Below are 143,076 nucleotides of genomic sequence, written 5' to 3'. Positions count from 1 at the left end.
CTCAAGGACAGCCTGGCTGTTTGCTGGGAGCAGAGACTAAACGTCTGACCTTATCTGAGGCTCTCTCTCCTTCACTGATTCATTTATCTTTATTTTGTGCTCTTCGTCTCCTCCTGCTGAACAGTTAGCGCCGCCATGGAGTCAGCTGACTGACGCAGAGTCACAGCACAAACCGACGGTCTGACGGCTTTTCTGTCTCTGAAAGCTGCAACAGTCACGTGACGAGGTGAGAGTGACGGCGTTGAATCGAGGCAGACACGAGTGTGATTTAGAGTGGGGGGTAGTGGGCAGGTGTTCCCGCCGTGTTTGTGGTAAATGAAACTTTTCCACAGATAATTTAATGTTGATTGGATCTGTGTTAAAATTCAAATAGGAGCTTAAATCTTCTAAGAGTTTCTGTAAGTGTCTGACCTTTGACCTTTGATGCTGTCTAAGAGCGTGCACCTGCTCATGTGGACTGAAAAACACATTAATCTCACAGTTTATTCAAATCTGCCAGATTTATATCCCCACTACTTTCCAAATCCCACGATGAGCCAGGCCTGCAGCTCAGGGGTAGAGAAGTAAAGGTGAGGATCATTTTTAAAAATGTCCATTAATGAGAATAAACCAGGTAACAGAGAAGCACAAAAACAGACTTTTACCTGAACTCGCGAGTAAACATGTTGCTGCCAGCACTGAAAAACAAGAAGGAAACCTGAGTGTTAGACTGAGTTTGGTTCGTCTCCAAACTCACACATGAAATGATATCGAATGAAAAAAGGAGAAAACTGCAGTAAAAGGTCAGCGACCCCGATCATATTTCTATTCGCTGTCAGTGCAGCTCAGCATCTGCATACAAATGATTTTATCAACAACATGAGATGATGTCAGAGCTCCTTCCAATAAACATTTAGATTAAAGATGTTTGTCTCTTGTAAGAATGTTGGAAACATTTGAAGCTTTTTAATAAAGTTATTTCTATTCAATGACTTTGAATTATTTAACAGCAGAATTGTATTTCCATCCTGTCAGCTTAAAAGCCATCCTGCATAAACCATTTCTTACCCTTTGATTATTTTCAGGCAGCACATGAACCCTGATCGTCTGATCAATAAACACGTGTATCTACAGAGCTGTTTGATTATTTGCTCTATGAAAGTAGAATCTGCAGCAAAGCGAGCACACGTGCATTTCTGCATGAAGGATTATCAGTGTGTGCTACTCACACAGCGTGTTGCTGAGTCCGGAGCAGAGCATCGTGTTCGGAGGTCTGGTTGTCGGTGGCGAGCTGAGCCGATGGCGGGTCGGACGGAGACCTTGGTGTATTTACGCCGTTTAGCTGAGAACTTTTACCGACGTGCAAAACAAGCAGCCAATGGAAAAATGAGAATCCGATGCTTATCAGGTGCAGCAGAGCCAAGGAGAAAACTAAACTGCTATCAATAAGAAACGATTATAGAAGCCAATCGCAGCTCGCCCAGTGTCAGCCAGGATTGGCTCAAGGCCCCCCCACGACCCTGAACTGGATCGTGGCTCGAGAAGATGGAGCCACAACACAAAACAGCCTTTTCTTTCTCAGACTGAGATGTTGAATCGGTTAAAGAAGGAAATCCTTTTAAAAGCTGCATAAATGCACCTCGGACTGTGGGACACCCCCCAGCATTCAGATCATCACAGGTGGTTAAAAGGCCTTCGGTCAACAAGCTGTGATCATCACTTTAACCATGACTGTTGTACAGTTTCATTAACCATCAGCGTTTATTCAGAATTATCACGATGTGACAGAAAAGAGACGTCGTGACCGCTGGCAGCTCGTCCTTCACGCGGAGCTTTGGTCATCGTCTCTGAAACACTCGGTTCAGCCGCAGTGTTTCACAGTCTTAACATACTGACACAAACACGAGCGCACGTTCACACGTTCACGTGCAGAAGTGAAGGACACGATAATCAAGCATAAACTAAAACAAGGTGGTTTTCACAGAATCACCCCGACGGGCCGAGTGAGGCCGTTCCACAGTCCAGGAGCTAAAAGTCCAACCGTGGTCGCCTCTGGATTTAAAATAAGAGTGTGGAGCAGGTGAAAGGCCCACGTCCAATCAGCAACAAGCGCTTAAATAAAGGCTCCGGCAGCGTTTGGATGGAGAACAGCAGCTGAGGTTATCTGTGAAACAGCTGCATGAACACTGTGACAGACGGATATCACATCCTGCTGTGAAAACACGTATCTGTGTGTTTGTGTGAAAGCTAGCAGCAAACCTCTGAATCATCATCAGGCTCCTCGGCTCTCTGCAGAGACAAGGAGCCGGAAACAGTGTTACAGAGTGACACGTTTGCAATTTCATTACATAAAAACAAAATGAATTCATCAGACAGCTGGAATAATGTGTCAGCAGCTCTGTTAAAAAGCGCAGAACTGAAAGAGATTCATAAGTTTCTCAAAGGAAGTCAATAAAACGAGGAAAGAGCCGAGCTGCTGTGTAACGGTGGAAGAAGTGCTGAGGAGGACGATCTACATCAGGGGCGTCAAACATAAGGTCTCGGGGCCAAAATTAGACGGGCGACTACTCCACCCACTGGATGGCTTTGGGAAATGTGATGGATGGGATACATTTTGCACTTTTGTGTTTCCATAAGTTTATAAGTTTCCCCCGCAGCCCTTCATGCTGCACCAGAGTAATAAAATCACAATTACTGAGAGTTTTTCCTCTGTAAACTATAGAAATGTCTGTTTCTTACAGCGGCTCAAACAACATTTTCTGTGAACAGAAACTTTGTTTAATAATTACAGGACAGTCTGGACAGACAGCTCCCAGAACTTCCTCTGTAATCACACATTTATTTCTTACAGTCGTGCTGACAGACGTCTTTACTGCAGCAGCATTTCTTCATCATGTAGAAAAACTGAGACGCTGCTGAAACGTCTTTTTCTTATGTTAAGATATCTCAGGATTAAATGTAGAGTTAAACTTGTTTAACTGACACAAAGACGACTTTCACTGGTCGATCAAAGCTGTATGTGGCCCACCATGTAAGATGACTTTGACATCTCTGATCCAGAAGGAAGTAATGAAATACAAATACTTTGTCAGTGTACTTTTACTCCCCACATTTGTACACACATTTCTGCACTTTCTACTGCTTACATGTTCAAAACAGACTCGTTACTTTTGCTTTGACACGTCTGAGGGGAGTTATGTTCTCACAGTTCCCACAAGTGCAAACAGCAGTTAAAGTGCTGAAGTGGAACCTGCTGCGCTTTTTGAACTGGGGACGAACAGACACGAGAACATAGCATGACACAGCACAGAGGAGGCACAGAGACAGGAACTATGAATAACAATGATATCAAAGGCTATTAATAATTCAGACACACAAAAAACTGGCTCACTGCAAACGTTGCATCAATTCACTGCGATATTTGCTTTTCTTTAGATTTAAAGTTAAGTTGTCAGCATCAGAAGTACTGATGGTGTATTTATGTCACACAGGTTTTTCCATCACAGCTGCAGGGAGACAGAAAGCATTTTGAGGTTTATTAAAATGATCAGATGATGATTTGAAGCATGAATGACTCACTTTCAGGTCAACATTTCAGTTCCTTTAAATTTTATTGAATTTATTTTCCTGTTTATTGTGATATGAAATCATATTTATCAACAGAATCCAGCAGTGATGTCATCGAGGCTTGACATCCTGCTGGAAGTGACATCAGCAGTGAGGCTGTGACATCATCATGTCAGACGTGTCAGGACACGAAGGAGCAGTTATGGACCTCTGACACAAACAAACCCTCTCTGTGTGTTACATCCTTTGTCGTTGACATAATCTCCTCCTGTAAAGAATCAAAACAAAGAAATAAAATCAGAGGTCTGTGCTGTAAATGTTTTCTTCTTCTCTAATGTAAAAAGAACAAACACAGTTCTTATAAAGACCTAAGATCACATGACTTCAGTCAATATAAAAACCAAACACATTTCATCAACAGGCCCACTTTCAGTTTGTACCTCCATTGTTTATCTCCATACAATCTTGATCTCCAGAGTTGTCAGGTTGTCCATTACCCCAGTTTTTGAAGTCAAACTGGGAACCATCACTCCACTTCCACACAGTTTCCTGGAAGAATAAAGTTCAGTTTGTTCTGATGTACTTTGATGCATCTATGCTGAGAGTGCAGACATGAGACCTCTTACACCACTCGAACACAACGAAGGTTCATTTTGTTTGTGCAGGTAAAAAATGAAAAGAAAAGTCAAGTCAACAGCAACATCTGTCTCCAGGAACAAAGTCCTGATTAATCAGTCTGTCACATGTTGACCTTTGAATCAAACTGATGAATATGAAGAGAAACATATGAAATATCAGAAACAGCTGCAGCTCATCCTCTTTATCTGTGAAACACTTACAGTCTCTCTGTCGTTGCCTCCAACCCAAGCTGTCGGATACAACCCTGCTGCTGTGCGAGTGAGCTCTCTGATGAAGGTGTACTCAGCTGTGCTGTGGTATGAGGCCAGATTTCCACCGAGTGTCTGACAGGAACACTGAGGAGGAAGATGAGGTGCACAGAAGATGAAAAGTGTGAGAATGCATTTAAAATCAGTCAAAGACAGAAAGTCTTTATGTCATCAGTGATGCAGCGACAGCTGCTGTTATTTCCTGATGTACCTCAGCATCAGTCCAGGTCTTCATGCTGCTGTTAAAGATGAAACAGCGACCTCCAAACCGAGTCCAATCAGCAGGGCAGGAAGGAGCTGCAGCATGAACGCAAAGTTAAAAGGTCAATAATCAAATTAAAAATTCCTCAAAAGAAAAAATAACTTCTGAAACTTCACCATGAACTTCAGCTTAGAAAAGATTTAATAAGAAACACACATTTATTTATGTGTTAATTTTGTAACTGACTCACTGCAGCAGTGAATCTTTAGTGTGACACTGAGTGTAATTAATGTTTAATAATAATTTACTTTAGTTAATGTTCTAATTTTACAGCAGATGCCTCCACAGCGGGACAGAGAGATTCACATGTTTGTGTGATTTTGCATGTTTCACTTTTAACTTCTACTGATCACATCTGGGTCTTTAAAGCTGCAGAGCGTGAATGTTGACCCCCCATGATCCTCCGGTGGGTCCTGTTTAAGGTCGAGGTTTAAGTCTAACAGTGAGTGTGCTTTTACCATCAGGGCCTTTGACTGTGGAATGACCTGCCTGAGGAGAACAGGCTCCAACAATCACAAACCTCCTTTAAATTACTTAAAGCACATTTTAGAGAAAACAGGCTCCTAGCACAACCTGGGTCTCGAATGAAGTCGAGAGGAGACCGGGCACTTGCAACCGTGGCACCCAGACTCTGGAATAACCTCCCTGTTCATGTTCGTACTGCCGAGTCTATCACGTCTTAAAACTTATCTTTTTACATTGGCTTTTGGTTCTAACCAGTTGGCTGTTCTAGCTTGTTGTGTTGTTACCTATTGTTTGTTGTCCTGTTTTATTGTGTCTTTTAATTGTCTCCTGCTTTTACTGACTGTGAAACACTATTGTTGTTTGAATATGTGCTGTATAAATAAAATTTGATTTGATTTGAATAGTGCTTCAGCAACTACAGACACATTTAGAGATAAACAGTATCAGTGATGAATTCCAGTCTGGATTTAAACCGCGTCACAGCACCCAAACTGCCCTACTAGGAGTTTGCAACGACCTCCTTCTAATCGCTGACTCTGGGCGCTCTGCGGTCTTACTTCTATTAGATCTGACGTCACCTTTGACATGGTCGATCATGATATTCTTTTGGCAAGGTTAGAACATGTAGTTGGCCTTACAGGAAATGTTCTTTCATGGTTTAAATCATATCTTTCAGAGAAGTCCTTCTCTGTCACAGTGGGTAAACATTCCTCTTCTTCTGCCCCTGTTCGCTGTGGTGTGCCCCAGGGCTCGGTGCTGGGTCCTGTGTTGTTCTCTCTGTACATGCTGCCCCTGGGCTCCATTTTTGAAAAACATAATGTCTCTTTTCATTGCTGTGCTGATGATATTCAAATCTACCTCCACTTGACTGGGGATGTTTCATCTTCACTACATCCTCTGTGGGGATGTCAAAGACTGGTTACTATGTGACTCTCTTACCTTAAATGAAAAGAAGACGGAATTATTGTTTTTGATAGAAATATGCTTCTGGGACAACTGACTGGCACACTGGGGCCTGTTGCTAACCGCCTCACTGATGCTGTTAGGAATCTTGGAGTTTTCATGGATACTTCCTTCAAACTGGATCAACAGGTGTCCACTGTGTTAAAAAGTCGCTTCCATCAACTGCGCCAAATTTCTAAAGCTAAACATATTTTTACTGCAGGAAACGTACAAAGAAAGAGAAGCTGTGTTCTCACCACACTGAAGGTTTGCCTGAGATCCATGACATATTACACTTTGGCCTGAAACAGACACAGATCCCATAGAAACTGTAATCATTCATGTACAGATTGGGTTCATCAGTCATTTCTAATCACAGGTTTAACAGAGTCGTTACGTGGCAAGCAGTCGTAGGTGGTCTCCAGGTATTTGCAGACTCCAGGATCATAAGTAATGTTTGACTGTATGTCACACTCGGTTTTTCCATCACAGCTGCAGGGAGACAGAAACAGCTGGTTTTCAGCTCAAAGATATGAAACAAGTTACTTTCAGGTAATCATTTACTTCCTGTTAGTTTGAGTAAAGCTGTTCAACAGGTTTTAGTTTGTTTCTTCTTTTGAATCAAAGGCTCACTTCTACCATCCCACAGTGCTCACCTGTTCCTCACGTTGTTCAGAGCGTCACCGTGAGAGCAGATTACTTCACCTCCACATCTGTACTCAGCTGACCTCACAATGATCATTCCACCCACTGTTATACAGACACAGTATGAGAGAAAAGGAACAACTCAACACAACATGCAATAATCCAGGTTTCAGGCTTCAGTTTCAGACTCAGATGCTGCAGATCCATAAATAATGAGGATTGTACCTCTGTACACCACCACAGTGGATATTACATTAACTCTGATCAAGGAGGAAACTTTAAGTCAGTGTTTTTGTTTCTAATCTACATCAAATGTTTCTGAACTTTTATACACAGTCCAACATCCTCAGAGCTTTTTTAAAGAATAAATGCACTGTTGGTTTGTTGATCAGGAAAATACAATTTAAACTGAAAAGAAGCAGCTGTGTGAATTCTTGGACACTATTTTCCATCTTACCACAGCTCAGGCGATGAACACTGAGGCCGTTAGAGGTGACCACTCTCCCTGTGGATATGGGGGTCACAGGAGGAGGAACGGAAACTTGAGCTCTGATAAAGCCTGAAATAAAAAATAAATTGTACATTTCTGATAAATTAATGGGGAATGTGTTGATCATTTTCTTGCTGAAGGTGAAGCTACAGCTGGTCCCTCATCTTACTTTAGTTTTCCCTGATGGATGTGAAACACGGTTAGTGTCAGCGAAGCTTACAGTAACCTCTGTCTGCTGAAGCTGCTGGCTGATTTAGCTCCAGGGTGGACAACAAAGATCACAGTTTGTAAAGAGTGCAGAGACATAATATCTATCATGTTATTATCTATCTATATTCAACATTGCATCAATACATTTGTCAAAAAATGTCTCTCTGTGCAAAATGGGTTCAAAAACATAAACAGCTGTGGGATCCTGTTAGTCCGTGATTTGAACCGAGGGAACAAATCGTGGCAGGATCAGCCTGATGTTATTTGTATCCTGCTGTAACTTTACTGTATAAAGAGCAAACATCTCCAACATGTCAGGAGCAGTTAGTCATTACAACAAGTGTTTGAACTAAAGATCAAGAATGTGGGATCCTGTTTGTCTGTGATTTGAACAGCCCAGCGCTGCTCCCGACGCAGGGAAACCAGTTCTGCAGGGAGACCGACCTCAGCACCTGTGCAGGCGAAGCCAAAGGGCAGATTTGCTTCACCATATTTTCTCGTCTTTGGCTCAGAATGAAGTTGGTTTGGAAACATATTCAGCGACGCTTCATCTCCTGCTTTGCGTTTCTGTGGCCGCCCCGTGCTAGCAGTGTCCAAGCGTTTTGTATCCCCCCCCCCCCCCCCTTTTCATACCCCCCTGCAATGGCTCTGTGCCCCCCTAGGGGGCGGACCCCACACTTTGAGAAGGTCTGCTTTAAATCAAAATTGATTTAAAGGATTGCAATCCAAAGCCTCTATCCCTGATTTCCTCACATGTCAACAAGGAGCCCCACAACATCCAGAACCCCCCCCCCCACCCGCCCAGCAGCCACCAGACAGGTTTCATTTCATTTTCACTGGGAACAGAAATAAGATTTTAAAAAGGTGTGTGTGAAGGATAGAGTTTAGATTTTAGATCACACAAATACAATATTTAGTAGTTACAGACAGAAGAAGAAGAGGTGAGCTCTAATAATGAGAAAGTTCACAGAAAGGCTCTTTGTGACCAGAATATAAGAAGCAGTAAAACAGCATTTACCTGAAGTGATGAGTGAACAGGTTGCTGCCAGCACTGAAAGAGACAGAAAGAAAGCTCAGTGTCAGACTGTGTGTTTGATATCAAGTTGAATTCACCTCAAAACATGAAACAGAAATGAAAAGCAAACAGGAGAAAGCTGCTGCTTTCATTCACACCTGGATTCTTTGGAAACTCTTTCTAAACAGCAGATTTCAATGACACATTTATTCTCTTCATCTTTCCAACTTTTGTCAATAAACTTATTTGTGTTGACAGTTTGACTTCAACTCTTCAAAGTAAATGATCAGCCATGAATTGCTCTCAGGACTCTGTGAAGCCTAACTGTCCTGCTGAGGTGATGCAAACATGTATTTAGGATGTTAGATGAACTGATCCAATAAAGCAGAAAGAAAAGCATGTCACAGTACAGCACAGTGGAAAGCTAGAAAAGGATTAGACTGAACATGTGCAGCTGATTTCATGTATAAATAAAGGATGATCAGTGTGTTGTACTCACACAGTGTGCTGCTGAGTCCGGAGCAGAGCATCATGTTAGGAGATCTGGATTACAGTGAAGAGCTGATGGAGGATCAAACACAGAGCTGCTGGATTCACTCTGAATAAAACTTGTAATGTATATGCAAAGTGCAAAAAACCCAAAATGTGGATTATCTTCTATCTCAGATGTAAATGAATAAGGAAATAAAACTACTTTACATTAAAAGTTATGTAAGCCTGGATCAGCTGACCCAGTGACAGCTGGGAGAGGCTCACATCTCATATTTGTTGATTGGTTAAATCAGTTTAGCAACTGCTAAGAATTTTCTTTTTTCTTAAAACACGATACAAATTATTGCAACTTTTTTTGTAATGATTCAGATGTCGTGAAGAGCTGTTCCAAAGTTTAGGAGCTACAGTTTGAAAATGTGATCACGTCTGGATTTAAATGAAGAGCACAGAACAGTTCAAAGAGCCTGATCAGCTCAGAGAGAAAGTGACACTCCCCTGTTCATTAACAGCGTCCTAAAGAGGGAACAAAGAGGACGGAGACCAAGTGGACGACACAGACACACATGCAGCAACAGCTGTGGGTGTTCAACACACCAGTGTTTACAGTGGTTTAAATGGGGTGGCAGCAGGTGGATGTTTTAGCTGCTTGATGTTTGTAGTGATAAAACGATTATTAAAAAAGAAAAACAGGGTGCAGCATGAGTGCAGCAGGAACACATTTGTATAGAAAATTTTCACATTTGCATGGATTATCTCCGCACGTCTCTCTGGTCAAAGCACGCAAAGGAGAAAGATTTGAGAAAGTGGGTGAAAATGTGTTCTGAAGCCAGTTCACGAGGAAAACAGAGTTTCAAAAACACTCACAGTATTTAGACAGAAGTGTTACTTCAACTCTGACTGCGTGAAGAACTTTTCAGGTCCGGCTGTGCAGCAGGTAGAGTGAGGATCCAAATTACAGGGCGCAGATACAAAAGGATGAACTGAAAGAGGCAGCTTTATTGCTGTGGCAAAAACACTCAAAGACACAAAAACTCAGGAGAGAACTGGAGACTCAAAAATATGGAATACAGGGAAACACAGAGGCCAACAGAACAACAAGCAGAGGACGACAGAGGACTTAAATACACCTAGGCTAAGGCGAGGATGTGAAACAAGAGGGAACACAGCTGGGACTAATTGAGGCTAACGGGACGAGGGAAGCCAAACTGTGCACACTGACACAGGACAAGAGAGCGCCAAAACAAAATAGGAAAAATACTGAAAAACATAACATGTCACTGTACACAGCTACACCTTCATGCAAAAGGTTTCTGGAGTTTCCACTTTCATCCAAGAGGCGTCTTCTTTTTTAAAGCCTGTCCTGTCTGACAGCTTTTCCCATCACAATTGTGACCTGAATGTGATCTTGTGGCAAACACATTTGCTTTTTTAAGATGAGCTCTATGAAGCTCCTCTTGTTCACGTGTTGCCTTTATGTATTTCTTCATTCATTTCACTTCCATCACTACAGTACATGTGCAATATGGAAACATGGCCTCTGTCAGGGTCCTGGGTCGGTGATGCAGTGTTTGTGTTCTGAATTATTGATAGTCTTTGCTTTTGTAACATGCACTGCCTGGCTAAACAAAAAGTCTCCACCCAAAAAAAAGGTCACACACTCTGATATTTCATTGGACCGCCTTTATCTTTGATTACTCGCTCATTCGCTGTGGCATTGTTTCGAGAAGCTTCTGCAGTGTCACAAGATTTATCTCCATCCAGTGTTGCATTAACTTTTTACCAACAACCTGAGTCTGCTGCACAAAGCCTTCTCCAGCACAGCCAAAGATTCTCAATGGGGTTTAGGTTTGGACTCAGTGGTGGCTAATCCATGTGTGACAATGATGTCTCATGCTGGAAGAACAACTCTTTCACAATTTGAGCTCGATGAATCCTAGCATTATCGTCTTGGAATATGCTCATGCCATCAGGGAAGAAAAAATCCATTGATGGGATAACCTGGTCATTCAGTATAGTCAGGTAGTCAGCTGACCTCATTCTTGGAGCACATACTATTGCTGAACCTCGACCTGACCAACTGCAGCAGTCCTAGAGCACTGCCCCCACAGGCTTGTACAGTAGGCACCAAGCATGGTGGGTGCATCACTTCACCTGCCTCTCTTCTTACCCTGATGTGCCATCATTCTGGAAGAGAGTAAATCTGGACTCAGACCACATGACCTTCTTCCAGTGCTCCAGAATCCAATCTTTATGCTCCCTCGCAAATTACATTTTTTTCTGGCCACATTCCTACCTCTAAGATGCTCTGTCCCCACTGTCCACTAGCTGTTTTCTCTGCTTGATGCATGACAATGGTTTGACCCTTTTTACACACACTATCATCTTTTCCACGACCACGAGATGTGTCTTTCAACAAGGTTGTTTAAGAAATGAGAAGCAACTCATTGCATCATTTGGGCAACTTGTTGCCAACTGAAAGATAATCACCATTCAGTATTTGTCCAATAGGAGGCTCATACCTAATTGATTAGTTACATCCAGTTGGCGAAGCAGTGTAGTTAAAAAGGTTTGAAGTTAAATCCTGCTAAATGGGACAATGGCATCACCTACTATTGCAAATGTCACCCTGCATTGACTATGAAGGGCAAAGAATTGTGAGTAATCTTCAGAGTGATGAAGGATTCCCACAGAGGTAACGAATGTAAATGTTGTGGAAAGAAATCATGTTGCTAGTCCATAACATTAATAGAAATTGACTTGGTTATTTTTGGTTAAATATCATTTGCTGTGGGTTACTTCTGTCATCCTTATGTTGGGTTAGATGTTCGTTCCATGTGAGACTTCGTTACCAGGAAAGAGACTAGCGAACTATGCCGTCTTTTCACACAGGGCTCACACTGGTTGTTCACCAAAATTAACCATTCTACTTTGTTGGTCTTTGTCATGAATGCAGGTATGTGACTGTGCACTGCTGTTAGAGTTTGATACACAGCCCTCCTCTTTGCATTTTTATAATACGTTATTGTTCCATGTGTCCTCTCAGGTTCCCTGTTTTTGTGTTCCTTTGCGGTACTCTCTGTAGTTGCCTCCCAGTTTAGACTGTCGAGGTACGGCTGTGCAGCACGCAGGATGTTGGACCCAAACGCAAAACACTCGATGGAGCAGTAAACTTGGTGTTGGCACAAGACATTGAGGAAGATAACAGTGGAGGAATTATATCCTTAAAATTATTCATAGCACTTTCAGAAAGACATTTACTGTGATGTACCTTGAAGTTCTTAAAATATTCACTCAGAGGGCTTATGAGGCGATGAGAGGAGCAAGGGAGTGGCTGGAAATGGCTCAGGTTTCAGATGAGGTGAGGTTGTGACCTTTAAGTGGGGAAGCAGGGGGCGAGAAGGTCCACAGCTCTGTGAATCCATAGAGGAGGGAGCCATCAAAGGATGAGCAGGCAGGTGAATTGTTGAGGTGAGTATCCCAGTGGATAGGAAACCACTTCTTGAGACTAGAGGATGGAAGCACACTCGGAAACACAAGGAGAAATGCTCTTACTAGCACTCATAAACTATAAATCTAAGGAACACAAACTAGGCCTGGTTTCTGCTTTGAGAGATAGATCATCTGGCAGAGACTGGATGGTCCATATACAGTGAGTGGAAAGGGCTATGGGGCGATTGCCACCCAGCTTGGTGAAAAAAGAACAACTGTTGGAGCAATTTTCAGGAAATGGAAGAGGCTAATGATGACTGTCAATGTCCCTCGGACTGGGGCCAGGCGTGGGGTTTCAATGATGCCAAGAATGGTGAAGAATCAGCCCAGAACTACACGGGAGGAGCTGGTCAATGCCATGAAGAGAGCTGGGACCATCGTTTCCAAGGCTACTATCAGTAATACACTAAGACGTCATGGTTTAAAATCTTGCATCGCATGGAAGGTTCCCCTGCTTAAGTCAGCCCATGTCCAGGCCCATGTGAAGTTTGCCAGGGACCATCTGGATGGTCCAGAGGAGTCATGGGAGAAGGTCCTGTGGTTAGATGAGACAAAAGTAGAACATTTTGGTCTTAACTCCATTCGCCATGTTTGGAGGAAGAAGCATGATGAGTATCATCCCAATAATACCATACCTACAGTGAAGCATGGGGCTGGAAGCATCAAGCTCTGGGGGTGTTTTTCTGCACAGGGGACAGGACGACTGCACTGTATTAAGGAGAGGATGAATGGGGCCATGTATTGTGACATATTGGGTAAAAACCTCCTTCCCTCAGTCAGAGCATTAAAGATGGGTCGTGGCTGGGTCTTCCAACATGACAATGACCCAAAGCACACAGCCAGCAAAACCAAGGAGTGGCTCCGTAAGAAGCATATCAAGGTTCAGGAGTAGCCTAGCCAGTCTCCAGACCTAAATCAAATAGAAAATCTTTGGAGGGAGCTGAAACTCCATGTTGCTCAGCGACAGCCCCGAAATCTGACAGATCTAGAGAAGATCTTTATGGATGAGTGGGCCAAAATCCCTCCTGCAGTGTGTGCAAACCTGGTGAAGAACTACAGGAACCGTTTGACCTCGGTAATTGTTAACAAAGGCTTCTGTACTAAATATTATTATTTTTTGACTCAAGTGATCAAATACTTATTTGACACAGTAATTCACAAATAAATTGTTCAAAAATCATACAATGTGATTTCTGGATTTTTCTTTTTAGATTCTGTCTCTCACAGTGGAAATCTAACCTATGCTGAAAACTGGAGACCCCTCCATGATTTCTAAGTAAGAGAACGCGCAAAATCACAGGGTGATCAAATACTTATTGACCTCACTGTATACTGCTGCTGATGAGACAGAGCTGATCCAGCCAGGGAGTGGAAGGGCCCCAATCTCATTATCAGGCACTCAGATTTTACACATTTTTTTATTGAAAGGTCAAATTCAAAGGTCAAGCCTCTAGGAAGTAGATCTAAATACAAGCACAAGAGACTCCAGACCACCAAATTAAAACAGGAAGTAACAGATGACAAATACACTGCATGCATATTCGACTGAGTTTAAAATAAAGAAGACTGAGTGAACAGAATACAAACAAAAGGATCTCAGAAACTCAGAAGTAAAGGAATGTAATAAAAAACAAGGAAATTGTATCAGTAAGGAGATAACAAGACCTATGGACACTAAGAAAAACAGGAAGCTAAATGCAAACACCACAGAATACAGAATCATAAGACAATCAAGAAAATAAAACTAGAACGAACAATGAATGCACTTGAAACAATTCAGGGTTCAGTATCTTGTCCAAGGTTACTTTGGCATGCAGGCTGGAGCGGCCAGGGATTGGACAACCAAATGCTCCAATTACTAGATCTCCTGCGCCACAACCCCAGCAAGAATCACAAAAACAAAACAATTTTTTTTTTAAAAACTAGGTCGAATGTATGGTAATCGACAGGGTGCGGCAGGAGGCCAGCAAGGAACACATTTGTTTGGATTTGCATGGAAAATGTCCATGTGAGAGAGAGCACGAAAAGGAGACAGTATTTTGGAGAATGAGTTAAAATGTGTAATTGAGTTGGTTACTGGGGAAAGCATCATTATTGCTTCAAAAATCTTTAGTATTATTGAGAAAGCGGTTTGCATCAACTGTGACTGTGTGAAGAAATGTTGAACTAGTCCATGAAAAACACAACATACCATTGAACATACCAGCTACAGCAACATGCAAAAGTTAAACATGTGACTGAGAATGGTTACAATCCAAGTCTAATGGTGTGATAAAGTGTTTGTCCCTTTGCTGATTTCTTGTATGTTTGTCATACTTAAATGTTTCAGATCATCAAAGAAATTTAAATATCAGACAAAGATACAAGTAAACAGAAAATGCAGTTTCTAAATGAAAGTGTTGGGGTCACTTTTTCATACCACTGTAAGTAGGTTCAGAAAAAGTGACCTTTCTGCAGACAAACTCCTCAGCTCCAAGTGTAGAAACCATCCAAAATATTCCAGTACCAGCAACTAAAATAGGTTAATGAGCTTCTGTGCCAAGGCCGAGTGGCCGGTGATACTCGGAGTTACTCGCCAAGGGGGCAAGGACTCTTTGTGGTCACACGGCAAGTGGGAGATGTTGACTAGGACAAGGGAGGAACCACACAAACAAAGCATGGAGAAAGGCTGAAACCACTTCTCTGGTGAGCATGGTGAAAGAAAGAGATGAGTTGGGTCCGGAGGTGCCAAATTCCACAATTCCCACCTCCCTCCATTTTGATAACCATCTCACACAGGCCCAGAAAGCGGATGTTGCTGCATTGCAACAACGTTTTGCAGATGTGCACCAATTTAACACACTTCTGTTCGGCGTGTTCAGAGCCCCGGTCACTTTTCAGCGTGTCATGGACTGGGTGCTGCAGCCGCACGCTGCATATACTGCTGCCTACCTGGATGATGTTATCATCTACAGTGACACGTGGGTGGAGCATGTACAAGAGGCGGCAGTGGTCCTGGGGTCCCTGTAGATCAGGTGTTCAAGGCTCGCCCCAGAGGAGAGGGAGAGGCGTTTCCACGCTTGGGAATATCTCTATTGCGGCTGTGCTGGGCAATTTCGTAGCAGCCTTAAGATCCCGCCTGCTGGGAATCTCGGAAATACTGGTGGGTGGTTCATCTTTTCCTAAGCCCTGATTTTTGCTCTCTGTAAGATTCTATCACCAACAAACCTCACATCTCCTACGTGCTTTTGTGGACATTTCTCTGACACCTCTTTAGCTTCCCATACCCACCACCACTCTGAACAACAAGGTTTTTGCAATGATCATCCACAACACTGAACCTGTACGGTTAATCCCCTCTAATTTTCGCTCTTTTGGCTCTTAACAGAGGTGGTTGCATCTTTTTCCCTCTCTTATCTTTCCTGTTTGGCTCTTTGTCTTTGTCTAGTCTCGTCTGATACTCTCTCAGTCTTTTTCTGTAAAAACTAAGGAATTATGGATTTGATCAACTGCTCTCTTAATGAAATTGACACCTTCTTATCGATGAGAAGCCTGGGCTCGAGGAAGCCCAATCATCCTGCAGAGACGTTTGCTGCTGGACATGCAACAGCTGGCAAAGTGGAGTGTCGTGTGCCTGGCAACGTTCTCAACAGAGGACATTTGAAAGACATCCAACTATTCGGAACCATGATAGGTTCCATCAGGTTTTGCCTGATCAGAATTGGCTCAAACCTGGCTTATCGAAGAATAAAGAAGCTGCTCAAAATCCCACAAGGGCTGGCCGGCACTGCAATGGGCAAGGCCATGAGTACTCAGACTTTGCTTATTGAACATAACATGGATAAGATCTTGGAGAAGCTCACGACTCTGCAACAGGGAATCGATAGATCTGGGGACCAGTGATGGACATTAGATCAGCTGGAAAATTGGATGAGCTTTGTTCGCACTAAACCAAACCCAAACAACCATTATCTTCATGCGGCTGCCCGGGGCCAGCCAGGAGATGGCTGTGTTCAGCGCCGGAAAGATGGCTGCAGGATCGTATGGGGCTGTTGTGTACCTCAGCTAACTCCATACCCGATACCACCCCTGTTGCAAGTCACATGTTGTTTTCTATGGTGTAAGACATGAAGATCCATGTGCTTTTCTGTGCTGAGGTGTTTTTTTCTGTTCTCAAACTGCTCTCCTGTAGGAGCACAGTGTGGGATCCTCTCCCCTTGTGTATTACTTTCAGTGTTTTCTTACCTTCCTACCTGTTTCCGACCTGTCTTCCCAATGTGAGGTTTGTGCAATGTAAGTATGGTCAGAAGGGGGTCAAATTTTCACTGCAGGTAACATGTATATGTAACATTGCATGTGACAAATAAAGGTTTGATTGATTGATTGATTGATTGATTGATTGATTGATTGATTGATTGATTGATTGATTGATTGATTGATTGATTGATTGACAACCGACCACTGGGAAACTAAAACTTTCTCCACACCTACGTCCCCAGATACTGGGACAGTAGCAACAATAAGGCAGTGAACTGGAGTTTATTCTGCCATGCCCACTGTCTCAAGTTTACTTTTCCTTCAGGTCCCCGGAAGTGTCACCCCCTGCTCTACTGACCTTTTTCTCCAGGCCAAGAAATACCTAGCAACAATATAGCCCTATCTTTACCACCACATTCCCCCTATGACTGTACCATTGGTCTCCTTCCTGGCGCCATGCTCTCCACTCATACAAGCTTTGTATGAGTGGAGGGAGGGAGGCGATGGAGAAATGTATCAAGGAGTCATTGGCGGCAGGAACCATTTGCCACTCTACCTCCCCAGTAGGGACAGAATTTTTGACAGGCAATGGAAGTCTCGTACTGCTGACCTCCGACTATAAAAAATTCCAGGGGTATCCCACCTTTGAGACTGCAGCACAAAGGCCTTGCTGTCCAGGCCTTTGTTTGAGGGCTCCAACCAAAAAGACTGCAGGAACACATTCACCTATATGTACCAAAAAATTTAACAACAGCCCTAATTGAAGCAGTACGAGCTGAACATGTGCTTGACTCAGAGGAATATACCTTCAGCACAAGTCATTGAGTGCACCAGGCAGACTGTGAGGGGAGCAACAACAAAGAAATGACCCACCAAATCTCCAGTATGCCCCCTCGATGGCTACAATGGGGGACTTGAAGAGCTCCCTGGCAAGCTAGAGGTGAATGCTACCAGTGTGGTTAGCTGGGCCACATCGCATGCTACTGTCCAGCACCGAGTGCATAAACCCCAGCACCACAGTCAAAGTAAGGTTGGGTGGCATAAAGTAGGAACTGCCACCCACAACAAACCCTCCCAACCTCACTAAGCCACAATTGCAGGTTGGTTGGGTTGGCGTCTAGAAGCCGGATCCAGACTGTCCCTGGTTTGCACTAGTACCCTTCCCGGTATTGATGGCCCAAGTCCACAGGATTTGAAGCCCACAGATCTCCGTATCACAGCAGTCACTGGTGAACGGGCCAGAGTGGTAGGAAAAAGATCTCTCCAGATAACTGTTTCTACCTGCACTGTTGACCACAAGTTCTGTTTAGCCAACATACAAGACCCCTGCATCATTGGTCCAAACATGCTGACCAAATAGGAGGCCACAGTGGATGTACCCAGAGCTACTCTATATTTGGGCACTAAGGCTGTGGAACTTCACACCACGGAAGAAGTGTGGCAGCTTGTTCCCACCTCTAAAGCCAGTATTGGAGAGCCTGAAGTATAACCATGTTGTAAGCACAGGAGGGGTTTCCACTGACCCCTCAAAGGTGGTCGCATTGAGGAACTGGCCCATTCCTCGCAACGTTGCAGAGCTGCGGAGCTTCCTTGGCCAGGCATTGTATTACAGGCGGCTCATCAAGGACTCTGCTACCATTGCAAGCTCCCTGCACCAGCTCACACAGAAAGGCTGTGCATTCCATCTCACCGAGGACTGTGCCACACCCTTTAAAAGGCTTCAATCTGCACTGATTTAGGTCCCTGTGCTGGCCTATCCAGACCTGCAGTGCCCATTTATTGTGGACATGGATTCCAACAACACGGGTCTGGGAGGCAGTGAGAATGATGAGCAGGCCATCTCCTACTACAGCCATTCTCTCAGCAGAGCAGACAGTAACTACTGCATCACCCGTCGAGAGTTGCTAGGTCTCCGCCACTTCTGACCATATTTCTATGGGAAGAAATTACTTCTGCCCACTGACCACGCCTCTCTCACCTCGCTCTTGAATTTTAAGAAACCAGAGGGTCAGCTGGCTGGGTCACTGGAGATGCTGCAAGTCTGGTTGGCTCCATCTTAATGAGGTTTGTACCCGACCAGAGTGTTGCTACCACAGCTGAGCGTCTGGTCAATGAGATGTTCTGCCACTTTGTTATACCCAAGGAACTACACAGCAATTAAGATTGAAATTTTGAGGATGCAGTGAGTGATGGGCTGGTGGAGCACTTTACCCACACACTGGCCACCCAGCTTGCCATGCTTCCTGACCAGAAGCAGTTAACATTTTCGAGCTGAGAATTAGGATTTCCATCAGGGCACGTTGTGTTGTCACGGCGACCATAATTAGGCCAGGATTTGGCTAAAACCTGTCCTTTACCTGAGGAAGAGTTCATAGAGTCAAACTGTAACCTTGACCTCCCGCCAGCAGCAAAAGTGGGACAGGCACCTCCCCCTTGTAATAATGGCCTACTGCATGTCAGTCCAAGAGTCTACTAAGCGTACTCCTGCAGCCCTAATGTTTGGACATGAGCTTCGTACTCCAGTGGACTTGGCAACTGGGCCTCTCCTTGAGTGGGAGTTGTGCAGTGAACCCAGATTGGACTACCTTCACAATCTCCATGAACGGTCACGTGAGGTACAAGAGCTGACCAGACATGGCCCCCTTGAGGTAGGATCATGGGAGAACCCTTCACATGCTACGGTGTGCACTGATGAGGAAGCAAATTAGAAACTAAAAATTCATCTACAGATTTCATCACTGTGATTCAAAAATCCACTCAAAACATGTTCGTAGGGACCAAAGCTCTGCAGCAAAGTGTCCCGAGGGCATGTTGGAGCTCTGTTACGACTCTGAGGTACTTACGCTCACAGTCGTAGGCCACCTCCAGGTACTTGTAGGTGCCTGGACACGGGTCTCCAAAAACTGAGTTGCTCGCTTCAATAATGCAGCTGCTTTTCCCGTTACAGCTGTGAAAGCAGGTGAGTGAGTCAACAGAGGCTTTACATACTTTGTCAGGAAACATCTAAACCAGTGTGCACAGTTTGGGAAACCAGGGTTAACCTGTAACCTGGGAAGAGAAACATTTAGCACATCATCTGTGTGGTGCAGTGGGACGAGGTGACTGCTGATAGAAGCAGCAGGATGAACTGTGAAGTGTTCAGTCACATCTGCGTCGGGCTGAGGGAAGAACGAGCCTCGGTACCTGTCAGCGACTTTAGTGGTGGGATTGGGGCAATGGGCGTTTTGGATCTCGTGGGTTGGACGATGCTGAGAGCATGTGGTCGTATCGCGGCGCCCGTAGTCAGCCCAGTAGACGACTATAGCCTCTCCTTCATCTGAGGAAGAGTTCACCGTGTTAAATCAGCACCATGTTTGTACATCAATGAAACAAATCCACCTGAATCGCAGAGGAACTGCCCCACTCACCACACCGAAGGTTTGCGTTGGATCCTTCACACGCTGTGCTGTGGACTGAAAGAGAAACACCGCGTCACAAACTGTAACAACTCACGGGCAGAGTTTGGAAGTATCCAGATACAGACCTGCTGGGAAGCAGGCGAAGGTGGTGTCCAGGTATTTGCAGGCGCCGGGAACAGGAGTACCAAAGATCTGGATGTCTATGTCACACGTTTTCTTTCCGTCACAGCTGTGGGGAGAGATGGAGCTCACTGACGTGATCGTGTTATTGTTGCAAATGTTTGTTACCGACAGTGGTCACCTCTTCTTGATGGCCTTCAGTTTGTGGTGCTGAGAGCAGTGTTCTTCATCTCCACATGTGTGCTCGACTGACTCCACAACGATCACGCCGCTCTCTGTTTCACGCAGTATGACACAAAAGCAGAGATTAGAGAGGTTCAGAGCAGAGATGGATGGATTTTTACAATCGCAGGTGTCGCCCCCAGCTGGACATGAAAAGAATTTAGTCTTAGGGTTCTTTAGTGTTGGCTTTTAAATCTATAGCCATCCTTTACATACAGTCTGTGTCTGCCTTACCACAGCACAGGTGCTGGACCAGGTGGCCGTCGCAGGTGATCACTCTGGTGCTGGATATGGCAGTCGCAGTGGACGGGACAAAACGTTTGGCTCGGGTTACACCTGGAGGGAAAAATAAAGAGTTAAAAAAGCAGAGTGGGTATGAGCTCACAGCTGATGGTGTGTGTGTGGGGGGTCAGCCGACGGCTGACCCCCCACACACCCCCCACAGTGACCCCCCACTGTCTGCTGTTTTGACTCTACGATGAGACTCAAGGACAGCCTGGCTGTTTGCTGGGAGCAGAGACTAAACGTCTGACCTTATCTGAGGCTCTCTCTCCTTCACTGATTCATTTATCTTTATTTTGTGCTCTTCGTCTCCTCCTGCTGAACAGTTAGCGCCGCCATGGAGTCAGCTGACTGACGCAGAGTCACAGCACAAACCAACGGTCTGACGGCTTTTCTGTCTCTGAAAGCTGCAACAGTCACGTGACGAGGTGAGAGTGACGGCGTTGAATCGAGGCAGACACGAGTGTGATTTAGAGTGGGGGGTAGTGGGCAGGTGTTCCCGCCGTGTTTGTGGTAAATGAAACTTTTCCACAGATAATTTAATGTTGATTGGATCTGTGTTAAAATTCAAATAGGAGCTTAAATCTTCTAAGAGTTTCTGTAAGTGTCTGACCTTTGACCTTTGATGCTGTCTAAGAGCGTGCACCTGCTCATGTGGACTGAAAAACACATTAATCTCACAGTTTATTCAAATCTGCCAGATTTATATCCCCACTACTTTCCAAATCCCACGATGAGCCAGGCCTGCAGCTCAGGGGCAGAGAAGTAAAGGTGAGGATCATTTTTAAAAATGTCCATTAATGAGAATAAACCAGGTAACAGAGAAGCACAAAAACAGACTTTTACCTGAACTCGCGAGTAAACATGTTGCTGCCAGCACTGAAAAACAAGAAGGAAACCTGAGTGTTAGACTGAGTTTGGTTCGTCTCCAAACTCACACATGAAATGATATCGAATGAAAAAAGGAGAAAACTGCAGTAAAAGGTCAGCGACCCCGATCATATTTCTATTCGCTGTCAGTGCAGCTCAGCATCTGCATACAAATGATTTTATCAACAACATGAGATGATGTCAGAGCTCCTTCCAATAAACATTTAGATTAAAGATGTTTGTCTCTTGTAAGAATGTTGGAAACATTTGAAGCTTTTTAATAAAGTTATTTCTATTCAATGACTTTGAATTATTTAACAGCAGAATTGTATTTCCATCCTGTCAGCTTAAAAGCCATCCTGCATAAACCATTTCTTACCCTTTGATTATTTTCAGGCAGCACATGAACCCTGATCGTCTGATCAATAAACACGTGTATCTACAGAGCTGTTTGATTATTTGCTCTATGAAAGTAGAATCTGCAGCAAAGCGAGCACACGTGCATTTCTGCATGAAGGATTATCAGTGTGTGCTACTCACACAGCGTGTTGCTGAGTCCGGAGCAGAGCATCGTGTTCGGAGGTCTGGTTGTCGGTGGCGAGCTGAGCCGATGGCGGGTCGGACGGAGACCTTGGTGTATTTACGCCGTTTAGCTGAGAACTTTTACCGACGTGCAAAACAAGCAGCCAATGGAAAAATGAGAATCCGATGCTTATCAGGTGCAGCAGAGCCAAGGAGAAAACTAAACTGCTATCAATAAGAAACGATTATAGAAGCCAATCGCAGCTCGCCCAGTGTCAGCCAGGATTGGCTCAAGGCCCCCCCACGACCCTGAACTGGATCGTGGCTCGAGAAGATGGAGCCACAACACAAAACAGCCTTTTCTTTCTCAGACTGAGATGTTGAATCGGTTAAAGAAGGAAATCCTTTTAAAAGCTGCATAAATGCACCTCGGACTGTGGGACACCCCCCAGCATTCAGATCATCACAGGTGGTTAAAAGGCCTTCGGTCAACAAGCTGTGATCATCACTTTAACCATGACTGTTGTACAGTTTCATTAACCATCAGCGTTTATTCAGAATTATCACGATGTGACAGAAAAGAGACGTCGTGACCGCTGGCAGCTCGTCCTTCACGCGGAGCTTTGGTCATCGTCTCTGAAACACTCGGTTCAGCCGCAGTGTTTCACAGTCTTAACATACTGACACAAACACGAGCGCACGTTCACACGTTCACGTGCAGAAGTGAAGGACACGATAATCAAGCATAAACTAAAACAAGGTGGTTTTCACAGAATCACCCCGACGGGCCGAGTGAGGCCGTTCCACAGTCCAGGAGCTAAAAGTCCAACCGTGGTCGCCTCTGGATTTAAAATAAGAGTGTGGAGCAGGTGAAAGGCCCACGTCCAATCAGCAACAAGCGCTTAAATAAAGGCTCCGGCAGCGTTTGGATGGAGAACAGCAGCTGAGGTTATCTGTGAAACAGCTGCATGAACACTGTGACAGACGGATATCACATCCTGCTGTGAAAACACGTATCTGTGTGTTTGTGTGAAAGCTAGCAGCAAACCTCTGAATCATCATCAGGCTCCTCGGCTCTCTGCAGAGACAAGGAGCCGGAAACAGTGTTACAGAGTGACACGTTTGCAATTTCATTACATAAAAACAAAATGAATTCATCAGACAGCTGGAATAATGTGTCAGCAGCTCTGTTAAAAAGCGCAGAACTGAAAGAGATTCATAAGTTTCTCAAAGGAAGTCAATAAAACGAGGAAAGAGCCGAGCTGCTGTGTAACGGTGGAAGAAGTGCTGAGGAGGACGATCTACATCAGGGGCGTCAAACATAAGGTCTCGGGGCCAAAATTAGACGGGCGACTACTCCACCCACTGGATGGCTTTGGGAAATGTGATGGATGGGATACATTTTGCACTTTTGTGTTTCCATAAGTTTATAAGTTTCCCCCGCAGCCCTTCATGCTGCACCAGAGTAATAAAATCACAATTACTGAGAGTTTTTCCTCTGTAAACTATAGAAATGTCTGTTTCTTACAGCGGCTCAAACAACATTTTCTGTGAACAGAAACTTTGTTTAATAATTACAGGACAGTCTGGACAGACAGCTCCCAGAACTTCCTCTGTAATCACACATTTATTTCTTACAGTCGTGCTGACAGACGTCTTTACTGCAGCAGCATTTCTTCATCATGTAGAAAAACTGAGACGCTGCTGAAACGTCTTTTTCTTATGTTAAGATATCTCAGGATTAAATGTAGAGTTAAACTTGTTTAACTGACACAAAGACGACTTTCACTGGTCGATCAAAGCTGTATGTGGCCCACCATGTAAGATGACTTTGACATCTCTGATCCAGAAGGAAGTAATGAAATACAAATACTTTGTCAGTGTACTTTTACTCCCCACATTTGTACACACATTTCTGCACTTTCTACTGCTTACATGTTCAAAACAGACTCGTTACTTTTGCTTTGACACGTCTGAGGGGAGTTATGTTCTCACAGTTCCCACAAGTGCAAACAGCAGTTAAAGTGCTGAAGTGGAACCTGCTGCGCTTTTTGAACTGGGGACGAACAGACACGAGAACATAGCATGACACAGCACAGAGGAGGCACAGAGACAGGAACTATGAATAACAATGATATCAAAGGCTATTAATAATTCAGACACACAAAAAACTGGCTCACTGCAAACGTTGCATCAATTCACTGCGATATTTGCTTTTCTTTAGATTTAAAGTTAAGTTGTCAGCATCAGAAGTACTGATGGTGTATTTATGTCACACAGGTTTTTCCATCACAGCTGCAGGGAGACAGAAAGCATTTTGAGGTTTATTAAAATGATCAGATGATGATTTGAAGCATGAATGACTCACTTTCAGGTCAACATTTCAGTTCCTTTAAATTTTATTGAATTTATTTTCCTGTTTATTGTGATATGAAATCATATTTATCAACAGAATCCAGCAGTGATGTCATCGAGGCTTGACATCCTGCTGGAAGTGACATCAGCAGTGAGGCTGTGACATCATCATGTCAGACGTGTCAGGACACGAAGGAGCAGTTTGTGTCTCTGACACAAACAAACCCTCTCTGTGTGTTACATCCTTTGTCGTTGACATAATCTCCTCCTGTAAAGAATCAAAACAAAGAAATAAAATCAGAGGTCTGTGCTGTAAATGTTTTCTTCTTCTCTAATGTAAAAAGAACAAACACAGTTCTTATAAAGACCTAAGATCACATGACTTCAGTCAATATAAAAACCAAACACATTTCATCAACAGGCCCACTTTCAGTTTGTACCTCCATTGTTTATCTCCATACAATCTTGATCTCCAGAGTTGTCAGGTTGTCCATTACCCCAGTTTTTGAAGTCAAACTGGGAACCATCACTCCACTTCCACACAGTTTCCTGGAAGAATAAAGTTCAGTTTGTTCTGATGTACTTTGATGCATCTATGCTGAGAGTGCAGACATGAGACCTCTTACACCACTCGAACACAACGAAGGTTCATTTTGTTTGTGCAGGTAAAAAATGAAAAGAAAAGTCAAGTCAACAGCAACATCTGTCTCCAGGAACAAAGTCCTGATTAATCAGTCTGTCACATGTTGACCTTTGAATCAAACTGATGAATATGAAGAGAAACATATGAAATATCAGAAACAGCTGCAGCTCATCCTCTTTATCTGTGAAACACTTACAGTCTCTCTGTCGTTGCCTCCAACCCAAGCTGTCGGATACAACCCTGCTGCTGTGCGAGTGAGCTCTCTGATGAAGGTGTACTCAGCTGTGCTGTGGTATGAGGCCAGATTTCCACCGAGTGTCTGACAGGAACACTGAGGAGGAAGATGAGGTGCACAGAAGATGAAAAGTGTGAGAATGCATTTAAAATCAGTCAAAGACAGAAAGTCTTTATGTCATCAGTGATGCAGCGACAGCTGCTGTTATTTCCTGATGTACCTCAGCATCAGTCCAGGTCTTCATGCTGCTGTTAAAGATGAAACAGCGACCTCCAAACCGAGTCCAATCAGCAGGGCAGGAAGGAGCTGCAGCATGAACGCAAAGTTAAAAGGTCAATAATCAAATTAAAAATTCCTCAAAAGAAAAAATAACTTCTGAAACTTCACCATGAACTTCAGCTTAGAAAAGATTTAATAAGAAACACACATTTATTTATGTGTTAATTTTGTAACTGACTCACTGCAGCAGTGAATCTTTAGTGTGACACTGAGTGTAATTAATGTTTAATAATATTTTACTTTAGTTAATGTTCTAATTTTACAGCAGATGCCTCCACAGCGGGACAGAGAGATTCACATGTTTGTGTGATTTTGCATGTTTCACTTTTAACTTCTACTGATCACATCTGGGTCTTTAAAGCTGCAGAGCGTGAATGTTGACCCCCCATGATCCTCCGGTGGGTCCTGTTTAAGGTCGAGGTTTAAGTCTAACAGTGAGTGTGCTTTTACCATCAGGGCCTTTGACTGTGGAATGACCTGCCTGAGGAGAACAGGCTCCAACAATCACAAACCTCCTTTAAATTACTTAAAGCACATTTTAGAGAAAACAGGCTCCTAGCACAACCTGGGTCTCGAATGAAGTCGAGAGGAGACCGGGCACTTGCAACCGTGGCACCCAGACTCTGGAATAACCTCCCTGTTCATGTTCGTACTGCCGAGTCTATCACGTCTTAAAACTTATCTTTTTACATTGGCTTTTGGTTCTAACCAGTTGGCTGTTCTAGCTTGTTGTGTTGTTACCTATTGTTTGTTGTCCTGTTTTATTGTGTCTTTTAATTGTCTCCTGCTTTTACTGACTGTGAAACACTATTGTTGTTTGAATATGTGCTGTATAAATAAAATTTGATTTGATTTGAATAGTGCTTCAGCAACTACAGACACATTTAGAGATAAACAGTATCAGTGATGAATTCCAGTCTGGATTTAAACCGCGTCACAGCACCCAAACTGCCCTACTAGGAGTTTGCAACGACCTCCTTCTAATCGCTGACTCTGGGCGCTCTGCGGTCTTACTTCTATTAGATCTGACGTCACCTTTGACATGGTCGATCATGATATTCTTTTGGCAAGGTTAGAACATGTAGTTGGCCTTACAGGAAATGTTCTTTCATGGTTTAAATCATATCTTTCAGAGAAGTCCTTCTCTGTCACAGTGGGTAAACATTCCTCTTCTTCTGCCCCTGTTCGCTGTGGTGTGCCCCAGGGCTCGGTGCTGGGTCCTGTGTTGTTCTCTCTGTACATGCTGCCCCTGGGCTCCATTTTTGAAAAACATAATGTCTCTTTTCATTGCTGTGCTGATGATATTCAAATCTACCTCCACTTGACTGGGGATGTTTCATCTTCACTACATCCTCTGTGGGGATGTCAAAGACTGGTTACTATGTGACTCTCTTACCTTAAATGAAAAGAAGACGGAATTATTGTTTTTGATAGAAATATGCTTCTGGGACAACTGACTGGCACACTGGGGCCTGTTGCTAACCGCCTCACTGATGCTGTTAGGAATCTTGGAGTTTTCATGGATACTTCCTTCAAACTGGATCAACAGGTGTCCACTGTGTTAAAAAGTCGCTTCCATCAACTGCGCCAAATTTCTAAAGCTAAACATATTTTTACTGCAGGAAACGTACAAAGAAAGAGAAGCTGTGTTCTCACCACACTGAAGGTTTGCCTGAGATCCATGACATATTACACTTTGGCCTGAAACAGACACAGATCCCATAGAAACTGTAATCATTCATGTACAGATTGGGTTCATCAGTCATTTCTAATCACAGGTTTAACAGAGTCGTTACGTGGCAAGCAGTCGTAGGTGGTCTCCAGGTATTTGCAGACTCCAGGATCATAAGTAATGTTTGACTGTATGTCACACTCGGTTTTTCCATCACAGCTGCAGGGAGACAGAAACAGCTGGTTTTCAGCTCAAAGATATGAAACAAGTTACTTTCAGGTAATCATTTACTTCCTGTTAGTTTGAGTAAAGCTGTTCAACAGGTTTTAGTTTGTTTCTTCTTTTGAATCAAAGGCTCACTTCTACCATCCCACAGTGCTCACCTGTTCCTCACGTTGTTCAGAGCGTCACCGTGAGAGCAGATTACTTCACCTCCACATCTGTACTCAGCTGACCTCACAATGATCATTCCACCCACTGTTATACAGACACAGTATGAGAGAAAAGGAACAACTCAACACAACATGCAATAATCCAGGTTTCAGGCTTCAGTTTCAGACTCAGATGCTGCAGATCCATAAATAATGAGGATTGTACCTCTGTACACCACCACAGTGGATATTACATTAACTCTGATCAAGGAGGAAACTTTAAGTCAGTGTTTTTGTTTCTAATCTACATCAAATGTTTCTGAACTTTTATACACAGTCCAACATCCTCAGAGCTTTTTTTAAAGAATAAATGCACTGTTGGTTTGTTGATCAGGAAAATACAATTTAAACTGAAAATAAGCAGCTGTGTGAATTCTTGGACACTATTTTCCATCTTACCACAGCTCAGGCGATGAACACTGAGGCCGTTAGAGGTGACCACTCTCCCTGTGGATATGGGGGTCACAGGAGGAGGAACGGAAACTTGAGCTCTGATAAAGCCTGAAATAAAAAATAAATTGTACATTTCTGATAAATTAATGGGGAATGTGTTGATCATTTTCTTGCTGAAGGTGAAGCTACAGCTGGTCCCTCATCTTACTTTAGTTTTCCCTGATGGATGTGAAACACGGTTAGTGTCAGCGAAGCTTACAGTAACCTCTGTCTGCTGAAGCTGCTGGCTGATTTAGCTCCAGGGTGGACAACAAAGATCACAGTTTGTAAAGAGTGCAGAGACATAATATCTATCATGTTATTATCTATCTATATTCAACATTGCATCAATACATTTGTCAAAAAATGTCTCTCTGTGCAAAATGGGTTCAAAAACATAAACAGCTGTGGGATCCTGTTAGTCCGTGATTTGAACCGAGGGAACAAATCGTGGCAGGATCAGCCTGATGTTATTTGTATCCTGCTGTAACTTTACTGTATAAAGAGCAAACATCTCCAACATGTCAGGAGCAGTTAGTCATTACAACAAGTGTTTGAACTAAAGATCAAGAATGTGGGATCCTGTTTGTCTGTGATTTGAACAGCCCAGCGCTGCTCCCGACGCAGGGAAACCAGTTCTGCAGGGAGACCGACCTCAGCACCTGTGCAGGCGAAGCCAAAGGGCAGATTTGCTTCACCATATTTTCTCGTCTTTGGCTCAGAATGAAGTTGGTTTGGAAACATATTCAGCGACGCTTCATCTCCTGCTTTGCGTTTCTGTGGCCGCCCCGTGCTAGCAGTGTCCAAGCGTTTTGTATCCCCCCCCCCCCCCCCCTTTTCATACCCCCCTGCAATGGCTCTGTGCCCCCCTAGGGGGCGGACCCCACACTTTGAGAAGGTCTGCTTTAAATCAAAATTGATTTAAAGGATTGCAATCCAAAGCCTCTATCCCTGATTTCCTCACATGTCAACAAGGAGCCCCACAACATCCAGAACCCCCCCCCCCACCCGCCCAGCAGCCACCAGACAGGTTTCATTTCATTTTCACTGGGAACAGAAATAAGATTTTAAAAAGGTGTGTGTGAAGGATAGAGTTTAGATTTTAGATCACACAAATACAATATTTAGTAGTTACAGACAGAAGAAGAAGAGGTGAGCTCTAATAATGAGAAAGTTCACAGAAAGGCTCTTTGTGACCAGAATATAAGAAGCAGTAAAACAGCATTTACCTGAAGTGATGAGTGAACAGGTTGCTGCCAGCACTGAAAGAGACAGAAAGAAAGCTCAGTGTCAGACTGTGTGTTTGATATCAAGTTGAATTCACCTCAAAACATGAAACAGAAATGAAAAGCAAACAGGAGAAAGCTGCTGCTTTCATTCACACCTGGATTCTTTGGAAACTCTTTCTAAACAGCAGATTTCAATGACACATTTATTCTCTTCATCTTTCCAACTTTTGTCAATAAACTTATTTGTGTTGACAGTTTGACTTCAACTCTTCAAAGTAAATGATCAGCCATGAATTGCTCTCAGGACTCTGTGAAGCCTAACTGTCCTGCTGAGGTGATGCAAACATGTATTTAGGATGTTAGATGAACTGATCCAATAAAGCAGAAAGAAAAGCATGTCACAGTACAGCACAGTGGAAAGCTAGAAAAGGATTAGACTGAACATGTGCAGCTGATTTCATGTATAAATAAAGGATGATCAGTGTGTTGTACTCACACAGTGTGCTGCTGAGTCCGGAGCAGAGCATCATGTTAGGAGATCTGGATTACAGTGAAGAGCTGATGGAGGATCAAACACAGAGCTGCTGGATTTACTCTGTTTCAGTAACACCTGTGATGTACATGCAAAGCACAGCCAATGGAAAAGCAGAGTATCCTCCTTCTCACGTGCAGGATGTTGGATGTTTGGAATGGAAAAAGTATGAGAAAAAGAAAAAACCAGGATGTGAATAAACAACATGTAAAACAGGGTGCAGCAGGAACACAGCAGGAATATATTTGTATGGAAAATTTTCATATTTACATGGAACATCTCCACATGTCTCTCTGGTCAGAGACCACAAACGAGACAGTGTTTGTGATGCTGAGTCAACAGTATTATATTGTAAGTGTTTAAAGAGAGGTTTCCATTGACTGTGACTGTGTGAAGAACTGTTGAAAGTTCCTGAACAACACAACATGCCATTGTATGGCAGCTGCACCATTGTACACTATCTCTACTTTTAACTTTCCTTTTTGCTAAAGCATATAGTTGGGACCAAACACTCCAAACACAACAAGTAGGCCTGCAGAGCGAGAGCGAAGTGCTCTAATAGGGTGATATGGTACTACAAGGTCATTAAGATAAGATGGGGCCTGATTATTTAAGACCTTGTATGTGAGGAGCAGGATTTTACATTCAATTCTGGATTTAACAGGAAGCCAATTAAGGGAAGCCAATACAGGAGAAATACAGCATTTTGGATTAACTGAAGGCTTTTCAGTTAATCTGCTTCATGCATGGAGAGGGAGACATTGTCTAAGAGTTCTTCTGTCTCCTACTACCTGAACTGGGTCGAGGAACATCCTGGGACAGAGCTTATCCACCCGCTTCCTCTCAGCTGTAGATAAGCTGCTGTTCCAACAAACAACAACATAGAAGATGGCCGACAGCACCAGAGAGTCTAAAAAGGTCTTCAGGAGTTCCCCCTGCACTCCAAAAGATCTCAGTCTCCTCAGCAGGTAGAGTCTGTTCTGACTCCTGACTCAGTGTTGTCTTAAAGACATTCCTGCAATTTAATTGGCTACAAAGAGCTAGGTTGATCTGCATACCCAAGAAGTATGCGATGCCTTGTAACGATACCTTGAAGAAGCATTTAAAATATAAACAGAACTGGTCCCAGCGTGGAACCCTGAGGAACTCCATTATTAACCTGAGAATGTGAAGAAGACAAATTGGAGTCTGTTAGACAGACATCACTGAAGTCACTGCGGTGCAGAAACTTTAATACCTACTGCATGCTCTGATCTCTGTAGTAAAAGTTCATGGTCATCAGTATTGGTATCAGTATTTTTTTCACTCTAATAGTTAAGATTTTATTTGTGAAGAAATTCATGAATTCGTTAATAGCTGAGATTAAAGGAATGTTTGGAGCTCTGTTTGTCATCCTGGCTACAGACTCAAGTTTGTTCTTATTTTCTTAAAAATCAGTGATGAATAGTAAAATGGGGTAACGACGTTACGTGGGTAACGACAGCGAGACCTGGAGGGGCGTGATTGGGAGGAACGGCCTCCCTGATCTGAACCCGAGCGGTGCTTTGTTATTGGACTTCTGTGCTAATCACAGTTTGGCCATAACGAACACCCTGTTCGAACATAAGAGTGTCCATAAGTGCACGTGGCACCAGGACGCTCTAGGCCGTAGGTCGATGATCGATTTTGTAATCGTATCAGCAGACCTGCGACCATATGTTCTGGACACTCGGGTAAAGAGAGGGGCTGAGCTGTCAACTGATCACCACCTGGTGGTGAGTTGGATCAGGTGGCGGGGGAGGACGCTGGACAGACCTGGTGCACCTAAACGCGTAGTGAGGGTGTGCTGGGAACGTCTAGCAGAGGCCCCAGTCCGCAAGATCTTCAACGCACACCTCCGGCAGAGCTTCAACAGCATTCCGAGGGAGACTGGGGACATTGAGTCCGAATGGACCATGTTCAGCGTCTCCATTGCCGAAGCTGCTGCATTGAGCTGCGGCCGCAAGGTGGTTGGTGCCTGCCGTGGTGGTAATCCCCGAACCAAATGGTGGACACCAGAGGTGAAGGGAGCCACCAGGCTGAAGAAGGAGTCCTATCGGGCTTGGTTAGCCTGTGGGACTCCGGAGGCAGCCGACAGGTATTGACAGGCCAAGCGGAATGCGGCTCGGGCAGTGGCTGAAGCAAAAACTCGGGTGTGGGAGGAGTTCGGAGAGGCCATGGAAAAAGACTTTCGGACTGCCTCGAAGAGATTCTGGCAAACCGTCAGACGTCTCAGGAGGGGAAAGCGGTGCTCTACCTGCACTGTGTATAGTGCTGGCGGAGCGCTGCTGACGTCGACTGAGAAAATTGTCAGGCGGTGGAAGGAATACTTCGAGGACCTCCTTAATCCCACTGACACGTCTTCCGAGGAGGAAGCAGAGTCTGGGGATGAGGGGAATGACCCGCCAATTTCCGGGGGCGAGGTCACTGAGGCAGTTAAACAACTCCTTGGTGGCAGAGCCCCTGGTGTTGATGAGGTCCGCCCCGAGTTCCTGAAGGCTCTGGACGTTGTAGGGCTGTCCTGGTTGACACGCCTCTACAATGTTGCATGGAGATCAGGGGCAGTACCTGTGGACTGGCAGACCGGGGTGGTGGTCCCCATCTTTAAGAAGGGGGACCGGAGGGTGTGTTCCAACTACAGGGGGATCACACTCCTCAGCCTCCCTGGAAAAGTCTATGCCAGGGTGCTGGAAAGGAGAGTTCGTCCGTTAGTCGAACCTCGGATACAGGAGGAACAATGCGGTTTTCGTCCTGGTCGCGGAACACTGGACCAGCTCTTTATCCTCTCGAGGATACTTGAGGGTGCATGGGAGTTTGCCCAACCAGTCTACATGTGTATTGTGGACTTGGAGAAGGCATTCGACCGTGTCCCTCGGGGTGTCCTGTGGGAGGTGTTGCGGGAATATGGGGTGTCTGGCCCATTGCTACGGGCCATTCGATCCCTATACAACCGTTGCAAGAGCTTGGTTCGCATTGCCGGCAATAAGTCGGACTCGTTCCCGGTGGGTGATGGGCTCCGCCAGGGCTGCCCTTTGTCTCCGGTTCTGTTCATAATTTTTATGGACAGAATTTCTAGGCGCAGCCAAGTGGCGGAGGGCTTTCGCTTTGGTGGCCTCAGAATCTCATCTCGGATTTTTGCAGATGATGTGGTTCTGTTGGCTTCATCGGGTGAGGGCCTCCAGCTCGCACTGGAACGGTTCGCAGCCGAGTGTGAAGCAGCGGGAATGAGGATCAGCACCTCCAAATCTGAGGCCATGGTTCTCAGCCGGAAAAGGGTGGAGTGCCCACTCCGGGTCGGGGATGATGGGAGAAGGGAGCCGGAGATCGACAGACGGATTGGGGCTGCAGCTGCAGTAATGCGGACGCTGCACCGGTCCGTCGTGGTGAAGAGGGAGCTGAGTGTAAAAGCGAAGCTCTCAATTTACCGGTCGATCTACGTCCCTACCCTCACCTATGGCCACGAGCTGTGGGTAGTGACCGAAAGAACGAGATCGCGGATACAAGCGGCAGAAATGAGCTTCCTCCGAAGGGTGGCTGGCCTCTCCCTTAGAGACAGGGTGAGAAGTTCGGCCATCCGGGAGGGGCTCAGAGTAGAGCAGCTGCTGCTCCACATCGAAAGGAGCCAGCTGAGGTGGTTCGGGCATCTGACAAGGATGCCCCCTGGGCGCCTCCTGGGCGCCTCCTGGGTGAGGTGTTCCAGGCATGTCCCACCGGGAGGAGGCCCCGGGGCAGACCCAGGACACGCTGGAGAGATTATATCTCTCGGCTGGCCTGGGAACGCCTTGGTATTCCCCCGGATAAGCTGGAGGAGGTGGCTGGGGAGAGGGAGGTCTGGGCCTCTTTGCTTAGGCTGCTGCCCCCGCGACCCGGCCCCGGATAAAGCGGATGAAGATGGATGGATGGATGGATGGAATAGTAAAATGTTCTAGCTTTACTGAGAGCTTTTTTTAATAGAGTCACTTGGAGTGATTATTTTTCCAGGCTAAATGATGATCTTCTAAATTAGTAAGATGCCATTTCTGGACTTCCTGACCAACCGCCCCCAACATGTCCGGCTGGATAACCACTGCTCATCTACAATCACGATGAACACCGGTGTACCACAAGGCTGTGTGATGAGCCCTTTCCTCTACTCCCTCTTCACCCACGACTGCAGACCTGCTGATGGTTCCAACGCCATCATTAAGTTTGCAGATGACACCACGGTGAATGGCCTCATCAGTGACAATGATGAGGCCGCCTACAGGGAGGAGGTGGATCGTCTGGCTGAGTGGTGCGACAGAAACAACCTGCTGCTTAACACCGAGAAGACCAAGGAGCTCATCGTGGACTACAGGAGGAATGCTGACCCACATCCACCCATCCACATTAAGGGGACGGCTGTGGAGCGTGTGAGTAGCTTCAAGTTCCTGGGAGTCCACATCTCCGAGGATCTCACCTGGACGATCAACTGCTCCAAGCTGGTCAAGAAGGCTCACCAGCGCCTCTTCTTCTTGAGGACTCTGAGGAAGAACCACCTGTCCTCAGACATCCTGGTGAACTTCTATCGTTGCACCATCGAGAGCATCCTGACCAACTGTATAACAGTCTGGTACGGGAACTGCTCTGCCTTGGACCGGAAGGCGTTGCAGAGGGTCGTGAAAACTGCCCAGCGCATCGCCGGAGCACCACTTCCTGCCATAAAAGACATCTACAGGAAGTGGTATCTGAAAAGGGCTGGGAAAATCATCAAAGACCCCAGTCACCCATCACATGGACTCTTCACCCTCCTGCCCTCTGGGAAGCGCTACAGGAGCCTCCGGACTAAGACCACCAGGTACCGGAACAGCTTCTTCCCCACAGCTGTCAGACTCCTGAACTCTGCCTCCTGACATCTGACCCACGTTAACACATGGACTGGACATACACACACCCACAACCACCTACACACCTTTCTCACTCACTATGTGATAACCGACCTCTCTGCATTGAATCATATCTGTTATTAACCTCTGTCTCTCTTCCACAGCATGTCTTTATCCTGTCTTCCTTCTCTCACCCCAACCGGTCGCAGCAGATGGCCACGCCCCTCCCTGAGCCTGGCTCTGCCAGAGGTTTCTTCCTGTTAAAATGGAGTTTTTCCTTCCCACTGTCGCCAATGTGCTTGCTCATAGGGGGTCATATGATTCTTGGGATTTTCTCTTTTTACCATAGGATCTACTTTACAATATAAATTGCCTTGAGACGACTGCTGTTGTGATTTGGCGCTGTATAAATAAAATGTATTCAAACTCAACTGAATTGAAAGCTGAAGGCTCTGCTTCCCATTGTATGGAGTAATCACATGTAAACCAGCAGTCTGAGAGCGAAGTGCTCTATTTGTCATACGGCACTGTAAGGTCATTAGGATAAGATGGGGCCTGATTATTCAGGACCCACAAAGTCACTTGGAGGGATTATTTTTCCTGGTTAAATGATGATCTTCTAAATGAGTGCATTTCCTGTGCAGCTTTTTCCAAGACTCCTTTTTTTGTCGTGCAATGTTTGAATAAATCCTGTGATCTACATGCAAACCCATTGCCAGTTGACGGTAATAGACAGGGTGCGGCAGGAGTACAGCTGGGAACACATTTGTATGGAAAATATTCTGATTTGTATGGAAAATATTCTGATTTGCATTGAAAATCTTTGTTCTAACTCACAAAGGAGAAAGTGTTTCAGTCCATGGGTCAAAAGCTGTAATGAAATCAGCTCGTTGGAAAAACATCTGTTAGAGAGTGGACTCAGGCGCAGAGCTTAGAAATAGAGACAGTGCGTTTATTTACAGTGCAGCAAGGTGACAACAGTTCAAATGTGTGTGACCAAGTGGTCGGCGGGGTTCTAAAAGAAATAATAAAATGACAACGCCACCTAGGGGAATTCCACCCCCAGGAAATATATGTTTAAGAAAAATAGATAAAAAGAGGCCGCACAGATTCAAGGATGCACACTGAGGCAGGTTGGCTCCAATATTAAAACAGTTTTATTTATAGTAAAAGAAATAAAGAATAAAATATTAGGAGAACAAAATGTTGACAGTGCCCTAGAAGTACAATAAAACAATGTTGGAACTTGGACTTACCAGCAGCCATGGACCCAAAAGAAAATCACACAAAAAGAAAATCACTGCAGCCCACCCGGTGCTGTACAAAAGAAAGTGTGAAAGCGACCCACCACCTGAGGTCCCAGGGCCACTGGCACGTCCTCCGTTCACTGAAATAAAACAGAAAAATACGTTAAAGGAAGAAAAGGACGCTGAGCGTCTGGCTCGCTACACATCATAAAAAAACTAAAATACACTTTAATAACTTTAATAAAAGAAATCGCACACACACACACACACACACACACACACACACACACACACACACACACACACACACACACAGATCTTCAGTCATGTATCCTGTGCTTCACAGTAACTGTAATTTTATTGGTTGTATTTGTGTATATAACCCCCCACCCCCCACCCCTGTCCTGTATTTATTGTTCTTATTTGTCGCATCTGTGATTACAGCAAAAACATACACTCAACAAAAAAATAAAGGCAACACCTTTGTTACTGCTCCCATTCCCCATGGGATGGACGTAGAGACCTAAAATTCATTCCAGATACACAATATAACCATCCCTCCCAAACAGTGGTCACAAATCAGTCCAAATGTGTGGTAGTGGGCACATCTGCTATATTGAGATAATCCATCCCACCTCACAGGTGTGCCACATCAGGATGCTGATCTGACATCATGAGTAGTGCACAGGTGTACCTCAGACTGCCCACAACAAAAGGCCACCCTGGAATGTGCAGTTTTTTGACCTGACTCCAGCTCGTCGCCGTAACAGACTTGTGTGGGCAAATGCTCACATTCGATGGCGTCTGGCACGTTGGAGAGGTGTGCGCTTCACGGATGAATCATGGTTCACATTGTTCAGGGCAGATGGCAGCTGAGAATGTCCCAGTTCTTGCATGGCCAGCATACTCACCGGACATGTCACCCATTGAGCATGTTCGGGATGTGCTTGACCGGCGTATACGACAGCGTGTACCAGTTCCCACGAATATCCAACAACCTAAATAAAAATATATATATTACATCTTTTAATCATGTAAATTCCCTGCTCCTGTCATAGACGTGCACATGATGTCCAAAAAAATTACCAAGTCCAAAGTTCAAATGTTAAACGTCATATTGACGTCCAGGTTGGGTCATGGTTGGACGTCCAAATTGTAGATTAAGTTCAGATGATGGACCGGCAGACCAAATATTGAGAAGATCTTAACATCTATCCAACGTTCAATGTTTAGTGAATGTGCTTTAGCAAAAAGGAAAGTTTGAAGCCTGATCTTGAAAGTAGAGATAGTGTCTGTGTCCTGAATCCAAACTGGAAGCTGGTTCCACAGAAGAGGGGCCTGAAAACTGAAGGCTCTGCCTCCCATTCTACTTTTAAATACTCCAGGAACAACAAGTAGGCCTGCAGAGCGAGAGCGAAGTGCTCTAATAGGGTGATATGGTACTACAAGGTCATTAAGATAAGATGGGGCCTGATTATTTAAGACCTTGTATGTGAGGAGCAGGATTTTACATTCAATTCTGGATTTAACAGGAAGCCAATTAAGGGAAGCCAATACAGGAGAAATACAGCATTTTGGATTAACTGAAGGCTTTTCAGTTAATCTGCTTCATGCATGGAGAGGGAGACATTGTCTAAGAGTTCTTCTGTCTCCTACTACCTGAACTGGGTCGAGGAACATCCTGGGACAGAGCTTATCCACCCGCTTCCTCTCAGCTGTAGATAAGCTGCTGTTCCAACAAACAACAACATAGAAGATGGCCGACAGCACCAGAGAGTCTAAAAAGGTCTTCAGGAGTTCCCCCTGCACTCCAAAAGATCTCAGTCTCCTCAGCAGGTAGAGTCTGTTCTGACTCCTGACTCAGTGTTGTCTTAAAGACATTCCTGCAATTTAATTGGCTACAAAGAGCTAGGTTGATCTGCATACCCAAGAAGTATGCGATGCCTTGTAACGATACCTTGAAGAAGCATTTAAAATATAAACAGAACTGGTCCCAGCGTGGAACCCTGAGGAACTCCATTATTAACCTGAGAATGTGAAGAAGGCAAATTGGAGTCTGTTAGACAGACATCACTGAAGTCACTGCGGTGCAGAAACTTTAATACCTACTGCATGCTCTGATCTCTGTAGTAAAAGTTCATGGTCATCAGTATTGGTATCAGTATTTTTTTCACTCTAATAGTTAAGATTTTATTTGTGAAGAAATTCATGAATTCGTTAATAGCTGAGATTAAAGGAATGTTTGGAGCTCTGTTTGTCATCCTGGCTACAGACTCAAGTTTGTTCTTATTTTCTTAAAAATCAGTGATGAATAGTAAAATGGGGTAACGACGTTACGTGGGTAACGACAGCGAGACCTGGAGGGGCGTGATTGGGAGGAACGGCCTCCCTGATCTGAACCCGAGCGGTGCTTTGTTATTGGACTTCTGTGCTAATCACAGTTTGGCCATAACGAACACCCTGTTCGAACATAAGAGTGTCCATAAGTGCACGTGGCACCAGGACGCTCTAGGCCGTAGGTCGATGATCGATTTTGTAATCGTATCAGCAGACCTGCGACCATATGTTCTGGACACTCGGGTAAAGAGAGGGGCTGAGCTGTCAACTGATCACCACCTGGTGGTGAGTTGGATCAGGTGGCGGGGGAGGACGCTGGACAGACCTGGTGCACCTAAACGCGTAGTGAGGGTGTGCTGGGAACGTCTAGCAGAGGCCCCAGTCCGCAAGATCTTCAACGCACACCTCCGGCAGAGCTTCAACAGCATTCCGAGGGAGACTGGGGACATTGAGTCCGAATGGACCATGTTCAGCGTCTCCATTGCCGAAGCTGCTGCATTGAGCTGCGGCCGCAAGGTGGTTGGTGCCTGCCGTGGTGGTAATCCCCGAACCAAATGGTGGACACCAGAGGTGAAGGGAGCCACCAGGCTGAAGAAGGAGTCCTATCGGGCTTGGTTAGCCTGTGGGACTCCGGAGGCAGCCGACAGGTATTGACAGGCCAAGCGGAATGCGGCTCGGGCAGTGGCTGAAGCAAAAACTCGGGTGTGGGAGGAGTTCGGAGAGGCCATGGAAAAAGACTTTCGGACTGCCTCGAAGAGATTCTGGCAAACCGTCAGACGTCTCAGGAGGGGAAAGCGGTGCTCTACCTGCACTGTGTATAGTGCTGGCGGAGCGCTGCTGACGTCGACTGAGAAAATTGTCAGGCGGTGGAAGGAATACTTCGAGGACCTCCTTAATCCCACTGACACGTCTTCCGAGGAGGAAGCAGAGTCTGGGGATGAGGGGAATGACCCGCCAATTTCCGGGGGCGAGGTCACTGAGGCAGTTAAACAACTCCTTGGTGGCAGAGCCCCTGGTGTTGATGAGGTCCGCCCCGAGTTCCTGAAGGCTCTGGACGTTGTAGGGCTGTCCTGGTTGACACGCCTCTACAATGTTGCATGGAGATCAGGGGCAGTACCTGTGGACTGGCAGACCGGGGTGGTGGTCCCCATCTTTAAGAAGGGGGACCGGAGGGTGTGTTCCAACTACAGGGGGATCACACTCCTCAGCCTCCCTGGAAAAGTCTATGCCAGGGTGCTGGAAAGGAGAGTTCGTCCGTTAGTCGAACCTCGGATACAGGAGGAACAATGCGGTTTTCGTCCTGGTCGCGGAACACTGGACCAGCTCTTTATCCTCTCGAGGATACTTGAGGGTGCATGGGAGTTTGCCCAACCAGTCTACATGTGTATTGTGGACTTGGAGAAGGCATTCGACCGTGTCCCTCGGGGTGTCCTGTGGGAGGTGTTGCGGGAATATGGGGTGTCTGGCCCATTGCTACGGGCCATTCGATCCCTATACAACCGTTGCAAGAGCTTGGTTCGCATTGCCGGCAATAAGTCGGACTCGTTCCCGGTGGGTGATGGGCTCCGCCAGGGCTGCCCTTTGTCTCCGGTTCTGTTCATAATTTTTATGGACAGAATTTCTAGGCGCAGCCAAGTGGCGGAGGGCTTTCGCTTTGGTGGCCTCAGAATCTCATCTCGGATTTTTGCAGATGATGTGGTTCTGTTGGCTTCATCGGGTGAGGGCCTCCAGCTCGCACTGGAACGGTTCGCAGCCGAGTGTGAAGCAGCGGGAATGAGGATCAGCACCTCCAAATCTGAGGCCATGGTTCTCAGCCGGAAAAGGGTGGAGTGCCCACTCCGGGTCGGGGATGAGTTCCTGCCCCAAGTGGAGGAGTTCAAGTATCTCGGGGTCTTGTTCGCGAGTGATGGGAGAAGGGAGCCGGAGATCGACAGACGGATTGGGGCTGCAGCTGCAGTAATGCGGACGCTGCACCGGTCCGTCGTGGTGAAGAGGGAGCTGAGTGTAAAAGCGAAGCTCTCAATTTACCGGTCGATCTACGTCCCTACCCTCACCTATGGCCACGAGCTGTGGGTAGTGACCGAAAGAACGAGATCGCGGATACAAGCGGCAGAAATGAGCTTCCTCCGAAGGGTGGCTGGCCTCTCCCTTAGAGACAGGGTGAGAAGTTCGGCCATCCGGGAGGGGCTCAGAGTAGAGCAGCTGCTGCTCCACATCGAAAGGAGCCAGCTGAGGTGGTTCGGGCATCTGACAAGGATGCCCCCTGGGCGCCTCCTGGGCGCCTCCTGGGTGAGGTGTTCCAGGCATGTCCCACCGGGAGGAGGCCCCGGGGCAGACCCAGGACACGCTGGAGAGATTATATCTCTCGGCTGGCCTGGGAACGCCTTGGTATTCCCCCGGATAAGCTGGAGGAGGTGGCTGGGGAGAGGGAGGTCTGGGCCTCTTTGCTTAGGCTGCTGCCCCCGCGACCCGGCCCCGGATAAAGCGGATGAAGATGGATGGATGGATGGATGGAATAGTAAAATGTTCTAGCTTTACTGAGAGCTTTTTTTAATAGAGTCACTTGGAGTGATTATTTTTCCAGGCTAAATGATGATCTTCTAAATTAGTAAGATGCCATTTCTGGACTTCCTGACCAACCGCCCCCAACATGTCCGGCTGGATAACCACTGCTCATCTACAATCACGATGAACACCGGTGTACCACAAGGCTGTGTGATGAGCCCTTTCCTCTACTCCCTCTTCACCCACGACTGCAGACCTGCTGATGGTTCCAACGCCATCATTAAGTTTGCAGATGACACCACGGTGAATGGCCTCATCAGTGACAATGATGAGGCCGCCTACAGGGAGGAGGTGGATCGTCTGGCTGAGTGGTGCGACAGAAACAACCTGCTGCTTAACACCGAGAAGACCAAGGAGCTCATCGTGGACTACAGGAGGAATGCTGACCCACATCCACCCATCCACATTAAGGGGACGGCTGTGGAGCGTGTGAGTAGCTTCAAGTTCCTGGGAGTCCACATCTCCGAGGATCTCACCTGGACGACCAACTGCTCCAAGCTGGTCAAGAAGGCTCACCAGCGCCTCTTCTTCTTGAGGACTCTGAGGAAGAACCACCTGTCCTCAGACATCCTGGTGAACTTCTATCGTTGCACCATCGAGAGCATCCTGACCAACTGTATAACAGTCTGGTACGGGAACTGCTCTGCCTCGGACCGGAAGGCGTTGCAGAGGGTCGTGAAAACTGCCCAGCGCATCGCCGGAGCACCACTTCCTGCCATAAAAGACATCTACAGGAAGTGGTATCTGAAAAGGGCTGGGAAAATCATCAAAGACCCCAGTCACCCATCACATGGACTCTTCACCCTCCTGCCCTCTGGGAAGCGCTACAGGAGCCTCCGGACTAAGACCACCAGGTACCGGAACAGCTTCTTCCCCACAGCTGTCAGACTCCTGAACTCTGCCTCCTGACATCTGACCCACGTTAACACATGGACTGGACATACACACACCCACAACCACCTACACACCTTTCTCACTCACTATGTGATAACCGACCTCTCTGCATTGAATCATATCTGTTATTAACCTCTGTCTCTCTTCCACAGCATGTCTTTATCCTGTCTTCCTTCTCTCACCCCAACCGGTCGCAGCAGATGGCCACGCCCCTCCCTGAGCCTGGCTCTGCCAGAGGTTTCTTCCTGTTAAAATGGAGTTTTTCCTTCCCACTGTCGCCAATGTGCTTGCTCATAGGGGGTCATATGATTCTTGGGATTTTCTCTTTTTACCATAGGATCTACTTTACAATATAAATTGCCTTGAGACGACTGCTGTTGTGATTTGGCGCTGTATAAATAAAATGTATTCAAACTCAACTGAATTGAAAGCTGAAGGCTCTGCTTCCCATTGTATGGAGTAATCACATGTAAACCAGCAGTCTGAGAGCGAAGTGCTCTATTTGTCATACGGCACTGTAAGGTCATTAGGATAAGATGGGGCCTGATTATTCAGGACCCACAAAGTCACTTGGAGGGATTATTTTTCCTGGTTAAATGATGATCTTCTAAATGAGTGCATTTCCTGTGCAGCTTTTTCCAAGACTCCTTTTTTTGTCGTGCAATGTTTGAATAAATCCTGTGATCTACATGCAAACCCATTGCCAGTTGACGGTAATAGACAGGGTGCGGCAGGAGTACAGCTGGGAACACATTTGTATGGAAAATATTCTGATTTGTATGGAAAATATTCTGATTTGCATTGAAAATCTTTGTTCTAACTCACAAAGGAGAAAGTGTTTCAGTCCATGGGTCAAAAGCTGTAATGAAATCAGCTCGTTGGAAAAACATCTGTTAGAGAGTGGACTCAGGCGCAGAGCTTAGAAATAGAGACAGTGCGTTTATTTACAGTGCAGCAAGGTGACAACAGTTCAAATGTGTGTGACCAAGTGGTCGGCGGGGTTCTAAAAGAAATAATAAAATGACAACGCCACCTAGGGGAATTCCACCCCCAGGAAATATATGTTTAAGAAAAATAGATAAAAAGAGGCCGCACAGATTCAAGGATGCACACTGAGGCAGGTTGGCTCCAATATTAAAACAGTTTTATTTATAGTAAAAGAAATAAAGAATAAAATATTAGGAGAACAAAATGTTGACAGTGCCCTAGAAGTACAATAAAACAATGTTGGAACTTGGACTTACCAGCAGCCGTGGACCCAAAAGAAAATCACACAAAAAGAAAATCACTGCAGCCCACCCGGTGCTGTACAAAAGAAAGTGTGAAAGCGACCCACCACCTGAGGTCCCAGGGCCACTGGCACGTCCTCCGTTCACTGAAATAAAACAGAAAAATACGTTAAAGGAAGAAAAGGACGCTGAGCGTCTGGCTCGCTACACATCATAAAAAAACTAAAATACACTTTAATAACTTTAATAAAAGAAATCGCACACACACACACACACACACACACACACACACACACACACACACACACACACACGCACACACACACAGATCTTCAGTCATGTATCCTGTGCTTCACAGTAACTGTAATTTTATTGGTTGTATTTGTGTATATAACCCCCCACCCCCCACCCCTGTCCTGTATTTATTGTTCTTATTTGTCGCATCTGTGATTACAGCAAAAACATACACTCAACAAAAATATAAAGGCAACACCTTTGTTACTGCTCCCATTCCCCATGGGATGGACGTAGAGACCTAAAATTCATTCCAGATACACAATATAACCATCCCTCCCAAACAGTGGTCACAAATCAGTCCAAATGTGTGGTAGTGGGCACATCTGCTATATTGAGATAATCCATCCCACCTCACAGGTGTGCCACATCAGGATGCTGATCTGACATCATGAGTAGTGCACAGGTGTACCTCAGACTGCCCACAACAAAAGGCCACCCTGGAATGTGCAGTTTTTTGACCTGACTCCAGCTCGTCGCCGTAACAGACTTGTGTGGGCAAATGCTCACATTCGATGGCGTCTGGCACGTTGGAGAGGTGTGCGCTTCACGGATGAATCATGGTTCACATTGTTCAGGGCAGATGGCAGCTGAGAATGTCCCAGTTCTTGCATGGCCAGCATACTCACCGGACATGTCACCCATTGAGCATGTTCGGGATGTGCTTGACCGGCGTATACGACAGCGTGTACCAGTTCCCACGAATATCCAACAACCTAAATAAAAATATATATATTACATCTTTTAATCATGTAAATTCCCTGCTCCTGTCATAGACGTGCACATGATGTCCAAAAAAATTACCAAGTCCAAAGTTCAAATGTTAAACGTCATATTGACGTCCAGGTTGGGTCATGGTTGGACGTCCAAATTGTAGATTAAGTTCAGATGATGGACCGGCAGACCAAATATTGAGAAGATCTTAACATCTATCCAACGTTCAATGTTTAGTGAATGTGCTTTAGCAAAAAGGAAAGTTTGAAGCCTGATCTTGAAAGTAGAGATAGTGTCTGTGTCCTGAATCCAAACTGGAAGCTGGTTCCACAGAAGAGGGGCCTGAAAACTGAAGGCTCTGCCTCCCATTCTACTTTTAAATACTCCAGGAACAACAAGTAGGCCTGCAGAGCGAGAGCGAAGTGCTCTAATAGGGTGATATGGTACTACAAGGTCATTAAGATAAGATGGGGCCTGATTATTTAAGACCTTGTATGTGAGGAGCAGGATTTTACATTCAATTCTGGATTTAACAGGAAGCCAATTAAGGGAAGCCAATACAGGAGAAATACAGCATTTTGGATTAACTGAAGGCTTTTCAGTTAATCTGCTTCATGCATGGAGAGGGAGACATTGTCTAAGAGTTCTTCTGTCTCCTACTACCTGAACTGGGTCGAGGAACATCCTGGGACAGAGCTTATCCACCCGCTTCCTCTCAGCTGTAGATAAGCTGCTGTTCCAACAAACAACAACATAGAAGATGGCCGACAGCACCAGAGAGTCTAAAAAGGTCTTCAGGAGTTCCCCCTGCACTCCAAAAGATCTCAGTCTCCTCAGCAGGTAGAGTCTGTTCTGACTCCTGACTCAGTGTTGTCTTAAAGACATTCCTGCAATTTAATTGGCTACAAAGAGCTAGGTTGATCTGCATACCCAAGAAGTATGCGATGCCTTGTAACGATACCTTGAAGAAGCATTTAAAATATAAACAGAACTGGTCCCAGCGTGGAACCCTGAGGAACTCCATTATTAACCTGAGAATGTGAAGAAGGCAAATTGGAGTCTGTTAGACAGACATCACTGAAGTCACTGCGGTGCAGAAACTTTAATACCTACTGCATGCTCTGATCTCTGTAGTAAAAGTTCATGGTCATCAGTATTGGTATCAGTATTTTTTTCACTCTAATAGTTAAGATTTTATTTGTGAAGAAATTCATGAATTCGTTAATAGCTGAGATTAAAGGAATGTTTGGAGCTCTGTTTGTCATCCTGGCTACAGACTCAAGTTTGTTCTTATTTTCTTAAAAATCAGTGATGAATAGTAAAATGGGGTAACGACGTTACGTGGGTAACGACAGCGAGACCTGGAGGGGCGTGATTGGGAGGAACGGCCTCCCTGATCTGAACCCGAGCGGTGCTTTGTTATTGGACTTCTGTGCTAATCACAGTTTGGCCATAACGAACACCCTGTTCGAACATAAGAGTGTCCATAAGTGCACGTGGCACCAGGACGCTCTAGGCCGTAGGTCGATGATCGATTTTGTAATCGTATCAGCAGACCTGCGACCATATGTTCTGGACACTCGGGTAAAGAGAGGGGCTGAGCTGTCAACTGATCACCACCTGGTGGTGAGTTGGATCAGGTGGCGGGGGAGGACGCTGGACAGACCTGGTGCACCTAAACGCGTAGTGAGGGTGTGCTGGGAACGTCTAGCAGAGGCCCCAGTCCGCAAGATCTTCAACGCACACCTCCGGCAGAGCTTCAACAGCATTCCGAGGGAGACTGGGGACATTGAGTCCGAATGGACCATGTTCAGCGTCTCCATTGCCGAAGCTGCTGCATTGAGCTGCGGCCGCAAGGTGGTTGGTGCCTGCCGTGGTGGTAATCCCCGAACCAAATGGTGGACACCAGAGGTGAAGGGAGCCACCAGGCTGAAGAAGGAGTCCTATCGGGCTTGGTTAGCCTGTGGGACTCCGGAGGCAGCCGACAGGTATTGACAGGCCAAGCGGAATGCGGCTCGGGCAGTGGCTGAAGCAAAAACTCGGGTGTGGGAGGAGTTCGGAGAGGCCATGGAAAAAGACTTTCGGACTGCCTCGAAGAGATTCTGGCAAACCGTCAGACGTCTCAGGAGGGGAAAGCGGTGCTCTACCTGCACTGTGTATAGTGCTGGCGGAGCGCTGCTGACGTCGACTGAGAAAATTGTCAGGCGGTGGAAGGAATACTTCGAGGACCTCCTTAATCCCACTGACACGTCTTCCGAGGAGGAAGCAGAGTCTGGGGATGAGGGGAATGACCCGCCAATTTCCGGGGGCGAGGTCACTGAGGCAGTTAAACAACTCCTTGGTGGCAGAGCCCCTGGTGTTGATGAGGTCCGCCCCGAGTTCCTGAAGGCTCTGGACGTTGTAGGGCTGTCCTGGTTGACACGCCTCTACAATGTTGCATGGAGATCAGGGGCAGTACCTGTGGACTGGCAGACCGGGGTGGTGGTCCCCATCTTTAAGAAGGGGGACCGGAGGGTGTGTTCCAACTACAGGGGGATCACACTCCTCAGCCTCCCTGGAAAAGTCTATGCCAGGGTGCTGGAAAGGAGAGTTCGTCCGTTAGTCGAACCTCGGATACAGGAGGAACAATGCGGTTTTCGTCCTGGTCGCGGAACACTGGACCAGCTCTTTATCCTCTCGAGGATACTTGAGGGTGCATGGGAGTTTGCCCAACCAGTCTACATGTGTATTGTGGACTTGGAGAAGGCATTCGACCGTGTCCCTCGGGGTGTCCTGTGGGAGGTGTTGCGGGAATATGGGGTGTCTGGCCCATTGCTACGGGCCATTCGATCCCTATACAACCGTTGCAAGAGCTTGGTTCGCATTGCCGGCAATAAGTCGGACTCGTTCCCGGTGGGTGATGGGCTCCGCCAGGGCTGCCCTTTGTCTCCGGTTCTGTTCATAATTTTTATGGACAGAATTTCTAGGCGCAGCCAAGTGGCGGAGGGCTTTCGCTTTGGTGGCCTCAGAATCTCATCTCGGATTTTTGCAGATGATGTGGTTCTGTTGGCTTCATCGGGTGAGGGCCTCCAGCTCGCACTGGAACGGTTCGCAGCCGAGTGTGAAGCAGCGGGAATGAGGATCAGCACCTCCAAATCTGAGGCCATGGTTCTCAGCCGGAAAAGGGTGGAGTGCCCACTCCGGGTCGGGGATGAGTTCCTGCCCCAAGTGGAGGAGTTCAAGTATCTCGGGGTCTTGTTCGCGAGTGATGGGAGAAGGGAGCCGGAGATCGACAGACGGATTGGGGCTGCAGCTGCAGTAATGCGGACGCTGCACCGGTCCGTCGTGGTGAAGAGGGAGCTGAGTGTAAAAGCGAAGCTCTCAATTTACCGGTCGATCTACGTCCCTACCCTCACCTATGGCCACGAGCTGTGGGTAGTGACCGAAAGAACGAGATCGCGGATACAAGCGGCAGAAATGAGCTTCCTCCGAAGGGTGGCTGGCCTCTCCCTTAGAGACAGGGTGAGAAGTTCGGCCATCCGGGAGGGGCTCAGAGTAGAGCAGCTGCTGCTCCACATCGAAAGGAGCCAGCTGAGGTGGTTCGGGCATCTGACAAGGATGCCCCCTGGGCGCCTCCTGGGCGCCTCCTGGGTGAGGTGTTCCAGGCATGTCCCACCGGGAGGAGGCCCCGGGGCAGACCCAGGACACGCTGGAGAGATTATATCTCTCGGCTGGCCTGGGAACGCCTTGGTATTCCCCCGGATAAGCTGGAGGAGGTGGCTGGGGAGAGGGAGGTCTGGGCCTCTTTGCTTAGGCTGCTGCCCCCGCGACCCGGCCCCGGATAAAGCGGATGAAGATGGATGGATGGATGGATGGAATAGTAAAATGTTCTAGCTTTACTGAGAGCTTTTTTTAATAGAGTCACTTGGAGTGATTATTTTTCCAGGCTAAATGATGATCTTCTAAATTAGTAAGATGCCATTTCTGGACTTCCTGACCAACCGCCCCCAACATGTCCGGCTGGATAACCACTGCTCATCTACAATCACGATGAACACCGGTGTACCACAAGGCTGTGTGATGAGCCCTTTCCTCTACTCCCTCTTCACCCACGACTGCAGACCTGCTGATGGTTCCAACGCCATCATTAAGTTTGCAGATGACACCACGGTGAATGGCCTCATCAGTGACAATGATGAGGCCGCCTACAGGGAGGAGGTGGATCGTCTGGCTGAGTGGTGCGACAGAAACAACCTGCTGCTTAACACCGAGAAGACCAAGGAGCTCATCGTGGACTACAGGAGGAATGCTGACCCACATCCACCCATCCACATTAAGGGGACGGCTGTGGAGCGTGTGAGTAGCTTCAAGTTCCTGGGAGTCCACATCTCCGAGGATCTCACCTGGACGACCAACTGCTCCAAGCTGGTCAAGAAGGCTCACCAGCGCCTCTTCTTCTTGAGGACTCTGAGGAAGAACCACCTGTCCTCAGACATCCTGGTGAACTTCTATCGTTGCACCATCGAGAGCATCCTGACCAACTGTATAACAGTCTGGTACGGGAACTGCTCTGCCTCGGACCGGAAGGCGTTGCAGAGGGTCGTGAAAACTGCCCAGCGCATCGCCGGAGCACCACTTCCTGCCATAAAAGACATCTACAGGAAGTGGTATCTGAAAAGGGCTGGGAAAATCATCAAAGACCCCAGTCACCCATCACATGGACTCTTCACCCTCCTGCCCTCTGGGAAGCGCTACAGGAGCCTCCGGACTAAGACCACCAGGTACCGGAACAGCTTCTTCCCCACAGCTGTCAGACTCCTGAACTCTGCCTCCTGACATCTGACCCACGTTAACACATGGACTGGACATACACACACCCACAACCACCTACACACCTTTCTCACTCACTATGTGATAACCGACCTCTCTGCATTGAATCATATCTGTTATTAACCTCTGTCTCTCTTCCACAGCATGTCTTTATCCTGTCTTCCTTCTCTCACCCCAACCGGTCGCAGCAGATGGCCACGCCCCTCCCTGAGCCTGGCTCTGCCAGAGGTTTCTTCCTGTTAAAATGGAGTTTTTCCTTCCCACTGTCGCCAATGTGCTTGCTCATAGGGGGTCATATGATTCTTGGGATTTTCTCTTTTTACCATAGGATCTACTTTACAATATAAATTGCCTTGAGACGACTGCTGTTGTGATTTGGCGCTGTATAAATAAAATGTATTCAAACTCAACTGAATTGAAAGCTGAAGGCTCTGCTTCCCATTGTATGGAGTAATCACATGTAAACCAGCAGTCTGAGAGCGAAGTGCTCTATTTGTCATACGGCACTGTAAGGTCATTAGGATAAGATGGGGCCTGATTATTCAGGACCCACAAAGTCACTTGGAGGGATTATTTTTCCTGGTTAAATGATGATCTTCTAAATGAGTGCATTTCCTGTGCAGCTTTTTCCAAGACTCCTTTTTTTGTCGTGCAATGTTTGAATAAATCCTGTGATCTACATGCAAAGCCATTGCCAGTTGACGGTAATAGACAGGGTGCGGCAGGAGTACAGCTGGGAACACATTTGTATGGAAAATATTCTGATTTGTATGGAAAATATTCTGATTTGCATTGAAAATCTTTGTTCTAACTCACAAAGGAGAAAGTGTTTCAGTCCATGGGTCAAAAGCTGTAATGAAATCAGCTCGTTGGAAAAACATCTGTTAGAGAGTGGACTCAGGCGCAGAGCTTAGAAATAGAGACAGTGCGTTTATTTACAGTGCAGCAAGGTGACAACAGTTCAAATGTGTGTGACCAAGTGGTCGGCGGGGTTCTAAAAGAAATAATAAAATGACAACGCCACCTAGGGGAATTCCACCCCCAGGAAATATATGTTTAAGAAAAATAGATAAAAAGAGGCCGCACAGATTCAAGGATGCACACTGAGGCAGGTTGGCTCCAATATTAAAACAGTTTTATTTATAGTAAAAGAAATAAAGAATAAAATATTAGGAGAACAAAATGTTGACAGTGCCCTAGAAGTACAATAAAACAATGTTGGAACTTGGACTTACCAGCAGCCGTGGACCCAAAAGAAAATCACACAAAAAGAAAATCACTGCAGCCCACCCGGTGCTGTACAAAAGAAAGTGTGAAAGCGACCCACCACCTGAGGTCCCAGGGCCACTGGCACGTCCTCCGTTCACTGAAATAAAACAGAAAAATACGTTAAAGGAAGAAAAGGACGCTGAGCGTCTGGCTCGCTACACATCATAAAAAAACTAAAATACACTTTAATAACTTTAATAAAAGAAATCGCACACACACACACACACACACACACACACACACACACACACACACACACACACACACACACACAGATCTTCAGTCATGTATCCTGTGCTTCACAGTAACTGTAATTTTATTGGTTGTATTTGTGTATATAACCCCCCACCCCCCACCCCTGTCCTGTATTTATTGTTCTTATTTGTCGCATCTGTGATTACAGCAAAAACATACACTCAACAAAAATATAAAGGCAACACCTTTGTTACTGCTCCCATTCCCCATGGGATGGACGTAGAGACCTAAAATTCATTCCAGATACACAATATAACCATCCCTCCCAAACAGTGGTCACAAATCAGTCCAAATGTGTGGTAGTGGGCACATCTGCTATATTGAGATAATCCATCCCACCTCACAGGTGTGCCACATCAGGATGCTGATCTGACATCATGAGTAGTGCACAGGTGTACCTCAGACTGCCCACAACAAAAGGCCTGCAGAGCGAGAGCGAAGTGCTCTAATAGGGTGATATGGTACTACAAGGTCATTAAGATAAGATGGGGCCTGATTATTTAAGACCTTGTATGTGAGGAGCAGGATTTTACATTCAATTCTGGATTTAACAGGAAGCCAATTAAGGGAAGCCAATACAGGAGAAATACAGCATTTTGGATTAACTGAAGGCTTTTCAGTTAATCTGCTTCATGCATGGAGAGGGAGACATTGTCTAAGAGTTCTTCTGTCTCCTACTACCTGAACTGGGTCGAGGAACATCCTGGGACAGAGCTTATCCACCCGCTTCCTCTCAGCTGTAGATAAGCTGCTGTTCCAACAAACAACAACATAGAAGATGGCCGACAGCACCAGAGAGTCTAAAAAGGTCTTCAGGAGTTCCCCCTGCACTCCAAAAGATCTCAGTCTCCTCAGCAGGTAGAGTCTGTTCTGACTCCTGACTCAGTGTTGTCTTAAAGACATTCCTGCAATTTAATTGGCTACAAAGAGCTAGGTTGATCTGCATACCCAAGAAGTATGCGATGCCTTGTAACGATACCTTGAAGAAGCATTTAAAATATAAACAGAACTGGTCCCAGCGTGGAACCCTGAGGAACTCCATTATTAACCTGAGAATGTGAAGAAGGCAAATTGGAGTCTGTTAGACAGACATCACTGAAGTCACTGCGGTGCAGAAACTTTAATACCTACTGCATGCTCTGATCTCTGTAGTAAAAGTTCATGGTCATCAGTATTGGTATCAGTATTTTTTTCACTCTAATAGTTAAGATTTTATTTGTGAAGAAATTCATGAATTCGTTAATAGCTGAGATTAAAGGAATGTTTGGAGCTCTGTTTGTCATCCTGGCTACAGACTCAAGTTTGTTCTTATTTTCTTAAAAATCAGTGATGAATAGTAAAATGGGGTAACGACGTTACGTGGGTAACGACAGCGAGACCTGGAGGGGCGTGATTGGGAGGAACGGCCTCCCTGATCTGAACCCGAGCGGTGCTTTGTTATTGGACTTCTGTGCTAATCACAGTTTGGCCATAACGAACACCCTGTTCGAACATAAGAGTGTCCATAAGTGCACGTGGCACCAGGACGCTCTAGGCCGTAGGTCGATGATCGATTTTGTAATCGTATCAGCAGACCTGCGACCATATGTTCTGGACACTCGGGTAAAGAGAGGGGCTGAGCTGTCAACTGATCACCACCTGGTGGTGAGTTGGATCAGGTGGCGGGGGAGGACGCTGGACAGACCTGGTGCACCTAAACGCGTAGTGAGGGTGTGCTGGGAACGTCTAGCAGAGGCCCCAGTCCGCAAGATCTTCAACGCACACCTCCGGCAGAGCTTCAACAGCATTCCGAGGGAGACTGGGGACATTGAGTCCGAATGGACCATGTTCAGCGTCTCCATTGCCGAAGCTGCTGCATTGAGCTGCGGCCGCAAGGTGGTTGGTGCCTGCCGTGGTGGTAATCCCCGAACCAAATGGTGGACACCAGAGGTGAAGGGAGCCACCAGGCTGAAGAAGGAGTCCTATCGGGCTTGGTTAGCCTGTGGGACTCCGGAGGCAGCCGACAGGTATTGACAGGCCAAGCGGAATGCGGCTCGGGCAGTGGCTGAAGCAAAAACTCGGGTGTGGGAGGAGTTCGGAGAGGCCATGGAAAAAGACTTTCGGACTGCCTCGAAGAGATTCTGGCAAACCGTCAGACATCTCAGGAGGGGAAAGCGGTGCTCTACCTGCACTGTGTATAGTGCTGGCGGAGCGCTGCTGACGTCGACTGAGAAAATTGTCAGGCGGTGGAAGGAATACTTCGAGGACCTCCTTAATCCCACTGACACGTCTTCCGAGGAGGAAGCAGAGTCTGGGGATGAGGGGAATGACCCGCCAATTTCCGGGGGCGAGGTCACTGAGGCAGTTAAACAACTCCTTGGTGGCAGAGCCCCTGGTGTTGATGAGGTCCGCCCCGAGTTCCTGAAGGCTCTGGACGTTGTAGGGCTGTCCTGGTTGACACGCCTCTACAATGTTGCATGGAGATCAGGGGCAGTACCTGTGGACTGGCAGACCGGGGTGGTGGTCCCCATCTTTAAGAAGGGGGACCGGAGGGTGTGTTCCAACTACAGGGGGATCACACTCCTCAGCCTCCCTGGAAAAGTCTATGCCAGGGTGCTGGAAAGGAGAGTTCGTCCGTTAGTCGAACCTCGGATACAGGAGGAACAATGCGGTTTTCGTCCTGGTCGCGGAACACTGGACCAGCTCTTTATCCTCTCGAGGATACTTGAGGGTGCATGGGAGTTTGCCCAACCAGTCTACATGTGTATTGTGGACTTGGAGAAGGCATTCGACCGTGTCCCTCGGGGTGTCCTGTGGGAGGTGTTGCGGGAATATGGGGTGTCTGGCCCATTGCTACGGGCCATTCGATCCCTATACAACCGTTGCAAGAGCTTGGTTCGCATTGCCGGCAATAAGTCGGACTCGTTCCCGGTGGGTGATGGGCTCCGCCAGGGCTGCCCTTTGTCTCCGGTTCTGTTCATAATTTTTATGGACAGAATTTCTAGGCGCAGCCAAGTGGCGGAGGGCTTTCGCTTTGGTGGCCTCAGAATCTCATCTCTGATTTTTGCAGATGATGTGGTTCTGTTGGCTTCATCGGGTGAGGGCCTCCAGCTCGCACTGGAACTGTTCGCAGCCGAGTGTGAAGCAGCGGGAATGAGGATCAGCACCTCCAAATCTGAGGCCATGGTTCTCAGCCGGAAAAGGGTGGAGTGCCCACTCCGGGTCGGGGATGAGTTCCTGCCCCAAGTGGAGGAGTTCAAGTATCTCGGGGTCTTGTTCGCGAGTGATGGGAGAAGGGAGCCGGAGATCGACAGACGGATTGGGGCTGCAGCTGCAGTAATGCGGACGCTGCACCGGTCCGTCGTGGTGAAGAGGGAGCTGAGTGTAAAAGCGAAGCTCTCAATTTACCGGTCGATCTACGTCCCTACCCTCACCTATGGCCACGAGCTGTGGGTAGTGACCGAAAGAACGAGATCGCGGATACAAGCGGCAGAAATGAGCTTCCTCCGAAGGGTGGCTGGCCTCTCCCTTAGAGACAGGGTGAGAAGTTCGGCCATCCGGGAGGGGCTCAGAGTAGAGCAGCTGCTGCTCCACATCGAAAGGAGCCAGCTGAGGTGGTTCGGGCATCTGACAAGGATGCCCCCTGGGCGCCTCCTGGGCGCCTCCTGGGTGAGGTGTTCCAGGCATGTCCCACCGGGAGGAGGCCCCGGGGCAGACCCAGGACACGCTGGAGAGATTATATCTCTCGGCTGGCCTGGGAACGCCTTGGTATTCCCCCGGATAAGCTGGAGGAGGTGGCTGGGGAGAGGGAGGTCTGGGCCTCTTTGCTTAGGCTGCTGCCCCCGCGACCCGGCCCCGGATAAAGCGGATGAAGATGGATGGATGGATGGATGGAATAGTAAAATGTTCTAGCTTTACTGAGAGCTTTTTTTAATAGAGTCACTTGGAGTGATTATTTTTCCAGGCTAAATGATGATCTTCTAAATTAGTAAGATGCCATTTCTGGACTTCCTGACCAACCGCCCCCAACATGTCCGGCTGGATAACCACTGCTCATCTACAATCACGATGAACACCGGTGTACCACAAGGCTGTGTGATGAGCCCTTTCCTCTACTCCCTCTTCACCCACGACTGCAGACCTGCTGATGGTTCCAACGCCATCATTAAGTTTGCAGATGACACCACGGTGAATGGCCTCATCAGTGACAATGATGAGGCCGCCTACAGGGAGGAGGTGGATCGTCTGGCTGAGTGGTGCGACAGAAACAACCTGCTGCTTAACACCGAGAAGACCAAGGAGCTCATCGTGGACTACAGGAGGAATGCTGACCCACATCCACCCATCCACATTAAGGGGACGGCTGTGGAGCGTGTGAGTAGCTTCAAGTTCCTGGGAGTCCACATCTCCGAGGATCTCACCTGGACGACCAACTGCTCCAAGCTGGTCAAGAAGGCTCACCAGCGCCTCTTCTTCTTGAGGACTCTGAGGAAGAACCACCTGTCCTCAGACATCCTGGTGAACTTCTATCGTTGCACCATCGAGAGCATCCTGACCAACTGTATAACAGTCTGGTACGGGAACTGCTCTGCCTCGGACCGGAAGGCGTTGCAGAGGGTCGTGAAAACTGCCCAGCGCATCGCCGGAGCACCACTTCCTGCCATAAAAGACATCTACAGGAAGTGGTATCTGAAAAGGGCTGGGAAAATCATCAAAGACCCCAGTCACCCATCACATGGACTCTTCACCCTCCTGCCCTCTGGGAAGCGCTACAGGAGCCTCCGGACTAAGACCACCAGGTACCGGAACAGCTTCTTCCCCACAGCTGTCAGACTCCTGAACTCTGCCTCCTGACATCTGACCCACGTTAACACATGGACTGGACATACACACACCCACAACCACCTACACACCTTTCTCACTCACTATGTGATAACCGACCTCTCTGCATTGAATCATATCTGTTATTAACCTCTGTCTCTCTTCCACAGCATGTCTTTATCCTGTCTTCCTTCTCTCACCCCAACCGGTCGCAGCAGATGGCCACGCCCCTCCCTGAGCCTGGCTCTGCCAGAGGTTTCTTCCTGTTAAAATGGAGTTTTTCCTTCCCACTGTCGCCAATGTGCTTGCTCATAGGGGGTCATATGATTCTTGGGATTTTCTCTTTTTACCATAGGATCTACTTTACAATATAAATTGCCTTGAGACGACTGCTGTTGTGATTTGGCGCTGTATAAATAAAATGTATTCAAACTCAACTGAATTGAAAGCTGAAGGCTCTGCTTCCCATTGTATGGAGTAATCACATGTAAACCAGCAGTCTGAGAGCGAAGTGCTCTATTTGTCATACGGCACTGTAAGGTCATTAGGATAAGATGGGGCCTGATTATTCAGGACCCACAAAGTCACTTGGAGGGATTATTTTTCCTGGTTAAATGATGATCTTCTAAATGAGTGCATTTCCTGTGCAGCTTTTTCCAAGACTCCTTTTTTTGTCGTGCAATGTTTGAATAAATCCTGTGATCTACATGCAAAGCCATTGCCAGTTGACGGTAATAGACAGGGTGCGGCAGGAGTACAGCTGGGAACACATTTGTATGGAAAATATTCTGATTTGTATGGAAAATATTCTGATTTGCATTGAAAATCTTTGTTCTAACTCACAAAGGAGAAAGTGTTTCAGTCCATGGGTCAAAAGCTGTAATGAAATCAGCTCGTTGGAAAAACATCTGTTAGAGAGTGGACTCAGGCGCAGAGCTTAGAAATAGAGACAGTGCGTTTATTTACAGTGCAGCAAGGTGACAACAGTTCAAATGTGTGTGACCAAGTGGTCGGCGGGGTTCTAAAAGAAATAATAAAATGACAACGCCACCTAGGGGAATTCCACCCCCAGGAAATATATGTTTAAGAAAAATAGATAAAAAGAGGCCGCACAGATTCAAGGATGCACACTGAGGCAGGTTGGCTCCAATATTAAAACAGTTTTATTTATAGTAAAAGAAATAAAGAATAAAATATTAGGAGAACAAAATGTTGACAGTGCCCTAGAAGTACAATAAAACAATGTTGGAACTTGGACTTACCAGCAGCCATGGACCCAAAAGAAAATCACACAAAAAGAAAATCACTGCAGCCCACCCGGTGCTGTACAAAAGAAAGTGTGAAAGCGACCCACCACCTGAGGTCCCAGGGCCACTGGCACGTCCTCCGTTCACTGAAATAAAACAGAAAAATACGTTAAAGGAAGAAAAGGACGCTGAGCGTCTGGCTCGCTACACATCATAAAAAAACTAAAATACACTTTAATAACTTTAATAAAAGAAATCGCACACACACACACACACACACACACACACACACGCACACACACACAGATCTTCAGTCATGTATCCTGTGCTTCACAGTAACTGTAATTTTATTGGTTGTATTTGTGTATATAACCCCCCACCCCCCACCCCTGTCCTGTATTTATTGTTCTTATTTGTCGCATCTGTGATTACAGCAAAAACATACACTCAACAAAAATATAAAGGCAACACCTTTGTTACTGCTCCCATTCCCCATGGGATGGACGTAGAGACCTAAAATTCATTCCAGATACACAATATAACCATCCCTCCCAAACAGTGGTCACAAATCAGTCCAAATGTGTGGTAGTGGGCACATCTGCTATATTGAGATAATCCATCCCACCTCACAGGTGTGCCACATCAGGATGCTGATCTGACATCATGAGTAGTGCACAGGTGTACCTCAGACTGCCCACAACAAAAGGCCACCCTGGAATGTGCAGTTTTTTGACCTGACTCCAGCTCGTCGCCGTAACAGACTTGTGTGGGCAAATGCTCACATTCGATGGCGTCTGGCACGTTGGAGAGGTGTGCGCTTCACGGATGAATCATGGTTCACATTGTTCAGGGCAGATGGCAGCTGAGAATGTCCCAGTTCTTGCATGGCCAGCATACTCACCGGACATGTCACCCATTGAGCATGTTCGGGATGTGCTTGACCGGCGTATACGACAGCGTGTACCAGTTCCCACGAATATCCAACAACCTCGCACAGCCATTGAAGTGGAGTGGAGCAACATTCCACAGGCCACAATTGACAATCTGATAGACTCCATGCGACTGCATGAGGCAAATGGTGGTCACACCAGATACTGACCGGTTCTGGGTCCCCAGACCCCCAATAGCGCAAAAAACTGCACATTCCAGGGTGGCCTTTTGTTGTGGGCAGTCTGAGGTACACCTGTGCACTACTCATGATGTCAGATCAGCATCCTGATGTGGCACACCTGTGAGGTGGGATGGATTATCTCAATATAGCAGATGTGCCCACTACCACACATTTGGACTGATTTGTGACCACTGTTTGGGAGGGATGGTTATATTGTGTATCTGGAATGAATTTTAGGTCTCTACGTCCATCCCATGGGGAATGGGAGCAGTAACAAAGGTGTTGCGTTTATATTTTTGTTGAGTGTAGTTACAGGCTTTTTTTTACCTTTTAATTTTTAATGGTTTAATAAAGGTTCCATGAATTTTCCCCCCATCTGGTGGTACAAAGTGGTATTACAGCCCCATTTATGATGACCAGTACAGTACGTATACGTGAGCATGACGTCACATTCTGTTAATGTTTGTTCATTTGGGAAAGTTTAGGTCACTGCTTTTGTAAGATCAAGTGGTTTGTAGCTTAAACCCACTCGCTGCAACGTTCAAGACAATTTACTACACAGCAAAAGCAAGACACAAGTAGGGAAAGTTCTTTGTGTTACTCATGCATGAGGGAGGCCTGCCTGGAAGTGTTGTTCCACCCACTTGACCTCCGTCAGACTCTCGTCCGCTCCCCCGTAACACGGCTCTTTTATTGAGGTTACATGAATATACATAGGTTCATTAACATATCACGTATACATACACACACAGAGTACCTTGCCTGTGCGTTGTGTAAGTGTGTGTGTGGGGGGGGGGTACGACCTCTCCCATGCCCCCAGGGTGTGGGTGTGCATGACCAACATGACATTGATTATAAAACTCTGAGCATATATGAGAAGATATTTCTAAGCATAAATGACAATCCACTATATAAACCTGACATCAAGCTTCTTTCATCTGTGACAGCCAAAATAAAGCCCATCTTATCAAAGCAGCTTTTTGAGACTGTAATCCTGCCTTTGTTACATCTAGGCTGGATTACTGTAACGCACTTTACTGTGGGGTTAGTGATGCATCCTTTAGATGTCTGCAGGTGGTGCAAACTGCTGCAGCGCGTCTTTTAACTGGAACAAAATAATCACATTACACCACTGGCTATGATGTTCACATCCTGGACAGGGAGGAACGCTGGTTTGAGGGCGGAGTCAAGGAGGCCATTTACGTGAAAAGGGAAAGACCATCTCTGAATGGAGGAGGGGCCTAAGGGTACATCTGTCACCATCTTACATGCTGTGATTGCAGCCATTCCTCAGCTCTCTGTGAATGGGACTCATGGTTATTGATCAGTGGTCATGAGAATTTGCATAATTAAGATTAAGGAACTGACCCCCCAGCCCATTGTTCCTCAGTGGGCTGGTTTCAGTCAGTAGATGCAGACGTGAGCGTGCATGTAAGACAGGCCTCTTCTCTTTCTGAGTTTAAAACTCTTCTTAAGACACATTTATTTGCTCTTGTAAGGGGCTGACTCAATAGGACTTTTTAACATGTTGTATTATTTTATTTAATCATTTCATTTGTTGTTGTTGTTTGTATATGTGCAGCACTTTGTGAGCTCTGGTTTTGTGTTAAAGTGCTTTATAAGTAAAGCTGGTAAAGTTGCAAAAAAAGATAAATATATAATTTTACACAAATATGATTAAGCTTATTCTTTTCTTCAGATTTAAACATAACTGCGTTATCAGCATCAGGTGATGAGATCCCAGCATCAGAAGTACTGATGGTGTATTTATGTCACACAGGTTTTTCCATCACAGCTGCAGGGAGACAGAAAGCATTTTGAGGTTTATTAAAATGATCAGATGATGATTTGAAGCATGAATGACTCACTTTCAGGTCAACATTTCAGTTCCTTTAAATTTATTGAATTTATTTTCCTGTTTATTGTGATATGAAATCATATTTATCAATAGAATCCAGCAGTGATGTCATCGAGGCTTGACATCCTGCTGGAAGTGACATCAGCAGTGAGGCTGTGACATCATCATGTCAGACGTGTCAGGACACGAAGGAGCAGTTATGGACCTCTGACACAAACAAACCATCTCTGTGAGTTACATCCTGAGTCGTTGACAAAATCTAGTTCTGTAAAGAATCAAAACAAAGAAATAAAATCAGAGGTCTGTGCTGTAAATGTTTTCTTCTTCTCTAATGTAAAAAGAACAAACACAGTTCTTATAAAGACCTAAGATCACATGACTTCAGTCAATATAAAAACCAAACACATTTCATCAACAGGCCCACTTTCAGTTTGTACCTTCACGGTTTATCTCCATACAATCTTCTCCTCCTCCATAGTTGTCAGGTTGTCCATTACCCCAGTTTGTGAAGTCAAACTGGGAACCATCACTCCACTTCCACACAGTTTCCTGGAAGAATAAAGTTCAGTTTGTTCTGATGTACTTTGATGCATCTATGCTGAGAGTGCAGACATGAGACCTCTTACACCACTCGAACACAACGAAGGTTCATTTTGTTTGTGCAGGTAAAAAATGAAAAGAAAAGTCAAGTCAACAGCAACATCTGTCTCCAGGAACAAAGTCCTGATTAATCAGTCTGTCACATGTTGACCTTTGAATCAAACTGATGAATATGAAGAGAAACATATGAAATATCAGAAACAGCTGCAGCTCATCCTCTTTATCTGTGAAACACTTACAGTCTCTCTGTCGTTGCCTCCAACCCAAGCTGTCGGATACGACCCTGCTGCTGTGTAAATGAGCTTTCTGATGAAGGTGTGCTCAGCTGTGCTGTGGTATGAGGCCAGATGTCCACCGAGTGTCTGACAGGAACTCTGAGGAGGAAGATGAGGTGCACAGAAGATGAAAAGTGTGAGAATGCATTTAAAATCAGTCAAAGACAGAAAGTCTTTATATCATCAGTGATGCAGCGACAGCTGCTGTTATTTCCTGATGTACCTCAGCATCAGTCCAGTTCTTCATGCTGCTTTTAAAGAGGAAACAGCGACCTCCAAACCAAGTCCAACCAGCAGGGCAGGAAGGAGCTGCAGCATGATTGTAAAGTTAAAAGGTCGGTGAACAGATTAATGGTTCCTCAAAAGAAAGTAATTTCTCCCCATAAACTTCAGAACAGAAGATGAAGAATTTCATAACAGACATCTGTTTCATTATTTTTCATGTGTTCCTAATAAACTGTCAGTTGAGTACACGCCAAAGCAAAGCAGTCGATCATCTCATGTTAGAAGAAGCTGAGCTTGAACAATGACTTTCATATTAACGGCTGGTTAATTATGTAACTGACTAACTACATCAGTACGACACTGCCTGGGTCTTTCTAAGGCCTCAGGTTTGTACAGCTTGTTGTACTTGTTAGGCGTCCCATCACACTTCTCTGCAGTTCAAATAGTTGGGTAACTTCCCTCCTTTCTGCCTCTAGTTTTCGTCTCCACTGAGGCTTCTGTTCTTGTGTTCATCTGATATTCAAGGATCCCTGTTGCTGTGTAGATCAGCTGGCTGTTTGCAGTGATGGTCACAGAAGGAATTTTATTAGTGTGCGCTCAAATATAGGACTTTGTAGGAATGCTTCAGTGTTTTCACATTTAATTAGCAAATACAAGCACATTTTTGCTTTGCACACCGCAGAGTGAAGGCAAAGGACCAACAAGCGCTCAGCATCTCTGGGAACTCCTTCAAGACTGTTGGAAAACCATTTCAGGAGACGACCTCATGGAGCTCATGGAGACAAGGCCAAGAGTGTGCAAAGCAGAAATCAAAGCAAAGGGTGGCTGTTACCAAGAATCTAAAATATGAAACATATTTTGAGTTATAATTCTACATGTTCATTCATAGTTTTGATCCCTTCAGTGAGAATCTACAATGTAAATAGTCATGAAAATAAAAAAATAAATGAATAAGGTGTGTCCTGACTATGTTGATAAATCTTTCATGCTGAAATGAGCAAATGTAACAAGTTTTACATATTTTTATGTTTTTGTAAAATATATACAAGTATTACAAAAACAAAAAACATTGTTGTTTCTCAAACTGTATTTTGGGAAAGACATTCAAATTCATGTGTATTTTCAATTAAATACGCATAAATTTTCTAATTAAATATATTTTTAAATCATCCAAGCAGAAGGCTTGGATGATTTGACATGATATAACCTGTGTCTTTGTGCTTATCTAGTCTCTTTTTTCTGACTACCTAATTTTAATATTGTGTTGATCGGAGCTCCTGTCATTTTCTGTTTTGCATTTAACCTTTTTCTTTTAATTCTGTCTAGGGCTGTGTGATATGACCAAAATCTCATATCCCGATATAAAACATCTATCGTCCGATAACGATATAAATCACATAAATGTAACATTTTCTGTAAATTCTGTGAATCTCGGGCAGCTCGACTTGCCTGAAGTGTTTCCAGCTGGGCGTCGTGTAACTGGAGTCGAGTGTTTTAACCGATGCATGAAACGATAGATTTTTAGACACAAGTTGTAACGGCGCCGTTTTCTTTGTATTTATTACACGGCGTGCTGCGGGGAGAAGCCTGTTCTAACGTTTGAGTCTAAGGTTTATTTTTTAGCACCTGGCGGCTCTTTTTTAATTCTCATCCGTAAATAATCTGCATCTTTCACGTGATTCAGTTTATTTTGAAAAGTCTCAACAGGATCTTGAGCTTTATTGTGAAAGGTTTATGTGGAACAAGCGGACACACGGTGCTGTTACCGTCGTTGTTGCTAATGACAACGCATAAAAACAGGCGCTTGTCCGTCTGTAGTGTGGTGATATTAAATATAAGAGAAAGAGAGAACTTTAAGAAATGAATATAGCCACTACAGTGACCATCAAACCATGAACAAATATTGCCGTAAACCGTAACCAGGAAACAAACGACAGCGTAAAATGAAACGATCGACGTTTTTACATCTTCATCCGATATATATCGTTATATCGAACAGCCCTAATTCTGTCTGTTTGATTTTTACTTGTATGTGTCTTTAATTTGGTCAGAGGACTTTATAAACTCTCCCTTTTAATGTACTTTTATTGCAAAATGTGTTCATCTCTCAACTTCAGATTGTTATTAAAGAACTGTTACACTGATTTACTGCACCATCCTGTGGTATAAAGCGGTATCTCTGCCTTATCTTCAGTTGGTAAACACAACAGATGTTCTGTTCTCCACATTCTGTCGATGTTCAGGAAACATCAGCGAATAAAACAGAGACATTTTTTATTTACGATGTCATTTTCATTAGCTTACTTGATAAGCTTATGAAAAAAAATTCAAATTCAAAATTTATTTGTATGGCACATTTAAGAACAACAGAGTTGACCAAAGTGCTTCACAATCAGTTAAAAACAAGAAAAAACTGTAGAGAAACAAATATACACATATGTGTGTGTGTGTGTGTGTGTGTGTGTGTGTGTGTGTGTGTGCACTTTGGTCTTTAAATGTGGTATACAAATAAATTTGATATGTTATGATATGAATTGTTGACAATGTAACAATGAAAGACTATTCGCCTCACAAATATAAACCTTACGTCACTCTAATTCATTGCTCACCAGTCTAAACAAAACATTCTTCGAGATTCTGGTTTGACTTTCAGAGCTCTTAGTGGACGATCAGTGAGCCTTTACAGCCATCAGCAGGTCCCTGAGGTCATGTGATCAAGAGCTACTTATTGAACATGACAGGAGGTTGAAAACTAAAGGAGACCGAGTTTTGACCACAGTGGTTCCCAGACTCTGAAACTCTCTCCCTCTGAGCCTGAGATCTCAGTCGTGTCTTTCAAGAACCAATAAAAACTCAGTATTTAGGCATGTGTTTGGATAACTTTTTTTTATGCTCTGTTATTTTTTGGTGAAGCACTTTTGATCTCTGTCTTGAAAGGTGTTTTATAAATAAACTTTTACTTACTTACTAAAGACGTTAGTAACAACAACTGAACAAAGTTTAAGCCACATGAATAATAAAATGTGGGATGAAGCTCAGTTCACATGAATTAGCCAATCCATGGTGCCCAGTCTTCCAAAAGTCCATACAGAGTCAGGCCTGTCATGTGTGAGAGCCTGGACCCTCTTCACTTTGTGTATAGAGGTTTTCCATGTGACATCATCACAGGGAGTCATATGATTGTTGAGATTTTCTCTGTTTTGTTTCTATTATTCTAAGGTCTCTACTTTTTTTATACAAAGCAACTTGAGGCAATCTGTTATTTGGATTTGGTGCTGTATAAATAAAACTGAATTGCAGCACTTTTAAAACTCAGAGGACTTTTCACACATCAAAGGAAAAACATCAGCTGGTGCAGTATTTTTTAAAGCAGGTCTAACACTGCAGCATTTAGGAGAAAACAGACTAATAGATTTTTACATTTTGTTTTGGAGTATCTATATATTGTGATCAGCATCACTGATTTCTTCATTAAATTACATTTTTCCATAATTAAGTTCTATAAAAATCACAGGATTCTGTTTTTTAAGACTTTCATAAACATCATTTCAATTTGTTCACTCAGGATCTGTAAAAATAAGCTGACAAGATATTCATGTCAGATTATTGAGTCTTTTTCAGCAATGACCTTTTTATGAGCACAGGAATGAATGCAGTCTAAAGGTTTCAGGTTCTTACCCTGACAAGTGTAAAACACCTCCAGGTACTTGTAGGTGCCACCACAGGGGTCTCCAAACCCTGTGTTTGATGCTCCAACAGTACAGTTGTTCTGCCTGTTACACCTGTGAATGCAGGTCAAAGGTGAGTCAGCAGAGGACTGAAGTACGTCGTGTCATCTGAGAGAAGATGGAAAGAGAGTCAGCATCTCTACCTGTTAGTTACATATTTTGTACTACTGGGACTCGAACAGTGAACATTTTGGAGCTGAGAGTCAGGACGTCCATCAGGGCACGTGGTGTTGTCACGGCGACCATAATTCGCCCAGGAGACGACTATAACCTGTCCTTCACCTGAGGAAGAGTTCATGAACTGTAACCATGTTTGTAGTTCTATCAAATGAATCCACTAAAGTTATAATAAATGAGAAAAATAAATCTGACCACACTGAAGGTTCGCCTGAGATCCTTCACATGTTACACTGTGGACTGACAAAGAAACGCATCACATTAGAAACTGTAATGATTCATGTACAGATGTGACTGATTGTTAGCTGATAATCACACATGTAACAGACTTGCAGGGACGCAGGTGTAGGTGGTGTCCAGGTAGGTGCAGACGCCGGGATCAGAAGCACTGATGATGTTCATATTTATGTCACACACTTTTCTTCCATCACAGCTGCAGGGACACAGAAAGCAGCTCGTTTTCAGCTTTATTAAAGTGTTTCAGAGCTGCTGCTGTTTTTATTCAAACAGTCATTTGTTATTGAAGATCTTAAACTACCTGTTCTTGATGTGCTGAGTGCCAGTCTGAGAGCAGGTTTGTGTATCTGCACATCTGTACACAGCTGACTGCACAGTGATCACTCCCCTCTCTGTTATACACACACAGTATCAGAGAAAAGGAGAAACGACATGTAGTAAAGCAGGTTTGATGCACTTTGTGTTTTAGACCCAGCAGCTGCAGTCACATCCATAAATGTTAGTCCGACCTCTGTACACCACCACCGTGGATTTTACATCAAACCTTCTCTGATTGGTTGATTTATTTGTCATGTTAAGAGTTCCAGTGAACATCCAAGTACAAACTAAGATGTTTTATGTGCTAAAGTTTGAATGAACTGAGGGAACAGTGTCATGGTCCGGGTGAGTACAGCTGTTTTGCCTCTGAGCTGCTGTCTCCACCTTGGGGTGGAGTTACTGTACAGTGGCGTCTCCTCAGCTGTGAGCGACTGAGCTGTCAACATTTATGGACCAGCGCTCACTTCACTCTTCGCCACAAGTTCTGCTTCACCTAGTCAGTGTTGCTTCAGACAATTAACAGGTGATTGTGCAGACTGAGACTCACTGTGTTTTGCCCATAGCTCACTATCTGGGCCCACGTCCTCATGTTAGGTTTGACAGCGTTTAGTATTGAAAGTTGAATGCTTGGACATTAATTGTGCTGCGGTTTGGGGAAGGCCTGGAAGGGGACTGGCGACGGCTCCCGGGCCGGGCAGATCCCCATGCACTAAATAGGAGTGAATCTGCCCCTCACCCGGACCTAGTACTCCCTTTGTGTCCGCCCTCCGCCCGGCAAAATTCGGTGATGTTTTCCTGGACACTTTCCCCCAGGCCTAGGCACTAAATCCACTCTCCTCCCGTTACAGCGCACTGAGACTCCCGGTGCATTTCCAGCGTCTCCCCTCTGTGCTCTCGAACAGAGTGTTTTTGTTTCCATGAAGATTTCAATTACGCTGATTCATAGTAGCAGTCAAGCCCTTGTTCCATGTTAGCTTTATATGCTTAGAAGACAACGTTAGTTCATAGTACGTTGCAAATCATATCTTGACGTTTTTGCTTTTGAGAATAAATCCTTGTTCATGTTTTCGTGGTGTTACGTGGGAGTTCTGCATTTGAGCCCTCCAGTCAGCTCGGCCGTGACAAACAGGCCTCACCTGGCCATGAAACTGCTGTCAGTCAACTATCTGATTCCTGCTGAGCAAAAGGAGCGACTGTGTATAACAGAGGCAGCAACACGTGCCCACCTGGGGCCCGTTCTTCGTACGTCGCTTACTACATCCAAGATCAAATCATCGCGCTAACCGTGAGCTCGCTAATCCGGTTCCCCGAACACACCTGCTGTTGACGATTACTACAGCTGGACGCAGTAATGTGACATCACTGGGTGTCGTAAAAGGGGCTACGCATCGATAGTAGAAACATTGATCGGCAACCCGCTGATTGGTCGGCGAAAATGTCGAAGGGGCGCGCTCGGTATTTTCCGGCAGCAGAGCAAGAACTCATGAGTGAGGGATTTCAGGAGTTTCAGAGTTTAATTAAAACGCAAGGGAACACTGCAAAGGCTGCAAAAGCAAGGAGAGAGGGCTGGCAGAAAGTTGCTGACAAATCAAACTCGTAGGTAATTTAATAATAATACTAATAATAATGGATTGGGTTTATATAGCGCTTTCCAAGGCACCCAAAGCGCTTTACAATAGCACTATTCATTCACTCCCACATTCACACACTGGTGGAGGCAGCTACGGTTGTAGCCAGGCTGCCATATCGCGCCATCGGCCCCTCTGGCCAACACCAGTAGGCGGTAGGGTAGATCTATCATATGACACTATATTGTCCAATATCATATGGCATTATATTATATTATAATATGTTATATTATATCCCCTTTCACATTAGAGCCACAACAGGACCCACAAGAAAATGGGAACAAGTAAAAGTGGAATACAGGAGTATTCTACAGAATGGTAATATTTATCTCTTAGATTGCTTTTCGTCTCTTGGCAAGGTAATACTGGCCTGTAATACTCTGTTAGTTTGTTCATGACAGCAACCAAGAAAAGGGCAGAGGAAAAAAAGACAGGTGGTGGTCCTGCACCCCCTCGTCAACAAGTTGGTTAAGTAAATAATACCCTCACGGGAAAATCGATATCTCTCTATGAGCACACTGTCGCGCTGAGCTAAAGGATCCTGTCTGTCCCGCAATATACGCTGAATTCTGAGGACTCTCCTTATCAATCTTGCACCTTCTGCAATGGGTGGCTCGCGTATACGGACAGGACATGGCTGCGACAGGCTTCCCAAATCCACCTTCGCTTTTATAGCCGTGGTCTCTCATCTTGATTACACGAAGTAATTTACAATTACTACTCTGAAATATGAATTACATCTGTAATAATCACATACATGTAATAGAATGTTAATAGTACATTTCCCTTTTTTAGGAAATGACCTTTATGTATCTGTGTGACATCAATAAATGGATCAAGTGCTGCATTATCTTTAGTTACATTGATGTTATTTATTTGTGGTGAAACGGTGGCGGAATGTCGCTGTTGCTTTCGTATGAATGACGCGGACATACCTGCGTGGCCGCGATCTAATCCTGTTTACATAAAGTAAACCTGCTCCTGAGCAGGTTTACGCTTACGGCTCTGTTGCTATGACAGCAAGTCCCGGATGAGCTTCGGGGAACCGACTGATCCAGGATCACGCGAAATCGTCAACAATCTAATCCAGCTAACTCACTTAGCGAGGTACGAAGAACGGGCCCCTGGTCGCCTGAAGGGACCGTGAGAGTCGCCCACAGGGCATGCTCTGAAAATACTGCAGGTTACCATGGAAATAAAAACTGAATTTAAATGTGTGGCTGTACTTTTTTAACCAGTAACATCTGGATTACTAGAGATTTGAATGGTAAAACTGATTTTCTGTGTATGCACTCAGACCTGTCTGAGGTCAAAGTTCAGCATCATGAAGATAAACTGCCATTTTTCTCCGCTGAGATAAGAAAGCAGGCGCAGCCTGAAGGAGGATCTAGATGCAGTTTTTACCCCGACAGAAAAACATGGCAGAAAAATGTTCTGTTTTCACAGTGAGTGGGAGGCAGAGCTCTTTTCTACAACAGCTAAAGAAATGTGTGTGTGTCTCACTTGTGGGACGACTGTGGCGACGAGAAAGTGACACAGTGGAGACACACTTCAGTGCATGTCACACAAGCCTCCGTGCTAACTACCCACCTGACACACAAGCAGAAAAAGTCTGTGAGGCAGCTTTGAGCAAACGTGAGTTTTTTGAGGGGCAAGAAAACCAACCATGGAGCTGTTATTGAACAATCTGTAACCTCAACATATCAAAAACCAAGGAACCAACTGTGGACTTCAGAAAAGCTCCCAACATGTCTGATGCCACAAACATTAAGGTGGAATATGTGCAACCCTATAAATATCTCGAGACGATTGTTGATTCAAGACTGTCTCCGTGTTTGTTTTACTTAAGGAAGCTGCCTTAGACTGTTTCTCTAACAGCATTAGAGAAACAGCTTTGTCCAGGCTGCTGCTGTTTATTGACTAATCTGTAGCAACTTGCACACGTTTATCTCTTTTTAGGTATTAATGTTTTAAACACTTTATTATTTAGTAAATGTAATTTTATTAACTCTCAGCTGGCCTGGTAACGCTTTGGTGTCCCCCAGACAAGCTAAAGGAGCTGGCTGGGGAGGAGGAGGTCTGGGCTTCTCTGCTTAGGCTGCTGGTTTTTGGAGACTATTTTCCATCTTACCACAGCTCAGGCGTTGAACACTGAGGCTGCTAAAGGTGATCACTCTTCCTCTGGATATGGCCGTCACAGCAGGAGGAACGGGAAGTTGTGCTCTGATAAAGCCTGAAATCAAAATATTAAAAAACGTAATATGAGGGTAAAGCAATGGAGGGAAATGTAAAAGTAACACAGAGAAGGCCGGCCGTCTTTTTTTCTCAAAAGGTTTGATGATGTAGTGAAAAGGCTATTTGGTTAGCTAACGTAGCTGTTTAACTGCTAACAGGCAGGAACACGCTGTGTGCATTTTTTTAAGTGATTAAAGTCAGTAAAAGATTACAGAAACACAGAAACTGCATTGAGCTGTAAGTTTATTCAAATATGGTCTCTAAGCAGATTCTTACTCTGGATGGCATTACCTCGGCCTCCAGTAACGCTGTGAGGAACCTTGGAGTCATTTTTGACCAGGACATGTCCTTCAACGCACATATTGTTAGGATGCCTGGGTCGTTGACCCGGGGTTTTTGAGTTTATTATATTATTTAGAATTTCTAGTCTTTGGTTTCTTTGAGTTCTGTCTTATGGTTTATGTCTGTCTTCTCTAGTTGCTCTGTCTCCCCTGTCAGCTGTATCCCCTTGTCTAGTTGGCGTCTCTGTGTATCCTTAGCTGCTATATCCCCGTGTCCAGTGTGTCTGCCCTGGTCCCACGTCTCTGTTCCCTCTGTTGTAGTGCCTGTGAGTCTGTGTCTTTAGTTCAGACTGTGTCATGTTTCCTGTTTTATTTTGAAGGTCCTTGTCTGAGGTTAATGTATCTGGTTTCGCTTCCCCTGGTCTCGTTAGGCCTGATTTGCCCCAGCTGTGTTTCCCTCCTGTTACCCATTCCCTGATTGCTCCCTCTGTGTATTTAAGCCTTGTGTTTCTCTGTCTGTGTCGTGATCTACTGTTTTTCTTGCTGTGTGTTCTGTCAGTCCTCTGGTGTAAGTTTATTTTGATTCCCCCCCCGTTATGTTATATTTGAGTTTAACATTAAAGCTTTTTTGAGTTCACATCTGTCTCCGGAGTCTGCACCTTGGGTCCTATTCCTGTCTGCACACAGCCGCTCATAACACATATTAAACAAATATGTAAGACTGCTTTCTTCCATTTGTGCAACATCTCTAAAGTTAGAAATATCCTGTCTCAGAGTGACGCTGAAAAACTAGTTCATGCATTTATTACTTCCAGGCTGGACGACTGTAATTCATTATTATCAGGAAGTCCTAAAAACTCCCTGAAAAGCCTTCAGCTGATCCAAAATGCTGCAGCAAGAGTCCTGACAGGGACTAGAAAGAGAGAGCAGATTTCTCCTGTTTTGGCTTCCTGTTAAATCCAGAATTCAAAATCCTGCTCCTCACATACAAGGTCTTAAATAATCAGGCCCCATCTTATCTTAATGACCTTGTAGTACCATATCACCCTATTAGAGCACTTCGCTCTCGCTCTGCAGGCCTACTTGTTGTTCCTAGAGTATTTAAAAGTAGAATGGGAGGCAGAGCCTTCAGTTTTCAGGCCCCTCTTCTGTGGAACCAGCTTCCAGTTTGGATTCAGGACACAGACACTATCTCTACTTTCAAGATCAGGCTTCAAACTTTCCTTTTTGCTAAAGCACATTCACTAAACATTGAACGTTGGATAGATGTTAAGATCTTCTCAATATTTGGTCTGCCGGTCCATCATCTGAACTTAATCTACAATTTGGACGTCCAACCATGACCCAACCTGGACGTCAATATGACGTTTAACATTTGAACTTTGGACTTGGTAATTTTTTTGGACATCATGTGCACGTCTATGACAGGAGCAGGGAATTTACATGATTAAAAGATGTAATATATATATTTTTATTTACAAATAACATTGCTGTTATCAACATGATACACGTGAATATAAATATTTTTTTATTTTAAACTTAAACTTTGAAATAAAAACATTCTTATGTGTTAACCTGTTGATTTATTGAGAACATGTGGGGTTTTTATTTGTTATGTTACATTTTCCAGTTTTCATTTAACTGGTTCTGATTTAGTGCTCACAATGCATTTGGTCCATTATAGTAGTGATGTGACGTTATGTATCGAGGCTTCGAAGCTTGTGTCGAGTAATTGAGGGAGCGTTTCCACGATGCGCGTATCGAGGCTTGCTTCATTTATGGGAGGAGCTGAAAATGATGACGTCCGAAGCCTCGCTGCCCGGCTGTACCACGTGACTGGTTCATGAAGTGGTTTGAACTTTGCCGCGAGCTATGACAGCGATATAAACCCTCAGACTTCATTCAAAATGTGGGTGTTTGATGGAGAGTTGTTAGTGAGAGTTTGGAGACAGTTTGGAGGTTTATGAGAGTGAGGAGAGAAAGTCAGGAGAGAATGGAGCCAGCTAAGAAGAGGAGGATGTCCTCCCCTGTGTGGGAACATTTTGATCTTATTCCTCCCAACAAGGTATGTAAATTTCTACAGAAGATGTATTTTCATAACACTGATGGTGCAATAAAACCTATGTTAAGCTGTCTGTACTTTTGTACAAGGTGAAGTGTTTGCTATGTGCCAGGGAGCTGGGATATAACAACAACACCTCATCCATGCTTAGGCACTACAGAGCTTTGCATGAGAATAAGGGGAACACCGATTGTGGAGCAAGACCAGGTGAGCCATCAAATGCAATGATAATATAGCATGCTGTAATGTTACTAAATGATATAACAATATTATACAACTGTTATAAGTTACGTGTGTGATATTTATATTTGTGCTTTGTTCTCCTGAGGAAAGACAAAGACAATCTCCAATAGATGAAGACCTGGTCAGCATGGTGATTGAGCACTCACAGCCATTCAGCATTGTGGAGGACAAAGGATTTAAAAGATTTGTTAAATCATTAAATCCTAGCTATGTTCTCCCCACTAAAAAGGTCGTAAAAGCAGTGAAAATTTAGTTTTTACAGAATAAAATGTGAACAGGCAGGACTGAGGCTCAAAGCCTCAGTGCGTAGCTGTCCATACCTCAACGTTACAAAAGCACAACCACTGTCCACACCCCAACCACACCTCACCTCACAGTAAATGATCATTTCCATTTTAAGCATTTCCAAATAATCATTTTCCATACTGCCAGTATAAATATACACAGTATACTGCATCACTACAACATACATGTTTTACACACTCCTTTTGATGTTGACATTTACAGGCTGTGTGCAAAATGCCACACTCTTCAAATTCATGCCAGCTATTATTTTTACGTCCAGTAGGTGTCCTACTAGAGCAAATGAAGCTTCATGAAGCTTTGCGCTGGGGTGAACCAATTGGATGAAAAGCTTCAGTGCTTCATGAAGCTTCATCTGCCCATCACTACATTATAGGTCATGGATTTGCTGTGTGGCAGGCAGCATGTTGGACCAAAAAGCAGGACTCATAAGCAAAAGGGTTAACTAAAAGAGGCAGCTTTATTCTAGTGGCAAATAACTCACTTCAAATACAAAACTTAACTAGAAAAGAGAAAACAAACCAGGAACTGTGACTAGAAAATGGCTGGAAACACAGAGGGTGTAAGACAACAACAGACAGAGGAAAACACAGGGCTTAAATACACCAGGGAGTAACGAGGGAATGGAAAGAAGGAGGGAAGCACAGCCGGGACTAATCTGAAATAAAGAGATAAAGGAAGCAAAGCAGAACACACTGACATAGGACACAGACTGTCAAAGTAAAACAGGAAGTACGAGGCATCCACAAAGACGCAGACTAGACAGAGACGTGGAAACACGACAGACTCTGGAACAGAGACAACAAGAAACACAGAAACAAAAGTACCAAGATGTGGGACACAGGGAAGAGAGAAAAATAAGACTACACATACAACACACGGAGAACAGAATTAAACGTTCATCAAGAACATGGAGGAGGCACAGAAACAGAAGAGACACCTAGAAACCAGGAACTACAAATAATATACAAACAGGAAACCATAATTCAAAGAGTTTAACTTCAACCAAAAACACAAACACGGGGTCACCAGACTCAGTGCCGTGACAATATTAGACTCAGTGGGCTTCTGTCAAACTGTAAAAGAACCCACTTTAATCACACTCTAGATCTTGTGTTAACATATGGCAGAGAAACTGAACATTTAACAGTTTCCTGAAAACCCTCTGCTGTCTGATCATTTCCTGATAACATTTACATTTACACAGCAGTGGAGAGTAGACTTTATCACAGTAGATGTCTTTCTGAAAGCGCTGTAACTAAGTTTAAGAATATAATCCACCCACTGTTATCATCTTCAATGCCCTGTACCAACACAGAGCAGAGCAGCTATCTGAACGCTACTCCAACAGAGGTCGATCATCTTGTTAATAATATTACGTCTTCACTGTGTACGACTGTAGACACTGTAGCATCTCTCAAAAGAAAACCTCAAATCAGAGGAAGGACTTGACTCCTTGCTGTCGCTCAAACGTGCATCTAGATAACTCGCAAGCTGGAGAGGACATGGCTCCTCTGATATAAAAGATCACCAGCCTGGAAAAGTTGTTTTTGCTTTATAAAAACCTCTCTGGTGGAGAGAAATAAAAACTAGTGATATGTGAAGGTTGTTCAGTAGTTGCACAAGCAGAAGAAGAGCTCAGGTTCAATGATTAGCATGATGGAAGTATAAAGTTAACAGCAAGGCTGAGAAATATAAGAAGCAGTAAAACAGCATTTACCTGAAGTGATGAGTGAACAGGTTGCTGCCAGCACTGAAAGAGACAGAAAGAAAGCTCAGTGTCAGACTGTGTGTTTGATATCAAGTTGAATTCACCTCAAAACATGAAACAGAAATGAAAAGCAAACAGGAGAAAGCTGCTGCTTTCATTCACACCTGGATTCTTTGGAAACTCTTTCTAAACAGCAGATTTCAATGACACATTTATTCTCTTCATCTTTCCAACTTTTGTCAATAAACTTATTTGTGTTGACAGTTTGACTTCAACTCTTCAAAGTAAATGATCAGCCATGAATTGCTCTCAGGACTCTGTGAAGCCTAACTGTCCTGCTGAGGTGATGCAAACATGTATTTAGGATGTTAGATGAACTGATCCAATAAAGCAGAAAGAAAAGCATGTCACAGTACAGCACAGTGGAAAGCTAGAAAAGGATTAGACTGAACATGTGCAGCTGATTTCATGTATAAATAAAGGATGATCAGTGTGTTGTACTCACACAGTGTGCTGCTGAGTCCGGAGCAGAGCATCATGTTAGGAGATCTGGATTACAGTGAAGAGCTGATGGAGGATCAAACACAGAGCTGCTGGATTTACTCTGTTTGAATAAAACTTGTAATGTATATGCAAAGTGCAAAAAACCCAAAATGTGGATTATCTTCTATCTCAGATGTAAATGAATAAGGAAATAAAACTACTTTACATTAAAAGTTATGTAAGCCTGGATCAGCTGACCCAGTGACAGCTGGGAGAGGCTCACATCTCATATTTGTTGATTGGTTAAATCAGTTTAGCAACTGGTAAGAATTTTCTTTTTTCTTAAAACACGATACAAATTATTGCAACTTTTTTTTGTAATGATTCAGATGTCGTGAAGAGCTGTTCCAAAGTTTAGGAGCTACAGTTTGAAAATGTGATCACGTCTGGATTTAAATGAAGAGCACAGAACAGTTCAAAGAGCCTGATCAGCTCAGAGAGAAAGTGACACTCCCCTGTTCATTAACAGCGTCCTAAAGAGGGAACAAAGAGGACGGAGACCAAGTGGACGACACAGACACACATGCAGCAACAGCTGTGGGTGTTCAACACACCAGTGTTTACAGTGGTTTAAATGGGGTGGCAGCAGGTGGATGTTTTAGCTGCTTGATGTTTGTAGTGATAAAACGATTATTAAAAAAGAAAAACAGGGTGCAGCATGAGTGCAGCAGGAACACATTTGTATAGAAAATTTTCACATTTGCATGGATTATCTCCGCACGTCTCTCTGGTCAAAGCACGCAAAGGAGAAAGATTTGAGAAAGTGGGTGAAAATGTGTTCTGAAGCCAGTTCACGAGGAAAACAGAGTTTCAAAAACACTCACAGTATTTAGACAGAAGTGTTACTTCAACTCTGACTGCGTGAAGAACTTTTCAGGTCCGGCTGTGCAGCAGGTAGAGTGAGGATCCAAATTACAGGGCGCAGATACAAAAGGATGAACTGAAAGAGGCAGCTTTATTGCTGTGGCAAAAACACTCAAAGACACAAAAACTCAGGAGAGAACTGGAGACTCAAAAATATGGAATACAGGGAAACACAGAGGCCAACAGAACAACAAGCAGAGGACGACAGAGGACTTAAATACACCTAGGCTAAGGCGAGGATGTGAAACAAGAGGGAACACAGCTGGGACTAATTGAGGCTAACGGGACGAGGGAAGCCAAACTGTGCACACTGACACAGGACAAGAGAGCGCCAAAACAAAATAGGAAAAATACTGAAAAACATAACATGTCACTGTACACAGCTACACCTTCATGCAAAAGGTTTCTGGAGTTTCCACTTTCATCCAAGAGGCGTCTTCTTTTTTAAAGCCTGTCCTGTCTGACAGCTTTTCCCATCACAATTGTGACCTGAATGTGATCTTGTGGCAAACACATTTGCTTTTTTAAGATGAGCTCTATGAAGCTCCTCTTGTTCACGTGTTGCCTTTATGTATTTCTTCATTCATTTCACTTCCATCACTACAGTACATGTGCAATATGGAAACATGGCCTCTGTCAGGGTCCTGGGTCGGTGATGCAGTGTTTGTGTTCTGAATTATTGATAGTCTTTGCTTTTGTAACATGCACTGCCTGGCTAAACAAAAAGTCTCCACCCAAAAAAAAGGTCACACACTCTGATATTTCATTGGACCGCCTTTATCTTTGATTACTCGCTCATTCGCTGTGGCATTGTTTCGAGAAGCTTCTGCAGTGTCACAAGATTTATCTCCATCCAGTGTTGCATTAACTTTTTACCAACAACCTGAGTCTGCTGCACAAAGCCTTCTCCAGCACAGCCAAAGATTCTCAATGGGGTTTAGGTTTGGACTCAGTGGTGGCTAATCCATGTGTGACAATGATGTCTCATGCTGGAAGAACAACTCTTTCACAATTTGAGCTCGATGAATCCTAGCATTATCGTCTTGGAATATGCTCATGCCATCAGGGAAGAAAAAATCCATTGATGGGATAACCTGGTCATTCAGTATAGTCAGGTAGTCAGCTGACCTCATTCTTGGAGCACATACTATTGCTGAACCTCGACCTGACCAACTGCAGCAGTCCTAGAGCACTGCCCCCACAGGCTTGTACAGTAGGCACCAAGCATGGTGGGTGCATCACTTCACCTGCCTCTCTTCTTACCCTGATGTGCCATCATTCTGGAAGAGAGTAAATCTGGACTCAGACCACATGACCTTCTTCCAGTGCTCCAGAATCCAATCTTTATGCTCCCTCGCAAATTACATTTTTTTCTGGCCACATTCCTACCTCTAAGATGCTCTGTCCCCACTGTCCACTAGCTGTTTTCTCTGCTTGATGCATGACAATGGTTTGACCCTTTTTACACACACTATCATCTTTTCCACGACCACGAGATGTGTCTTTCAACAAGGTTGTTTAAGAAATGAGAAGCAACTCATTGCATCATTTGGGCAACTTGTTGCCAACTGAAAGATAATCACCATTCAGTATTTGTCCAATAGGAGGCTCATACCTAATTGATTAGTTACATCCAGTTGGCGAAGCAGTGTAGTTAAAAAGGTTTGAAGTTAAATCCTGCTAAATGGGACAATGGCATCACCTACTATTGCAAATGTCACCCTGCATTGACTATGAAGGGCAAAGAATTGTGAGTAATCTTCAGAGTGATGAAGGATTCCCACAGAGGTAACGAATGTAAATGTTGTGGAAAGAAATCATGTTGCTAGTCCATAACATTAATAGAAATTGACTTGGTTATTTTTGGTTAAATATCATTTGCTGTGGGTTACTTCTGTCATCCTTATGTTGGGTTAGATGTTCGTTCCATGTGAGACTTCGTTACCAGGAAAGAGACTAGCGAACTATGCCGTCTTTTCACACAGGGCTCACACTGGTTGTTCACCAAAATTAACCATTCTACTTTGTTGGTCTTTGTCATGAATGCAGGTATGTGACTGTGCACTGCTGTTAGAGTTTGATACACAGCCCTCCTCTTTGCATTTTTATAATACGTTATTGTTCCATGTGTCCTCTCAGGTTCCCTGTTTTTGTGTTCCTTTGCGGTACTCTCTGTAGTTGCCTCCCAGTTTAGACTGTCGAGGTACGGCTGTGCAGCACGCAGGATGTTGGACCCAAACGCAAAACACTCGATGGAGCAGTAAACTTGGTGTTGGCACAAGACATTGAGGAAGATAACAGTGGAGGAATTATATCCTTAAAATTATTCATAGCACTTTCAGAAAGACATTTACTGTGATGTACCTTGAAGTTCTTAAAATATTCACTCAGAGGGCTTATGAGGCGATGAGAGGAGCAAGGGAGTGGCTGGAAATGGCTCAGGTTTCCGATGAGGTGAGGTTGTGACCTTTAAGTGGGGAAGCAGGGGGCGAGAAGGTCCACAGCTCTGTGAATCCATAGAGGAGGGAGCCATCAAAGGATGAGCAGGCAGGTGAATTGTTGAGGTGAGTATCCCAGTGGATAGGAAACCACTTCTTGAGACTAGAGGATGGAAGCACACTCGGAAACACAAGGAGAAATGCTCTTACTAGCACTCATAAACTATAAATCTAAGGAACACAAACTAGGCCTGGTTTCTGCTTTGAGAGATAGATCATCTGGCAGAGACTGGATGGTCCATATACAGTGAGTGGAAAGGGCTATGGGGCGATTGCCACCCAGCTTGGTGAAAAAAGAACAACTGTTGGAGCAATTTTCAGGAAATGGAAGAGGCTAATGATGACTGTCAATGTCCCTCGGACTGGGGCCAGGCGTGGGGTTTCAATGATGCCAAGAATGGTGAAGAATCAGCCCAGAACTACACGGGAGGAGCTGGTCAATGCCATGAAGAGAGCTGGGACCATCGTTTCCAAGGCTACTATCAGTAATACACTAAGACGTCATGGTTTAAAATCTTGCATCGCATGGAAGGTTCCCCTGCTTAAGTCAGCCCATGTCCAGGCCCATGTGAAGTTTGCCAGGGACCATCTGGATGGTCCAGAGGAGTCATGGGAGAAGGTCCTGTGGTTAGATGAGACAAAAGTAGAACATTTTGGTCTTAACTCCATTCGCCATGTTTGGAGGAAGAAGCATGATGAGTATCATCCCAATAATACCATACCTACAGTGAAGCATGGGGCTGGAAGCATCAAGCTCTGGGGGTGTTTTTCTGCACAGGGGACAGGACGACTGCACTGTATTAAGGAGAGGATGAATGGGGCCATGTATTGTGACATATTGGGTAAAAACCTCCTTCCCTCAGTCAGAGCATTAAAGATGGGTCGTGGCTGGGTCTTCCAACATGACAATGACCCAAAGCACACAGCCAGCAAAACCAAGGAGTGGCTCCGTAAGAAGCATATCAAGGTTCAGGAGTAGCCTAGCCAGTCTCCAGACCTAAATCAAATAGAAAATCTTTGGAGGGAGCTGAAACTCCATGTTGCTCAGCGACAGCCCCGAAATCTGACAGATCTAGAGAAGATCTTTATGGATGAGTGGGCCAAAATCCCTCCTGCAGTGTGTGCAAACCTGGTGAAGAACTACAGGAACCGTTTGACCTCGGTAATTGTTAACAAAGGCTTCTGTACTAAATATTATTATTTTTTGACTCAAGTGATCAAATACTTATTTGACACAGTAATTCACAAATAAATTGTTCAAAAATCATACAATGTGATTTCTGGATTTTTCTTTTTAGATTCTGTCTCTCACAGTGGAAATCTAACCTATGCTGAAAACTGGAGACCCCTCCATGATTTCTAAGTAAGAGAACGCGCAAAATCACAGGGTGATCAAATACTTATTGACCTCACTGTATACTGCTGCTGATGAGACAGAGCTGATCCAGCCAGGGAGTGGAAGGGCCCCAATCTCATTATCAGGCACTCAGATTTTACACATTTTTTTATTGAAAGGTCAAATTCAAAGGTCAAGCCTCTAGGAAGTAGATCTAAATACAAGCACAAGAGACTCCAGACCACCAAATTAAAACAGGAAGTAACAGATGACAAATACACTGCATGCATATTCGACTGAGTTTAAAATAAAGAAGACTGAGTGAACAGAATACAAACAAAAGGATCTCAGAAACTCAGAAGTAAAGGAATGTAATAAAAAACAAGGAAATTGTATCAGTAAGGAGATAACAAGACCTATGGACACTAAGAAAAACAGGAAGCTAAATGCAAACACCACAGAATACAGAATCATAAGACAATCAAGAAAATAAAACTAGAACGAACAATGAATGCACTTGAAACAATTCAGGGTTCAGTATCTTGTCCAAGGTTACTTTGGCATGCAGGCTGGAGCGGCCAGGGATTGGACAACCAAATGCTCCAATTACTAGATCTCCTGCGCCACAACCCCAGCAAGAATCACAAAAACAAAACAATTTTTTTTTTAAAAACTAGGTCGAATGTATGGTAATCGACAGGGTGCGGCAGGAGGCCAGCAAGGAACACATTTGTTTGGATTTGCATGGAAAATGTCCATGTGAGAGAGAGCACGAAAAGGAGACAGTATTTTGGAGAATGAGTTAAAATGTGTAATTGAGTTGGTTACTGGGGAAAGCATCATTATTGCTTCAAAAATCTTTAGTATTATTGAGAAAGCGGTTTGCATCAACTGTGACTGTGTGAAGAAATGTTGAACTAGTCCATGAAAAACACAACATACCATTGAACATACCAGCTACAGCAACATGCAAAAGTTAAACATGTGACTGAGAATGGTTACAATCCAAGTCTAATGGTGTGATAAAGTGTTTGTCCCTTTGCTGATTTCTTGTATGTTTGTCATACTTAAATGTTTCAGATCATCAAAGAAATTTAAATATCAGACAAAGATACAAGTAAACAGAAAATGCAGTTTCTAAATGAAAGTGTTGGGGTCACTTTTTCATACCACTGTAAGTAGGTTCAGAAAAAGTGACCTTTCTGCAGACAAACTCCTCAGCTCCAAGTGTAGAAACCATCCAAAATATTCCAGTACCAGCAACTAAAATAGGTTAATGAGCTTCTGTGCCAAGGCCGAGTGGCCGGTGATACTCGGAGTTACTCGCCAAGGGGGCAAGGACTCTTTGTGGTCACACGGCAAGTGGGAGATGTTGACTAGGACAAGGGAGGAACCACACAAACAAAGCATGGAGAAAGGCTGAAACCACTTCTCTGGTGAGCATGGTGAAAGAAAGAGATGAGTTGGGTCCGGAGGTGCCAAATTCCACAATTCCCACCTCCCTCCATTTTGATAACCATCTCACACAGGCCCAGAAAGCGGATGTTGCTGCATTGCAACAACGTTTTGCAGATGTGCACCAATTTAACACACTTCTGTTCGGCGTGTTCAGAGCCCCGGTCACTTTTCAGCGTGTCATGGACTGGGTGCTGCAGCCGCACGCTGCATATACTGCTGCCTACCTGGATGATGTTATCATCTACAGTGACACGTGGGTGGAGCATGTACAAGAGGCGGCAGTGGTCCTGGGGTCCCTGTAGATCAGGTGTTCAAGGCTCGCCCCAGAGGAGAGGGAGAGGCGTTTCCACGCTTGGGAATATCTCTATTGCGGCTGTGCTGGGCAATTTCGTAGCAGCCTTAAGATCCCGCCTGCTGGGAATCTCGGAAATACTGGTGGGTGGTTCATCTTTTCCTAAGCCCTGATTTTTGCTCTCTGTAAGATTCTATCACCAACAAACCTCACATCTCCTACGTGCTTTTGTGGACATTTCTCTGACACCTCTTTAGCTTCCCATACCCACCACCACTCTGAACAACAAGGTTTTTGCAATGATCATCCACAACACTGAACCTGTACGGTTAATCCCCTCTAATTTTCGCTCTTTTGGCTCTTAACAGAGGTGGTTGCATCTTTTTCCCTCTCTTATCTTTCCTGTTTGGCTCTTTGTCTTTGTCTAGTCTCGTCTGATACTCTCTCAGTCTTTTTCTGTAAAAACTAAGGAATTATGGATTTGATCAACTGGTCTCTTAATGAAATTGACACCTTCTTATCGATGAGAAGCCTGGGCTCGAGGAAGCCCAATCATCCTGCAGAGACGTTTGCTGCTGGACATGCAACAGCTGGCAAAGTGGAGTGTCGTGTGCCTGGCAACGTTCTCAACAGAGGACATTTGAAAGACATCCAACTATTCGGAACCATGATAGGTTCCATCAGGTTTTGCCTGATCAGAATTGGCTCAAACCTGGCTTATCGAAGAATAAAGAAGCTGCTCAAAATCCCACAAGGGCTGGCCGGCACTGCAATGGGCAAGGCCATGAGTACTCAGACTTTGCTTATTGAACATAACATGGATAAGATCTTGGAGAAGCTCACGACTCTGCAACAGGGAATCGATAGATCTGGGGACCAGTGATGGACATTAGATCAGCTGGAAAATTGGATGAGCTTTGTTCGCACTAAACCAAACCCAAACAACCATTATCTTCATGCGGCTGCCCGGGGCCAGCCAGGAGATGGCTGTGTTCAGCGCCGGAAAGATGGCTGCAGGATCGTATGGGGCTGTTGTGTACCTCAGCTAACTCCATACCCGATACCACCCCTGTTGCAAGTCACATGTTGTTTTCTATGGTGTAAGACATGAAGATCCATGTGCTTTTCTGTGCTGAGGTGTTTTTTTCTGTTCTCAAACTGCTCTCCTGTAGGAGCACAGTGTGGGATCCTCTCCCCTTGTGTATTACTTTCAGTGTTTTCTTACCTTCCTACCTGTTTCCGACCTGTCTTCCCAATGTGAGGTTTGTGCAATGTAAGTATGGTCAGAAGGGGGTCAAATTTTCACTGCAGGTAACATGTATATGTAACATTGCATGTGATTGATTGATTGATTGATTGATTGATTGATTGATTGATTGATTGATTGATTGACTGACAACCGACCACTGGGAAACTAAAACTTTCTCCACACCTACGTCCCCAGATACTGGGACAGTAGCAACAATAAGGCAGTGAACTGGAGTTTATTCTGCCATGCCCACTGTCTCAAGTTTACTTTTCCTTCAGGTCCCCGGAAGTGTCACCCCCTGCTCTACTGACCTTTTTCTCCAGGCCAAGAAATACCTAGCAACAATATAGCCCTATCTTTACCACCACATTCCCCCTATGACTGTACCATTGGTCTCCTTCCTGGCGCCATGCTCTCCACTCATACAAGCTTTGTATGAGTGGAGGGAGGGAGGCGATGGAGAAAGGTATCAAGGAGTCATTGGCGGCAGGAACCATTTGCCACTCTACCTCCCCAGTAGGGACAGAATTTTTGACAGGCAATGGAAGTCTCGTACTGCTGACCTCCGACTATAAAAAATTCCAGGGGTATCCCACCTTTGAGACTGCAGCACAAAGGCCTTGCTGTCCAGGCCTTTGTTTGAGGGCTCCAACCAAAAAGACTGCAGGAACACATTCACCTATATGTACCAAAAAATTTAACAACAGCCCTAATTGAAGCAGTACGAGCTGAACATGTGCTTGGCTCAGAGGAATATACCTTCAGCACAAGTCATTGAGTGCACCAGGCAGACTGTGAGGGGAGCAACAACAAAGAAATGACCCACCAAATCTCCAGTATGCCCCCTCGATGGCTACAATGGGGGACTTGAAGAGCTCCCTGGCAAGCTAGAGGTGAATGCTACCAGTGTGGTTAGCTGGGCCACATCGCATGCTACTGTCCAGCACCGAGTGCATAAACCCCAGCACCACAGTCAAAGTAAGGTTGGGTGGCATAAAGTAGGAACTGCCACCCACAACAAACCCTCCCAACCTCACTAAGCCACAATTGCAGGTTGGTTGGGTTGGCGTCTAGAAGCCGGATCCAGACTGTCCCTGGTTTGCACTAGTACCCTTCCCGGTATTGATGGCCCAAGTCCACAGGATTTGAAGCCCACAGATCTCCGTATCACAGCAGTCACTGGTGAACGGGCCAGAGTGGTAGGAAAAAGATCTCTCCAGATAACTGTTTCTACCTGCACTGTTGACCACAAGTTCTGTTTAGCCAACATACAAGACCCCTGCATCATTGGTCCAAACATGCTGACCAAATAGGAGGCCACAGTGGATGTACCCAGAGCTACTCTATATTTGGGCACTAAGGCTGTGGAACTTCACACCACGGAAGAAGTGTGGCAGCTTGTTCCCACCTCTAAAGCCAGTATTGGAGAGCCTGAAGTATAACCATGTTGTAAGCACAGGAGGGGTTTCCACTGACCCCTCAAAGGTGGTCGCATTGAGGAACTGGCCCATTCCTCGCAACGTTGCAGAGCTGCGGAGCTTCCTTGGCCAGGCATTGTATTACAGGCGGCTCATCAAGGACTCTGCTACCATTGCAAGCTCCCTGCACCAGCTCACACAGAAAGGCTGTGCATTCCATCTCACCGAGGACTGTGCCACACCCTTTAAAAGGCTTCAATCTGCACTGATTTAGGTCCCTGTGCTGGCCTATCCAGACCTGCAGTGCCCATTTATTGTGGACATGGATTCCAACAACACGGGTCTGGGAGGCAGTGAGAATGATGAGCAGGCCATCTCCTACTACAGCCATTCTCTCAGCAGAGCAGACAGTAACTACTGCATCACCCGTCGAGAGTTGCTAGGTCTCCGCCACTTCTGACCATATTTCTATGGGAAGAAATTACTTCTGCCCACTGACCACGCCTCTCTCACCTCGCTCTTGAATTTTAAGAAACCAGAGGGTCAGCTGGCTGGGTCACTGGAGATGCTGCAAGTCTGGTTGGCTCCATCTTAATGAGGTTTGTACCCGACCAGAGTGTTGCTACCACAGCTGAGCGTCTGGTCAATGAGATGTTCTGCCACTTTGTTATACCCAAGGAACTACACAGCAATTAAGATTGAAATTTTGAGGATGCAGTGAGTGATGGGCTGGTGGAGCACTTTACCCACACACTGGCCACCCAGCTTGCCATGCTTCCTGACCAGAAGCAGTTAACATTTTCGAGCTGAGAATTAGGATTTCCATCAGGGCACGTTGTGTTGTCACGGCGACCATAATTAGGCCAGGATTTGGCTAAAACCTGTCCTTTACCTGAGGAAGAGTTCATAGAGTCAAACTGTAACCTTGACCTCCCGCCAGCAGCAAAAGTGGGACAGGCACCTCCCCCTTGTAATAATGGCCTACTGCATGTCAGTCCAAGAGTCTACTAAGCGTACTCCTGCAGCCCTAATGTTTGGACATGAGCTTCGTACTCCAGTGGACTTGGCAACTGGGCCTCTCCTTGAGTGGGAGTTGTGCAGTGAACCCAGATTGGACTACCTTCACAATCTCCATGAACGGTCACGTGAGGTACAAGAGCTGACCAGACATGGCCCCCTTGAGGTAGGATCATGGGAGAAACAAGTTTATAATATTTGCTGCAGGGGGGAGGTCTTGCACCTGGGCAGCAAATGTAGGTTTAAAGCCCAGAGAGGAAGAAAGGCCTTTTTCCTAAACTGATGAGCCAGTGGGTTGTCATGATTGTCTTGGACCTTTCCAGCCCTTGATGCCATGTGATGGTGGGTCAGGGCCCCAGTTCCAACCCCAGACTCAAAACCCAACTAAGTGAGGGTTGTGTGGTGTGTTGGGAGTGGCTAAATGTAATCTCCCATCAGGCTTCTGGTAAACTGTGCTTTATGTTAAGTTTAAGAAAATTGTGTTTAGCTGTATCTGTTATTGTTGTGTAACTCTTTTAGTCTAGTCTTAGTGTTACATCATGAGCAAAGTTATGTGGAGGGTTTTATATCCTTTTGGAAACATAGTGTTAGGGTGTCTTCTAAAATGTGAAGAAATGAGGTTCCCCTTGTGCCTCAGTGGGGTAAGAGGATAATCTAAAGAGCCATATAATTGTGAGGCCCAATCTATATAATTCCTCAGCTAGCCACAATATGATTTAATTTGGTAATTTAACTTGTTTGCTACTGTGCTTACTGTCTTGGACCAACTGTGACCACGTCGTTTCTTCTGGGATTAATAAAGTCTTCTGATTCTATTTCAGAGTAGGATCCAATTCGATCTTCCCTTCAATCTTGACTATACCAAACTTCCACTGAAATGTAAGAATATCAATTTGTGACCTTTTCCCTTCTGTTTTATTTTGTTAGTCTTTGTTTTGTCAATTTCTGTATTGCATCTAAGTTTTTTGTTTTAGCTTTGTCTCCACATTATAATTTTATCTGTTCTTTTGACTTTCCGTTTGAATTTTACTTCTAAGTGCTTTTTCAAAGGACTTTGTAAACTTTAAATGTACTTTTATTGCAGACAGTAATGATAACCACCAGGGGTCGGCATTTTAAAAGGTCTATTCACATGTGTTCATCTCTTAACTTCAGATGGTTGTTCAAGAACTGTTACACTGATTTACTGCACCATCTTGTGGTATAAAGCGGTAGCTTGGACTTATCTAATCTTCAGTTGGTAAACACAACGTAAAGATGTTCTGGACATAAACTCACAGCTGTGAATTCTCCACATTCTGTCGATGTTCAGGAAACATCAGTGAATAAAACACAGACATAAGTGAAAACAATCAACAGTGATGCTCCGTGCAGGAAAAAGAGGTTGAACTCTAAGCTTTAATAACTTTATTTATTAGTTTTTATGTACAATTTTCATTTTTATTATCTGACATGATAACCTGATGTAAAAAATGATGCTGATATATTTTCAAGATCTTTTTCATAAATGTGATTTCAATCTTTTAGGATCTGGAAACAAAATGATGATGATCAATCTTTTCACACAGAAAATGTAATCTTTTAAAAATTATGAAAGATTATCATTTTTATTCACTTCAAAAATATCTGAATGTACAGACCCAAAAAGATACTACTACTACTACTAGCTACTTACCCTGACAAGTGTAAAGGGTAAAAGGGAATAAAATGCCTTTTGTCATTATATAATCTGCGGTATAATCATTGCTTTAACAATGTAACAGAAAGCTTTAAGATGGCCTTAAAATGTTTACGGTTATCATATTAACCTTTTATTCCAGATGATTCATTGTTATCTTTCATTCATTTATGTCTTTTCATTAAGCTTTGAAGTAGTGGCATTCATTTACAGCATTTATTCCATCTATTATATATATATAGTTTTAGTAAACTGCTAACACATTTGAGGGTGGCCTCTGTTTGACTGTGAGCGTTAGTGGGTGAGGTGAGAGGTGAAACTGAGTGCATTTCATGCCGACACACACACACACACACACACACACACACACACACACACACACGGTAGATAGACTCATTTATAGGTGAGAGGTTAATCATGTTTTCTTGCAACTGCAAAAATTGTCTCTGCAAAAAAGAACAGTTTCTTGCACAATGTGGGCCTGATGTTCCAGACGAGAAGCGAGGGTCAGAAGATTGACAGGAAGCACCTGCCGTGGAGTCGGAGACAATGTTGTTTTCAAACTGTGTTAAAAGTCATTGTGGTTTTGATTTGACGTATGCATATATTGTATTGTCGTGGCTCAAAGAGTTGGCAGTTCGTCTTGTAAGGAAGGTCATAATCATTCATGTACAGATTGGGTTCATCAGTCATTTCTAATCACAGGTTTAACAGAGTCGTTACGTGGGAAGCAGGCGTAGGTGGTCTCCAGGTATTTGCAGACTCCAGGATCATAAGTAATGTTTGACTTTATGTCACACTCGGTTTTTCCATCACAGCTGCAGGGAGACAGAAACAGCTGGTTTTCAGCTCAAAGATATGAAACAAGTTACTTTCAGGTAATCATTTACTTCCTGTTAGTTTGAGTAAAGCTGTTCAACAGGTTTTAGTTTGTTTCTTCTTTTGAATCAAAGGCTCACTTCTACCATCCCACAGTGCTCACCTGTTCCTCACGTTGTTCACAGCGTCACCGTGAGACCAGGTTACTTCACCTCCACATCTGTACTCAGCTGACCTCACAATGATCATTCCACCCACTGTTATACAGACACAGTATGAGAGAAAAGGAACAACTCAACACAACATGCAATAATCCAGGTTTCAGGCTTCAGTTTCAGACTCAGATGCTGCAGATCCATAAATAATGAGGATTGTACCTCTGTACACCACCACAGTGGATATTACATTAACTCTGATCAAGGAGGAAACTTTAAGTCAGTGTTTTTGTTTCTAATCTACATCAAATGTTTCTGAACTTTTATACACAGTCCAACATCCTCAGAGCTTTTTTAAAGAATAAATGCACTGTTGGTTTGTTGATCAGGAAAATACAATTTAAACTGAAAATAAGCAGCTGTGCATAAAAAGGCTGTAAACTATAAACAGTTCATCCAATACTTGTTAAGTTTGTTGAATTTAGCCTGAGAGTCTGAATTTGATCTGCAGTGAATTCTTGGACTCTATTTTCCATCTGACCACAGCTCAGGCGATGAACACTGAGGCCGTTAGAGGTGACCACTCTCTTTGTGTCCGGGGATGGGCGTCCAGGTACACACCGGCTCACTCTCGGCCTGGGGCTCAGTCACTCAGGCACGGCTGGCTGCCGGCGGAGCTCACGGGCGCGTCACTGCAACTCCCCCTGGCTTCTGCTCCGCGGCTGCTGAGTGAGCCCTCATCTGGGACTCTCCTCAGCTCTTTCTGGGACAGTGGCGCGGCTGCCCCTCTGTGGGTCTTCCTTGGTCTCTTGTGTTCTGGGGGCCTCTGGATGTCTGGAGTTTTGATCTCCTCCATACCTGCTTCATACCCTGGAGGACGGGGCTGTGGCCCCCCCACACTCCCTAGCAGATCGTTATATGGAGAAACCTTTGGAATGCAAGCATGCTGATCCACACAGGTGTGCACACAGGTGTACACACGGGTATTCACAGATGCGGACTACAGCTTTCTTGGCTGCTGCCTCAAAGCACATTGTGCGCTGTCGATCTTGCGTGCTGCACAATATCGTTTATTATTTAGTATCTACTGTTATCTACTGCTAGCTAGTTTATTGTGATGGTGCTGTTTTTTTTATTATGTTGCTCTTTGTTGTTTGCTTTCTCTTCTGTTTTTTTTCTTCATACAGGTGACCCAGGTGTTTTGTTTTTTTTGTTTGTTTTTTTGACGAGACTAGGGAGGCAAACTGAAAACACTCACATAAGACGCAGACCTTCACAATAAAACAGGAAACACATACACGCAATGACATAACCCACCAACTTAACACAGACTGGGGGACACAGAACATAGGAACATGAACCATGAAACAGAAGAGTACAAACACCCAAGGCAACCAAAACCACAGAATACTAATAAACTAAACATAAACACGGAGTCGCAGACTCCGGACCATGACAATTTGTCTGTAAAGCACAAGCAAGTGAAAATGTAATGCGCTACCATTAATTTGTCCACTAGAGGGAAATGTTTAGCCGGTGATACTTCTGTTATCCTGTTATTTTGTTTTATACGATTGTGAAATGTATTTTTATGGGTTATGTTAAGAAATATACTCTAAACACTTCTTCAGTAAAGACTCAGAGAAGAGAAACACACAGAACTTCTTGCTAGCAAGGGCGGCCTCCAGACTGAGACTCGCACTGAGAAACTGCCCCGGTCTTTATTTATACTTCAGTGGGTGCGTGTGTGTGTGTGTGTGTGTGTGTGTGTGTGTGTGTGTGTGTGTGTGTGTGTGTGTGTGTGTGTGTGTGTGTGTTCCTGCTGATCAAAGGGTCATATAACATGAAAGCACAAAAGGTACATCCTTGGTCAGGAAGACCCCTCACCCTAGATGGTTCACCCTAGATGACACAGTGAAGAAGTCCAGCAGTTCATCTAAAGGTTCAAGGTTCAAGGGTTCAAGGTTCTTTATTTGTCACATGCATAGTTATACAAGTATAACACACAGTGAAATGTAGCCTGACACGCTCCTCGACATGTGCAAAAATGGGGGGGGGGGGTGTAGAGGAAGAACATTATATATATATATATACACCCAGCACGCCCCTGCGGGCGGTTGATCCTTCAAGCTCGGGTCCTCTACCAGAGGCCTGGGAGCTTGAGGGTCCTGCGCAGTATCTTAGCTGTTCCCAGGACTGCGCTCTTCTGGACAGAGATCTCCGATGTTATTCCCGGGATCTGCTGGAGCCACTCGCCTAGCTTGGGAGTCACCGCACCTAGTGCTCCGATTACCACGGGGACCACCGTTACCTTCACCCTCCACATCCTCTCGAGCTCTTCTCTGAGCCCTTGGTATTTCTCCAGCTTCTCGTGTTCCTTCTTCCTGATATTGCTGTCATTCGGAACCGCTACATCGATCACTATGGCCGTCTTCTTCTGTTTGTCTACCACCACTATGTCCGGTTGGTTAGCCACCACCATTTTGTCCGTCTGTATCTGGAAGTCCCACAGGATCTTAGCTCGGTCATTCTCTACCACCCTTGGGGGCATCTCCCATTTTGACCTCGGGACTTCCAGGTTATACTCGGCACAGATGTTCCTGTACACTATGCCGGCCACTTGGTTATGGCGTTCCATGTATGCCTTGCCTGCTAGCATCTTGGACCCTGCTGTTATGTGCTGGATTGTCTCTGGGGCATCTTTACACAGCCTGCACCTGGGGTCTTGCCTGGTGTGATAGACCCCAGCCTCTATGGATCTTGTACTCAGAGCTTGTTCTTGTGCTGCCATGATTAGTGCCTCTGTGCTGTCTTTCAGTCCAGCTTTGTCCAGCCACTGGTAGGATTTCTGGATATCAGCCACCTCCTCTATCTGCCGGTGGTACATACCGTGCAGGGGCCTGTCCTTCCATGATGGTTCCTCGTCTCCCTCCTCTTTCTTGGGTTTCTGCTGCCTGAGGTATTCACTGAGCACTCGGTCAGTTGGGGCCATCTTCCCAATGTATTCTTGGATGTTCCTTGTCTCATCCTGGACTGTGGTGCTGACACTCACCAGTCCCCGGCCCCCTTCCTTCTGCTTAGCGTACAGCCTCAGGGTGCTGGACTTGGGGTGAAACCCTCCATGCATGGTAAGGAGCTTTCTTGTCTTTATGTCAGTGGCTTCTATCTCCTCCTTTGGCCAGCCTATTACCCCAGCAGGGTACCTGATCACGGGCAGGGCGTACGTGTTGATGGCCCGGATCTTGTTCTTACCATTCAGCTGACTCCTCAGGACTTGCCTGACCCTCTGCAGGTACTTGGTGGTTGCAGCTTTTCTAGCGGCCTCTTCATGGTTCCCATTTGCCTGCGGGATCCCCAAGTACTTGTAACTGTCCTCTATGTCTGCAATGTTGCCTTCTGGTAGTTCAATCCCCTCAGTTCTGACTACCTTCCCTCTCTTTGATACCATCCGACTACACTTCTCCAGTCCGAACGACATTCCAATGTCATTGCTGTATAGCCTGGTAGTGTGGATCAGTGAATCGATGTCTCGTTCACTCTTGGCATACAGCTTGATGTCCTCCATGTACAGGAGGTGGCTGACAACTGCTCCGTTCCGTAGTCGGTATCCGTAGCCAGTCTTGTTAATGATCTCACTGAGGGGGTTCAGGCCTATGCAGAACAGCAGTGGGGACAGAGCATCTCCTTGGTAGATCCCACACTTGATGGTGACTTGTGCTATGGGCTTGGAGTTGGCCTCTAGTGTTGTACGCCACATCCCCATTGAGTTCCTGATGAAGGCTCTTAGGGTCCCCTTGATGTTGTACAATTCTAGGCATTCCAGTATCCAGCTGTGGGGCATTGAGTCATAGGCCTTCTTGTAATCAATCCAGGCAGTGCACAGGTTGGTCAGTCTGGTCTTGCAGTCTCGGCTGATTGTTCTGTCTACCAGTAGCTGGTGTTTTGCGCCTCTGGTATTCTTGCCAATTCCTTTCTGTGTCCCGCTCATGTATTGACCCATGTGCCTGTTCATCTTAGCCGATATGATGCCTGACAGGAGCTTCCATGTAGTACTGAGGCAGGTTATTGGTCGGTAGTTGAAGGGGACCGGTCCCTTCTTGGGGTCCTTGGGGATCAGGACCGTCCGACCTTCGATTAGCCATTCCGGGTGTCTCTCGTTAACTAGCAGCTGGTTCATTTGTGCTGCCAGGCACTCGTGGAGTGCAGTCAGCTTCTTCAGCCAGTAGGCGGGAACCATGTCGGGCCCTGGTGCTGTCCAACTCTTCATACTGGAGACCCTTTCTTGGATATCTGCCACTGTGATGGTTACTGGACCCTGTTCAGGGAGGTCGCTGTGGTCAGCCCTCAGATCCTCTAGCCAGTGAGCATTGCCGTTATGGGTTGCATCCTTCTCCCATATGCTCTTCCAGTATTGCTCTGTCTCCAGCCTCAGTGGTGCTGTTCTCATATTGTTCACCTGCCACTGAGAGTACACCTTGGCTGGTTCTGTGGAGAACTGCTCGTTTATTCTCCTGCATTCTATCTCTCTGGTGTACCTCCTCAAGCATCTAGCCAAGGCTGTGAGTCTTTGCTTGGCAGTTTCCAAGGCCTCAGGTATGGACAGCTTGCTATACTTCTTAGGTACCTTCTTTGTTGCACCTTTCTCCTTCTCCATTGAGGGTATTGCTCCTTGTGGCTGTTCAACTTATACCCCAGCATCTCACTGATCACATAAGAGCATAAGAGCCAAGTTGAGCACACAGCCCTGTGGCGTGGCCATGTTCAGGATCCGTGTGGAAGATGTCCAGCTCCCCATTCTCACCACCTAAAGCCTGTTGAAGAGAAAGTCTCTGATCCAGTGGCACAACTGTGTCGACAAACCCAGGTTACGAAGCTTTACAGCCAGCTGAACTGGGCTCACCATGATGAAAGCCAAGCTTAAGTCAACAAATAGCATCCTAAAATGAGAGTTGTGTTCAGGGTGGGTCAGGGCTTAATGCAGGGCTAATGCGACCACATCCTCTGTTGAACGGTTCCACATGTGTGCAAACTGATGTCTGTCCAGACCAACAGGAATGACGTCCTTGATCCCCAAATGTTGATTCTGTTCATCTGGACGTAGCGTTTTCAGTGGGTCGCTTTGTCACTCATCCAAGCAGTAGCGGTTTTTGATAGTGGCGACATGGGCGGTTGCCCAGGGCGGCATCGCGGTGAGGGTGGTATCACGGGCATCTCCAAAAAGAAGTTGCTCGTACTCATGCTGCCCCAACATCAGCCAGCGCATTTTGAAGTTGGCATAGGCACCGGTCGGTTTTCTGCCGCCCATTTGCTGGGTGTAAGGGCGCCCTCCGTTTGCGAGGTGCGCCTGCTGCTTGCGGCACAGGGAGGAGAGGGTGGGGCGACGGGGGATTCTCTGGCTGGAGCAGCAGCTAATAACCAACTCGCAAAATAAAACAAAATAAAAACAAACCAACAATCACGAAACCACCAGATGTTATGATACAGAGTTATGATTTGCACCAATGTTTTTTTTTAATTCTATAAAGTGAGCGCGAGAGCCCTCGGTGCGCCTGCTCGCTGCTGTGGTGAAGTCAAAGTAAACACTATTGTCATCTCCGCTACATTCAGTCCAGTTTATAGAGAGATGAGACGACCAGTTACAGTAGTGCAAGTAAACAAACAATAAATATAAGAAGAGTAAGAAAATAAATATACACTTTAGGACTCGGGGTAAAGGGATCAATAACAATTTAAAATTTACATTTTGATGATTTAAAGTCTCACACACAACCTGTCAAAAGGGGAGGGGTCAGCTGCTTCCAAATAGAGCACATTTCATTCATAATGTTTTAAATCCAAGCCCATTATGTATTCCTGATTTGAATCCTGGGTTAGGTTATGTTGTGGTGATCCTCGGGTTGGGGGATGGGTGCAAAATTAAAACCAATGGAAGGTGGACAAGACAAGTTTAAAGCCATCAGGTCTTCAGTTTAGAAAAACAAGAAAAAAAGAGGAGGGGAAACGAGCAAAAGATACAGGTAAGCAGATGTGTGATTGGATAATGGCAGGTTATCCTGGAACAATCAGAATCAGAATACTTTATTAATCCCTAAGGAAATTATGTGGGTTACAGTTGGTCCAAGAAGAAATTCTAAAAATAGTAACAGTAACAGACTAAACTTTGTTTGTTAGCCACTTGGCTATGATAGTAAACCGTAGAAACTGATGTAGCTTACTGAATCTTTTGGACTGTGTTCAGCACAATATTCACCCTCTGGAGTCCAGGGTATAATTGGCTGTTTTTGACTACTTTTGATTTTACCTCTATATTTCACCTTTAAAATATGTTTTTCTTGCCTTGTTTGGTATCATTATTTTCAGCACAACCTCAAATATCTGACATTTGAGTTATTTTTTCATTTTGGCATACTATATTATATTATATTATATTATTATATATACACAATTGATCTAAATTCAGACAAAAAAATTCAAAATCCGAGTAGAAAAAGGTTGTATTTTTTACTGTAAAACCCACAAACATGTTTAACAAATCATTTTCATAACTTGAAATGCAAATAGAAATTGTACACTTCTAAAGATATGCACAAATTTTGCAAACAACAAAGTTATATGGTACTATTTACCTAAAAATGTGTGAATGGGTGGATGACTGGATATGTAGAGCGCTTTGGGGTCCTTAGGGACTAGTAAAGCGCTATATAAATACAGGCCATTTACCATTTAAAAATGCAGCCATGTCCTCAGGCGTTTTTTTATATAACCATTTAAATCTATTTACAGAACAATCAGCTGTGCTGCATCAAATAAGAAGGCACACAAATTATTTGTGCCAGTCCAAAAAAATAGTTTGTGTTCAGTATAAGACAGAAGATAACAGCACAGGCCTAAACCCTGCAGGTCTGACAGCAGGAGGTGCATCAGTCCAGTTTTCCATGTGGGAACAGCGTTTACACTGGAATCTGCCTTTTATGGCTTTTTTGGGGCAAATATGAATTTCAGCAGTCTCACTGACACACAATACAAAACAATAACTACACAACACACTAACTACAGCCTTCAAACACGCTAAACGTCACTAATGTCTCACATATGAAAACTTGCTCTCTCTCTTTTTTTCGCTCGCCCGCTTTCCGTTGCGGGTGTCACTCCTAAAAACTTCCCCTTCTGCCTAAACAACAAGTGACACATGTTGCCATATCATTTTTTTGATTGGCTGACATGTTAAAATCTAGCACAAATAGGGAAGGGGTGTTATTTCTTTTTCTTTTTTCTGTCATGGTCCTGAGTCCTTACTCAGTGATTTTGTGTTTAGTGTATTTATTGATGTTATTATTATTATTATTATTATTTATGGGCTGTTTTGTGTTTTGGGGTTTTGGATGCTGGGTTCCTGGGTTTGTGCTCCCCCTGTTGGTCCCTGGTGTTAGTGTTCCCCTGTCTCGTCAGGTTAATCAGGCCCAGCTGTGTCTCCCACCTGTGTGTGATTTCCCAGTGTGTCTCTGTGTATTTATAGTGTGTGTCTGCCTCTGTTCCTCGTCGCGTCGTCTGTGTTCATCCTCTGTGTCACCCTGTGTTTCTGCGTTGCTCCGTGAACCTCTCTGTGTCTCCACTATGTGCTCTCCCTGCAGTTCTCCTCTCGTGTTTCAGGTTTGCCATTCTATAGTTTAGTTTTCCCAGTTTAGGTTATCCTCAGTTCTGTTTTGCCATCCCCACTTTGTGTTCTGTCTTCTCTAATAAACCTCCCTGCTTCTCAAGTAAGTGCTGCAAAGTCCTCCTTCTCCGAACTTCACACGGCTGCAGCCCCAGTCGTGACATTTTCACTCGCAAGCGGAGAGTGTTTGCTAGCGCTGTCCGTAGAAAACGTCATTTTTACTGTTGTTCCCGCTGTAAACACCACTGTTTTGTTCAGAAAAAAACATTGTGTGTATTTTTTAGCATAACTCTGGTTTTACGTGGCCCATCGACACAATTCAAAAACTGGCGTATAGTTTGAAGACCGCAGTTTCGACCCAAGTTGAAATGGAGACTCTGAGTCGCTGCATCTTGTAGCTGTGTTGTCTTAAATTGGTCATGTGATTTTGATGCACCGGCGCGTCCGTCGACCCCAGAGGTTAATTAGCCATTGTCAGTTGTTTATTTGTTAAAATAACAGTTTTTACAGTAAAATATGTTAATGTACAATCCTTAATATATTTTATGTGTGGGTGTGGGGTGGGGTAGAGAGTACAGGGGACGGGGTGGGGAGGCACCAGAGGGGGTGTTCGCCCAGGGCACCAAACAGGCTAGGACCGCCACTGCATCCAAGTGACTTCTTCAGTCTCAGCTGACTGCAGGTTTCCCCATTCTTATAAACATACATTTGCATAATGAGTGAAACCAGCCCACTGAATAAACAATGGGCTGGGAGGTGTTGAGGTTTAAATTTATTATCTTAAATGTTTATATGCTGATTATATTGCTTCATATGAGAAAGGCCTAACTCTGAGTACACTCTGTGCCAAAAAAGTGCTGACAGGAAACTGCATGCTTTTGCAGAAGCGTGCTTTTACAGCTAGGAAGTGAAACCAGCTAGACTGTTTGAATTTTCTAAATTATATTCTATATTGTGTCACTTACACAAACCTGTGTGTGTGGCTTTACTAAATTATTTTCAGTATATTACACAAAGTGAGAATGAAATTAGGAAAACAGGTGAGACTGATTGCTGCTCAGGATATCTATTTATTCATGTTTATTGTGATAGGAAATCATATTGATCAATACCCTCCAGCAGTGATGTCATCGAGGCTTGACATCCTGCTGGAAGTGACATCAGCAGTGAGGCTGTGACATCATCATGTCAGATGTGTCAGACCTCTGACACAAACAGAAGAGCTGTTCCCTCGACATCCCACATCATTGACATAATCTCGTCCTGTAAAGAATCAAAACAAAGAAATAAAATCAGAGGTCTGTGCTGTAAATGTTTTCTTCTTCTCTAATGTAAAAAGAACAAACACAGTTCTTATAAAGACCTAAGATCACATGACTTCAGTCAATATAAAAACCAAACACATTTCATCAACAGGCCCACTTTCAGTTTGTACCTCCACGGTTTATCTCCATACAATCTTCTCCTCCTCCAGAGTTGTCAGGTTGTCCATTACCCCAGTTTGTGAAGTCAAACTGGGAACCATCACTCCACTTCCACACAGTTTCCTGGAAGAATAAAGTTCAGTTTGTTCTGATGTACTTTGATGCATCTATGCTGAGAGTGCAGACATGAGACCTCTTACACCACTCGAACACAACGAAGGTTCATTTTGTTTGTGCAGGTAAAAAATGAAAAGAAAAGTCAAGTCAACAGCAACATCTGTCTCCAGGAACAAAGTCCTGATTAATCAGTCTGTCACATGTTGACCTTTGAATCAAACTGATGAATATGAAGAGAAACATATGAAATATCAGAAACAGCTGCAGCTCATCCTCTTTATCTGTGAAACACTTACAGTCTCTCTGTCGTTGCCTCCAACCCAAGCTCGTGTATACGACCCTGCTGCTGTGTAAATGAGCTTTCTGATGAAGGTGTACTCATCTGTGCTGTGGAATGAGGCCAGATTTCCACCGAGTGTCTGACAGGAACTCTGAGGAGGAAGATGAGGTGCACAGAAGATGAAAAGTGTGAGAATGCATTTAAAATCAAAGATAAAGTGAGTTTGATGAAGGCAGCAAAGAGAGAGCTGATGAATAGAAGAGACACGAGGAGGGAATGTTTGCTCTGAATTCTGAACATCACTGCATGAACATTACTGCACTGCATGTATCAGCATGAAGCTGTTAGTGCAGGGCTGTGACGCCGCAGCAATAATCAGCTAAGAACAGAAGTCCTGTGTATTTACTCATGCACTTCCAACTGTGTGTGAATATGAATATAAAGCAAGTCTTCTTTCACTGAATGATTCTCACAGCAGGAAGCTTTTTATATGTCCCACATATAACATGTACACATACAGCTGCTGTTATTTCTGATGTACCTCAGCATCAGTCCAGGTCTTCTGACTGCTATCAAAGATGAAACAGCGACCTCCAAACCAAGTCCAACCAGCAGGGCAGGAAGGAGCTGCAAAATAATTGTAAAGGTAGAAGGTCGATAATCAGATTAATAATTCCTCAAAAGACAAAGAAAATACCTAGCCGTGTTCCACTACTGAGTCTATTTGAATTTAAGCTGATGAGGTTCATTTGACATTATTCCTTCTGCGATACCTGGTTACAGACTCAGCACTCTATGCCTTCATAGCCACCTTGGATGACTTCCACTACATCACTTTGAATGCTATACTTCCAACTTTCACACAGTATGTCGTCTGTTTTACCAGCTGAGAGAGAACTTGTTATGAGGCAACAGGCAGATACGTTGTGAGCCCCACAGGACACTGAGTGTATCAGTGATTACATAACCATCTGCTCAGACTCCATTATCTCAGCTCGGACTATACATTGTTATTCGGATAACAAGCCGTGGGTGAAAGAACATCACAGCTCTCCTCAACGATAAAAAGAGGGCCACAGAGAGGAGGTGGAAAGGGTTTCGTTTTTATTGAAGGGCACGATCAGAGAGGCTATGGACAGTTGCAGGAGAAAGCTGGAGTGGGAACTCCAGCAGAACAACATGAGAAAGCTCTGGAGTGGCATGAAGATATGTCTTTGTAGGTTCTCAGTCACCCAGGTCACGGTAGTCTAAGGAGCTTGAAAAGTCCTGAAAAGCGTCACTGGACTCACGCCATTCAAAAGCAGAGCTGAGGGCCAACAGGTTGAATTTGTTCTTCTACAGATTTGACACTGCAGCTAACGCTCACCCCCCGACTGACTTAACTGTAGTCAGCCTACAGTCCAAAGCCACACCACTCTCTCTCCCTCTTTCTCCTCATTGCACCTGAGCATACTGTGAAAGTCCTGACACTCCTGCTCCACCTGTAACTTTTACCTAGGACCAGGTTCAGAGACAAATGAACGACTCCACTAAAAAAGCCTGAAAGACCAGACAGGGCGAGTCCCGGTGTCCTCGAGGCCTGTGCACCAGTGCTGTGGAAGACGTCATCCCTCTTTCCTGTACCAAACACGCTCAGTCGTGTCTACGCCCACCTGGACCAACCGGTGAGCACTGGGAGGGTCGTGTTTTTTGACTATCCAGTGCATTCAACACCATCAGGCCGACCCTCCTGGGTGATAAACAGATAGTGATGCAGGTAGATGCCTCTGCGGTGTCCTGGATTGTTGATTACCTGACAGGAAGACCACAATATGTGCGTCTTCAACACTTTGTGTCTGACAATGTGATCAGGAACACAGAGGCAACACAAGGGACCATGCTCTCCCCTCTTCACTTTCTACGCCACAGACTTCAGCCACTGCACAGAGACCTCCATCTTCAGAAGGTTGCTGATGACTCTGCAGCGGTTGGATGCATCAGTGAGAGTGATGAGATGGAGTACCAGGCTGTGGTCGACTCCTCTGTCACATGGTGCGAGCAGAATCATCTGCAGCTCAGTGTGACAAAAGCCCTGATTGTGGACTTTAGGAGGACCAGGAAAGCTGCGACCTGTGTTTCAAACCAGGGGGTCAACGTGGACACGGTGAAGGACTATAAATACCTCAGAGTACACATTAAATAAACTAGACTGGGTACTCTACAGTAAGGCCAGAGATATCTGTATTTTCTGCGTCTTTTAGCGTGTTTTGGACAGTGCTCAGGATTTTCTATCAGTCTGTTGTGGCCAGTCCTGTCCTCTATGCTCTTGGATGCTGGGACAACAGGTTGAGGTTCACAGATGCTAACAGACTAAATCGACTGATCTGCAAGGCCAGTAATGTTGTGGGGATGGAGCCGGACTCCCTTAAGGTGGTGTCTGAGACGTGGATGTTGTCCAAGAGAAGGACGATGTTGGACGACACCTCCCACCCACTCCACGACATGCTGGCCAGTTAAAGAGCCAGCACGGAAGCCCACACGCAGAATAGGTGAGAACAATACCAGGAACTCAGGGAAACCGACTGGATGATGAGGATGATTAGAAACCGGTAAGAACACAGCTGAACTAACTAATGAGAAACTGGGAAGTAGAAATGAACAAAGTACACACAGACAAAAGGCTAACACAATAAAACAGGAAACCAACATGAAAACTAAACACTGACAGAAGACCAAACTGAAAACGCTGGGTCAGCGGCCCAGGAACCCTGACAGTGGCGCTGTAACATAGTAACTGGATGGCTCTGTTTTTTAATCAGCTTATAACAACACATTATAAATAAACTGTGACAACATTCCTCATAACACACCTGGTTATGAGGAATCCATAATCCAGTTATTTGAGCAGAACTTATTGAGATACGCCTGCACCAATCCATCGATGTGCGTCATTAAATGTAGAACATCCTGATGGTGTTACTTTACAGGGCGCACACAGCTGAAAACGTTAAACTGTGACTGTCACCAGTTAACATGGGCGTGTTTCTTAAATCAGCAGCAGGTGTTCAACAGCTGACGGAGTGAACATGTCACGTCCCCGTGTCTACCCAGCCGGCCCCGCAAGGCTACATGTGTATTGTTTCTCTCTCACTCTCTCCTCACCGCTCTGCCTGGGCGGAGCTCACTGTGGGCTCCCGCCCTTGGCCCACACACCTGTTCGCAATTAAGCTGCCATTATCTTCCCACCATTTAAGGCCGGGACGCTGTGCTTCTGGTCGCTGGACGGTTGTGCGAGACACGTTAGTGATTCTCTCAGCTCCGTGAATTTGTGCTTGTTTTTCAGACTGTGAGTAATTTTCCTCTCCTGTGTGACAGTTGTGTGACTTCCCCACTATATGGACGTGTGAGTTTCCCCTTGGACCCACGGATCCCCAGATTGTCCCCTTTCACCAGGCACGTGCAGAGGGGGGGGGCGGGAGGGGCTTGAGCACCCCCCCTTTCCTGATGGGTGCCCAAAGTGCCCTTTTGTTTGTAATGTTTGTGTGCGTGCGGAGTCCTGTCTGTGCCCCTCAACAATAATGTTTAACTATTAATCCCATTTTTACTAAATAAAAGGATCTGGCTTGCATCAGACCTGGGCGGTCCAGAGCTGTAGGAGAAACACAAATTAACTCAGAGAGGCAGACTGATGCAGCAAAGCCATGAAGTATGGTGAACAGCGTACACTGTACTCTATAGCACCCAGGAGTATTAGCTTATTATGTACACGTTGGTCAGTTGTCTTGTGGCAACTGACGAATTGAAACAAATGAGCGTGCTGTGCGTAACAATGCGACAAACATTACCTGTCCTCTTATTAACTGCACAAGTAGTGCTGGTCATAGCTACTGGCTGACTGGGTAAGGCTGTCATGGGTCTGTAGCGCTGTCACCGTTTTAGGGAACATACTTAGTTTTAAACACGGGCGTTTTTAGCTCATATATAGCCCAAAGGAATCAAAGCACCCCAAAGATGTCTTACTTTTTTTGACAATATTTGCTGTTTGTGTGACACACTACTAAAAATAGAAAGACCATACAGTACTTGGTTGAGACGTAATATTCTAAAGACAAACGTATAGATCCCCCCCCCCAAAAGAAATGGTTTGTTCCAGCTCGCCTCTCCCCTGCTCTGCTCTAGCGCCCTTTCTGCCAGAGAGATGGTGGCTGAGACGCAGCAGAGCGGAGGTGTGAGCGCCTGGCTTAACCTTCAGTTACTCTTTATATAGTTAGATAGGAGTCAGACCATGTTTCAGTAAAGCATTACACCAGGTAACCTGCAGTGTTGAAAACGTGTTTTCCGACGATGTTTGCTACCCTACAATCAGAGCTGGGCTGGCCATCCGGTATGCCCGATGGTGATTTTTCGTTTTTATGGGCCGATGGGGGTTTTTTTCTTTTTTTTTTGTTGTTGTAACAGTATAAACAATGAAAGCTGGTGGATTGGCAGATTTGTAAAAATAACTCAGTTGTTTGGTGGTGGCTGTGGCAGAGCTTCCACCGGGTGGATGAGGGAAAGGTGAGGCAGGAGGAGCAGAGACCCGAGGAGGCCGCCGGTCCGAGTGTCAGGTGAACTGAACTTCAGGTAAGAAGTTATGACCTGCAGTCTATCTGGGTCAGATATAAACCAAGTTTAGGTGGAGTTTATTTTAGCTGTGCTGACTTTTTACAGTCAGTTACAATAACTCGTACTAGCTAGCATGACAGGGTTTCTATACAGCTGGGTGGGTGCTATGATGTTACTGATAGTGAACTTTATTTTGTTCATAAGGTTAGTTAGTAGAGTTGCCAATCGTCTCGCATTCAGAGGAAATATTACATGTTTCGTATTGAGGTGAAAAGGAACAGTTTGTCCCGGACTTCAGCTCGAATGGAAAAAGACACAAAGCTGGAGTTATTCTGTTACACTGCACAGCTTCTCCTCTCATTCTCCCTCTCTCTCCTGTTGCTACTTCAGTCATGAAACTGATCAATGATCAGCTGATCGGCTTTTCTCTCTTGTTTGTTTATCGCCCACTTTGCGCCAGAAAGAGGAAACCAGCGGATGTCACGCTAAACAACAGCAGCACGTTTAAGCTTGATCAGCTGTTGTTAGAATTTATTTAATATTAATTTCTAGTATCAGCTGATGTTTGCTGGAGCCACAGCTGTAAAGCTGCTGGTCATGGGCCCGAGGAGCCCGTCCAGCCTCAAGTGTCGTCAGCTGGAGGGTCCGAGGAGCCCATCCAGCACCACGCCTCATTAACTGAGGGTCCTGGAGGACCCAGCCAGCACATCCTCACATCTGCTGATGGTCCGGGGAAGTCTGTTCAACTGTCGTCTGCTGAGTCATCCCCCGCGACTTCTACATCATCACCATTCGCATCACTGCCTGCAGCCGTCCCGCTGCCGTCAGGTCCGGCCTCCGTGTCTTCATCCACGCCTGGTCCGGCCTCGCCTGGTCCGGCCTCGTCTGGTCCTGCGGTTACCACACCGCCGTCAGAGCCAGCTCGACCCGTTCCGCCTCACCTCTGCCGGCCGTTTTCCGGGCCTCTAAGTTGGCATCATGGCCTTCGGGGACGGCCTCCGGAAAGCGTTCGTCGCCGCCGCTGGCATCGCGGCCGACCTCCGGACCTGCTCAGTGGCCGCCACTACCTTCAAAGTGGTCGGCCTCCTGATTGGTTTTGCCTCCGTTGCCATGTGCACGGTCGGCCCCCTGAACTTTTTGTGGACTCTTGTTGAGCTCTGGTTTTTGTTTTTGATGTGCTTTCCTGCGTTTTTGGACTCTGGTGCTCCTTGTTTTTTGTTTGGTCTCTGTCCCTCTATCCTGGCCTGGTGCTTTGTGCTTTTTTTGTTTGGGCTGTCGGGAGCCAGCCCTTGGAGGGGGGGGGTACTGTCACGGTTCTGGGTCCGTTGGACCCAGTATTTTGAGTTTATTATGTTTTGGTGTAATTTTGCATCATGGATTGTTTTCTTGTTCTCTTGTGGTTGTGATGATTATTATTATTATTAGAGTTTCATGTTTCTGTTATCCATTTTTTAGGAATTGTGGTTTCATGTATAGTTCAGTTCCATGTGTCATTTTCTGTCTCTCTGTGTTGAGTCCATGTCTCTGAGTTGTGATTCATGTTTCCTGTTTTATTGTGAAAGTCTGTCTTATGTTAGTGTGTGCAGCTTTGTTTCCCCCGTCTCATTAGCCCTGATCTCCCCCAGCTGTGTCCCCCTTCTGTGTCCCATTCCCTCATTACTACCCTGTGTATTTAAGCCCTGTGTTTTCCCATGCTCGGTGTCGCGTCGTACCTTCAGGTTATACCTGTGTGTTCCTGGTCTCCGGTTTCAGTAGTCACTTCACGTTTGGTTTTCATGTCAGCAATAAAGCTAAGGTTCTGATTCACAATTCTGTGTTCGAGTCCTGCGCTTGGATCCTCCTCTCCGCCTGCCCGCACACAGAGCCCTGACATAATGTCGTCATACGTTTTATTCAAACGCTGCTCCCAGTGAGGTTTCTGCTGCGGGCCTGTTTTTAGTGGCAAATCTGGGAGAAACAGTTGCATTTCTATCGTGATGACAGAGCTGAGCGTTAAACGAAGCAATGAGGCACAAAACGTGTCAGGACTTTTTTATAATTGAGTTATTCACTCGATGAGTAATATTGTGGCGAGTACAAGCTCGTCCAGATGAACGGAATCAACTTTGTGATGTTTTCTTCGTCTTTGTTATTGTCATTTTCTGTTTTTCATCTAATCTTTTTCTTTCTGTCTCCACATTATAATGTTTTCTGTCCTGCTTGATTTTCTGTTCGACTTATACAAAAGTACCTTTTGTTCGTTCAAATGACTTTGTAAACACTTTTTGAATTCTGTTTTTAAATGTCAGCTGATTTTAATTTTAAATGTCACTTTGACTGGTTTTATTTTTATTTTATCATTATTTTATAATATTTGTATTTATTTGATGATAAAATCACGAGGTGTTCACTCAGGATCTAAAACAAACTGACGAAATCTTCGTGACTGATGATTTTCTGATGATTCTTTTCAGCACAGAAAGGTTCATCTTTTAAAAATGATGAAGAATTTTCATTTTCATTCACTTCAAAAACAAGTCTGAATGTACCGACCCTAAAAGATTATCTTTAGAAGTTTATTATTTGAGTTACTTACCCTTACAAGTGTAAAACACCTCCAGGTACTTATAAGTGCCATCACACGGGTCGTCTAGGCTCTTTGTATCAACAGTACAGCTGTTTTTCCCATTGCACCTGTGAATGCAGGTCAAAGGTGAATCAGCGAAAATTCACTGCGTCATCTGAGAGAAGATGGAGAGCTGAAGAAACAGAGTCAGCATCTGTACCTGGTAGTTACATAGTTCATGCTTCCTGACCAGAAGCAGTTAACATTTTGGGGCTGATAGTAATGACGTCCATGAGAGCACGTGGTCGTGTCACGGCGACCAAAATTCGCCCAGGAGACGACTATAACCTGTCCTTCATCTGAGGAAGAGTTCATAGAGTCAAACTGTAACCATGGTGATATTTTTAACTGCATTAAATGTAGAAAGACATAGAAGCTGTGTTCTCACCACACTGAAGGTTTGCCTGAGATCTTCCACATGTTACACTTTGGCCTGAAACAGACACAGATCCCATAGAAACTGTAATCATTCATGTACAGATTGGGTTCATCAGTCATTTCTAATCACAGGTTTAACAGAGTCGTTACGTGGGAAGCAGTCGTAGGTGGTCTCCAGGTATTTGCAGACTCCAGGATCATAAGTAATGTTTGACTGTATGTCACACTCGGTTTTTCCATCACAGCTGCAGGGAGACAGAAACAGCTGGTTTTCAGCTCAAAGATATGAAACAAGTTACTTTCAGGTAATCATTTACTTCCTGTTAGTTTGAGTAAAGCTGTTCAACAGGTTTTAGTTTGTTTCTTCTTTTGAATCAAAGGCTCACTTCTACCATCCCACAGTGCTCACCTGTTCCTCACGTTGTTCACAGCGTCACCGTGAGAGCAGATTACTTCACCTCCACATCTGTACTCAGCTGACCTCACAATGATCATTCCACCCACTGTTATACAGACACAGTATGAGAGAAAAGGAACAACTCAACACAACATGCAATAATCCAGGTTTCAGGCTTCAGTTTCAGACTCAGATGCTGCAGATCCATAAATAATGAGGATTGTACCTCTGTACACCACCACAGTGGATATTACATTAACTCTGATCAAGGAGGAAACTTTAAGTCAGTGTTTTTGTTTCTAATCTACATCAAATGTTTCTGAACTTTTATACACAGTCCAACATCCTCAGAGCTTTTTTAAAGAATAAATGCACTGTTGGTTTGTTGATCAGGAAAATACAATTTAAACTGAAAATAAGCAGCTGTGTGAATTCTTGGACACTATTTTCCATCTTACCACAGCTCAGGCGATGAACACTGAGGCCGTTAGAGGTGACCACTCTCCCTGTGGATATGGGGGTCACAGGAGGAGAAACTTGAACTCTGATAAAGCCTGAAATAAAAAATAAATTGTACATTTCTGATAAATTAATGGGGAATGTGTTGATCATTTTCTTGCTGAAGGTGAAGCTACAGCTGGTCCCTCATCTTACTTTAGTTTTCCCTGATGGATGTGAAACACGGTTAGTGTCAGCGAAGCTTACAGTAACCTCTGTCTGCTGAAGCTGCTGGCTGATTTAGCTCCAGGGTGGACAACAAAGATCACAGTTTGTAAAGAGTGCAGAGACATAATATCTATCATGTTATTATCTATCTATATTCAACATTGCATCAATACATTTGTCAAAAAATGTCTCTCTGAGCAAAATGGGTTCAAAAACATAAACAGCTGTGGGATCCTGTTAGTCAGTGATTTGAACCGAGGGAACAAATCGTGGCAGGATCAGCCTGATGTTATTTGTATCCTGCTGTAACTTTACTGTATAAAGAGCAAACATCTCCAACATGTCAGGAGCAGTTAGTCATTACAACAAGTGTTTGTGAACTAAAGATCAAGAATGTGGGATCCTGTTTGTCTGTGATTTGAACAGCCCAGCGCTGCTCCCGACGCAGGGAAACCAGTTCTGCAGGGAGACCGACCTCAGCACCTGTGCAGGTGAAGCCAAAGGGCAGATTTGCTTCACCATATTTTCTCGTCTTTGGCTCAGAATGAAGTTGGTTTGGAAACATATTCAGCGACGCTTCATCTCCTGCTTTGCGTTTCTGTGGCCGCCCCGTGCTAGCAGTGGTTTTGTCCCCCCCCCCCCCTTTTCATACCCCCCTGCAATGGCTCTGCGCCCCCCTAGGGGGCGGACCCCACACTTTGAGAAGGTCTGCTTTAAATCAAGATTGATTTAAAGGATTGCAATCCAAAGCCTCTATCCCTGATTTCCTCACACATGTCAACAAGGAGCCCCACAACATCCAGAACCCCCCCCCCCCCCCCCCCCACCCGCCCAGCAGCCACCAGACAGGTTTCATTTCATTTTCACTGGGAACAGAAATAAGATTTTAAAAAGGTGTGTGTGAAGGATAGAGTTTAGATTTTAGATCACACAAATACAATATTTAGTAGTTACAGACAGAAGAAGAAGAGGTGAGCTCTAATAATGAGAAAGTTCACAGAAAGGCTCTTTGTGACCAGAATATAAGAAGCAGTAAAACAGCATTTACCTGAAGTGATGAGTGAACAGGTTGCTGCCAGCACTGAAAGAGACAGAAAGAAAGCTCAGTGTCAGACTGTGTGTTTGATATCAAGTTGAATTCACCTCAAAACATGAAACAGAAATGAAAAGCAAACAGGAGAAAGCTGCTGCTTTCATTCACACCTGGATTCTTTGGAAACTCTTTCTAAACAGCAGATTTCAATGACACATTTATTCTCTTCATCTTTCCAACTTTTGTCAATAAACTTATTTGTGTTGACAGTTTGACTTCAACTCTTCAAAGTAAATGATCAGCCATGAATTGCTCTCAGGACTCTGTGAAGCCTAACTGTCCTGCTGAGGTGATGCAAACATGTATTTAGGATGTTAGATGAACTGATCCAATAAAGCAGAAAGAAAAGCATGTCACAGTACAGCACAGTGGAAAGCTAGAAAAGGATTAGACTGAACATGTGCAGCTGATTTCATGTATAAATAAAGGATGATCAGTGTGTTGTACTCACACAGTGTGCTGCTGAGTCCGGAGCAGAGCATCATGTTAGGAGATCTGGATTACAGTGAAGAGCTGATGGAGGATCAAACACAGAGCTGCTGGATTCACTCTGTTTCAGTAACACCTGTGATGTACATGCAAAGCACAGCCAATGGAAAAGCAGGACCTGTTCCTTCTCAGCTGCAGCAGGAAATAAAACTACTTTACATTAAAAGTTATATAAGCCTGGATCAGCTGACCCAGTGACAGCTGGGAGGGGCTCGGATCATCATTTTAAACACGATTAATGGTAGATTACATTTATTTTAACATTTAATACAAATGATTGTGTTAACATGATGTAAATGATTGCAAACATGTTGTTCCAAAGTTTAGGAGCTACAGTTTGAAAATGTGATCACGTCTGGATTTAAATGAAGAGCACAGAACAGTTCAAAGAGCCTGATCAGCTCAGAGAGAAAGTGACACTCCCCTGTTCGTCAACAGCGTCCTAAAGAGGGAACAAAGAGGACGGAGACCAAGTGGACGACACAGACACACATGCAGCAACAGCTGTGGGTGTTCAACACACCAGTGTTTACAGTGGTTTAAATGGGGTGGTACAGCAGGTATTCATGACGGCTATTTAATGATTCACTGGATGTTACTATAAAACACACAGGTCCATGATATGAATGTAACAGACAGGCAGGAGCACAGCTGAGAACACATTTGACTGGAAAATATTCTGCTTTGCATGAAACATCTCCACACGTCTCTCTGTTCAGAGACCACAGAGGAAGTGGATTCATGGGAAAACACCAGAAACTAAAAATGAGCTTCAAAAACATCCAGAGTATTTAGAAAGAAGTCTTTCTACTGACTGCTGAATTAGTTCCTGATAAACACAACATGTCATTGTGCAGCAGCGACAGCATCATGCAAAAGGTTTGGAGCACAGACAGAACAGGACCTTCATAAACACCCAAATCATCATCCAGGAAACCTGAAACTGAAAAAGCCATCACACCTGTGTTTGAGTGTTGTTCAAGCTCACCATGAAGGACTCTAATATGTCTTCTGAAAAAAGATTTGATAAACAGTTTTTTCAACATCTGAGATGTAAATGGATTTCTGAAAGAGTGGCCTTTCTGGGACAAATGTCTTGACCCCAACCATGTAACTGTTCAGTTTTATTTATAGCGCTCCATGACACAAAAGCAGGCACCTCGAGGTGCTTTACACTGTGAAGTAAAGAACCTACAATAATACAGAGAAACCCCAACAATCAGACGACCCCCTAAGAACAAGCACTTGGTGACAGTGGGAAGGAAGAACTCCCTTTAAATAGGAAGAACTCTCCAGGCTCAGGGAGGGGCAGACATAACGACCTGTTGATGCCGAGGGGAGGAACACAGGACAAGGACACGTGTGGAGCCAGAGATGAATAATCACAACTAATAATTAAGTGCAGAGAGGCGTATAAACACAGTGAGTGAAGAAGCTGGCAGCAGCCCAACTATACTGTATATGCGATCACTTCTCTTCTCTTTGCACTGCTCCTGTTTCCATGTTGTTAGAATGAGCTTACCTGAAGTGCTTTATTACTGTGCCTTATATTAATCTCATATTACTCAAACCTGCCATATAATCATGTGGCGTAGTGTTCCATGGACACAGCGCTGAATAGACTCTCGCCCATGTTTGCCTGTAGAGCAGTAGATAAGAGGGAACCATCTTGTAGTGGAAACTTACTGAAGTGCTGTTGTTGAGACTAGAATAGGGTGCCCAGTAATGGTAAATGGCCTGTGTTTGTATTTTACTCGTCCTTAAGGACCCAAAGCCCCAAAGCCATCACACATCCACACACTGGTGATGCTACATTGTAGCCACAGCCACCCTGGGGCACACTGACAGAGGCGAGGCTGCCGGACACTGGCGCCACCGGGCCCTCTGACACAACGACCGAGACTGTCCGAGCCGGGGCTTGAACCGGCAACCTTCCAATTACAAGGCGAACTCCCAACTCTTGAGCCACGATCGCCCCCGATTGGTAGTGAAACCGTCAGGTGCCAGTCACCATTTTCAGATCCGCAGCAAAGTGTCAGAACAGATAGTGAGGAACAAAGGTCCACTAAGTGCAGTTACTGTTTATAAAGGTGGTATTCAGATTACAGCTACTTTGTTGAAATAAATGGATTACATGGCGGTCTTTTCCTGTTTCATATGTGTGGCTATGCTCTCTCTATTTCTGGTAATTCCAAGCTGGTGGAAACCCAAACCAAACACACATGAAGAGGCTCTAATGACGTGTCTCAATCTCGCGGCCCATGTCACCTCTATTTGCATAATGACGTGAAGAAATATTTTTAAAATTATTATTCAAAAAATCATTTAATGTGAAGGCAACAGGCCGAGTGTTACAGGTATGACAGTCCATTCATTTAATCTGTTGTTGTATATGTGCAGCACTTTGTGATCTCTGGTTTTGTGTTAAAGTGCTTTATAAGTAAAGCTGGTAAAGTTGCAAAAAAAAGATAAATATATAATTTTACACAAATACGATTAAGCTTATTCTTTTCTTCAGATTTAAACATAACTGCGTTATCAGCATCAGGTGATGAGATCCCAGGATCAGAAGTACTGATGGTATATTTATGTCACACAGGTTTTTCCATCACAGCTGCAGGGAGACAGAAAGCATTTTGAGGTTTATTAAAATGATCAGATGATGATTTGAAGCATGAATGACTCACTTTCAGGTCAACATTTCAGTTCCTTTAAATTTTATTGAATTTATTTTCCTGTTTATTGTGATATGAAATCATATTTATCAACAGAATCCAGCAGTGATGTCATCGAGGCTTGACATCCTGCTGGAAGTGACATCAGCAGTGAGGCTGTGACATCATCATGTCAGACGTGTCAGGACACGAAGGAGCAGTTATGGACCTCTGACACAAACAAACCCTCTCTGTGAGTTACATCCTGAGTCGTTGACATAATCTCCTGTAAAGAATCAAAACAAAGAAATAAAATCAGAGGTCTGTGCTGTAAATGTTTTCTTCTTCTCTAATGTAAAAAGAACAAACACAGTTCTTATAAAGACCTAAGATCACATGACTTCAGTCAATATAAAAACCAAACACATTTCATCAACAGGCCCACTTTCAGTTTGTACCATTAAAGTTTATCTCCATACAATCTTCTCCTCCTCCATAGTTGTTTGGTTCTCCACTGGCCCAGTTTGTGAAGTCAAACTGGGAACCATCACTCCACTTCCACACAGTTTCCTGGAAGAATAAAGTTCAGTTTGTTCTGATGTACTTTGATGCATCTATGCTGAGAGTGCAGACATGAGACCTCTTACACCACTCGAACACAACGAAGGTTCATTTTGTTTGTGCAGGTAAAAAATGAAAAGAAAAGTCAAGTCAACAGCAACATCTGTCTCCAGGAACAAAGTCCTGATTAATCAGTCTGTCACATGTTGACCTTTGAATCAAACTGATGAATATGAAGAGAAACATATGAAATATCAGAAACAGCTGCAGCTCATCCTCTTTATCTGTGAAACACTTACAGTCTCTCTGTCGTTGCCTCCAACCCAAGCTGGTGTATATGACCCTGCTGCTGTGTAAATGAGCTTTCTGATGAAGGTGTACTCAGCTGTGCTGTGGTATGAAGCCAGATGTCCACCGAGTGTCTGACAGGAACTCTGAGGAGGAAGATGAGGTGCACAGAAGATGAAAAGTGTGAGAATGCATTTAAAATCAGTCAAAGACAGAAAGTCTTTATATCATCAGTGATGCAGCAACAGCTGCTGTTATTTCCTGATGTACCTCAGCATCAGTCCAGGTCTTCAAGCTGCTTTTAAAGAGGAAACAGCGACCTCCAAACCAAGTCCAACCAGCAGGGCAGGAAGGAGCTGCAGCATGATTGTAAAGTTAGTAGAGCAAAGGTACATGAAATTATATGTTAACATGTTGTTCAACATAAAAACAATGTGTAAGAATCCAACATTCAGATTCAGAAAACTTTATTGATCCCCGAGGGGCAATTGAGAGACTGACCTTGCCGACCGTACATACAATACACAAACACATGAAGTTGAGAACGGAAAATGTTTTATAGACGTGCTTTATCTTTGCTCCTAATGAATCAGCATCTGAGTCCACGTCAAAGAGAAGTATCCAGTCCTCTCATTCTAGCTGCTGGTTCTTTAACTGACTGACTACAGCAGCAGTGATTATTTAGTGTGACACAAGCAGCAGTTCAAGTGTAATTTATGAGCAATTAAATCTGATTAATACGGAATTGATTCTGATTTATTCTCAAGAACTTTCTGAAAGCTGTGATTTCAATCCGTTCACTCAGGATCTGCAAAAGAACTGAAAACGTTTTCATGTCTGATAATTTCAGTGACTTCTTTATAACAGAAATATGAATTCTTTAATAATGATTAATAATTATCTGTACGTATAATTGAATTCACAGAGTCATGAAGTTTAAAGTTCTTACCCTGACAGTCATAAACCACCTCCAGGTACTTGTAGGTGCCGCCACAGGGGTCTCCAAACACTGTGTTTGATGCTCCAACAGTACAGTTGTTCTGCCAGTTACACCTGTGAATGCAGGTCAAAGGTGAGTCAGCAGAGGACTGAAGTACGTCGTGTCATCTGAGAGAAGATGGAAAGAGAGTCAGCATCTGTACCTGTTAGTTACATATTCTGCACTACTGGGACTCGAACAGTGAACATTTTGGATCTGAGAGACAGGACGTCCATGAGAGCATGTGGTGTTGTCACGGCGACCATAATTCGCCCAGGAGACGACTATAACCTGTCCTTCACCTGAGGAAGAGTTCATGAACTGTAACCATGTTTGTAGTTCTATCAAATGAATCCACTAAAGTTACAATAAATGAGAAAAATAAATCTGACCACACTGAAGGTTCGCCTGAGATCCTTCACATGTTACACTGTGGACTGACAAAGAAACGCATCACATTAGAAACTGTAATGATTCATGTACAGATGTGACTGATTGTTAGCTGATAATCACACATGTAACAGACTTGCAGGGACGCAGGTGAAGGTGATGTCCAGGTAGGTGCAGACGCCGGGATCACAGGTACAGACCATGTTTGTATTTATTTCACACACTTCCTTCAAGTCACAGCTGCAGGGACACAAAAAACAAATTTCTAGGTTTGTTGAAGTGATCAGTTCATGGTTTCTAATATCTGCTGCTTTCATTTGAGCTGCTGGTGCTTTTTATTGTAATCAAAGCAGTTAAACTATCCGACAGTGTTCACCTTTTCTTGATGAAGTCCAGATCGTGAAGCCGAGAGCAGATTTCTTTATCTGCACATCTGTACAAAACTGACTGCACAATCATCACTCCACTGCCTGCTACACACACAATGAGACAAAAGGAAAAATGAAATGTTAATATCAATAACGCAGGTTTAAGACACTTTGGCTTCACTTTACAGGCTCAGAAGTGTCAGTCAGATCCAAAATGCTTCTGCTCTTGGCTCTTGATGGAGGCGGTCACACTTTCTCCCTCTCCCTTATCTTTCCTGCTTGGCTTCTCATGTCCTTTGTATAGTCTTGGATATTCTCTAACCTTAAGAGAGTCTCAAAGACTTGTTCTCTGAAACATAAAGAAGAATTATGGATTTGATCCCACCCTCCTGGGCTTGGGAGAGCCTGATTGTCCTGCAGAGACGTTTGCTGTCGGATACTCGATGGTCGGTTGCGTCGTGTGTCTGGTGACACTCTTGATGGAGGACACTGAACGACATCTACCAATTTGGAACCACGGTAACAGAGTTGTGGCTGATTGGAGCCGGCTCGGCTTATCAAAGAACAAGAAGCAGCTACAGCTGTTCAAAATCCCACAAAGCTGGCCGACATGATGGACGATGGGCAGGGCTGTGAGTACTCAGACTGTGTTTTTTTTAACGCAATATGGATAACATCTTGAAGAAGAACAACGAGAAGAGACCTGGTGACCAATGATGGCCATTAGACCAGCTGTAAAATTGGAAGCAGTTTGTTCGCATTGACCAAAACAACTACCATCTTCATCTCATGCAGCCCCCCTGGCGCCAGCTGGATGATCAACTGAGGGGAATAACAAAATTGTTTCTTAGATAACAAGATGTGTTGTGACTCTCCCTCCTCATTCAAGGCCACCCGCGTGGAAGATTGTTGACTTTTGCTTAACCAGGTGAAGGGACACTTTCTCTTGGCTGAACACGGAACACACACACACACACACACACACACACACACACACACACACACACACATATGAACACTGAAACAAACCTACACTCACCCTCCCACCCCCTCCAAACACCTTCGAAGCTCATGTCTTCCATAATGTCAGATGTGGCGATTCATGTGCTGAGGTTTTTTTCTGCTCTCAAACTCCCTCTCTGACCCGTCTTCCCCATGTGATGTTTGTGTAAGATGGTGCTGGAAAGTATTATCAATCAATCAACCAAAATAGGTGACTGTGTAAAAGATTCATTTCCAGCGATGGTCACCTTTGAGCGGGAACATCACAGATGTAACAAAACATTAAAATTTCATTGAAACAAATAATCATCACTTTTATAAGTTCAAGTGCACAGTGTGGAGGATGTCATAAGGCCTTGAGGCAATCAAATGCAAAGCACAATATTTATCAGTGTTGGTCAGATTTGACCCAAACATCACGCGAAAGTTTGAATATAATTCTTTTATTAAACTTCATGATTTGAAGCTGAGAGTCTGCACTTCAGTCACATCCTGACTGTCCAATTTAAGATCCACTGTGGTGATGTACGGGAGCAAAAACAAGTCACTGGGCATATTCTTATGGACCTGACTTTACATCCAGCTTTAACATACAAACTACACCCTTCTTACCACAGCTCAGCTGTAGGACACTGGGGACGTTAAAGGTGATCACTCTCCCTGTGGATATGGCCATCACATTGGAAGGTAAAGAGAGCTGGGCTCTGGTAAACCCTGTAATAAAAACTGAATGCATAAATATAATTTTATACATATTTTCCAGTACAGCAGCATTAACAAAAACAAACTAGACTATCAATATATGTTAGGATATGAGGAACAGCACAATATATACAAGTCACCAAGTAATAAATACTCAGGGTTGACAGATATGATTATTAATAAATGTCAACAAATTAACTGCCACATTACAGAGTAAGAAAGAGTGTCTGCAAAACTATTGCAGTGTTTACGTGGTATTAAATGGAGGAGTTGTACAGAATAATCTCAGTCTCCCACTGAGCGACTACTTTTAATTAACTGCTTTAGCCCACTTACAATGGAAATTTAAAAAAATCTTGTTCGTGACCTGTGTAGCATGTTAACACTATTGGAAGGAAAAATAACTTGACTCTCTCTCCTCCTGTCTGAACCTCTGTGTACTTCCTGTTTTACTTTGACAGTCTCCCGTCAGTGTTGCGTTTACTCCTGCCTTGTCTTGTTATGATTATCAGTGTCACCTGTGTTCCCCGTGTGCTCTCCCTTTCCCTTGTTAACCCTCTGTGTATTTATGTCTGCGTCTCCCTCATTCATGGCCGTGTGTTTCTCCGTCTATTACGTTATAGTTTCCCAGTTTAGTTTGTATGGTTTTCCTCTCCAGCAATAAAGCTGTGAAGTTTGAGTTCATTCCTGCCTCCGTGAGTTTGCGATTGGGTTCTCATCCAGCCTGCACACAGCCGAAACATGACACATGGTTGAAGTCACCAGAGATCACCATGGAGGCACTTGGGTGCTGAGTCTGTAGCCGGACTATGGCAGAGTGGATAGTGTCACATGCAGCGGTGGGGTTAGCAGAGGGAGAAACATAGACAGCCACCAGGATCACATGGGTAAATTCCCTGGGCAAACAATACGGCCTGAGTCCAACAGCACACAGTTTAATTTCCGGGCAGCAAATCTTTTCTTTGATTATTAAGTGGGCAGGGTAACACCACCGGTTGTTAACATAAACAGCAAGCCCACCTCTTTTCCGCATACTGCTCCCAGTGCTATCCGTGTCCGCCTGAACAGTCAGAAGCCTTCCACAGATACGTTGTAGTCATGAATATCCTGGTGCATCCATGATGCACTCCCGGTATTCCCTCTAACTGCTTACATGCACTGTCAGCTCCTAATTTTTATTTGATAAAGAACGAGTAGCGCCCATTATGATAGATGGCAGACACGGTTAGTACCTTCTCCTCAATTCGAGCCACCGCTCTCTCACAGCTTCTTTCCTTCTCCTTTTCTGTCCTCCACCTCTGCATCTCCGATGTGTTTTCCTCCAGATTTCAGCTGGTACATCTGTGGGTCTGAGCGATGAGCCAGCATCAAGGCGATCAGCTGATTTATAGAGTAAACAGCCCAAGTAGTATGTAGGAGTTGTGCCACAGTCCCGTTCCTCGATAAAAGTAACAGTTCTGGGTCATTTTGACCCAGCATTTTGAGTTTCTTATGTTTTGGTTTATTTTTGAAAGCTGGATTGTCTTTCATGTTTCTCTGGTGCTTTGTTGATTTTTATGATGACTCTGTGTTTCAATTCTGGTATGTTTCTGTATTATGATTAATGTTCTGGTTGTATTTTGTTATTATTGCAGGTTTAGTTCAGTGTCTAGTCTGTCTCACTCTGTTGAGTCTGTCCTAGTAACGTGTGTCTTGTTTCCTGTTTTACTTTGAAGGTTCATGTTCCTGTCTGATGTCAGTGTTTCTGTTTTGCTTCTACCCTGTCTCGTTAGTCTAATTTCTCCCAGCTGTGTCTCCCTCCTGTTGCCCATTCCCAGAATACTTCCCAGTGTATTTAAGCCCTGTGTTTCTCTGTGTCAGTGTCGTATCCTCTTTATGCTGTGTGTTTGCCTCCTGTGCATGTTTAGTTTCTTTCTTAGTTTCTTAGTTTCTTACCCCTAAGGGTACATCTGTCACCATCTTACAATGCTGTGATTGCAGCCATTCCCTAACTCTCTGTGAATGGGACTCATGACCATTGATCAAGATCAGTGGGTTTTGGTCAGTGGTTGTTGATCAATGGTCATGAGAATTTGCATATTAATGATGAAGGAACTGACCTCCCAGCCCATTGTTCCTTCAGTGGGCTGGTTTCAGTCATTATGCAAATGTCCTGTTTATAAGATTGAAACATGCAGTCAGCTGAGACTGAAGACGTCACCTGGATGATGACGAAACGTTTCTCCCACAAAACGCTACGTCCAGATGAACAGAATCAACTTTTGGAGATTTACTTACCTGGATGATTGACAATGCATCAAGACAAAACATGAGAACTAAAAACGCTGGGTCGAAACGACCCAGGACCATAACATTAAGTATCTGTGAATTATGAGCAAACACTACAACTTTTACCTGAAGTCATGAGTAAATACGCTGCTCCCAGCACTGAAAGACACAGACAGAAACATCAGTATTGGACTGTGTGTTGAATACAGAGGATTTATTCAACTTAATTTCAGCTTCATTTGAATAGTACCAAATAAGAAGGAACACACACATGTAAAGGAAGCACTCAAAACATGTGTTATCCTAAATGGGCGTTCTTAAAGTCAGCAAAGAGGCACAGGAAAGAGGATCAGACACCAGCGAGGGAGGATAAGAAGGACAGACGCAACAACATTGTCATCCCCTATGTAGCCGGTGTATCAGAGAAACTCAGGAGAGTTTTCTCCAAGCATGACATCCCGGTGCATTTCAGACCCAGCAACACGCTCAGACAGAAACTGGTTCACCCGAAAGACAAAACTCCTAAACACAGACTTAACAATGTGGTGTATGCTGTACAGTGCAGCGAGGAATGCTCAGACCTCTACATTGGAGAGACCAAACAGCCACTTCACAAGCACATGGCACAACACAGAAGAGCCACCTCCACAGGACAAGACTCAGCAGTCCATCTGCATCTTAAGGTCAAAGGTCACTCTTTCGAGGATGCCAATGTTCACATTTTGGACAGAGAGGACAGATGGTTTGAAAGAGGAGTGAAAGAAGCCATCTATGTCCACTGTGAGCGACCATCTTTGAATAGAGGCGGGGTTTACGACACCAACTCTCTGCCATCTATAATCCAGTTTTGAGATCCTTCCCAGACGCCTTAACGCCCACTCACATCCTGGGCCATCTGACCTCAGGAATTCGCATGATAAGGTGGGGCCAGGTTTCACAATGAACACACCCGAAACTCTGGCTGATTGTGACCCACGCCCAGTTTCACACCTTGGCTCAGGCGATTAGAGGATCATCAGGGGGTCCTTTTGTCCCTCTGTGGGGGGAAACTCCCACTAGGTTTATATCTGGGACTCTCCACCATTTGACCTTAGAACTGAAGAAGCTTCTCGGATGAGAGGTGAAACGTCTTCAAGCAACTTAAAGAAGTCCAGACGCTTTTCTTTGCAAGCTCCTTTGAGTACCAAATAACACTTTATATCATAAAGTAAAGATCTCAGAATAAGACAGAGAAAAGCACAACAACTGAATCGACATATACAGCGCACAATGTTCCTTACCAATGTGCATCTTTTTGTGATTTTTATGCCTCGTTGTGTCTTCCTGCAATGCACTGATAACCTTCTGTCATCAAGAACTGATCAACACTGGCCTCAGTCTAAACCCGGACTTTACTTTGAAATAGACCCATAATATATCACCTGAGATTATCAGACCACCATGTGCTCCATTTGTTATTGTCAGGAACAACAAGTAACTCAGGGGAAACGAAAGCAGGGATTCAAAGCTGGCTATCGCTTCAAGCTTTGGAAACAACAACGCTAACCCTCGCTTCCATCCATTTCCCCACCAACACCAGATCCAAGGACAAGGACCCAGGACTCCAACAAAGACTTGAGCAAGGAAAACGGCAATGGACTTTGATCTACCCTGTGAGCTGACGGTAGCCATAGTTACCAAAGACTAAAGATAAGATAAGATGTGGGAAATTTGTTTTGTTACAGCAGTGGACAGTGCAAAATTACATGGAAAAATAGAAAAAAAGAAAAACACTGGAATAAGACATCAATAGATACTGTACACAACTGTACACAATAGAACAGAATAAAATGCTATATACAATCGAATAAAATAGAATACAAATGCTATATACAATTGAGTATAATTGTATACAGCACCTACGGACACAATCAACATTTACAGACCTATAGCCCTCGCATCGGCAGTCAGCACAGTGACGAATACCTACCACCCTCTGTTGAACACTGCCAATTTGCTTACAAGGCAAATCATTAGCCATTTACCATCCTCTGTGGACTGGACTGGTTCTTATGTAGTACTATTCTACTCTAACTGACCACTCAAAGCACTTTAATACAACTTACCTCATTCACCCATTCATACAAGCACATTTTTCTATGCTTTTCCTATGTCAGTGCTTTCTATCTAACATTCACAAATGTTCACAGACTGATGCATCAGAGAGCAACTTGAAGTTCCAATTACCAGAAGACCTGCTCTTCCTCCTCAAAGTAGGTGGTAGAATGCCCTCACCACCATCCTTCACAAAGCACTTAGCCACCACCCCTACCTGAGCCTGGTTCTGCTGTAGGTTTCTTCCTGTTAATAGGTGACTTCTTCCTTTCCAGTGTCGCCAAAATGCTTGCTCATATGCTGCGGTCATGTGATTGTTGGAGGTTCCCTTGTTGTATTATTGTGTGGTGGTCTACATTACACTATAAAGGGCACTGAGGTGACTGTTGTTGTGATTTTGCACTGTATAAATTGAATTAAATTGAATTGAAGAAGAACAAGAAGAACTACTGATGATATAGCTAAGGCTGGATATGGTGGCCTTGAATCCTCCCTTAGTTATCCTGAAATACATGTAGGCTGCTGGTGCATCATACCATGATGCACTGAGTGTTTCTTCCTCAGTGACCTTGCATTTGGTACCTCTGTCCCTGCTTAGCAAAGCTTTAAATTTCCTTGGTTGATCTACGTTTCTAGTTTGAATGGTGACCAAAAGAACAAGATCACGCATACAAGCAGCGGAAATTCGCTTTCCCGTAGGGTGGAGGGCCTCTCCCTTAGAGATAGGGTCAGAAGCTTGGCCATCTGGGAGGGGCTCTTACTTTGTTATTTGAATAATTACAACTCAAAAGTTACCACATTATAACATTTTTGTTCCTACCTTGTTACTTTGTCACTTTATTAACAAGCTGTAATGGAAAATGCTACTGTAATTCTTGGTCGTAGATTAACATTTACAAGATAATTATGTACGTTGTGGTAAACATGTTCTTAGTAAATGATCAGCCATGAATTGCTCTCAGGACTCTGTGAAGCCTAACTGTCCTGCTGAGGTGATGCAAACATGTATTTAGGATGTTAGATGAACTGATCCAATAAAGCAGAAAGAAAAGCATGTCACAGTACAGCACAGTGGAAAGCTAGAAAAGGATTAGACTGAACATGTGCAGCTGATTTCATGTATAAATAAAGGATGATCAGTGTGTTGTACTCACACAGTGTGCTGCTGAGTCCGGAGCAGAGCATCATGTTAGGAGATCTGGATTACAGTGAAGAGCTGAGCTGATGGAGGATCAAACAGCTGCTGTCCAGAATAAAACTGTGTATGCAAAACTGTAGCCAATGGAAAAATGGGAATGTCTCCACAGACCAAACAAGGAAGCAAACCTACTTTATAGATAGATAGAACTGGGGCGATCGTGGCTCAAGAGTTGGGAGTTCGCCTTGTAATCGGAAGGTTGCCGGTTCGAGCCCTGGCTTGGACAGTCTTGGTCGTTGTGTCCTTGGGCAAGACACTTCACCCGTTGCCTACTGGTGGTGGTCAGAGGGCCCGGTGGCGCCAGTGTCCGGCAGCCTCGCCTCTGTCAGTGCGCCCCAGGGTGGCTGTGGCTACAATGTAGCTGCCATCACCAGTGTGTGAATGGGTGGATGACAGGTTGTGTAAAGCGCTTTGGGGTCCTTAGGGACTAGAAAAGCGCTATATAAATACAGGCCATTTACCATTTACTTTATTAATCCCTCGGGTGGGTTCCTCTGGGAAATTCGATTTCCAAAAAAGCACAGCACCGACAGAAGTTACAGAGTTACAGAATATTATATATACACACACACACACACACACACATATATATAAATACAGAGACAATATAAATAAAATATACGAAGGGTATAAATAGAATAAATAGGAATAAAAAATAAAAATACAAGTGAATTGCACATTTCAAGTATTGAGTCTATTGCACTGTTGACTATTTACAAAAGTATTGCACAAAAGGTATTGCACAGTGAGGTGAAGAGGCACTACAGCTTAGTTGTTCCCCCCTCCTTTGTCCTCCTGTTTCCCCTCCCTCTCCCCTCCAGAGAGGAGTTAAACAGTCTGATGGCGTGTGGGACAAAGATTATAGGTGCGCGGCTCAGCTCAGTTGGGGACAGCTGTGACCAGATCTGCCCTTTATCCTGAATTAGAAAAGTAGTTAAGAAATGAATGGATGGGAATCGAGTATCAAGCTGAAATAAACATCCATCCATCCATTCGCTTCTGCTTATCCTTTTCAGGGTCGCGGGGGGCGACCAGCTGTCATGGGGCGAGAGGCGGGGTACACCCTGGACAGGTCGCCAGTCTGTCACAGGGCTAACACACAGAGACAGACAACCATTCACACTCACATTCACACCTAGTGGCAATTTGGATTATCCAATTAACCTATCCCCACAAGCTGCATGTCTTTGGACGGTGGGAGGAAGCCGGAGTACCCGGAGGGAACCCACACAAACACGGGGAGAACATGCAAACTCCACACAGAAAGACCCCGGCCTGATGTTGGAATTGAACTCAGGACCTTCTTGCTGAGCGGCAACAGAGCTAACCACCGTGCCACCGTGCTGCCCATCAAAATATGATAGTTTAATAAGAGAAGAAAATACTATCTTTAGGTTTTAAAATTTTAAATGTTGCCGGTCTTTCATTTTACTTTTGGCCTCTTCAGCCTTTGTAGGACAGTACAGAGACCATCCTAACGTCACTGTACAGCTCTTAGCCCTGCTGCTGTTCTTCACACAGCAGGTGGACAGTGCCAGGATTGTGTTGCCACAGTAAGGGAACTTTGCTTCCTCGTGCCTGATTTGCATGAAACACTACTGGAAATTCCAGGAATCGAGTTTCTCTGGGTTGCTGGATGCTATTCGAAACAATGAGCGTGACGTAAATGTGACGCACACCAGCAACACACACACCAAGTTTTACACAAAATGCAAAATGTGGCTACAAAAATAGCAGCAGCAGAAAGTCAGAACTGAATGTCTTTATGTTGCTGATCTCCAGGAACTACACACTGCAAAAACTCAAAATCTTACCAAGGATATTTGTCTAATTTCTAGTCAAAATATCTCATTACACTTAAAATAAGACACAATCAGCTACAAAGTAACAATTCAGTGAGATATAGGAACTTGTTTTTAGACAGTGCATCTTGGATCTGGAGAATTTTCACTTGTTGCATTGGCAGATTTTTCGCTTGATACAAGATTTTTTTTTTTTAAATTGATGAAAAAAAATCTGCCAATCTGTTGCAGGCCACAGCAGAGGCGTGTCATGGCTGTGGCCGCTGTTGTCAGGGAAGGCACAGATGGCAGCACTGTTTAAACTGAGCTGTTTAAAGGGAGCCTCATGGAGCCCAGCCTGTGCAGAGCCATCCTGCACAGGCTGGGCTCCATGAGGAATCACAACATACAGTAGTAAATGTCAGCGACCGGCCCTGTGTGTTTGTTCGGCAACTTCATAATGTGGCAGTGCAGTGGCTTTGGCCAAGGTCACACGCCCACCGCACGTGACAGGACATCTGCAATCGGCGTGCCGTTATCGTTAGCTGAGGTGCTGATCGTACGCCACTCGTGCCATGAGATCAGCTGACTTTGCGTGTGCATGCACTGTGCACAGCGGTGTGTACTGGGAACGCAGGCATCTGTTTAAAGAAAATGGATTTAATTTTAACAAGTCAGGGGTGAAACTGATTGAAATTCACTGATGAGATGATGGAGCTGGTCTATGCTGGGCTCACATCTACCCCCTGGCCCAATCCCTTTTTGTCCCCCATAAACCCCCCACCAGAGCAGCCAAAGGTTCGCCATCGAGCCCCGCCCTCAACAGAGCAATCGAAGTTACATTCCTCAGGCAGGTAAGTGACGGAAGTGACGGACAAGGTAAGCGACTCATGTTGTAACTGACGTCAGACGCCGGAGATTTTGGCGGAAAATTAAAGCGAATGGTAGTTTAGATTTGAACAAATTCATTTAAGCTTCAGTATTACCAAATACACTTATCAATTGTCTTATAACAACAACATTTGTCTAAATCATCTCCAACACTCTGGAGAACAACGGGGAGAGTTTAGAGGCTCTCCAAGATTACATTGATCAGTGCTGCCAGGATCTCGTAATGAAGAAGGCCCAGAGTGCAGCTTCCCCGGCCAAATCTGAGACGCCGTCGTCGAAAAGACAACGCCCGGCAGATTCCCCCGGCCAGCCGGCAAAGATATTGTCGACATACTGGAGTCAATCGACAAATGATTGTCCAGTTTCGATGCAAGGCTGTCCTTGGTGGAGATTCTTCACTGGGAATTTAAATGCTTGCGAGAATCCCTGGAGTTCAGCCAACAGCAGGTGGAAACGCTCGCTGCTGAAAATGCCACGCTAAGGGAGTCGGTGAAATGTCTCACAGAAAATGTTACCCAGCTCAATAGAGAAAATAAAAAAATAAAAGAAACAGTTATCGATCTACAAGCTCGTAGCATGCGTGATAATCTGGTATTTTCTGGAACCAGAAAATACCAGTTTCACACCTTGGCTCAGGCGATTAGAGGATCATCAGGGGTCCTTTTGTCCCTCTGTGGGGGGAAACTCCCACTAGGTTTATATCTGGGACTCTCCACCATTTGACCTTAGAACTGAAGAAGCTTCTCGGATGAGAGGTGAAATGTCTTCAAGCAACTTAAAGAAGTCCAGACGCTTTTCTTTGCAAGCTCCTTTGACAATGAGAGGTGGTGGATTGGCCAGATGCAGGTCGATGTGTAAAAATAACTCAGTTGTTTGGTGGTGGCTATGGCGGGGCTTCCACAGAGGCCAGCAGGTGGATGAGGGAAGGGGAGGCAGTAGGAGAGACCCGAGGCAGCCGCCAGTCCGAGTGTCAGGTGAACTGAACTTCAGGTAAGAAGTTATGACCTGCAGTCTCTCTGGGTCAGATATAAACCAAGTTTAGGTGGAGTTTATTTTCGTTGTGCTGACTTTTTACCCTCAGTTGCAATAACTCGTACTGCGTTCTAGCCAGCTTGATGGAGTTTCTATACAGCTGGGTGGGTGCTATGATGTTACTGATAGTGAACTTTATTTTATTCATACGTTTAGTTAGTAGAGTTGCCAACGGCTCCTTAAAAAAATGGAATTACACGTTTCATATTGAGCTGAGAAGAGACGCAGTTTGTCCCGGATTTTAGTTAGAATGGAAAAATACACAAAGCTGGAGTTATTCTGTGTTTACGTTGCACAGCTGCCTCTTCTTCTCTCGTTCTCTCCCCCCCTCCCTCTCCTGTTTCTACTTCAATCATGAAACTGATCAATGATCAGCTGATCGGCTCTCTTGTTTGTTTATCGCCCACTTTGCACCAGAAAGAGGAAACCAGCAGATGTTGCGCTAAACAACAGCAGCACGTTTAAGCTTGATCAGCTGTTGTTAGAATTTATTTAATATTAATTTCTAGTATCAGCTGATGTTTGCTGGAGCCACAGCTGTAAAGCTGCTGGTCATGATGTCGGTTTGGATATGTGGTGAGAGGGAAACATGAAGATGAAACCAGGAGATGTCCTTACTGAACCATCAGAGCTGAACAGGTGATGGAGAAACAGGTTTACCTTTTAGGTGACATGGATGAGTTGAAGGGAAGTTATGAACTGTTTCTGAGAGACAAATAACACCAGGATCCTTTTTTTTTATGTAGCTGACAGCTGGTAACTGTGCAGGGGCGGGTCTAGCAAAGTTTTGCCAGGGGGCCAGGTAGGGCATTAACAGGGAGAGGGGGGCACAAAGACATACTTTTCTTTCTTATTTTCATTTAAAATGTCTCGCTTTTATTAAATAATTATCTAAATCTTACAACCAAAGTTTTTATCTGACGTAAAATGTATAGAAATCATACATATACCAACAAGACTGTACATCACTGTCACAACAGCGTTTGTTTTCATTCAAAGTCTTTATGGCTTTACTACCTGGTGGGTCGGTCTGTAGTCAAAATGCCCGATTTTCTGTCCCAGTCCAGCCCTGCAGGTTAATACTGGCAGTGTCACCATGCCAGCTGACTGTATTTCATCATCAGCCAGTGTTGTTCTTTATCAATATTACCACAGTTTACCATAAGGCAGCATAGAAAGTATTTACTTGCTTTCAGGTTTTATTCAAATGTTAGTCTTTTCAGTTGTTTCCCCACTTTTTTCCTGTTTCAAAATCAAACACCAGTTTGTGAGAAGATTATCTTCTTTTTTTAACAGGCAGATAAAGTTTTACATTGGAATTTGTCAATTGTTTGTTACAAATGTTCGTATTTTAATATTCAAAAATGTTTTTGCCCAAAACATATGTGCACTACATGTCAGTAAAAATGCTATGCAAATATTGATGTCCTTGAATGCTGAGTAAACATTGACAAAGCACTGATTGTATCTCTTGTACTTTATCAACGCAGTATCTAAAAACTTTGCACCGTAGTGGTTAAAATCTCATTCTAATAAGAGTTAAAAGCGCATTCGGTTATTAGGTTTATAGGATTATTGAGTTATGGTTAACGGTTGGTAGAATTTTTTTTTAAACATCTGCCAATTACATCTGCCACCCTTCTCCAAATCTGTGCCCCTACCTGGCCCCCCCAACAAAAATTTTCTAGACACGCCACTGCTGTTACCTTGTTGGTAATTTCTGGTAAATAAATAAATACAAGAGAATGAAACATCAGTATATAAAAACAAAAGATTGAGAAGAATTTAATAAAAAAAATAAAAAAAACGATGAATGGCTCAGAGAGACTGTATGGATTTCTGACATTGAACTGCTGTGATTTTCTTTAAGACATTTTTAACAGCAGAGGGAATTTTGGATTGTCATCTGTTCTGTATATGCACTGCTCAATCTCGTCCCGTAAAGAAGAATCAAAATGAAGAAGAACAGAAATAAAATCAGAGGTCTGTGCAGTAAATGTTTTCTGCTTTTCTAATGTAAAAAGAACAAACACAGTTCTTATAAAGACCTAAGATCACATGACTTCAGGCAATGTATAAACCAAACTCATTTCATCAACAGGCTCACATTTAGTTTGTACCATCACGGTTTATCTGTATACAATATACTGGTGGATTGTTTTGTTCTCCACTGGCCCAGTTTGTGAAGTCAAACTGGGAACCATCACTCCACTTCCACACAGTTTCCTGGAAGAATAAAGTTCAGTTTGTTCTGATGTACTTTGATGCATCTATGCTGAGAGTGCAGACATGAGACCTCTTACACCACTCGAACACAATGAAGGTTCATTTTGTTTGTGCAGGTAAAAAATGAAAAGAAAAGTCAAGTCAACAGCAACATCTGTCTCCAGGAACAAAGTCCAAGACCAGTAATGTTCTGGGGACAGAGCTGGGCTCCCTTAAGGTGGTGTCAGAGAGGCGGATGCTGTCCAGGATAAGGACAATACCTCCCACCCACTCCATGACGTGCTGGCCAATCACAGGAACATGCTCAGTGAGAGACTGAGATTACCCATAATGCACCGCTGAACAGCACAGAAATCAATCCTACCTGTGGATCTCTCTGTACAGCTCCTCCATTGAATGCACAGTGAAGTGTAGTAGGTGGACAGCCTACTATCTGCATCTCTCTACAGAGACAAAAACTACTACTATGATAAGAGGGGCACCTTAATTTCAGCTTAATGTTTTCTTACTTTTGTGTAATATATCAGGGACTGTGATATATTAGAGCTATTGCATTTTATTCAGGGCTTCACCTATCAATAATTCTAGTCTATCAATTGTTCCATCGATTGAAGAATCAAATAGCAATAATTAATATTCAAAAGAGGAAGAAAAGGTCTTTCAAAATAAACTGGTCAGTGGTTTCCGTTTTAGAAATGTGTTTTAATAGTTGTACTGCATACATATAACCATGCATACCTAAATTATTTCATTTCACACACGATATTAAAATGAAAGAAAGCTTAGATGCAAAAATGAATAAACAATAATAATAATCAAGTACAGCAATGTCAAATAAAACAAGGTTTACATGTACCTGAAATAATGCATTAAATGTTTTACAGTGTTGTAACTCCTGGGTGACGTAGGTTATAGTGTTTTTTAATAGTTTATGTGTGCAGTGAGTGAGTTTGTGACTGTAAGCCTCTAAAGGACTATGTGGTGGCTGCAGAGAAGAAATGTGAGCATGTCAGCATTCTGATGTTGTCCTGTGCTTTCATGACTTCATTTGATGGTGTAGACGTTTTACTGTCCCATGTCCAACTTTATTGGCCTGCTGAGGGAAAAAAAGGTTTTACAAAATGTAAAATTTAATACAGTTTATTAATATAATATATTGTTTCTGTTTAAATATGAAAAAAATGTTCCAAAAAACTTACAAAAAATAAATAATCTAGTGAATATGTGCCCCTGCTTGCTACATGTACCTCAGTGAGCTACTTGATTTAAACATCAAATGAGATTACATAGATCAAAGTTAAATTTTAAAGGAGGCGACATTAACAAACATGTGCAGCAGGACAAATCTTAATGTGCTGAATTTACTGAAGAGCCTCAGTGTCAGTTTTGTGACTGAACGTTATGTGTTTTTTTGCAACTGATGGCAAATGTACTTGTTTCTGTTTCAGGAGGACAATATTTAAACGAGTCATAAAAATGTGAATTAATAGTCTGTGGAACACAATTTAATGTAAATTGGATGAAATGTAATCATGAAAATCCTGTCCTCTGCCTGTTGTGGTTGTGATAGCTGCTGATAGGTTTATTTTCAGTAGCGTAATATATTATAGTTTGCTCAATATTCACTTGCATGGATGCTCAAAGCTGTTATCGCAGTGCCAAAACGTTGTTTGTCCTAAAACTTCACACAGTCATGATCCGCGCTGAGTGTTCAGAGGTGAACGCCATTTATAACCGCTTTCATGAATCAAAGCAGAAATGAAGTAAAATAAGCATCGTTTGCCAGCAGTGTGCACAGAGCGAACAACTATCTATAAGAAACTAAAAATGTTAGAATAATGGCTGAATGCTGCGATGTGCTATTAAAGCCAAGAAGCGATGCATGTTTCACACACGTCGCAGTAGTAGCTGCATGGCTGTTTTCAGAGAGAATTTATTGTGTGAAACCTGAGGTTGGATAAGATTCTGGTTTTCTTATTTTTCCTGCTGTGACCCAGTTTAGCTCCTTTCCTCTTCATCTTTAAGGAATTCTGTGATTGCAGTAAAATTCCCTCCATCATCACTGATCCCAGCTGACCTGTACTGAACTAAACATGAATCCTAAAGCCTGTAATACAACAAAGAACATTACTAATGAACACTGATTACACAGAACCTTTGATCAGTTAATATATAACTACATAGATTTTATTGCAGCAGCGTGATGTTCAGAGTTTGGCTGTGAGTTTAACAAATTGTTGTTAAAAACCATCAAAACCACAAAGTTTAGGCATGAAGTGTAAAATAAAGTTAGAATCAACATACATGATCTGTACAACTTGTTTACATCCTGCACACATCCTGTTCACTTCGTTGCCTTTTGAACACCTACTGCTGATTTAGAAAACACACCCATATTCACTGGTGATGGTCACAGTTTAATGTAACGTCACAATAGCCTGCACAAAATAAGCAAATGTAGCTCGTTTCCTCTGCTGCAGCTTGTGTTTACCCTCAAGGTGTTCTTACTGTCTTGGAGCAACTGGGGTTAAAAGTCTTTTAATCGTGTAGGACTTAATTAGATCTTCCCTCCAATCTGGACGACACCAAACTTCCACTGAAATGTGAAAAAAAATGTTTTCTTTGTCTTTGTTATTATTATTTTTTGTTTTTCATCTAATCTTTTTGTTTCTGTGTCCACATCATAACTTTTTCTGTCCTTTTTGATTTTCTGTTTGAATTATACAAAACTACATTTTGCTTGTTAAAATTACTTTGTAAACAGTTTGTCATGGTCCTGGGTCGTTACACCCAGCATTTTGTGTTATATTGGTGTCATCGTATGCTTAGGGTTTATTCTTGTTTTCTTAGCTCCTAGGGTTTTGGTTCTTGTGCTTAGTGTGCTGTCCTCCCCCCAGGTGTTCTGTTTGTGTATCTGAGTTTGTGTTTGTAAAACAGCCTGTGATCTTCCTGTTTTACTTTGAAGGTCCTGTCTCATTATGCCCATTAGTTTCAACTGTGTTCACCCCATACGTGTCATTTCAATACAATACAATTTTATTTATATTGCACATCTAAAAACCAGATGTATGCCAAAGGGCTTCACAGAAACCAAATAAGAGCAATGATAAATACAAGTAAATAAAATGAAAAAATAAAATATGTACAAAAAAAATGTACTATATACTAACAGGTGGGAGACATAACTAACCAATCATACAGCAGGCATAATCATAAATACAATAATAAAAGCAAAAAAGATAAGTTACAGTTCACTTAAAAATGCGAGCTCTAGGAGGCAGGGAAGGCAAGGCTAAATAACTACGTTTTTAATCAAGATTTAAAAGATTGAATTGAATCAGACGTGTGAAGAGCTTGACGGAGATTATTCTAGAGGTAGGATGCAATAGAGGCGAATACGTGGTCACCTCTGCTCTCCCACGGGTATTAAAAGCTGAGGACATCCGTAAGAAAGCTGGGCGTGGTGTTATTTATGATTTTAAAAGTGAGCTATAAGATTTTAAAATCAATGCAATATTAAATGTAAAGCCAGTGCAGGTCGCAGAGAACTGGAGTAATAGACTCAAACCTACCAGTTCCGGTTAAGAGACGTGCAGCAGCATTTTGAACGAGCTGCAGTCTGTAAACAAGGGCAGAATGGAGACCAGTATAGAGGGAATTAGAGTAATCTAATCTTGATGTAACAAAGGCATGGATAAGTTTTTCCAGGTCCTTACGTGGTAAGCAGGGCTTGGCCTTAAAGATTAGATGCAATTGATAGAAACCAGATTTAACTACAGAGGACACATGTTTGTCCAGCTTGAAGGAACTGTCCAAGACAACACCCAAGTTCCTCACAGTGTCAGAAAGGGAGTCAGCAAAGAGCCCAAATATACCAGTTACTTCAGCCCGAGAGGAGGGAGAATCAAAGATTACAATTTCTGTCTTCTTATCATTTAAAATGAGGGAATTGCTCAGTAGCCAGTTTTTAACTTCACTCATACATTTAAAGAAGTGTTGCAATGACGATGTGACATCACCAGCCAGTTTAAAATAGATTAGAATGTCATCCGCATAAAAGTGAAAAGAAAAGTCGTATTTATCAAAGATTTGGCCCAAGGGTAACAAGTACAGAGAGAACAGCATAGGACCCGGCACAGACCCCTGGGGGACACCAGGGGTAACAGGGGCAATGGAGGAGGTGTAGGTACCCATGGTGACAGAAAAGGACCTTTCTGATAGATAGGATTTAAATCAGCTAAGGGCACTGCCCGTGATGCTCAAGCTTCATTAAAAGGACATTACAGTCCACCTAATCAAAAGGACAAATCAAGCAAAACTAAGACCACAGGGCGCCCTGAGTCAGCAATTGAGAGAAAGTCATTAAGATTCTCAGTAATGCAGTTTCCGTGCTATGGCGTGGCTTAAACCCTGAATGAAATTTTCCCCGATATTATTTGCATCCAAATAAGTTGGTAATGAACAATCTTCTCTAGGACTTTAGACAGAAAGTTAGTGAGTGGACTGAGGCAGCTCTTTTTGAGTATAGGTTGCACTACAGCGTTTAAAAGTAGCTGGAACATAGCCCAATAACAATGACAGATGCATTAGAGATAAAATACAGGGCCCGATAACGTTAAACCCATCTTTAATAATGTAAGATGGAAGGATGTCAACAGCGTTTCCTGTCAATAGGTCCGGGTTTGTGGTGGGGCGTGGTCTGCGGATGCCATGCGGATGCACCTGCACGGCGTCCGCAATCACGCCCAACGAGTTAAAGACACGGGGATTCAGGGTTGTTGGTGTGTGTGTGGTGGCAAGGAGTATGTGTGGCCTGCAGCTGAGAGCTGTAGTCACACTGTGTGAATGAAGTTCGCTCTCAAATCAGACCTCTGGACCCGTCATGCGTCTTCCTTGCCACATATGGTTTCAGGTTTTGTTTGTTATTTAGTTTAAGTTTATGTTTAGTTCTGTCCTTGCTTTTGTCATTTCCAACTAAAGCTTCCTTGCATCACAGCAAGTGCCTGAATTTTGGGTTCTTTCACACAAACCCCACATGACTGCTGCTGCAGCTATAAATGTCAAATTGGTTTAATTAATTTTTTATTATTATTATTTTATTATATTTGTATTTTTTTGATGACTAAATCACATTTCTGTTATTAAGTATTGTGATAATGATGTGCGCGTTCACTCAGGATCTAAAACAAACTGACGAAATCTTCGTGACTGATGATTTTCTGATGATTCTTTTCAGCACAGAAAGGTTCATCTTTTAAAAATGATGAAGAATTTTCATTTTCATTCACTTCAAAAACAAGTCTGAATGTACCGACCCTAAAAGATTATCTTTAGAAGTTTATTATTTGAGTTACTTACCCTGACAAGTGTAAAACACCTCCAGGTACTTATAAATGCCACCACACGGGTCTTCTGAGATATTTGCATCAACAGTACAGCTGTTTGTCCCATTGCACCTGTGAATGCAGGTCAAAGGTGAATCAGCAAAAATTCACTGCATCATCTGAGAGAAGATGGAGAGCTGAAGAATCAGAGTCAGCATCTGTACCTGGTAGTTACATAGTTCATGCTTCCTGACCAGGTGCAGTTAACGTTGTTGACGTGATTAGCATATCCATCAGAGCACGTGGTCGTGTCACGGCGACCATAATTCGCCCAGGAGACGACTATAACCTGTCCTTCATCTGAGGAAGAGTTCATAGAGTCAAACTGTAACCATGGTGATATTTTTAACTGCATTAAATGTAGAAAGACATAGAAGCTGTGTTCTCACCACACTGAAGGTTTGCCTGAGATCCTCCACATGTTACACTTTGGCCTGAAACAGACACAGATCCCATAGAAACTGTAATCATTCATGTACAGATTGGGTTCATCAGTCATTTCTAATCACAGGTTTAACAGAGTCGTTACGTGGGAAGCAGTCGTAGGTGGTCTCCAGGTATTTGCAGACTCCAGGATCATAAGTAATGTTTGACTTTATGTCACACTCGGTTTTTCCATCACAGCTGCAGGGAGACAGAAACAGCTGGTTTTCAGCTCAAAGATATGAAACAAGTTACTTTCAGGTGATCATTTACTTCCTGTTAGTTTGAGTAAAGCTGTTCAACAGGTTTTTGTTTGTTTCTTCTTTTGAATCAAAGGCTCACTTCTACCATCCCACAGTGCTCACCTGTTCCTCACGTTGTTCACAGCGTCACCGTGAGACCAGGTTACTTCACCTCCACATCTGTACTCAGCTGACCTCACAATGATCATTCCACCCACTGTTATACAGACACAGTATGAGAGAAAAGGAACAACTCAACACAACATGCAATAATCCAGGTTTCAGGCTTCAGTTTCAGACTCAGATGCTGCAGATCCATAAATAATGAGGATTGTACCTCTGTACACCACCACAGTGGATATTACATTAACTCTGATCAAGGAGGAAACTTTAAGTCAGTGTTTTTGTTTCTAATCTACATCAAATGTTTCTGAACTTTTATACACAGTCCAACATCCTCAGAGCTTTTTTAAAGAATAAATGCACTGTTGGTTTGTTGATCAGGAAAATACAATTTAAACTGGAAATAAGCAGCTGTGCATAAAAAGGCTGTAAACTATAAACAGTTCATCCAATACTTGTTAAGTTTGTTGAATTTAGCCTGAGAGTCTGAATTTGATCTGCAGTGAATTCTTGGACACTATTTTCCATCTTACCACAGCTCAGGCGATGAACACTGAGGCCGTTAGAGGTGACCACTCTCCCTGTGGATATGGGGGTCACAGGAGGAGGAACTTGAGCTCTGATAAAGCCTGAAATAAAAATAAATGTATAATAATGTAATAATGTAAATGTATAATGTAAAATAAATGCTAGGTTTAAGCCCGGGTCATCTTTTCAGAAGCCCGGGGTCTTTTGGAGTGTAATTTGTTTCATAGTTAGAGGCCTGACTGACAACTGTATAAAACAAAAACCACACACAATATTCGAAGCACATAGCGCACAGTCGTAAATTCCCCCTAATTTTGGTATCAATCAGTCAATCAATCAATCAATCAATCAATCAATCAATCAATCAATCAATCAAGGCTTTATTCGCCACATGCAGGTTGCCCTGCAGTGAAATTTGAGCAGCTACCAAAGCAAATCATTGGTACTGTACAAATAATGTAAATATGACGGTGTATCACAAAAGATTGATATCAAACTGATCACTTGACCCATTTTGACTCTATCCAGTCCTTTAAATCCAGATTGAAAGCATATCTATTTGATTTGGCTTTCCTGACCAGTTAATACCCTTTTAAATCTTTTAAATTTTTAACTTTTAAATCTTTTATTAAATTTATGCTTTTATTATTAATGTTCCTGCTGTTTTTGTCTTCTTAGTGGATTTTGTATTTATCTAGCTCTTCTGGTCTGTTAGTGTCTGATTTGTACCCTGTTATTGACTTATGCTGACTCTCCATATTACTGTGAAGCACTTTGCTTTGGTTTTTAAATGTGCTATATAAATAAAACTGTACTATATTACGTTACTTGTTCTTCGAGTGAATCAACAAATGGCGAAATGAAAAGCCGAACAACAACAATGCTGTTTCTTTAGAGAGTCTCAGCTTACATGTGTTATTTCATATTTGTGAGAACGCTCACAGGCATTCACACATTTCTGCTAAATCATAGTAATTCTGCTCAATGATAGAATTTCTGCTACGTTTGACTATTTTTGCTAGATTATAGTATTTCTGCTAAGTCAAAGTATTTCATGTAAATCATGGTATCTCTACCAAGTCACAGTGTTTCTGCTAAATCGTTGTATTTCTGCAGATTCATAGTATTTGACACTGCAAAGTATTTCTGGGTGTGGACGAGGACGAGGGGTGCGTTTCCTTCTGAGGTTGGAACCCCCCCTCCAGACCTGCTCCTTAAAGAAGTGGAGTCCCCCCCCCAGGTTGCAATCCAAAGCCTCTATCCCTGATTTCCTCACACATGTCAACAAGGAGCCCCACAACATCCAGAACCCCCCCACCCCCCACCCGCCCAGCAGCCACCAGACAGGGTTCATTTAATTTTCACTGGGAACAGAAATAAGATTTTAAAAAGGTGTGTGTGAAGGATAGAGTTTAGATTTTAGATCACACAAATACAATATTTAGTAGTTACAGACAGAAGAAGAAGAGGTGAGCTCTAATAATGAGAAAGTTCACAGAAAGGCTCTTTGTGACCAGAATATAAGAAGCAGTAAAACAGCATTTACCTGAAGTGATGAGTGAACAGGTTGCTGCCAGCACTGAAAGAGACAGAAAGAAAGCTCAGTGTCAGACTGTGTGTTTGATATCAAGTTGAATTCACCTCAAAACATGAAACAGAAATGAAAAGCAAACAGGAGAAAGCTGCTGCTTTCATTCACACCTGGATTCTTTGGAAACTCTTTCTAAACAGCAGATTTCAATGACACATTTATTCTCTTCATCTTTCCAACTTTTGTCAATAAACTTATTTGTGTTGACAGTTTGACTTCAACTCTTCAAAGTAAATGATCAGCCATGAATTGCTCTCAGGACTCTGTGAAGCCTAACTGTCCTGCTGAGGTGATGCAAACATGTATTTAGGATGTTAGATGAACTGATCCAATAAAGCAGAAAGAAAAGCATGTCACAGTACAGCACAGTGGAAAGCTAGAAAAGGATTAGACTGAACATGTGCAGCTGATTTCATGTATAAATAAAGGATGATCAGTGTGTTGTACTCACACAGTGTGCTGCTGAGTCCGGAGCAGAGCATCATGTTAGGAGATCTGGATTACAGTGAAGAGCTGATGGAGGATCAAACACAGAGCTGCTGGATTTACTCTGAATAAAACTTGTAATGTATATGCAAAGTGCAAAAAAACCCAAAATGTGGATTATCTTCTATCTCAGATGTAAATGAATAAGGAAATAAAACTACTTTACATTAAAAGTTATGTAAGCCTGGATCAGCTGACCCAGTGACAGCTGGGAGAGGCTCACATCTCATATTTGTTGATTGGTTAAATCAGTTTAGCAACTGGTAAGAATTTTCTTTTTTCTTAAAACACGATACAAATTATTGCAACTTTTTTTGTAATGATTCAGATGTCGTGAAGAGCTGTTCCAAAGTTTAGGAGCTACAGTTTGAAAATGTGATCACGTCTGGATTTAAATGAAGAGCACAGAACAGTTCAAAGAGCCTGATCAGCTCAGAGAGAAAGTGACACTCCCCTGTTCATTAACAGCGTCCTAAAGAGGGAACAAAGAGGACGGAGACCAAGTGGACGACACAGACACACATGCAGCAACAGCTGTGGGTGTTCAACACACCAGTGTTTACAGTGGTTTAAATGGGGTGGCAGCAGGTGGATGTTTTAGCTGCTTGATGTTTGTAGTGATAAAACGATTATTAAAAAAGAAAAACAGGGTGCAGCATGAGTGCAGCAGGAACACATTTGTATAGAAAATTTTCACATTTGCATGGATTATCTCCGCACGTCTCTCTGGTCAAAGCACGCAAAGGAGAAAGATTTGAGAAAGTGGGTGAAAATGTGTTCTGAAGCCAGTTCACGAGGAAAACAGAGTTTCAAAAACACTCACAGTATTTAGACAGAAGTGTTACTTCAACTCTGACTGCGTGAAGAACTTTTCAGGTCCAGCTGTGCAGCAGGTAGAGTGAGGATCCAAATTACAGGGCGCAGATACAAAAGGATGAACTGAAAGAGGCAGCTTTATTGCTGTGGCAAAAACACTCAAAGACACAAAAACTCAGGAGAGAACTGGAGACTCAAAAATATGGAATACAGGGAAACACAGAGGCCAACAGAACAACAAGCAGAGGACGACAGAGGACTTAAATACACCTAGGCTAAGGCGAGGATGTGAAACAAGAGGGAACACAGCTGGGACTAATTGAGGCTAACGGGACGAGGGAAGCCAAACTGTGCACACTGACACAGGACAAGAGAGCGCCAAAACAAAATAGGAAAAATACTGAAAAACATAACATGTCACTGTACACAGCTACACCTTCATGCAAAAGGTTTCTGGAGTTTCCACTTTCATCCAAGAGGCGTCTTCTTTTTTAAAGCCTGTCCTGTCTGACAGCTTTTCCCATCACAATTGTGACCTGAATGTGATCTTGTGGCAAACACATTTGCTTTTTTAAGATGAGCTCTATGAAGCTCCTCTTGTTCACGTGTTGCCTTTATGTATTTCTTCATTCATTTCACTTCCATCACTACAGTACATGTGCAATATGGAAACATGGCCTCTGTCAGGGTCCTGGGTCGGTGATGCAGTGTTTGTGTTCTGAATTATTGATAGTCTTTGCTTTTGTAACATGCACTGCCTGGCTAAACAAAAAGTCTCCACCCAAAAAAAAGGTCACACACTCTGATATTTCATTGGACCGCCTTTATCTTTGATTACTCGCTCATTCGCTGTGGCATTGTTTCGAGAAGCTTCTGCAGTGTCACAAGATTTATCTCCATCCAGTGTTGCATTAACTTTTTACCAACAACCTGAGTCTGCTGCACAAAGCCTTCTCCAGCACAGCCAAAGATTCTCAATGGGGTTTAGGTTTGGACTCAGTGGTGGCTAATCCATGTGTGACAATGATGTCTCATGCTGGAAGAACAACTCTTTCACAATTTGAGCTCGATGAATCCTAGCATTATCGTCTTGGAATATGCTCATGCCATCAGGGAAGAAAAAATCCATTGATGGGATAACCTGGTCATTCAGTATAGTCAGGTAGTCAGCTGACCTCATTCTTGGAGCACATACTATTGCTGAACCTCGACCTGACCAACTGCAGCAGTCCTAGAGCACTGCCCCCACAGGCTTGTACAGTAGGCACCAAGCATGGTGGGTGCATCACTTCACCTGCCTCTCTTCTTACCCTGATGTGCCATCATTCTGGAAGAGAGTAAATCTGGACTCAGACCACATGACCTTCTTCCAGTGCTCCAGAATCCAATCTTTATGCTCCCTCGCAAATTACATTTTTTTCTGGCCACATTCCTACCTCTAAGATGCTCTGTCCCCACTGTCCACTAGCTGTTTTCTCTGCTTGATGCATGACAATGGTTTGACCCTTTTTACACACACTATCATCTTTTCCACGACCACGAGATGTGTCTTTCAACAAGGTTGTTTAAGAAATGAGAAGCAACTCATTGCATCATTTGGGCAACTTGTTGCCAACTGAAAGATAATCACCATTCAGTATTTGTCCAATAGGAGGCTCATACCTAATTGATTAGTTACATCCAGTTGGCGAAGCAGTGTAGTTAAAAAGGTTTGAAGTTAAATCCTGCTAAATGGGACAATGGCATCACCTACTATTGCAAATGTCACCCTGCATTGACTATGAAGGGCAAAGAATTGTGAGTAATCTTCAGAGTGATGAAGGATTCCCACAGAGGTAACGAATGTAAATGTTGTGGAAAGAAATCATGTTGCTAGTCCATAACATTAATAGAAATTGACTTGGTTATTTTTGGTTAAATATCATTTGCTGTGGGTTACTTCTGTCATCCTTATGTTGGGTTAGATGTTCGTTCCATGTGAGACTTCGTTACCAGGAAAGAGACTAGCGAACTATGCCGTCTTTTCACACAGGGCTCACACTGGTTGTTCACCAAAATTAACCATTCTACTTTGTTGGTCTTTGTCATGAATGCAGGTATGTGACTGTGCACTGCTGTTAGAGTTTGATACACAGCCCTCCTCTTTGCATTTTTATAATACGTTATTGTTCCATGTGTCCTCTCAGGTTCCCTGTTTTTGTGTTCCTTTGCGGTACTCTCTGTAGTTGCCTCCCAGTTTAGACTGTCGAGGTACGGCTGTGCAGCACGCAGGATGTTGGACCCAAACGCAAAACACTCGATGGAGCAGTAAACTTGGTGTTGGCACAAGACATTGAGGAAGATAACAGTGGAGGAATTATATCCTTAAAATTATTCATAGCACTTTCAGAAAGACATTTACTGTGATGTACCTTGAAGTTCTTAAAATATTCACTCAGAGGGCTTATGAGGCGATGAGAGGAGCAAGGGAGTGGCTGGAAATGGCTCAGGTTTCAGATGAGGTGAGGTTGTGACCTTTAAGTGGGGAAGCAGGGGGCGAGAAGGTCCACAGCTCTGTGAATCCATAGAGGAGGGAGCCATCAAAGGATGAGCAGGCAGGTGAATTGTTGCGGTGAGTATCCCAGTTGATAGGAAACCACTTCTTGAGACTAGAGGATGGAAGCACACTCGGAAACACAAGGAGAAATGCTCTTACTAGCACTCATAAACTATAAATCTAAGGAACACAAACTAGGCCTGGTTTCTGCTTTGAGAGATAGATCATCTGGCAGAGACTGGATGGTCCATATACAGTGAGTGGAAAGGGCTATGGGGCGATTGCCACCCAGCTTGGTGAAAAAAGAACAACTGTTGGAGCAATTTTCAGGAAATGGAAGAGGCTAATGATGACTGTCAATGTCCCTCGGACTGGGGCCAGGCGTGGGGTTTCAATGATGCCAAGAATGGTGAAGAATCAGCCCAGAACTACACGGGAGGAGCTGGTCAATGCCATGAAGAGAGCTGGGACCATCGTTTCCAAGGCTACTATCAGTAATACACTAAGACGTCATGGTTTAAAATCTTGCATCGCATGGAAGGTTCCCCTGCTTAAGTCAGCCCATGTCCAGGCCCATGTGAAGTTTGCCAGGGACCATCTGGATGGTCCAGAGGAGTCATGGGAGAAGGTCCTGTGGTTAGATGAGACAAAAGTAGAACATTTTGGTCTTAACTCCATTCGCCATGTTTGGAGGAAGAAGCATGATGAGTATCATCCCAATAATACCATACCTACAGTGAAGCATGGGGCTGGAAGCATCAAGCTCTGGGGGTGTTTTTCTGCACAGGGGACAGGACGACTGCACTGTATTAAGGAGAGGATGAATGGGGCCATGTATTGTGACATATTGGGTAAAAACCTCCTTCCCTCAGTCAGAGCATTAAAGATGGGTCGTGGCTGGGTCTTCCAACATGACAATGACCCAAAGCACACAGCCAGCAAAACCAAGGAGTGGCTCCGTAAGAAGCATATCAAGGTTCAGGAGTAGCCTAGCCAGTCTCCAGACCTAAATCAAATAGAAAATCTTTGGAGGGAGCTGAAACTCCATGTTGCTCAGCGACAGCCCCGAAATCTGACAGATCTAGAGAAGATCTTTATGGATGAGTGGGCCAAAATCCCTCCTGCAGTGTGTGCAAACCTGGTGAAGAACTACAGGAACCGTTTGACCTCGGTAATTGTTAACAAAGGCTTCTGTACTAAATATTATTATTTTTTGACTCAAGTGATCAAATACTTATTTGACACAGTAATTCACAAATAAATTGTTCAAAAATCATACAATGTGATTTCTGGATTTTTCTTTTTAGATTCTGTCTCTCACAGTGGAAATCTAACCTATGCTGAAAACTGTAGACCCCTCCATGATTTCTAAGTAAGAGAACGCGCAAAATCACAGGGTGATCAAATACTTATTGACCTCACTGTATACTGCTGCTGATGAGACAGAGCTGATCCAGCCAGGGAGTGGAAGGGCCCCAATCTCATTATCAGGCACTCAGATTTTACACATTTTTTTATTGAAAGGTCAAATTCAAAGGTCAAGCCTCTAGGAAGTAGATCTAAATACAAGCACAAGAGACTCCAGACCACCAAATTAAAACAGGAAGTAACAGATGACAAATACACTGCATGCATATTCGACTGAGTTTAAAATAAAGAAGACTGAGTGAACAGAATACAAACAAAAGGATCTCAGAAACTCAGAAGTAAAGGAATGTAATAAAAAACAAGGAAATTGTATCAGTAAGGAGATAACAAGACCTATGGACACTAAGAAAAACAGGAAGCTAAATGCAAACACCACAGAATACAGAATCATAAGACAATCAAGAAAATAAAACTAGAACGAACAATGAATGCACTTGAAACAATTCAGGGTTCAGTATCTTGTCCAAGGTTACTTTGGCATGCAGGCTGGAGCGGCCAGGGATTGGACAACCAAATGCTCCAATTACTAGATCTCCTGCGCCACAACCCCAGCAAGAATCACAAAAACAAAACAATTTTTTTAAAAAAAAACTAGGTCGAATGTATGGTAATCGACAGGGTGCGGCAGGAGGCCAGCAAGGAACACATTTGTTTGGATTTGCATGGAAAATGTCCATGTGAGAGAGAGCACGAAAAGGAGACAGTATTTTGGAGAATGAGTTAAAATGTGTAATTGAGTTGGTTACTGGGGAAAGCATCATTATTGCTTCAAAAATCTTTAGTATTATTGAGAAAGCGGTTTGCATCAACTGTGACTGTGTGAAGAAATGTTGAACTAGTCCATGAAAAACACAACATACCATTGAACATACCAGCTACAGCAACATGCAAAAGTTAAACATGTGACTGAGAATGGTTACAATCCAAGTCTAATGGTGTGATAAAGTGTTTGTCCCTTTGCTGATTTCTTGTATGTTTGTCATACTTAAATGTTTCAGATCATCAAAGAAATTTAAATATCAGACAAAGATACAAGTAAACAGAAAATGCAGTTTCTAAATGAAAGTGTTGGGGTGACTTTTTCATACCACTGTAAGTAGGTTCAGAAAAAGTGACCTTTCTGCAGACAAACTCCTCAGCTCCAAGTGTAGAAACCATCCAAAATATTCCAGTACCAGCAACTAAAATAGGTTAATGAGCTTCTGTGCCAAGGCCGAGTGGCCGGTGATACTCGGAGTTACTCGCCAAGGGGGCAAGGACTCTTTGTGGTCACACGGCAAGTGGGAGATGTTGACTAGGACAAGGGAGGAACCACACAAACAAAGCATGGAGAAAGGCTGAAACCACTTCTCTGGTGAGCATGGTGAAAGAAAGAGATGAGTTGGGTCCGGAGGTGCCAAATTCCACAATTCCCACCTCCCTCCATTTTGATAACCATCCCACACAGGCCCAGAAAGCGGATGTTGCTGCATTGCAACAACGTTTTGCAGATGTGCACCAATTTAACACACTTCTGTTCGGCGTGTTCAGAGCCCCGGTCACTTTTCAGCGTGTCATGGACTGGGTGCTGCAGCCGCACGCTGCATATACTGCTGCCTACCTGGATGATGTTATCATCTACAGTGACACGTGGGTGGAGCATGTACAAGAGGCGGCAGTGGTCCTGGGGTCCCTGTAGATCAGGTGTTCAAGGCTCGCCCCAGAGGAGAGGGAGAGGCGTTTCCATGCTTGGGAATATCTCTATTGCGGCTGTGCTGGGCAATTTCGTAGCAGCCTTAAGATCCCGCCTGCTGGGAATCTCGGAAATACTGGTGGGTGGTTCATCTTTTCCTAAGCCCTGATTTTTGCTCTCTGTAAGATTCTATCACCAACAAACCTCACATCTCCTACGTGCTTTTGTGGACATTTCTCTGACACCTCTTTAGCTTCCCATACCCACCACCACTCTGAACAACAAGGTTTTTGCAATGATCATCCACAACACTGAACCTGTACGGTTAATCCCCTCTAATTTTCGCTCTTTTGGCTCTTAACAGAGGTGGTTGCATCTTTTTCCCTCTCTTATCTTTCCTGTTTGGCTCTTTGTCTTTGTCTAGTCTCGTCTGATACTCTCTCAGTCTTTTTCTGTAAAAACTAAGGAATTATGGATTTGATCAACTGCTCTCTTAATGAAATTGACACCTTCTTATCGATGAGAAGCCTGGGCTCGAGGAAGCCCAATCATCCTGCAGAGACGTTTGCTGCTGGACATGCAACAGCTGGCAAAGTGGAGTGTCGTGTGCCTGGCAACGTTCTCAACAGAGGACATTTGAAAGACATCCAACTATTCGGAACCATGATAGGTTCCATCAGGTTTTGCCTGATCAGAATTGGCTCAAACCTGGCTTATCGAAGAATAAAGAAGCTGCTCAAAATCCCACAAGGGCTGGCCGGCACTGCAATGGGCAAGGCCATGAGTACTCAGACTTTGCTTATTGAACATAACATGGATAAGATCTTGGAGAAGCTCACGACTCTGCAACAGGGAATCGATAGATCTGGGGACCAGTGATGGACATTAGATCAGCTGGAAAATTGGATGAGCTTTGTTCGCACTAAACCAAACCCAAACAACCATTATCTTCATGCGGCTGCCCGGGGCCAGCCAGGAGATGGCTGTGTTCAGCGCCGGAAAGATGGCTGCAGGATCGTATGGGGCTGTTGTGTACCTCAGCTAACTCCATACCCGATACCACCCCTGTTGCAAGTCACATGTTGTTTTCTATGGTGTAAGACATGAAGATCCATGTGCTTTTCTGTGCTGAGGTGTTTTTTTCTGTTCTCAAACTGCTCTCCTGTAGGAGCACAGTGTGGGATCCTCTCCCCTTGTGTATTACTTTCAGTGTTTTCTTACCTTCCTACCTGTTTCCGACCTGTCTTCACAATGTGAGGTTTGTGCAATGTAAGTATGGTGAGAAGGGGGTCAAATTTTCACTGCAGGTAACATGTATATGTAACATTGCATGTGACAAATAAAGGTTTGATTGATTGATTGATTGATTGATTGATTGATTGATTGATTGATTGATTGATTGATTGACAACCGACCACTGGGAAACTAAAACTTTCTCCACACCTACGTCCCCAGATACTGGGACAGTAGCAACAATAAGGCAGTGAACTGGAGTTTATTCTGCCATGCCCACTGTCTCAAGTTTACTTTTCCTTCAGGTCCCCGGAAGTGTCACCCCCTGCTCTACTGACCTTTTTCTCCAGGCCAAGAAATACCTAGCAACAATATAGCCCTATCTTTACCACCACATTCCCCCTATGACTGTACCATTGGTCTCCTTCCTGGCGCCATGCTCTCCACTCATACAAGCTTTGTATGAGTGGAGGGAGGGAGGCGATGGAGAAATGTATCAAGGAGTCATTGGCGGCAGGAACCATTTGCCACTCTACCTCCCCAGTAGGGACAGAATTTTTGACAGGCAATGGAAGTCTCGTACTGCTGACCTCCGACTATAAAAAATTCCAGGGGTATCCCACCTTTGAGACTGCAGCACAAAGGCCTTGCTGTCCAGGCCTTTGTTTGAGGGCTCCAACCAAAAAGACTGCAGGAACACATTCACCTATATGTACCAAAAAATTTAACAACAGCCCTAATTGAAGCAGTACGAGCTGAACATGTGCTTGGCTCAGAGGAATATACCTTCAGCACAAGTCATTGAGTGCACCAGGCAGACTGTGAGGGGAGCAACAACAAAGAAATGACCCACCAAATCTCCAGTATGCCCCCTCGATGGCTACAATGGGGGACTTGAAGAGCTCCCTGGCAAGCTAGAGGTGAATGCTACCAGTGTGGTTAGCTGGGCCACATCGCATGCTACTGTCCAGCACCGAGTGCATAAACCCCAGCACCACAGTCAAAGTAAGGTTGGGTGGCATAAAGTAGGAACTGCCACCCACAACAAACCCTCCCAACCTCACTAAGCCACAATTGCAGGTTGGTTGGGTTGGCGTCTAGAAGCCGGATCCAGACTGTCCCTGGTTTGCACTAGTACCCTTCCCGGTATTGATGGCCCAAGTCCACAGGATTTGAAGCCCACAGATCTCCGTATCACAGCAGTCACTGGTGAACGGGCCAGAGTGGTAGGAAAAAGATCTCTCCAGATAACTGTTTCTACCTGCACTGTTGACCACAAGTTCTGTTTAGCCAACATACAAGACCCCTGCATCATTGGTCCAAACATGCTGACCAAATAGGAGGCCACAGTGGATGTACCCAGAGCTACTCTATATTTGGGCACTAAGGCTGTGGAACTTCACACCACGGAAGAAGTGTGGCAGCTTGTTCCCACCTCTAAAGCCAGTATTGGAGAGCCTGAAGTATAACCATGTTGTAAGCACAGGAGGGGTTTCCACTGACCCCTCAAAGGTGGTCGCATTGAGGAACTGGCCCATTCCTCGCAACGTTGCAGAGCTGCGGAGCTTCCTTGGCCAGGCATTGTATTACAGGCGGCTCATCAAGGACTCTGCTACCATTGCAAGCTCCCTGCACCAGCTCACACAGAAAGGCTGTGCATTCCATCTCACCGAGGACTGTGCCACACCCTTTAAAAGGCTTCAATCTGCACTGATTTAGGTCCCTGTGCTGGCCTATCCAGACCTGCAGTG

The 143,076-nt window shown here is 44.3% G+C and overlaps 8 protein-coding genes across 8 annotated transcripts in view; all 8 read right to left on the bottom strand.

The window, feature by feature from the left end:
• The window catches only part of LOC147305481 (L-rhamnose-binding lectin CSL3-like), a 4,277-nt gene extending 2,835 nt beyond the window's left edge, over positions 1-1,442 (bottom strand). The window contains exons 1-2 of the mRNA XM_086277777.1: positions 1,209-1,442; positions 645-677 (exon numbers count right to left, since the gene is read on the bottom strand). Coding sequence (XP_086133903.1) covers positions 645-677; positions 1,209-1,239 — 64 coding nt within the window. The 5' untranslated portion in view covers positions 1,240-1,442. The remainder of the gene's footprint in view (positions 1-644; positions 678-1,208) is intronic.
• A 2,123-nt stretch (positions 1,443-3,565) lies between these two features.
• On the bottom strand, positions 3,566-10,066 carry LOC147305480 (galactose-specific lectin nattectin-like). Its single transcript, XM_086277785.1, has 11 exons — positions 9,819-10,066; positions 8,962-9,023; positions 8,466-8,498; positions 7,205-7,306; positions 6,759-6,852; positions 6,500-6,594; positions 6,360-6,404; positions 4,645-4,730; positions 4,386-4,520; positions 3,987-4,095; positions 3,566-3,814 (listed from the first exon to the last, which is right to left on the bottom strand). The coding sequence occupies exons 2-11, from the start codon at positions 8,993-8,995 to the stop codon at positions 3,747-3,749; spliced, it is 801 nt and encodes a 266-aa protein (XP_086133911.1). The 5' UTR covers positions 8,996-9,023; positions 9,819-10,066; the 3' UTR covers positions 3,566-3,746.
• An 8,669-nt stretch (positions 10,067-18,735) lies between these two features.
• On the bottom strand, positions 18,736-22,353 carry LOC147305479 (L-rhamnose-binding lectin SML-like). Its single transcript, XM_086278101.1, has 10 exons — positions 22,112-22,353; positions 21,548-21,580; positions 20,654-20,755; positions 20,379-20,472; positions 20,203-20,306; positions 20,087-20,131; positions 19,863-19,995; positions 19,523-19,626; positions 19,309-19,367; positions 18,736-18,825 (listed from the first exon to the last, which is right to left on the bottom strand). The coding sequence occupies exons 1-10, from the start codon at positions 22,140-22,142 to the stop codon at positions 18,736-18,738; spliced, it is 795 nt and encodes a 264-aa protein (XP_086134227.1). The 5' UTR covers positions 22,143-22,353.
• A 2,130-nt stretch (positions 22,354-24,483) lies between these two features.
• Positions 24,484-29,899, bottom strand: LOC147305478 (galactose-specific lectin nattectin-like). The gene is made up of 10 exons (XM_086277778.1): positions 29,866-29,899; positions 29,370-29,402; positions 28,108-28,209; positions 27,661-27,754; positions 27,402-27,496; positions 27,262-27,306; positions 25,547-25,632; positions 25,288-25,422; positions 24,889-24,997; positions 24,484-24,716 (listed from the first exon to the last, which is right to left on the bottom strand). The coding sequence occupies exons 1-10, from the start codon at positions 29,897-29,899 to the stop codon at positions 24,631-24,633; spliced, it is 819 nt and encodes a 272-aa protein (XP_086133904.1). The 3' UTR covers positions 24,484-24,630.
• A 29,522-nt stretch (positions 29,900-59,421) lies between these two features.
• LOC147305477 (L-rhamnose-binding lectin SML-like) lies at positions 59,422-75,030 on the bottom strand. The gene is made up of 13 exons (XM_086277774.1): positions 74,783-75,030; positions 73,921-73,982; positions 73,425-73,457; positions 68,712-68,813; positions 64,936-65,026; positions 64,727-64,830; positions 64,593-64,637; positions 64,364-64,502; positions 64,171-64,274; positions 60,491-60,576; positions 60,232-60,366; positions 59,830-59,941; positions 59,422-59,657 (listed from the first exon to the last, which is right to left on the bottom strand). The coding sequence occupies exons 2-13, from the start codon at positions 73,952-73,954 to the stop codon at positions 59,590-59,592; spliced, it is 1,053 nt and encodes a 350-aa protein (XP_086133900.1). The 5' UTR covers positions 73,955-73,982; positions 74,783-75,030; the 3' UTR covers positions 59,422-59,589.
• Positions 75,031-95,455: 20,425 nt separating this feature from the next.
• On the bottom strand, positions 95,456-106,556 carry LOC147305476 (galactose-specific lectin nattectin-like). The gene is made up of 9 exons (XM_086277786.1): positions 106,392-106,556; positions 105,896-105,928; positions 104,640-104,735; positions 104,194-104,287; positions 103,935-104,029; positions 96,759-96,844; positions 96,234-96,368; positions 95,832-95,943; positions 95,456-95,659 (listed from the first exon to the last, which is right to left on the bottom strand). The coding sequence occupies exons 1-9, from the start codon at positions 106,423-106,425 to the stop codon at positions 95,580-95,582; spliced, it is 765 nt and encodes a 254-aa protein (XP_086133912.1). The 5' UTR covers positions 106,426-106,556; the 3' UTR covers positions 95,456-95,579.
• Positions 106,557-109,135: 2,579 nt separating this feature from the next.
• On the bottom strand, positions 109,136-112,169 carry LOC147305475 (uncharacterized). Its single transcript, XM_086278098.1, has 10 exons — positions 112,055-112,169; positions 111,678-111,774; positions 111,434-111,541; positions 111,304-111,341; positions 111,075-111,213; positions 110,882-110,985; positions 110,203-110,288; positions 109,944-110,078; positions 109,542-109,653; positions 109,136-109,369 (listed from the first exon to the last, which is right to left on the bottom strand). The coding sequence occupies exons 1-10, from the start codon at positions 112,167-112,169 to the stop codon at positions 109,305-109,307; spliced, it is 999 nt and encodes a 332-aa protein (XP_086134224.1). The 3' UTR covers positions 109,136-109,304.
• An 18,044-nt stretch (positions 112,170-130,213) lies between these two features.
• LOC147305474 (L-rhamnose-binding lectin SML-like) lies at positions 130,214-133,639 on the bottom strand. The gene is made up of 8 exons (XM_086277781.1): positions 133,606-133,639; positions 133,110-133,142; positions 131,569-131,664; positions 131,036-131,129; positions 130,777-130,871; positions 130,637-130,681; positions 130,412-130,547; positions 130,214-130,319 (listed from the first exon to the last, which is right to left on the bottom strand). Exons 1-8 carry the CDS (start codon positions 133,637-133,639, stop codon positions 130,214-130,216), a joined length of 639 nt encoding a protein of 212 aa, XP_086133907.1.
• Between the last annotated feature and the right edge of the window lie 9,437 nt (positions 133,640-143,076).

The sequence above is a fragment of the Aulonocara sp. 'chitande type north' Nkhata Bay genome, linkage group LG20 (assembly GCF_057382095.1).
Source record: "Aulonocara sp. 'chitande type north' Nkhata Bay isolate Kocher_YH1m ecotype deep benthic linkage group LG20, A_spYH_male_GT1.1, whole genome shotgun sequence".
NCBI classification, from domain to species: domain Eukaryota; kingdom Metazoa; phylum Chordata; class Actinopteri; order Cichliformes; family Cichlidae; genus Aulonocara; species Aulonocara sp. 'chitande type north' Nkhata Bay.
Note: the sequence above shows the minus strand (reverse complement) of the source record. Positions and strands in the feature narration are given on the sequence as shown.

Bases quoted from the DNA above. Each gene is read 5' to 3' on its own strand.
- LOC147305480 (XM_086277785.1), bottom strand. From the start codon at position 8,995: ATGATGCTCTGCTCCGGACTCAGCAGCACACTGT. The intron at 6,405-6,499 runs GTAACGACTCTG...TGTCTGTTTCAG, and splicing joins CACCTACGACTGCTTGCCAC to GCCAAAGTGTAATATGTCAT. The intron at 3,815-3,986 runs GTACAAACTGAA...GATTCTTTACAG, and splicing joins TATGGAGATAAACAATGGAG to GAGGAGATTATGTCAACGAC.
- LOC147305479 (XM_086278101.1), bottom strand. From the start codon at position 22,142: ATGCTCTGCTCCGGACTCAGCAACACGCTGT. The intron at 20,307-20,378 runs GTGACCACTGTC...CTCTCCCCACAG, and splicing joins CTGAAGGCCATCAAGAAGAG to CTGTGACGGAAAGAAAACGT. The intron at 19,996-20,086 runs GTGAGTGGGGCA...ACTCTTCCTCAG, and splicing joins CAACGCAAACCTTCGGTGTG to ATGAAGGAGAGGCTATAGTC.
- LOC147305478 (XM_086277778.1), bottom strand. From the start codon at position 29,899: ATGATGCTCTGCTCCGGACTCAGCAGCACACTGT. The intron at 27,497-27,660 runs GTGAGCACTGTG...GTCTCCCTGCAG, and splicing joins CTGAACAACGTGAGGAACAG to CTGTGATGGAAAAACCGAGT. The intron at 27,307-27,401 runs GTAACGACTCTG...TGTCTGTTTCAG, and splicing joins CACCTACGACTGCTTGCCAC to GCCAAAGTGTAATATGTCAT.
- LOC147305477 (XM_086277774.1), bottom strand. From the start codon at position 73,954: ATGATGCTCTGCTCCGGACTCAGCAGCACACTGT. The intron at 68,814-73,424 runs GTAAATGCTGTT...TTTTGATTTCAG, and splicing joins CTGTTCACTCATCACTTCAG to GCTTTATCAGAGCACAACTT. The intron at 59,942-60,231 runs GTAAGTGTTTCA...TTATTCTTCCAG, and splicing joins GAGGCAACGACAGAGAGACT to GAAACTGTGTGGAAGTGGAG.
- LOC147305476 (XM_086277786.1), bottom strand. From the start codon at position 106,425: ATGATGCTCTGCTCCGGACTCAGCAGCACACTGT. The intron at 104,736-105,895 runs GTAAATGCTGTT...TTTTTATTTCAG, and splicing joins CTGTTCACTCATCACTTCAG to GCTTTATCAGAGTTCAAGTT. The intron at 104,288-104,639 runs GTAAGATGGAAA...TCTGTATAACAG, and splicing joins TGTTCATCGCCTGAGCTGTG to TGGGTGGAATGATCATTGTG.
- LOC147305475 (XM_086278098.1), bottom strand. From the start codon at position 112,169: ATGTCGTTCAGTGTCCTCCATCAAGAGTGTCACCAGACACACGACGCA. The intron at 111,775-112,054 runs GTGGGATCAAAT...TTGTGTGTGTAG, and splicing joins GCTCTCCCAAGCCCAGGAGG to CAGGCAGTGGAGTGATGATT. The intron at 109,654-109,943 runs GTAAGTGTTTCA...TTATTCTTCCAG, and splicing joins GAGGCAACGACAGAGAGACT to GAAACTGTGTGGAAGTGGAG.
- LOC147305474 (XM_086277781.1), bottom strand. From the start codon at position 133,639: ATGATGCTCTGCTCCGGACTCAGCAGCACACTGT. The intron at 133,143-133,605 runs GTGAGTACAACA...TGTCTCTTTCAG, and splicing joins CGGACTCAGCAGCACACTGT to TGCTGGCAGCAACCTGTTCA. The intron at 130,682-130,776 runs GTAACGACTCTG...TGTCTGTTTCAG, and splicing joins CACCTACGACTGCTTCCCAC to GCCAAAGTGTAACATGTGGA.